The following is a 144,179-nucleotide window of genomic DNA, read 5'->3' as shown; positions in this document are numbered from 1 at the left end:
AGTGAATGGAGGCATTTAGGCAATCCTTAGAAATACAAGGGTAATGGTGGTCAGGAAGCTTGCGGTACCTAAGAGGAAACAAACAAACCCAAGACAGCAATATACACATGTATCATTGGAGGCCATTTGAACAACATCCTCTACTCTTATTAGAAAAAGAACCCGATTAAATCCTCAGAATGACCCTAGCAAGTAAAGATCTATCCTCATTTTCCTATGTGGACATGAGGAGCCCATCAGAGTTAGAAAGGACAGATTTTCCATTCCAATGCACATTATGATTCCCATAGATGAGTAAGCCCCACAAAGGATCAGGCAAGCTTAAAGCTGTTGCCTTAGGAAACAGAACAACCAACAAAGATTCAGAAATGGTGACTGGAGCTCTGCTGGTTCCAGTGGGACAAATGAAGGGTTTTAGCTCTCCCTGCTGTATCAAGCATCCATTGAGCATTGCCAAAACCACTGTTCTTTAATTTTTACATCAATGTTATATTAATAACATTGGTTATACTAATAACTTAGTATAGCATGAGGTATTAATGTAAATAAACTTAGTATAGTATGAGGTATTAATGTAAATAAACGTTCTAATCTTCATTTTCCTGGAAATAAATGTCATTGTTAGGGGATGGGACAATTAGACTCCCTAATTGAAAATTCTTAGACTTTTCTCCAGTGCCCTGGCTGATGTAAGAAAATGACTACCACTCACTCATCTGGACTATCCTTGTGTCAGCCCTGGTCACTTTGAAGAACATACATACCTTGAGGAAGCAACAAGCTACACAACTGCAGCTACTAGCTAAGACACTCTAGCTCTTGCAGTTGTAGTTGCAAGCAACCTATCCACTATTTCAAACAGCTTTCACCAGATGTTTCCTATCACTGTCCCACCAAGACCCTGGTAGCCTGGAAGATGTAATGTTGAAACAGCCTAAGAGGGACAATGATACTATTCTCATGAATGCAATGATCTAGTTACAGGAAGAAAGAACTGATGGCAATGTTGAGCACAGGACTGGAAGAAATGGAGCAGGTTCAGAGGTGAGAGAGCACCATACGGTGACAGCATGTAGTCCAATGGTGGCAGAAGCACAAAGACCAATGGGCACCTTGGCAGTGGGAATTGCTACCTCTTGGAGGAAGCTAGAAACCTTAACACAAAAACTGCAAAGTGGTCTTGAAGCATGAAAAGTGAAGCTTTAAGAATCACAACAGATAACAGAAGCAAAGACACATTGGCAACAATAGCAGCTCTTGAAGATAATAATAGATAAAGAAGACAGGCAGCAGTGGCCATAATGTGGGCAATTAGAACAACAGAAGGAGGAACCACTGCCTTAAGGACCACGGGTTTTAGACACCCTAGAACATGGGTGTTGTCAAGGCGTGGGGGCAGAGGTGATTTCACACATATACACGTTAATAGAAGCAAGCTTAAGGGCAACGAACACAGTGGTGGTGCCTGTTGTGGCTCCTAGTTCTCTACTGCCACCAGTGACTTCAGACACTAAGGACTATGAAGCCATAAATAACCAGTTGGAAGAGTTGCTCACCTACACCCAATTTCCACCCTGGTGGAAGAAAAGAACTCCAAAGAGATGATTGATGTCACCACTCTCAGTCAACAGAGTTTCAGAGACTTCATTTAGACTCAATGGTTGTTGTGTCCAGGAAAGGAAGGTCAGGAAGGGGAGAAAAATGAGAAAGGGGAAATTAGGAGGAGGGACAGTGAAGAGTGGGCAAGAAGAAGCTAAGGATGGAGGGAAGAGTGGGTAAGGGGGAAGGCTGGGGATAAATGGCTGCTAGTTACAGCAACATAACTCACAGCAGCCTTCTGGAAGTCCTAAAACTCTTCTCTAGCTGAGCATCTCAACTTGCTATTTTAGTATATCTTCTCTGGCCCATGAATCAGAACTCTAAGTATCTGGAATTCCCCACTGAGGAATTCCCTTCAAGATTTCAGATCAGGGGCTTGCACACTCCTCTCCAGTTCCATTGAGGGAATCTCAGAGATGTAGGTTCCCATATTAGAAGTTCAGACACTGTGGGAAGTTCAGAGGAGAGATGCTCTCTGAAGTCTGAAAAGGTGTTACTAGATCTCCCTATGCCACCAGAGAGGAACAGAGTCTAAGTGATTTGCTCTAGCCACCCATTCTGAGAGATGTCAGGGTATGAAAGGGCAACTGAAGTGGTAGCTATTGAAGTAGCAGAATCTTGCAGTGTGGTTTATAATTTTTCTCATTTAGTTCTTTAAACTGTATTTGTTCTCAAACAATGATAAATATTCATCTCTGTCTTCCATCCTTTCAAAGAGGTTTTTATTTTCAGAATACCAGAGTTGGGTCTTAAGTTATGTTCTACGTTCATTCAAAGTGGTTTCTACACAGTGGATATTTTATTGTTGCAACAAATAGCAGAACCATCAGGCAACAATAGTCATTACTTCAATTAACCTTGACCATTTCCCAAGTCTAATTGCACCACTGTTTCCAAAGGCAACATAACCCAACCAAATGAGATACCTTGATTTCAATATTGGTCAGTTATTCTTTTCTGTATTTCTAGCTGCTGTCGGTCTCTGAGTGTCTGAGAAAGTTTTCTTTTGACTTTAATGAATTTAACATCAGAAAGAAGACATAGTGTCACTTTTGACTTTAAAACACTACCTGGGTTCCTTTCCATCCTGGTATGCCCTTCCTGGTTCTCTACAATGTGGATCTATATTATTCCATAGGAGCCCAGAACTCTTTAGTTTTACATTTCTTCTGTTACAATATACCGATGTACTTCCTAGGAATACATATATTTCAAGACTTCTACTCTTTTGAAAGTGGGGTGGACATGTTCAGGGAAACATTTACAAGAGAGTATCTGAGGTCAGGACCCTTTTCTGTGGTCTAGAGTCACCCAAATCTGTACCCCAAAATTCACACCCACATATATAAACTACCAATTGTCTCAGGCCACTCACCCCACTGATAGCACCACTGAATCCGTCTGCTGGGCCAGGAAACTGCACAGATTGTGGTAACAGTCTGTAAGAGGAACCCAGGTGTTAAGCAGTGTGACAAGAGCCCAGCATTTCCCACTACAGTCCCAGAAGTAGCAGCTGTCCTGTTGGACATGGTAATAATGACATCTGTATTTTGCTATTCTTTATTCTTCTGAGGTAACCTTGGCCAGCTCTGCCTGGACAAGGCTAGACGTTATTCCCAAATTCCTGAATATCAAGATTTGGTTGGAATTTATGGTTTACTTTCTATAGCATTGAATTTTAAACAGTGTGGATAAACCAGGGACTTTTGGATGATTGAATCTGAAATGAGCATTGCTATGGTGGTATGCTTGCAGATCCAGACCTGGATTATTAATATGCTCATAGGTTTGCATTCCTAAGGAGATAAATTATGACCTATAGTAGTATACAGATCCATTAAAATTAGTACAAAGCTCATCTTGGTTCAATTTAGGACTTTGTTTGAGAGATTGATCAGAAACATTGAATAACTCTTTGTTCCATCCCTGTGATACCCACATTTGAAACCACCTCCTCATTTTTGTTCTCCTGCATGTTCTAGCCTCCTCCTTTGACATGTAGACCCCTAAATTTATGGTCTCTCTCTCTCTCTCTCTCTCTCTCTCTCTCTCTCTGTGTGTGTGTGTGTGTGTGTGTGTGTGTGTGTGTGTGTGTGTTCTGGTGTGTCCTCTATTCCTGGAGAGGGTCTGTGGTTAAGTAGATATTTAGAAAATATCTCCTGTGCCATTTCTGCTTAAGATGTGGAAATAGCACTATCCTGCAATAGAGGATTACAGCTCAGAGAAGAGGGTCTTAGGGGCTGATGACAGTGAAGAAAGAACAAGGACAAAGAGTTCCTGGAAAAGGGTGGGTACCACAGACAAGATAGACTTATAGATAACTTATGAATTATAGAAGGCATCTTGGTAACATCTTCAGAACTTCTATGGCTACCTCAATCACCAGAAGGTATGAAGTAACCCTCATCCCAAAAGTGATATCTTTTGAGTCTGTAAAAACAACAAGCACAGAAAAACACATGAGCAACCCAGGATGCTTGCTGTATTGAGAAGTTCACAGGCTGCAGCACAGCAAGGTTAAGGGAAGACAAAGTGCCTAGGTGGGCTCTATGCTCAGGTATGTAATGGAAGCTGACATTTACCAATGGCAAGTACTGGGTCATTCTTGTAGGGAAAGATGATGAAACTAAAGTATAATAACTCTAGCAAGGAAACAACTTTTGGCTATGGAAATGATGTAATGATCAAGAATAGGGTTTTAGAACAGTGGTCAGGCTGAGCTGAAGGAAGCATACAGACTTGAAGTCATTATGGGGCCAGATAGGAATGTCCAGTGCTATGAGTGAAAAGTAAAGGGAGATGTCACAGTATTGGAGAATCCCAGTGGACAATGCTGCCCAAACCTAGATGGACTGATATATTATACAGGAAACATTGCCATGGAGGCTTCAATATCATTGAGTGATATGATTTCAAAGCTGTCAATCCATTCCTTAAAAGTTCCAACTTCTATTTGCTTTGACTCCCCCCAAAGAGGTCCTCGTAAGAATGTTTGAAAGACTTTGTCTGTCATGAAGACCTCCCTCTCCCACTCAGCACAGAAAGTACTCACCCAGGCTGCCACATATGGCTCCCCCTCCGTGGTAGAAAATAATGCCTCGACGGCCTTCTGAGGACACTGCCTTAGGCTGGAATAGTCTCACAGGGATTGTCCCAAAATGCATGTTGGTTACAACCAAGTTATGGTTCTTCTTTATGACTATTAAGTCCTGGAAAAACTGAATAAATCTGATCATGGAGCAAATTTTCATCTTCTCTAATATATTTCCCTGTAGGAGTTAAAAGAAGAAGGAGGACATGATGATGATGATGATGATGATGATGATGATGATGATGATGATGGAGGAGGAGGAGTAGAAAGGAAAAAGAGAACAAGGTGATGGGAAGGAGAAGGTGGTGGAGAGGAAGAAGAAGAGGAAGAAAATTGAGGCACAGGAGACTATAAGGTAGGCTTGTAGATGCTGCAGCCACTTAGCATTGCTAAAATTAGTTGACTGTTTCTTGACTCCTGCATACATGATGCACTGGTGTCTACAAATGGCTGTGGATTCTGCTTAGAAAGAAAGGGGATTTTTCAGAGCTTCTACCCCAAACATCCAGATTAGATAACGACGTGGTCTTAATTTGATTGTCTCAACCAAAATCCATGTCATTGTGTTGATGTGGCCTTTTCACAAGACAAATATATAGATAAATGGCATAGGATGGAAGACCCAAATATACCTTTGCATAATCACAGCCATGTGAGTTTCAGCAAGAGTGACTAAAAGAGGAAAGAAAAGCCTCTTCAACAAATGGCTCTGGAAAAACTAAGTATCTCCATGTTGATGAATGGTCTTACATCCCTATATAAAAACAGATCCAAAAGGATCAAACACTGTACTATAAGATTTGAAATTCTAAAAATGTTAGAAGGAACAATGGGGGGGGGACTTTAAGACATAGGCATATGTAAAGACTTCTTGTACAAGCCTCCATTCTATCTGGATATAAGGGCAAACACTGACAAATGGAATGAAAAGGAATCCATACACAAAGGAAACCATTTTAATTGACTGAAGACTCAGCCTGTAGAAAGGAAAAATTTTGCTGGTGATGCCTCAAAGAGAATTAAATGTCTAGTGTGTGTGTGTGTGTGTGTGTGTGTGTGTGTGTGAGAGAGAGAGAGAGAGAGAGAGAGAGAGAGAGAGAGAGATCATCTATATCAAGAAAGTAAGTCATCCAAACAGTAAAATGAATAGATCACACAAGACAAAGTACAAATGGCCAATAAGCATATTGTTTTATTTTTCTTTTGTGGCTGTGATAAACAACTTGGCCACAACCAATTTGGGAGAGAAAAGGGTTTATTTGGCTTACAGGTTACAATTCATCATCAAGAAAATACAAGCCAGGAACTCAAGACAGGATCATGGAAGCAGTTCACTGGCTTGCCCCCCTTGCTTGATCAGCTTCCTACTCATAAACAGTCTTACCTTGTGGATTGGGCCTTCCCACATTTTCTAAAAAGGCATGTCTTTGTTATTGGATAACCAGGGAAAATTATATAATTATAATCTCAAAAATAAAGCATCTCATGGGGGAGAGAGGCACCGGAGTCTAGCACTATTACTGCTGCTGCAATGTGCTTACAGTCGGCAGCCTAGTATGGCTGTCCTCTGAGAGGCCCAACCAGCAGCTGATTGAGTCAGATGCAGATACTTACACCTAACCATTAGACTGAAATTATGGACTGCTATGGTTGAATTAGGTTCCCCAGGTTGAGATAGTTCCTCTGGAGGAGGCTCCCAGAAGGTGAGTTTTTGATTAAGAAATTAGAAAGAGCTTGCACCTGGTCTGGAACAAAGCAGACATAAACTAAAGGCTGAGGCAATCACCAGCTAAGTGAAAAACACTGTACATCGTTATTGTGGAGATTCACTGGGTGAATGTTATCTATGGAAGGGAGCCAGGGAAGAGGTGAACGATCAGGTAGAACTTCCCTCAGAGAAGGAAGTTACTGATGAGACCCAGCAGAGCAGGATCCGGGCATAGGATAAATGAATTTGTTTTTAGTTCAAAGTTCGGTGGGGTGATCCATTGTTCTATGAAAGAACTCCCCAAAGAGGGCTCCAAATCATGGTTTTCCTGTTTGAGTTTTAGGAGAGAGAAAGAGTTTAGCCTACAAGCCTCCCCTGCCTCCTATCAAGAGTACATGATCTGATGAGCCGGGCTAGACCTTTGTCAACTTAGCTCTCAACCCCCTCAAATTTCAAGGCAGCCCTTAATAGTGCAGTTTGGTTCCAACCCTCACTCCCTCAAGAAAAGATTGACTATACCTCTTATTCAAGCAGCTTTCTCCTTTTTCACTGGGAGCCTTTCTTACCTGCTCTTGGGTGGATGGGCCCAAACTGTCACCCTTTGTAATGATAGCTGTGTAATCCTTACATACCTTCACAATACTTGTCTGACTTCCTTAGAAATTGCCTATGACTTCACTGTTAAAATATGATCACCCATACTACCCAATGAGGCATCTGATAGCAAAGATAATAACTTCTTCCTCTCTCAGCCTCCACCTCTAGAATAACAAAAATATTTGTTTGGGAATATTGAAGAGCATATGGTGTTAAACTTAGACTCACATTCTAAAAGGCCATTAGATACATCAGAGAATTACACTGTTTTGTGTAGGGTTTTGTTGTTTTGTTTTGTTTTGTTTTTTTAGATGACGTTCACATTTCCCACAATTGTGAACTAGATGTGATGCTGTAGAAAAGAAACTACAGGTTGGAAAGAGTGTAGTGTTTCTGGTAAATTTGGCTCTTCCAGGGCTCCAAACTATCCTGTAGTTCTACACAGTCCATGGGCTTGAAACAGTTTGACCTTTAGGAAAGTACTTGCAGATAACGGTGAATGAATGGTTGAGGCCAAAATATTTCAATTATTGTATTGAACAAGGTTTGCTCACTCCACTAGGTGTGGTCCATTGTGGAGGAAAATCCAACAACACAGGGACACATTACGTTTTAAAGTCACATATGAAACCTATTATTCTTTGTCATATGCTATGTAATATGTATATTGACCTCACAAGACAGAGAATGTTGCCTGCCTTGAAGAGGGAGACTCTGACATACATAGAGATTAAGCAAAGGGTTCTTGCAGCCAGTGAGAGTAGAACAGAGATGCTTAACAGACAGCTTGGCTGCAGCTTCTTTTTACCCCTCTCTTCTCTACCTCTCTTCTCCACTGTAGCTGCCATCTGAAGTAATCACTTATGAACTTTGGACACTTCAGGCTTTCAGCCAAGATTGAGACATTATGTTCTTCAAACTGTTTACTTCCCACACAAAGCCAAACTTTCTTTCCAAACCTACTCTACCAAGGATAGGCTTTGGTTCCTATCCCCAGTCAGCAACAAAGGAAAATGCAGAGTCCAGCCACCCAGGCAGCCGTGCTAAAAAGCTGGATACATGCATCAACACATTGATTTGACCTGCAAAGGGCTCCTGCTGAGAAATAGTCAGTGGTTCCCAGATGTTCACAAGTATGCAACAAAATACCTAGAAGCAAGTGAGTAGAAGGCAGTAGGGGGCTGCTGTTGAAGGTGTCAGACACGCTGAGTCATGGATCTATCTTGAGGAGAAACTGGCTGAAATAATTTTTCTGTCCTCAGAAATAGAGTCTAGTTAATGAGTAGTGATGCCTGAATCCAATCTTAGTCCTCACATGGTGGAAATCAAAAGACAACTACTTCAACATCATGAGACACTTATCTCAAAACTTTAAACACAAAGGAAGAGCTGGGGGTATAGCTAAATAGAGTGCTGACCTAGTGTGCAAGCTCAGTCTGGCCCTCAGAACCACACTAACCAAGCATGGTATTGTACAACTCTATCCACAGCACTTGGAAGATAAGAGTTCTAATCCCAGCACTAGGAAGATAGCAGTTGGACAAACAGGAGCCTCAGGTCATTTCTGGATACATAGTGAATTCAACGCCAGCCTAAACTCCACAATATACTGTCTTTAAAAAGTAAGAACAAAAACAAGATGAAGGCAGGGAGGGAAGAGAGAGGGAACAAGGGATAGACAGAAACACAATATTTCCATGTTTCTAAGATACAAGAACATAGTTGCTCATACTGGTAGGGAATCTAGTTATGGGAGAATAATAGAAGGGAAAACTACAGAGATGAACACTGAAAACCATACTGCCCCCAAGAGCAGACTCACCAGAGTAATTATGTACAGCATTAAACAATGCAGAAGTCTGAACTTGACAGGATGCTTCAAGGCAGAGGGAATTTCCACAGTGAGAAAGTGCTGAATGACAGTCCATATGAAGACTCCCAGATAAAAGGTAGACAGGCTCACTAGCAGCACCAGCCACGGGATAGCCATGGTACTGAGCCTCTGAGAAACTGCTATCTGAGGTCCTGAGAAGGTGCTGCCCTGAAGATATTCCTTGAGAACAACTGACCCAGTTTTATGACCTGCCACCTCCACTCCCTTCTTTCAGACTGCACCTGACTCAGTGGCCTGATCTAGCCTCTGAAATAACCACACAAATCAACAGGAGCCAGAGGAACCTGCTCCCCAAGGAGCAAATGGATTAGGAAAGCCATCACAGATGACCAAAGTTGGGGATTTTTGTTTGTTTGTTTGTTTTTTGTTTTATGGAGGTTGTTGTTGTTGATGGTGATGATGATGGTGATGATGATAATGATGATGATGATGATGATGATCACTACTACTACTTTAATTTTTTGCAATCCAGTCATTACTCCTCTCCCTGTCCACTCTCCCACATTCCTTCATCCCATTCCTCCTCCTTCCTGTCTCTAAGAGGATGTCCCCCATGGCCAAGCACTCCCCTCTCTAGAGTTAAGCATGTCTTCTCCCACTGAGGCCAGACCAGGCAGTCCTCAGCTATATATGTGTTGGGAGCCTCAGACCAGCTCATGTAGGCTGCATGGCTGGTGGGTCAGTGTCTGAGAGATCTCAGGGGTCCTGGTTAGTTGAGGCTGCTGGTTTTCCTATGGGGTCACTTTCCTCCTCAGCTTTTTCCAGCCTTTCCCTAATTCAGCCACGGGGGTCCCTGACTTCAGTCTAATGGTTGGCTGTAAGTATCTGCATCTGTCTCAGTCAGCTGCTTGTTGGGCCTCTCAGAGCACCAGTAATAGTATCAGGTTTTGGAGCTTCCCCTTGAGATGGATCCTTAGTTATGCCAGTCACTGGACCGCCTTTCCTTCAGTCTCATCTCCTTTTTTGTCACTGCAGTTCTTTTTGACAGGTACAATTCTGGGTAGAGCTTTTGACCGTGGGATGGCAACCCCATCCCTCCACTTGATGTCCTGTCATTCTACTAGAGGTGGACTCTACTAGTTCCCTTTCCCCACTGATGGGAATTTCATCTAAGGTCCCTCCCTTTATGTCCTGAGAGTCTCTCACCTCCCAGATCTCTGGTAATTTCTAGAGGGCGCCCCCATCTTCCACCTTCTGAGGTTGCATATTTCCATTCATTCTGATGGTACTTAGGGCTTCTCTACTGTCAGGATTCCAAAGAAGAACCAGACATGAACTTTTGAAGCATCCATCTGCTGGGCACAAAGGGAGAGGTCTTACATGAGCATAGACCCCTGTACTCTGACCCTTCACTGAATACCAAGAGGCATGAACCCCTTCTGCACCAGTTTGGTTAAAAAATATGAAGTCATTCTATTTGGAACTACTTCCTTAACTGCCACCAGAACCCAGTCTTTTCTCACTTCTATTTGGCCTTTTCTTGGCTCTTTTCTCTCTGAGTGTATGAGGTAGAGGAGCTCAGGAATGGGTGACCTGTTTCCAAGCCAAGCCCATGTGTAGCTGCAGGTCCTAGGGATACAGACACTTGAGCAGCAGCATAGGATCCAATGCATAGAGTTTTGTACAGGCTAAATATTCTAAGGGCAGGAGTATTTTGATAGGAAAAGCACATAGACTATTATTTCCATGTGTTTGCTTAATTGCCATTTAAAAGCATATGACAGTGCTGACACAGTACGTTAAAACACTTGTCATCAAGTATAATGATCTGAGTTAAATCCCCAGGACCTATATGATAGACGGAGAAAACTCTACTACCATATGTTGTCATCTGACTTATACACAAACACATACATAACATTACATGTGTGTGCCTATACACATGAACAGAGATACAATATAAATGAAGTAATGTAATAAAAATTTAAGCACATAATATAAAATTTACTGTCAGAACCATTTCTAAGTGTATGGCACAGCAGAGTTAACTGAATGTGTCACATACAATAGATCTCTTGCAACAATGAACTTACATCCTTGGACTCACCCCCTTCCCAAACAACCACAGTTCTTCTCTGTAAGAGATTTGCTACGTTAGATACCTCCATAGATGGTACTATGTGATGTCTGGCTTTTTATAACTACCTTGGTCTACTTAGCATATTGTCCTCAACTTTATCAATACTTTAGCAGGCAAGACTTTTTCTTTTAAAGTAAGACATATGTGTGTGTGCTTGTGCGCGTGTGTGTGGGGGTGTGTATGCCACATCTCCTTTATTGATTTTTTTAAATTTCTGTGGGTACTAAAGATCAAACCTAGGGCCTTGAACATGTGAGGCAAATGCTCTACTACTGAGCTACATCCCTGGCTCCAAATTATCTTTGTCCATTTATCCATGGATGGACATCTACATTGCCTCTACCTTTTTGCTATGAAGCATATTCTAGCATAGTCTCATGTGTATGCAAATATTAACTCATTTTAAGTTTCTTTATTTGTCTATAATGCATTTGTATCACTTCTCTGCCTTTTGACTAAGATCAAGTGTAGTGTAATGCATTTGCATGTACATGTGGGTGTGTAAAGTAGACATAAAATAAAAAAATATTAATCCAGAGGAGTCCTTGCAAAATAAATTCTCTCAGTAATGATTCTTCCTCTACTGTCTTTCAGACCCCAATATTTATAGGGACCTCAGAAAATCCAGGACAACAACAGGTCTCATTTATCCACTGTTCACAAATGAGAAAGCTGGTCCCAGAAAAGATATGGTTACATAGAAGAGCATCAGCAACTTCATAACTTGAGAAGGGGTTGTATCATCTACAGGTACATGTAACAAACACAGAAAAAAAAATCTGTGATGGGCACTGACAGAGTATAATGATGGTCTTTCCAAACCATCATTAGGAATTAGTTAAGGACAAGAGACATTTCAAACACTGACAATTGCATGTAAAGGATGTTAGTCCCTGAGAGAATATATTTTCCATGCTTAGGTAGCTCCAGAGCTGTCCTCATTGCATTGGTTCCAAGAACCTGCCTCTTGGTAGAGAGGGACCTGCTACATGCCAGATAGTAGTTTGATCCCAAGAAGACTTGTGTCTCCTAAACTCATCCTCTCCTTCCATGCCTCTTTAATAACATTTATTTCCTACCAATTTTCCACTGAAATAACCCCATAGGTTTACCAGAACATAGTTTCTCAGAAAAGTCAGAGATTATGTGAGTTGTACTATGACCAGTGTCTTTGTTTTCAGACAAGCCTTTCTGCAGCAGAGGTAAGGCCCAAATTATCCTCATTTACCATGGGTATGTATTCAAGAAACAAGAGTGTAATTAGATATACCATTTATCTGCACAGACCTCAGGATAAACGTCAAAGGAAGCTTATCGTTGTGAGAATCATTTCTCAACACTGTTGGCAAGGAAACTCAATGAGTGTTTTGACATTATCATGGAACCATTCAGAGACCAGCATCTGAGAAGACAGAGAGATATCATCCAACACTCCAGAGTCAAGCCAAGATGAAAACTAAGTCAGTTCAACTCTGCACAACCATTAGTGAAGAAATGAGTTAGATCCATTCCTGGATGTGCCCTGAGAGGTAAGGAATTTCAAAGTGAGTAGACATTATTTCTGATGAATCTGGGCCTATCCCAGAAGAGTTGGAGCTGTTTCTTTGTCCTTGCCTCCTGAAGCAGCTAGTGAAGTGTCAACAACTCAGCATATATAAGGTGTTCTCTTTAAAGAAACTTTTAAGTTCAAGTTAGCACAACACACTGGGAAAATTCAGACCTAACAAGAGACTACATCCCTATCATTGACCCACTGAATATAGAATGCCTAAGAGACCCCAGTACTGAGTATCATTAAAATGAGCACAGTATACATGGGAGACTTCAGCTGCTTTCACTCTCCCCTCAGTCATAGTGTTAAACACTTGCTCAAATTGACTAGGGATAAATATATATTTATACACAAATGTATCATATTTATATATAATTTATAAATATATACTCTATCCTACACATATATATAATTTCAAATATTATAAATTATATAAATTTATATATTCTATCATATATATACATATATATACATAATGTGTATATATATATATATATATATATATATATATATATCTCAAGTTTCAGCCACCAAGCTACAGATTCAGAAATTCTTATACAAAAAAACAAATATGAAAAAATTCAAGGAAATTTAAGTCTTCCAAAAATCACTAATTGCATAGTAATAGACTCCTTTGAAAGTAACATAGAAAATCATGAAAAGAATTATGTGTATGTTTAAGGAACCCCCCAAAATAACTTCTTATAATAATCCTAAAAGAACACAAGTAGATGAATTATAAAAAGGAAGATAATACATAATATGAAATAGGAATTGAATAAAGAGGCCGAAATGTTTACGAATAACCAAACTAAATTGATAGAAATGGGGAAAAGTCAAAATATCAAAGTCTGTGGAAAGCTTCACCAAGAGAATGAATAAAGGAGAATGACAAAATATTTGAGCTCATAGTCAAGGTGGAGTAATTGGAACATTTCAACCAGAACAAAGATAAATTAATAAAACAATGTGATATTGAATAGCAAGATATTCAGGACACTGAAAAGATAAAATTTAAAAATAGGATAGAAGACACTGAGGAATTACTTTCTAACACATAGAAGATATCTTCAGTAAAATCACAGGGAAATTCTCCCTTACAAAGAAACGACTATCTTGAAACAGGAAGAATTAACAACATCAACCAAACAAGAAGGGAAAAAAACTCCCCCTTGTTATAGTAAGTAAAAAACTAAATATTTAACATGTTGAAAGTGGTAGAAGAGAACAAGTTATACATAAAGGTAGACCTGTCAGAATAACATCATATTTTACAACAGAAACTATAAACATCAGAGGGGATCGAAATGATGTTCTTCAAGTTTTGAATGACAACTACCAAATCTAACTATTATACCCAGTAAAAGTATCATGACTAAAGAACAAGCTAAAACTTTTCACAATAAAAACAGGCTTAAGGAATTCAAGATCACTTTGCAAGCTATACAGGATACTTTAAAAAATTTTCAGACAACAGAAAAAATAAAAACATTCTTATAACCACATGGTTGAACAAACCATTCCAAAATAAAAGTTAAGCATGGAGGGAAAAAAACCCAACAATGACAGGCACTAATATGCATCTTTCAATAATAACTCTAAATATTTATGGTCTTATTACTATTCAAATGACACAGAAGAGCAGTTTACATGAAAATTAATGATGTATCTACCCATGATTCCAATAAATGTACCATAAAATATAGACAAAAAGATGTAAATATACCCAAGCAAAATAATTGAGAAGCAAACAGAAATTGCTGTCCTAATAGCTGACCAAATTGACTTTACACAAATCTACTCAAAAGAGATAAAGAAACTTACTTCATACTGATAGGGGGAAAAAATCCATCATGAGCATATTATGATTCTAAACAAACACATGATATGAGCACCCTAATTTCATAGAATATATTCTCCTAGAGGTAAAAATAATCACTGACAAACCCAGTTTACAAAACTTTGAAACCCAAATTGCTCCTATCTAAAATAAAGGCATAGAAAAAATAGATCAGAATCTGAAGGAATAGCTGACCAGTGGGGTCAGTGGGGGATCCATCCCATGGATGGGTGCCAGTCTGTGTACTGTATTCACAGAGATCTCTGGCCTGGCAGGAGCATTCAAGCGATGGGATGAGGGTGCAAGCAGGGAGAGGAAAGTGCAACTACAGCTGCTTAAGATCCTGCTGTTGCTCAGGCTGCTACCATTGCCCCAAGACATTGCAAGGTGAAAAGCCAAGCTCCTGGCAGGGGCTATGCTACCAAGAGTAGCTTTCCACAGTGGAAGCTTCATAAGAGCTTTTACTACCCCAGGAACAGACACTCTCAGGCAATGGAATGATTCTTTTTTTTTTTTTTTTTTTTTTGTTTAAATTTGACTGTGTAATGGAATTTCTTGTTTTTCTTTTTTTTTTTTTCTTTTTTTTTTTTCTTATTTTTTTTTCCATTTTTTATTAGGTATTTCGCTCATTTACATTTGCAATGCTATACCAAAAGTCCCCCATAGCCACCCACCCCCTCTCCCCTACCCACCCACTCCCCTTTTATGGCCCTGGCGTTCCCCTGTACTGGGGCATATAAAGTTTGCGTGTCCAATGGGCCTCTCTTTCCAGTGATGGCCGACTAGGCCATCTTTTGATGCATATGCAGCTAGAGTCAAGAGCTCCGGGGTACTGGTTAGTTCATAATGTTGTTCCACCTATAGGGTTGCAGATCCCTTTAGCTTCTTTGGTACTTTCTCTAGCTCCTTCATTGGGGGCCATGTGATCCATCCAATAGCCGACTGTGAGCATCCACTTCTATGTTTGCTAGGCCCAGGCATACTCTGACAAGAGACAGCTATATCAGGGTCCTTTCAGCATAATCTTGCTAGTGTATGCAATGGTGTCAGCATTTGGAAGCTGATTATGGGATGGATCCCCGGATATGGTAGTGTCTACATGGTCCATCCTTTTATCTCAACTCCAAACTTTGTCTCTGTAACTCCTTCCAAGGGTGTTTTGCTCCCACTTCTAAGGAGGGGCATAGTGTTCACACTTCAGTCTTCATTTTTCTTGAGTTTCATGTGTTTAGGAAATTGTATCTTATATCTTGGGTATCTTAGGTTTTGGGCTAATATCCACTTATCAGTGAGTACATATTGTGTGAGTTCCTTTGTGAATGTGTTACCTCACTCAGGATGATGCCCTCCAGGTCCATCCATTTGGCCAGGAATTTCATAAATTCATTCTTTTTAATAGCTGAGTAGTACTCCATTGTGTAGATGTACCACATCTTCTGTATCCATTCCTCTGTTGAGGGGCATCTGGGTTCCTTCCAGCTTCTGGCTATTATAAATAAGGCTGCTATGAACATAGTGGAGCATGTGTCCTTCTTACCAGTTGGGGCATCTTCTGGATATATGCCCAGGAGAGGTATTGCTGGATCCTCCGGTAGTACTATATCCAGTTTTCTGAGGAACCGCCAGACTGATGTCCAGAGTGGTTGTACAAGCCTGCAATCCCACCAACAATGGAGGAGTGTTCCTCTTTCTCCACATCCACGCCAGCATCTGCTGTCACCTGAATTTTTGATCTTAGCCATTCTGACTGGTGTGAGGTGGAATCTCAGGGTTGTTTTGATTTGCATTTCCCTGATGATTAAGGATGTTGAGCATTTTTTCAGGTGCTTCTCTGCCATTCGGTATTCCTCAGGTGAGAATTCTTTGTTCAGTTCTGAGCCCCATTTTTTAATGGGGTTATTTGATTTTCTGAAGTCCACCTTCTTGAGTTCTTTATATATGTTGGATATTAGTCCCCTATCTGATTTAGGATAGGTAAAGATCCTTTCCCAATCTGTTGGTGGTCTTTTTGTCCTATTGACGGTGTCTTTTGCCTTGCAGAAACTTTGGAGTTTCATTAGGTCCCATTTGTCAATTCTCGATCTTACAGAGCAAGCCATTGCTGTTCTGTTCAGGAATCTTTCCCCTGTACCCATATCTTCAAGGCTTTTCCCCACTTTCTCCTCTATAAGTTTCAGTGTCTCTGGTTTTATGTGAAGTTCCTTGATCCACTTAGATTTGACCTTAGTACAAGGAGATAAGTATGGATCGATTCGCATTCTTCTACATGATAACAACCAGTTGTGCCAGCACCAATTGTTGAAAATGCTGTCTTTCTTCCACTGGATGGTTTTAGCTCCCTTGTCGAAGATCAAGTGACCATAGGTGTGTGGGTTCATTTCTGGGTCTTCAATTCTATTCCATTGGTCTACTTGCCTGTCTCTATACCAGTACCATGCAGTTTTTATCACAATTGCCCTGTAGTAAAGCTTTAGGTCAGGCATGGTGATTCCACCAGAGGTTCTTTTATCCTTGAGAAGAGTTTTTGCTATCCTAGGTTTTTTGTTATTCCAGATGAATTTGCAAATTGCTCCTTCTAATTCGTTGAAGAATTGAGTTGGAATTTTGATGGGGATTGCATTGAATCTGTAGATTGCTTTTGGCAAGATAGCCATTTTTACAATGTTGATCCTGCCAATCCATGAGCATGGGAGATCTTTCCATCTTCTGAGATCTTCTTTAATTTCTTTCTTCAGAGACTTGAAGTTTTTATCATACAGATCTTTTACTTCCTTAGTTAGAGTCACGCCGAGATATTTTATATTATTTGTGACTATTGAGAACGGTGTTGTTTCCCTAATTTCTTTCTCAGCCTGTTTATTCTTTGTGTAGAGAAAGGCCATTGACTTGTTTGAGTTAATTTTATATCCAGCTACTTCACCAAAGCTGTTTATCAGGTTTAGGAGTTCTCTGGTGGAATTTTTAGGGTCACTTATATATACTATCATATCATCTGCAAAAAGTGATATTTTGACTTCCTCTTTTCCAATTTGTATCCCCTTGATCTCCTTTTGTTGTCGAATTGCTCTGGCTAATACTTCAAGTACTATGTTGAAAAGGTAGGGAGAAAGTGGGCAGCCTTGTCTAGTCCCTGATTTTAGTGGGATTGCTTCCAGCTTCTCTCCATTTACTTTGATGTTGGCTACTGGTTTGCTGTAGATTGCTTTTATTATGTTTAGGTATGGGCCTTGAATTCCTGATCTTTCCAAAACTTTTATCATGAATGGGTGTTGGATCTTGTCAAATGCTTTTTCTGCATCTAACGAGATGATCATGTGGTTTTTGTCTTTGAGTTTGTTTATATAATGGATTACATTGATGGATTTTCGTATATTAAACCATCCCTGCATCCCTGGAATAAAACCTACTTGGTCAGGATGGATGATTTCTTTAATGTGTTCTTGGATTCGGTTAGCGAGAATTTTATTAAGGATTTTTGCATCGATATTCATAAGAGAAATTGGTCTGAAGTTCTCTATCTTTGTTGGATCTTTCTGTGGTTTAGGTATCAGAGTAATAGTGGCTTCATAAAATGAGTTGGGTAGAGTACCTTCTACTTCTATCTTGTGAAATAGTTTGTGCAGAACTGGAATTAGATCTTCTTTGAAGGTCTGATAGAACTCTGCACTAAACCCATCTGGTCCTGGGCTTTTTTTGGTTGGGAGACTATTAATAACTGCTTCTATTTCTTTAGGGGATATGGGACTGTTTAGAAGGTCAACTTGATCCTGATTCAACTTTGGTACCTGGTATCTGTCCAGAAATTTGTCCATTTCGTCCAGGTTTTCCAGTTTTGTTGAGTATAAGCTTTTGTAGAAGGATCTGATGGTGTTTTGGATTTCTTCAGGATCTGTTGTTATGTCTCCCTTTTCATTTCTGATTTTGTTGATTAGGATTTTGTCCCTTTGCCCTCTAGTGAGTCTAGCTAAGGGTTTATCTATCTTGTTGATTTTCTCAAAGAACCAACTCCTCGTTTGGTTAATTCTTTGAATAGTTCTTCTTGTTTCCACTTGGTTAATTTCACCCCTGAGTTTGATTATTTCCTGCCGTCTACTCCTCTTGGGTGAATTTGCTTCCTTTTTTTCTAGAGCTTTTAGATGTGTTGTCAAGCTGCTAGTATGTGCTCTCTCCCGTTTCTTCTTGGAGGTACTCAGAGCTATGAGTTTCCCTCTTAGAAATGCTTTCATTGTGTCCCAAAGGTTTGGGTACGTTGTGGCTTCATTTTCATTAAACTCTAAAAAGTCTTTAATTTCTTTCTTTATTCCTTCCTTGACCAAGGTATCATTGAGAAGAGTGTTGTTCAGTTTCCACGTGAATGTTGGCTTTCCATTCTTAATGTTGTTATTGAAGATCAGTCTTAGGCCATGGTGGTCTGATAGGATACATGGGACAATTTCAATATTTTTGTATCTGTTGAGGCTTATTTTGTGACCAATTATATGGTCAATTTTGGAGCAGGTCCCGTGAGGTGCTGAGAAGAAGGTATATCCTTTTGTTTTAGGATTAAATATTCTGTAGATATCTGTCAGGTCCATTTGTTTCATAACTTCTGTTAGTTTCACTGTGTCCCTGTTTAGTTTCTGTTTCCACGATCTGTCCATTGATGAAAGTGGTGTGTTGAGGTCTCCCACTATTATTGTGTGAGGTGCAATGTGTGCTTTGAGCTTTACTAAAGTGTCTTTAATGAATGTGGCTGCCCTTGCATTTGGAGCGTAGATATTCAGAATTGAGAGTTCCTCTTGGAGGATTTTACCTTTGATGAGTATGAAGTGTCCCTCCTTGTCTTTTTTGATAACTTTGGGTTGGAAGTCGATTTTATCCGATATTAGAATGGCTACTCCAGCCTGTTTCTTCAGACCATTTGCTTGGAAAATTGTTTTCCAGCCTTTCACTCTGAGGTAGTGTCTGTCTTTTTCCCTGAGATGGGTTTCCTGTAAGCAGCAGAATGTTGGGTCCTGTTTGTGTAGCCAGTCTGTTAGTCTATGTCTTTTTATTGGGGAATTGAGTCCATTGATATTAAGAGATATTAAGGAAAGGTAATTGTTGCTTCCTGTTATTTTTGTTGTTAAAGTTGGCATTCTGTTCTTGTGGTTGTCTTCTTTTAGGTTTGTTGATGGATTATCTTCTTGTTTTTTCTAGGGCGTGGTTCCCGTCCTTGTATTGGTTTTTTCCTGTTATTATCCTTTGAAGGGCTGGATTCGTGGAGAGATAATGGGTGAATTTAGTTTTGTCGTGGAATACTTTGGTTTCTCCATCTATGGTAATTGAGAGTTTGGCTGGGTATAGTAGCCTGGGCTGGCATTTATGTTCTCTTAGTGTCTGTATAACATCTGACCAGGCTCTTCTGGCTTTCATAGTCTCTGGTGAAAAATCTGGTGTAATTCTGATAGGCTTGCCTTTATATGTTACTTGACCTTTTTCCCTTACTGCTTTTAGTATTCTATCTTTATTTAGTGCATTTGGTGTTCTGATTATTATGTGTCGGGAGGAATTTCTTTTCTGGTCCAGTCTATTTGGAGTTCTGTAGGCTTCTTGTATGTTCATGGGCATCTCTTTCTTTAGATTTGGGAAGTTTTCTTCAATAATTTTGTTGAAGATGTTTGCTGGTCCTTTGAGTTGAAAATCTTCATTCTCATCCACTCCTATTATCCGTAGGTTTGGTCTTCTCATTGTGTCCTGGATTTCCTGGATGTTTTGAGTTAGGATCTTTTTGCATTTTCCATTTTCTTTGATTGTTGTGCCGATGTTCTCTATGGAGTCTTCTGCACCTGAGATTCTCTCTTCCATCTCTTGTATTCTGTTGCTGATGCTGGCATCTATGGTTCCAGATTTCTTTCCTAGGGTTTCTATCTCCAGCGTCGCCTCACTTTGGGTTTTCTTTATTGTGTCTACTTCCCTTTTTAGGTCTAGTATGGTTTTGTTCATTTCCATCACCTGTTTGGATGTGTTTTCCTGTTTTTCTATAAGGACTTCTACCTGTTTGGTTGTGTTTTCCTGTTTTTCTTTAAGGACTTGTAACTCTTTAGCAGTGTTTTCCTGTTTTTCTTTAAGGACTTGTAACTCTTTAGCAGTGTTCTCCTGTATTTCTTTAAGTGAGTTGTTGAATTCCTTCTTTATGTCCTCTACCATCATCATGAGATATGCTTTTAAATCCAGGTCTACCTTTTCAGGTGTGTTAGGGTGTCCTGGATTGGGCGAAGTGGGCGTTCTGGGTTCTGATGATGGTGAGTGGTCCTGGCTTCTGTTAGTAGGATTCTTACGTTTACCTTTCGCCATCTGGCAATCTCTGGAGTTAGTTGTTATAGTTGTCTTTGTTAAAAGATTGTTCCTCTGTTGATTTTGTTACCCTCTATCAGCAGGCGTGGGAGACAAGCTCTCTTCTCTGAGTTTCAGTGGTCAGAGCAGTCTCTGTAGGCAAGCTCTCCTCTCTCAGGGAAGGTGTACAGTTATCTGGTGTTTGGACCTCCTCCTGGCTGAAGGTGAAGGCCCAAAACAGGATCTTTCCCAGAAGCTGTGTTGCTTTGGCCAGGAAGGTGGCCAGTTGTCTGGAGTCGAAGATATCGCAGCCTCAGAAGCTCTGTGGCTCTTGCCGGGAAGGTGGCTGGTTGTCTGGAGCTGAGGATGGTGCCGCCCCAGAATCTCTGCGACTCTCTCGCCCGTCCCAGAAACAGCTGGCACTCTGTATTCCACACGGTCACCCGTGCAGCCTGCCCTCCGCGGAGTCCCGGAGCCAAGAAGGCTCCCGCCGGCGCCTGTGCCACAAACCTCTCAGGCCAGGCAGACCCCGTGCTCTCACCAGGAAGGTGGCCGGCTGTCTGGAGCTAAAGATGGCGCCGCCCAGAAGCTCTGCGACTCTCTCGCCCGTCCCAGAAACAGCTGGCACTCTGTATTCCACACGGTCACCCGTGCAGCCTGCCCTCCGCGGAGTCCCGGAGCCAAGAAGGCTCCTGCCGGCGCCTGTGCCACAAACCTCTCGGGCCAGGCAGACCCCGTGCTCTCACCAGGAAGGTGGCCGGCTGTCTGGAGCTAAAGATGGCGCCGCCCAGAAGCTCTGCGACTCTCTCGCCCGTCCCAGAAACAGCTGGCACTCTGTATTCCACACGGTCACCTGTGCAGCCTGCCCTCCGCGGAGTCCCGGAGCCAAGAAGGCTCCCGCCGGCGCCTGTGCCACAAACCTCTCAGGCCAGGCAGACCCCCGTGCTCTCACCAGGAAGGTGGCCAGCTGTCTGGAGCTGAAGATGGCGCCGCCCAGAAGCTCTGCGACTCTCTCGCCCGTCCCAGAAACAGCTGGCACTCTGTATTCCACAGGTCACCCGTGCAGCCTGCCCTCCGCGGAGTCCCGGAGCCAAGAAGGCTCCCGCCGGCGCCTGTGCCACAAACCTCTCAGGCCAGGCAGACCCCGTGCTCTCACCAGGAAGGTGGCCGGCTGTCTGTCTTTAAATAATTTTTATTATGTATTTTCCTCAATTACATTTCCAATGCTATCCCAAAAGTCCCACATACCCTCCACCCCAATTCCCTACCCACCCATTCCCATTTTTTTGGCCCTGGGGTTCCCCTGTACTGGGGCATATAAAGTTTGTGTGTCCAATGGGCCTCTCTTTCCAGTGATGGCCGACTAGGCCATCTTTTGATACATATGCAGCTAGAGTCCAGAGCTCCGGGGTACTGGTTAGGTCATAATGTTGTTCCACCTATAGGGTTGCAGATCCCTTTAGCTCCTTGGGTACTTTCTCTAGCTCCTCCATTGGGAGCACTGTGATCCATCCAATAGCTGACTGTGAGCATCCACTTCTGTGTTTGATAGGCCCCAGCATAGTCACACATGAGACAGCTATATCTGGGTCCTTTCAGCAAAATCTTGCTAGTGTATGCAATGGTGTCAGTGTTTGGAAGATGATTATGCGGTGGATCCCTGGATATGGCAGTCTCTAGATGGTCCATCCTTTCCTCACAGCTCCAAACGTTGTCTCTGTAATTCCTTACATGGTTGTTTTGTTCACAATTCTAAGAAGGGGCACAGTGTCCACACTTTGGTCTTCGTTCTTCTTCAGTTTCATGCGATTAGCAAATTGTATCTTATATCTTGGGTATCCTAAGTTTTGGGCTAATACCCACTTATTCTTGAGTACATATTGTGTGAGTTCCTTTGTGAATGTGTTACCTCAATCAGGATGATGCCCTCCAGGTCCATCCATTTGGCTAGGAATTTCATAAATTCATTCTTTTTAATAGCTGAGTAGTACTCCATTGTGTAAATGTACCACATCTTCTGTATCCATTCCTCTGTTGAGGGGCATCTGGGTTATTTCCAGCTTCTGGCCATTATAAATAAGGCTGCTGTGAACATAGTGGAGCATGTGTCCTTCTTACAGGTTGGGACATCTTCTGAATATATGCCCAGGAGTGGTATTGCTGGATCCTCAGGTAGTACTATGTCCAATTTTCTAAGGAACTGCCAGACTGGTTTCCAGAGTGGTTGTACAAGCTTGCAATCTCACCAACAATGCAGGAGTGTTCCTCTTTCTCCACATCCTCGCCAGCATCTGCTGTCACCTTAATTTTTGATCTTAGCCATTCTGACTGGTGTGAGGTGGAATCTCAGGGTTGTTTTGATTTGCATTTCCCTGATGATTAAGGATGTTGAACATTTTTTCAGGTGCTTCTCTGCCATTTGGTATTCCTCAGGTGAGAATTCTTTGTTCAGTTCTGAGACCCATTTTTTAATGGGGTTATTTGATTTTCTGGAGTCCACCTTCATGAATTCTTTATATATATTGGATATTAGTCCCCTATCTGATTTAGGATAGGTAAAGATCCTTTCCCAATCCGTTGGTGGTCTTTTTGTTTTATTGACCGTGTCTTTTGCCTTGCAGAAGCTTTGCAGTTTCATAAGGTCCCATTTGTCAATTCTTTTTTTTTCCATTTTTTATTAGGTATTTAGCTCATTTACATTTCCAATGCTATACCAAAAGTCCCCCATACCCACCCACCCCCACTCCCCTACCCACCCACTCCCCCTTTTTGGCCCTGGCGTTTCCCTGTACTGGGGCATATAAAGTTTGCGTGTCCAATGGGCCTCTCTTTCCAGTGATGGCCGACTAAGCCATCTTTTGATACATATGCAGCTAGAGTCAAGAGCTCCGGGTTACTGGTTAGTTCATAATGTTGTTCCACCTATAGGGTTGCAGATCCCTTTAGCTCCTTGGCTACTTTCTCTAGCTCCTCCATTGGGAGCCCTGTGATCCATCCATTAGCTGACTGTGAGCATCCACTTCTGTGTTTGCTAGGAACCGGCATAGTCTCACAAGAGACAGCTACATCTGGGTCCTTTCGATAAAATCTTGCTAGTGTATGCAATGGTGTCAGCGTTTGGATGCTGATTATGGGGTGGATCCCTGGATATGGTAGTCTCTACATGGTCCATCCTTTCATCTCAGCTCCAAACTTTGTCTCTGTAATTCCTTACATGGGTGTTTTGTTCCCAATTCTAAGGAGGGGCATAGTGTCCACACTTCAGTCTTCATTGTTCTTGAGTTTCATGTGCTTAGCAAATGGTATCTTATATCTTGGGTATCCTAGGATTTGGGCTAATATCCACTTATCAGTAAGTATATATTGCGTGAGTTCCTTTGTGAATGTGTTACCTCACTCAGGATGATGCCCTCCAGGTCCATCCATTTGGCTAGGAATTTCATAAATTCATTCTTTTTAATAGCTGAGTAGTACACCATTGTGTAGATGTACCACATTTTCTGTATCCATTCCTCTGTTGAGGGGCATCTGGGTTCTTTCCAGCTTCTGGCTATGATAAATAAGGCTGCTATGAACATAGTGGAGCATGTGTCCTTCTTACCAGTTGGGGCATCTTCAGGATATATGCCCAGGAGAGGTGCTGCTGGATCCTCAGGTAGTACTATGTCCAATTTTCTGAGGAACCGCCAGACTGATTTCCAGAGTGGTTGTAAAAGCCTGCAATCCCACCAACAATGGAGGAGTGTTCCCCTTTCTCCACATCCTCGCCAGCATCTGCTGTCACCTGAGTTTTTGATCTTAGCCATTCTGACTGGAGTGAAGTGGAATCTCAGTGTTGTTCTGATTTGCATTTCCCTGATGATTAAGGATGCTGAACATTTTTTCAGGTGCTTCTCTGCCATTCGGTATTCCTCACGTGAGAATTCTTTGTTCAGTTCTGAGCCCCATTTTTTAATGGGGTTATTTGATTTTCTGAAGTCCACCTTCTTGAGTTTTTATATATGTTGGATATTAGTCCCTTATCTGATTAAGATAGGTAAAGATCCTTTCCCAATCTGTTGGTGGCCTTTTTGTCTAATTCACGGTGCCTTTTGCCTTGCAGAAACTTTGGAGTTTCATTAGGTCCCATTTGTCAATTCTCGATCTTACAGCACAAGCCATTGCTGTTCTGTTCAGGAATTTTTCCCCTGTGCCCATATCTTCAAGGCTTTTCCCCACTTTCTCCTCTATAAGTTTCAGTGTCTCTGGTTTTATGTGAAGTTCCTTGATCCACTTAAATTTGACCTTAGTATAAGGAGATAAGTATGGATCGATTCGCATTCTTCTACACGATAACAACCAGTTGTGCCAGCACCAATTGTTGAAAATGCTGTCTTTCTTCCACTGGATGGTTTTAGCTCCCTTGTCGAAGATCAAGTGACCATAGGTGTGTGGGTTCATTTCTGGGTCTTCAATTCTGTTCCATTGGTCTACTTGTCTGTCTCTATACCAGTACCATGCAGTTTTTATCACAATTGCTCTGTAGTAAAGCTTTAGGTCAGGCATGGTGATTCCACCAGAGGTTCTTTTATCCTTGAGAAGAGTTTTTGCTATCCTAGGTTTTTTGTTATTCCAGATGAATTTGCAAATTTCTCCTTCTAATTCGTTGAAGAATTGAGTTGGAATTTTGATGGGGATTGCATTGAATCTGTAGTTTGCTTTTGGCAAGATAGCCATTTTTACAATGTTGATCCTGCCAATCCATGAACATGGGAGATCTTTCCATCTTCTGAGATCTTGTTTAATTTCTTTCTTCAGGGACTTGAAGTTTTTATCATACAGATCTTTCACTTCCTTAGTTAGAGTCACGCCGAGATATTTTATATTATTTGTGACTATTGAGAACGGTGTTGTTTCCCTAATTTCTTTCTCAGCCTGTTTATTCTTTGTGTAGAGAAAGGCCATTGACTTGTTTGAGTTAATTTTATATCCAGCTACTTCACCAAAGCTGTTTATCAGGTTTAGGAGTTCTCTGGTGGAATTTTTAGGGTCACTTATATATACTATCATATCATCTGCAAAAAGTGATATTTTGACTTCCTCTTTTCCAATTTGTATCCCCTTGATCTCCTTTTGTTGTCGAATTGCTCTGGCTAATACTTCAAGTACTATGTTGAAAAGGTAGGGAGAAAGTGGGCAGCCTTGTCTAGTCCCTGATTTTAGTGGGATTGCTTCCAGCTTCTCTCCATTTACTTTGATGTTGGCTACTGGTTTGCTGTAGATTGCTTTTATCATGTTTAGGTATGGGCCTTGAATTCCTGATCTTTCCAAGACTTTTATCATGAATGGGCGTTGGATCTTGTCAAATGCTTTTTCTGCATCTAACGAGATGATCATGTGGTTTTTGTCTTTGAGTTTGTTTATATAATCGATTACATTGATGGATTTTCGTATATTAAACCATCCCTGCATCCCTGCAATAAAACCTACTTGGTCAGGATGGATGATTGCTTTAATGTGTTCTTGGATTCGGTTAGCGAGAATTTTATTAAGGATTTTTGCATCGATATTCATAAGAGAAATTGGTCTGAAGTTCTCTATCTTTTTTGGGTCTTTCTGTGGTTTAGGTATCAGAGTAATAGTGGCTTCATAAAATGAGTTGGGTAGAGTACCTTCTACTTCTATTTTGTGAAATAGTTTGTACAGAACTGGAATTAGATCTTCTTTGAAGGTCTGATAGAACTCTGCACTAAACCCGTCTGGTCCTGGGCTTTTTTTGGCTGGGAGACTATTAATAACTGCTTCTATTTCTTTAGGTGATATGGGACTGTTTAGAAGGTCAACTTGATCCTGATTCAACTTTGTTACCTGGTATCTGTCCAGAAATTTGTCCATTTCGTCCAGGTTTTCCAGTTTTGTTGAGTATAGCCTTTTGTAGAAGGATCTGATGGTGTTTTGGATTTCTTCAGGATCTGTTGTTATGTCTCCCTTTTCAGTTCTGATTTTGTTAATTTGGATTTTGTCCCTGTGCCCTTTAGTGAGTCTAGCTAATGGTTTATCTATCTTGTTGATTTTTTCAAAGAACCAACTCCTCGTTTCGTTAATTCTTTGAATAGTTCTTCTTGTTTCCACTTGGTTGATTTCACCCCTGAGTTTGATTATTTCCTGCTGTCTACTCCTCTTGGGTGAATTTGCTTCCTTTTTTTCTAGAGCTTTTAGATGTGTTGTCAAGCTGCTAGTATGTGCTCTCTCCCGTTTCTTCTTGGAGGCACTCAGAGCTATGAGTTTCCCTCTTAGAAATGCTTTCTTTGTGTCCCATAGGTTTGCGTACGTTGTGGCTTCATTTTCATTAAACTCTAAAAAGTCTTTAATTTCTTTCTTTATTCCTTCCTTGACCAAGGTATCATTGAGAAGAGTGTTGTTCAGTTTCCTCATGAATGTTGGCTTTCCATTATTTATGTTGTTATTAAAGATCTGTCTTAGGCCATCATGGTCTGATAGGACACATGGGACAATTTCAATATTTTTGTATCTGTTGAGGCCTGTTTTATGACCAATTATATGGTCAATTTTGGAGAAGGTCCCGTGAGGTGCTGAGAAGAAGGTATATCCTTTTGTTTTAAGATAAAATGTTCTGTAGATATCTGTCAGGTCCATTTGTTTCATAACTTCTATTAGTTTCACTGTGTCCCTGTTTAGTTTCTGTTTCCACGATCTGTCTATTGATGAAAGTGGTGTATTGAAGTCTCCCACTATTATTGTGTGAGGTGCAACGTGTGCTTTGAGCTTTACTAAAGTGTCTTTAATGAATGTGGCTGCCCTTGCATTTGGAGCGTAGATATTCAGAATTGAGAGTTCCTCTTGGAGGATTTATCTTTCATGAGTATGAAGTGTCCCTCCTTGTCTTTTTTGATAACTTTGGGTTGGAAGTCAATTTTATCCGATATTAAAATGGCTACTTCAGCTTGTTTCTTCAGACCATTTGCTTGGAAAATTGTTTTCCAGCCTTTCACTCTGAGGTAGTGTCTGTCTTTTTCCCTGAGATGGGTTTCCTGTAAGCAGCAGAATGTTGGGTCCTGTTTGTGTAGCCAGTCTGTTAGTCTATGTCTTTTTATTGGGGAGTTGAGACCATTGATATTAAGAGATATTAAGGAAAAGTAATTGTTGCTTCCTGTTGTTTTTGTTGTTAAAGTTGGCATTCTGTTCTTGTGGCTGTCTTCTTTTAGTTTTGTTGAGGGATTATCTTCTTGTTTTTTCTAGGGCGTGGTTCCCGTCCTTGTATTGGTTTTTTTCTGTTATTATCCTTTGAAGGGCTGGATTCGTGGAGAGATAATGGGTGAATTTAGTTTTGTCGTGGAATACTTTGGTTTCTCCATCTATGGTAATTGAGAGTTTGGCTGGGTATAGTAGCCTGGGCTGGAATTTGTGTTCTCTTAGTGTCTGTATAACATCTGTCCAGGCTCTTCTGGCTTTCATAGTCTCTGGTGAAAAATCTGGTGTAATTCTGATAGGCTTGCCTTTATATGTTACTTGACCTTTTTCCCTTACTGCTTTTAGTATTCTATCTTTATTTAGTGCATTTGTTGTTCTGATTATTATGTGTCAGGAGGAATTTCTTTTCTGGTCCAGTCTATTTGGAGTTCTGTAGGCTTCTTGTATGTTCATGGGCATCTCTTTCTTTTGATTTTGGCAGTTTTCTTCAATAATTTTGTTGAAGATGTTTGCTGGTCCTTTGAGTTGAAAATCTTCATTCTCATCCACTCCTATTATCCATAGGTTTGGTCTTCTCATTGTGTCCTGGATTTCCTGGATGTTTTGAGTTAGGATCTTTTTGCATTTTCCATTTTCTTTGATTGTTGTGCCGATGTTCTCTATGGAATCTTCTGCACCTGAGATTCTCTCTTCCATCTCTTGTATTCTGTTGCTGGTACTCGCATCTATGGTTCCAGATTTCTTTCCTAGGGTTTCTATCTCCAGCGTTGCCTCACTTTGGGTTTTCTTTATTGTGTCTACTTCCCTTTTTAGGTCTAGTATGGTTTTGTTCATTTCTATCATCTGTTTGGATGTGTTTTCCTCTTTTTCTCTAAGGACTTCTACCTGTTTGGTTGTGTTTTCCTGTTTTTCTTTAAGGACTTGTAACTCTTTAGCAGTGTTCTCCTGTATTTCTTTAAGTGAGTTATTAAATTCCTTCTTTATGTCCTCTACCATCATCATGAGATATGCTTTTAAATCCAGGTCTACCTTTTCAGGTGTGTTAGGATTCCCTGAACTGGGCGAAGTGGGCGTTCTGGGTTCTGATGATGGTGAGTGGTCCTGGTTTCTGTTAGTAGGATTTTTACGTTTACCTTTCGCCATCTGGCAATCTCTGGAGTTAGTTGTTATTGTTGTTTTTTTTAGAGATTGTTCCTCTGTTGATTTTGTTACCCTCTATCAGCAGACGTGGGAGACTAGCTTTCTCCTCTGAGTTTCAGTGGTCAGAGAAGTCTCTGCAGGAAAGCTCTCCTCTTTCAGGGAAGGTGCACAGTTATCTGGTGTTTGAACCTCCTCCTGGCTGAAGATGAAGGCCCAAAATAGGATCTTTCCCAGAAGCTGTGTTGCTTTGGCCAGGAAGGTGGCCGGTTGTCTGGAGCTGAAGATGGCGCCGCCTCAGAAGCTCTGTGGCTCTCTCCTGTCCCAGAAACGGCTGGCCTCTGTATTCCACACCGTCACCCGTGCAGCCTGCCCTCCGGGGAGTCCCGGAGCCAAGGAGGCTCCCGCTGGGGCCTGAGGCACAAACCTCTCGGGCTGGGCGGACCCCTGTGCACTCACCAGGAAGGTGGCTGGTTGTCTTTATTAGGGTTTCTATTGCTATATTAAAAACCATGACCAACATGGGGAGGCAAAGGTTTATTTCAGTTTACCATTCTACATCACAGTCAGTCACCCAGGGAAGTCAGGAAAGGAATGCAAACAGAGCAGGAACCTGGAGCCAGGGGCTGATGCAATGGAGTACTTCTTGCTGGCTTCCTCTCCCATGGCTTGCTCAGCCTGTTTTCTTATGGCATCCAAGTTCCCATAGGTGGCACTGCTGACATAAATCTGTGTCCTCCCACATGAGGCATCAATTAATAAAATGCACCACCAACATTTCATGCCAGCCAGTCTGGAGGAGACATTTTTCTCAGTTGAAGTTACCTCTTTCCAAATGACTTGGGCTTGTTGACACAAGCTAAAGCTAACCAGTTCATCTTCACTGTGTGGATAAAGGCATTCTTTGTTAAAACAAAAAGGGCCTCAGATATAACCATTATCTTCACAGAACACCTTATTCCTTGTATAGAGCTCCCTGGGTCCCTACAATCCAATGACAGCCTTGGTTTCATTTCCAATGGAGTGAAGTTATTACAGTGAAACACCATCTTTAGACATAATGCCCTCCCCCACAACTCCTAGGAAGCTTGAAAGAGATAACCTAGGGTCTGGAGAGATGGATCAGAGGGTTCAATTACTCTGGCAGAAACCCTGGGTTCTGTTCCCAGGATTCACATGGAAGTTCACAACTATCTATAACTCCCATTCCAGGTGATCCAAAGTAACACTAATATAACCACAAACCTCCAAGTTTCCTCTAAATATTTTAACTGTGTAGTAACAGAAGATGTCATCAGCATTCCAAGAACTGTAACTAGCTGTGGGCTTATCTGTAACCAGGTGTGGCTTTTCCCATTTAACTTTGATATTTCAAATTTTGACCTACCATGTTCCTCACAATCTCGCTAATATTCCCCATCCTCTGTGTAGAGAGGACTACTTCTCTGGTCTTAGACCAAAAGGATTCAATGTCCCAGAGACTCCAGGTTTCCTCTAGTCTAGTCTACTACATCAATCTATTGACATACCATCAAAGTAGGAATCAGGGACCAAATGCTGAAGTAAATTTTTAGGGGACAAACTATTAAAATCTATATGAGACTAACATATTTACTCATAAGTAGCAGGCCAGTGGTGATTTCTCTTCCCTGTGCTCAGGCTATTAATGTGTCAGAGTTCCTATCTCTTGCTAAACCTATAATCCATCCAAAAGGAAACGTTAGAGAAGCCCAACAAAGTCTCAGCTTCCTAATAAAAATCCTAGGTAACTGGAGGGTCCTGGATTTTGTTCTATGGACATGGGAGGCAAATGCACCTTCTTTAGCGAAGCCTATTGTTTCTGTATCAATATTTCAGAAAAAAATCACTCCAAAGTTAAAGAAAGTACTAGACAATTCTAAAATCTGAATAAAATTTTACTATAGATCTCTTGGCTGGGGCAAGCCCAAAGTAGCCTTTCTGAATGGCTTTGGATTTTTATATCTTTTATAGACCTATTCTTGTTTTTAATTCTGCTCTGTATCTTTGTTTTATGCTTACATAACCTTCTGGCATCTTCTAGAGTAAAGGTCATTAGACTCCAGGTGGTATTGTCTCATAAAGGACAATCATTTTTATCAACATTAATGACTACCTCCCACCACTGAGATCCTCTTGACCTCCAGGCTATGCCAGTCTGTCCTTCAGCCCATCACAATATCACTTCAGGACCCCTCCAGATGCAACTTAGGGTTTTTACTTCATAAGATTCTAGAACTTTTAGCATGTCAGCAGCAGGAACCAGAGCCATCCAGCCTCTCTTCTTAGCTCTGACAGCAAAAGTCCATCATTCCTGGTTCATAAGCTGAGCTTTCTGATATGTAGAGACCAAAAGGCCAAAACAAACAAACAAACACCAACCAACCAACCAACCAACCAACCAACCAACCAACCAACCAACCAACCAACCAAAGAAACAAACCTCTGCTGTTTAAAAATCAAAGTCTGGCTGCTAGGAACCCAACCCACTGACGTATGAGGCCTTGTGCAAAACTTAGAGCCTAATGTTACCCACTGTGCCTCACCTTAAAGGGCTTTTCTTTGTCATCTTTTAAGGATGTCCCTAGGAGAACCTGGGCATTAGCTGAGCAAGAGTAGCTGAGGAAGTAAGGGTTTAAATTATAGAAAGCCTAGTTGCCTATTCTAGCAACTCAACACATGCTCTGCAAACCTGCTTTTACTGGACTTAGATCTCTTTTGGCTTCTGATATATTTCTGCTATGTTTTGAACCTGAAATGTCCCTCCCCATGATTTAAATACCTGTTTCCCAGAAAGTGGTACTGTTTTGGATGACTAGGGAAATTGTAGGATGTCAACTGTATCTCAGTAGTAGGTCACTGGGCACAGGTTATTGGGGTTATATTAGTTTCGAAAGCTTCCTGTAGCAGGCTTTCTGCTTCCTGGCCTCTGACATACAATCCTGCTCCTCTGCCATGCCTCTCTGAGCCAAAATAAATCATTCTTCTTTTACATTGTTTTCCAGTAGACATTTGGTCATAGCAATAAAATAATAACAGGCAATTGGCACGAAAAGCAATGGGTCATCACTGAGACTAGATCTCACCAGGTGATTGAGATCATTGGAACGAACTTTGAAGGTGAAATTTGCAAGATTTTGGAGATGAAGACTGGAGAAGCACTAGAATGCTGGAATCATGACTTAATAGGTGATTGAGTGGAAGCTCAGAAGACCAGAACACTATTAAAAAACACCAGCAGTAAGCTGTTCTCAGAAGGTTACAGGCAGGAACAAGTAAGACCATAACACTAGAGCTTGTGCTGTCACCACAACTGTTAATGAACAGAGACAAGACTTAAATATTTAAATCCAATCCAAAAATGGTTGGCTTCTCCCATGATACTCATGCCACTATTGTACAAGTGGACATATCTTGCCAGGTTAGTCATTACTCTATCTTGAACAGCGGGTAAGATTGATAATTACTTTTCTCTGTTGGTAGCAGGCATAGCACCTTCTGGCAGTATGAAAGCTGGCCAGTAAAGGAAGAAACTTCAAGTTCAGTACCAGCTTGATTTCTCCCTAATCTGTGATATAGTTATCTAATGTTTTTATAATAGGGTCTTATAATCAAGTTCTGGAAAGAAATGAAGAGTTTTGGCATTATCCTGTGGTGTTTGGTCTCTGAGGCCTCCCTGACCAACAATTCAAAACGAGGTAATGGTAACACATTCCTGTCACTGGACTTTTTATTGTTTAATCTGTGATGTCTAGTAGGGAAGAACGTTATAACCCTGCTATAATATAACTCCATAACGAATTAACACACACACACACACACACACACACGTATGTAGTTACTACAGTAGCAGGTTTCTTTATGGTTTTTTTTGAATGGTGTGTAGTTATGCTCTACCATTTGAAAGCAATACCTGGTACCATTATTACAATGTGGCTATAGGGGTAGTAGGTCATAGAGAAGAAACTACCATTATATTTTGTTAAATGGACATAGTATTATATAAACTCCTAATGGATTATCGTTGTGCCTGAAAATTTGTGCATCTCTTAGCCTTCATCAGAGAAGCTTCTTCTTGCAGGAGATGGTGATTAATATAGAGACCCACAACTGGTCAAGTAGCAGAGAATGAGAGACTGTAGAATGCTCAGTTCTAAATGGGAAACCTGTATCACATTCTTTTCTTCTAATGCTTAGAAACTGTCATGAAAGAAAACACAAAGTAGCCTGGAGAGATGGCTCAAAAGTTAAAAGCACTGACTGCTCTTTCAGAGGTCCTGAGTACAATTCCCAGCAACCACATGGTGACTCAAAATCATCTGTAATGGGATCAGATGCCCTCTTCTGATGTGTCTGAAGACAGCTACAATGTACTCATATAAGTAAAATAAATCTTTAAAATGAAGAAAGGAAGAAGTGGTAGATTTCTCCAAGAAAACAATGTTTTCAGACACAACAGGACAGAGTCACATATTAACTCACAATGGTTGGGAAAGCATATACAAAGCCTGTAGAAGCTCAAGCCAAACAAAAATCACAACATGGAGAGGAGAGGCGGGCATGAATTCCTACCCTAGTGGGAGAATTGTTAGTAATTAGTGGCTGCTGGAAGAGGAAGAGTCAATTTTCTTTAAGTGTGTAGGGCCTGTATGTTACTTGTATGTACCTTTTCAGGACTGACAATTTAGTGTGAGATAACCAATTGGCCTGTTATTTTCTTTTTTTTTTTTTTTTTTTTTTTTACTTTGGAACTCAGTACTTTTTATTTACAAAAACAAAAACAAAAAGGAGTCTAAAGCTGACTCACTGGAGACACAGGAGTGACAATGGTGGCGATGGTGGTGCTCTGGCTCTGGGGAGGCACAGGGGTCCCAGCCTCTCCTGGCTTCCCCATGGTGACCCCACCTTGCCTCAAAGGCTCAATCAATGGGCCAGCAGTCGGGCCTCCACTCCCCACTCTGGGTACAAGGGTTTTCCAGGAGCCTGAGTTCCCAGCTCAAGGGAGCTGGAATGACAGGGAAACTGAGGCTGGAGAATACCCTGGTTTCTGCTACCGCCTCACTGTGGGGTGATCTTGGCAGCCTCAGCCCGGATGAGGGCAATGAGGTCCTGGTTGATGAGGAAGACGAATCGCAGGCTGGCGATCTCTACCACAGAGTTGTTGCTAAGGCGCCACTTGGAGCCGCACAGCACTGGTCGCCCATCGATATAGATAGGCCGCCGGCCCTCGTTGGCAATGAAGAAGTCACCATTGTTTTTCAGCTTGATGACACCTTGCTTTCGGGAGATCTTCCAAGCCGGACCCTCCAGAGACAGGTCCACGTCAATCTGGTTGTCCTTGGTTGCTCTGCCCAGGGTTATCTCACGAGAGCGCATTAGGTACCGCACCATGCGGCCCCGCAGCACGGCCAGGGTCTGGTTGTCAAAGTCTGGAGAGCCCATGCCTGTGATGCTGTCCACTAGCACCTGCCACTTATGCAGTTCCTGTTCCAGCTGCCGGATCTCTCGTTTCTGGCGCCGGTCAGCCACTGTCAGCTCATGTTCCAGGACTTCATCTCGCATGTCCTTGAGCTTACTGTCGTCAATCAGGTCCTCTGCATCTGAGAAGTTGAGCACTTGGTCCCCCTTAGGCAGTGGCTGCACTGTCTGATCCTCGAGTAGGTAATACTGTTTCATGAGCTGCCAGTGGGCCTGCAGAGCCTTGGCAGTACGAGCCAGGTAGAAGGCATCAGGGTGTGTATGCAGCAAGTCCTGGAAGGTCTCCAAGGTGCGCTGGCTGCTTGATCCGACTTTGCTCAGCAGCTGCTCCTCAGCCTTGCTGAACAGGGCCTTGCTCTGAATGGCTGCAATGGCTTCTGGGTGTAACTGCCTCATGGCCTGGCAAGCCAGCTTGGAGATGACAGGGTCGTAGAGCAGGGCGTACCAGCGCTCCTGAACTTCCCGAAGGGTGAAGCAGCAGCTGAACTTCACACCCAGGTGGACAGATGTCAGGTCGTTAGTCTGCAGCACAGCATTGATGAGGAGGAGGTCATCTGCAGGCTTCCATCGGCCCAGATCCTTGGTCACCTGAAGTGGCTGTTTGCTTTTCTTCACACGCTTGGTCAGCCCAGGGGTTGGGGCAGGGCTGGGAGGTACAGGAGTACTGGGAGCCTTGGATACCTTCTTCTTCTCACTAGAGGAGGGCTCGCTCCCTGAGCAGCGGCCTGACTCCACCCCGCCGGCCCCCTTCACCCGGGTGGAGGATTTGGCCAGGCTGCTCTCTACCAGTTCATCGTCGAATTTCTTCCTTTTGATGAACCTGGAGGAGCTTCTGCGTTTGGGAATAGTGCCCAGGGCCTGGGAGGATGCTCGCTTCTGCCCTGCCAGTGACTCCTCATCCTCGGAGCGGCTGGCTGTGCCTGACGCCATCAGGGACGAGTCTAGCAGCCCCTGAGAATCTTTGTCCATCCTCTCACAGTCCCAAAGCCTCCGGCTCCAAACCACAGGGCTAGGAGGAAGGGTCCCACAGGCTCATCCAAGGGTTCTGACCAAGCGAGCTTGGATGCTGAGAAGAGAGTCTGGTCTGATGGCTCTGACAGTTAATCCCAGCATGTGGAGGCGGAGGTAGAGGCAGAGGTAGAGGTAGAGGTAGAGGTAGAGGCAGGTGGATCTCTGTTGACTTTAAGGCCAGCCTCGTCTACAGAGCAAGCCAGGGCTATCTATATAATGGTGAGCCTCTGCTCCAAACAATAAAAACAAAAACTATAAGTAGCTATGTGGGAGTCACTGAGGCCTTTGTGTGAATGATAAAAAGATGTGGAAAAAAACGTATTAGGCTCAGAGATCTCTCTTAATTTTACCAGTGAATCCTAAATTAAGCATTTGGAACGTTAACCAGAAAGGGTCAAGGGATTTCTGACTCATTTGTTTTCCTTTGCCTGTCTACTCAAATCAGCAGCACCAGCCTGCCCCCAGGCCACAGCCAGGGAAGGTAGATGGAATCCCACTATCTCGTTACCCTTTTGCTTTCCCTTCCATTTGCAGCTTTTACTAAAGTGGGTGGTTCCTTCGGACGATTAAAACATGGTTTGGGAACTGATGAATACCCAGCGCTTTGGCAGCCCCGCCCCTCCTGACTCCGGCGTCTCGTAGAGCAAAGTTCTGGCTCTGCCTTTAAGCACACTCCACGACCAGCTCCGTGGGTACCACAGAAGGGGGGTGCAGGTGTCCAGTCCCACGAGCAACTAAGGCAAAGTGCTTGCCCTCCTTCCCTTCCCTCCTCCCGACAGGGCACCCCCAAGGTGAGGGATCAGTGCAGGTCTGTTTCAGGGACTCTGGGGAGCAGTGGTAATTTAGTCAACTCTTCGGCTCCATACTACTGCATCGATCTCGCCATCTGGCTCTGAGGCCCACAGGCCGGTGGTAGCGAACCAGGACCAACTCCCAGACAATTCTCATCCCACCTCAAGCATGCCACCTGTGCGCATGCCGGCCTGTTATTTTCTAAGAAACATTCTTTCTCCTATTTTCAGCACTTCTTAGTTGTCTGATACATCCAAGTAACATTATTCAGACATATAATATTGGATTTAGAAATATATATGTATATAATAACAAATAATAAAAAAGAGGCCATGAATTTGAAAGAGAACAAGGTGGGGTATATTGGATGCCATTGGGAACAAGGGATGGAATATTATTGATTGAATCTTCAATAGCCCTATAGGCTCAAGTTTTCAATACTTGTTTCCCAGCCTGATGTGGTTTTGGAACTCTTGGGTATTAGGATCTACCTAGAAAATATAGTTTGCCTGCTGTTTATTTGAGGGTTTTATTATTCTGAAATGGCTTACTGTTTTACTCTCTGTGCTGCCTGGTTCACCATGATGTCAACAGCCTCTATCACAAATCTACTGTCACAAACTGCGCCCTCCTGTTATACGTTCTATACTTTCAGGAACCGAAATCCTTTGAAATTCATAGTCAGCATCAGCCACAAGTTTTTTATTAGTTTGTCACAATGATATAAAACTATCCAATATATTAATGTATGTACCCATTGGTAGAGCCAGACAGCCGAGGCAGGCTGTGTAACATTTTATGTGGGGAGCTCAGTCTCTGATACGCTCTGGGTGTGTCACCAGAATGTGCAAGCAAATTCATCTCCCAGCACCACCATGTGAGGTAATGAGGTCTTGAGGGATGCTCTTTCTTGAATAGGTTGGTTCAACGATGAGAAGACTTGAAGCTGTTAACTGTACTTTATCTTTTAGGCTCTCTTCCCTTTTCCCTTTCCCCATGGATAATGAATCATGACGGCCCTCACTAGATGCCTGAGCCTGATGCTGGAATCAATGTCACCAAAATGATGGGCAGTACATTTATTTTATATAGAACCCTGTGTGTTACATTGTGTGATAGCAGTAATCTTCTAAGATAGGCATTCTATCCACCTGGTCATTTGCTTCTGAGGGGGTGCTCCCCCACCCTCCCATCCCCACTTCACTCCCATGAGCATCCCCCTTCCCTGAGGCATGGGAATTTGCTCTCCACCATGGATCTGTAGCAAACTAAAAATTGATTCTCAAAAGAACATTTATTTGAAAAGAGGGCTTTCTTCATTCTCAAATCTTAGAAGCTGCATCGTGATTCTTTGTATATATCAGTGGAGCTGCTAAATTAACAAATCCAAGTGGGAGAAGAGCTCTCACTACTGAATTGGCTAACTTTGGAGTCTTTCTCTTTTTCGGTCTGCAAAACATTTAAATTCAACAATTTCCACTTGACTCCACAGATAGCTTTAAGATTGTTGACATTAGCATTTAAGAATCCCCCTACCTCCTAAAATAATCTCAAAATTAATGCTTATGTGACTTTTACCATTTGGTCCAGACATGAAAAGCAGATCAGCAAAATCTTGGAGTCAAATGCAGGAACAAAAATGGAGCAGAGACTGAAGGAAAGGCCATTCGGTGACTGGCCCAACTTGGGATCAATCTCATGCACAGGTACCAAACCCTGACACTATTACTGATGCCATGTTGTGCTTGCAGAGAGAACATTGCTGTCCTCTGAGTAGCCTTACCAGCAGCTCACTGAGACAGATGGTGATACTTATAGTCAACCATTGGACTGAGGTCAAGGATCCCTATGGAAAGGCTAGGGAAAGGATTGAAGGAGGTGAAGGGGATTGCAACCCATAAGAAGAACAATAGTATCAACTAATCCATACCCCTCAGAGCTCCCAGAGACTAAGCCACCAATCAAAGAGCATACATTGACTGGTCAATGCCACCCCACCCCTGGCACATATATAGCAGAGGATTTCCTTGTATGAACTTAGTGAGAGAGGATGCACTTAATCCTAAAGAAACTTGATGCCCCAGGGAAGAGGGATGCTCATGGGAGTGAGGTGGGGGTGGGAGAGTGGGGGAGCACCCTCTCAGAAGCAAAGAGGAGATGGGGTGAAGAACTTAGGAAGAAGGACCAGGAAGTGGAACAACATTTGGAATATAAATAAATAAAATAATTTAATTAAAATATCTTGGAGTCAGTGAACATAAACATTACTGGCCAAGGGTGAATGAGATGTTGAGAAGTCTCTTCAGTCCTTGTATTCTAAAGAACTTTCTCTCTGTGATTTATTTGGTGTCATGGCTTTAGAATTTTTATGCATATTTTTGTTCATCAATTTGCTGTTTAGAATGATCTCCTCAGTGCAACTCTGAATTTTTATGTGCTGACAGTAAATGAATGCAGTTTATAATGTTCTTCCAGAGAAGATACCTGGTTTTGGTGAGCTTCCTGTATGCGTGTATTACAGCACTGCAAGTTATTAAAAATTTATGTTGTAATTAGATAAAAACTCTTTAAATAGAAACTCACAAATCTAGATTTTTCTTTGGCCATGTGATGGATACACTGTGATCAAAGCTTTGTTTACCTCTTTGTTTCCCTGAGAAGCCATAGTTGTCATTGAGACTTTTTATAAGAGTATTACCTCAAATACCACAAGTCAGTATATATGAGAACAATGAGCCAAAAGAAAGTATAAAGAGGCCTATCAAATATTATACTCAGTGATATAATGCCCAGAAACTGCTCTTCTAGCTTAAAGAATATGATACTGGAAACTTCCATAGACCACTGAGTCTCTGAACATCACCACAGAGATCAATTGAATGTTCTGTAAAATTTACTTCCTACTTCTTAGTATGTGTGTATCTACTGATATGTCTTCAGTGATTATGTATGTATCAATTCCCACTGTCAATTTTCATTGCACACTCTATGAAATAAACATGGGTCTTTGAATTACTAGCTGAGGCTCTTGGACAGACATTAGAGGATAAAGGTCTTTCTCCCTAGTGCCAGTGTTCTCCGGTTGGATCCTGGAATATGTAGGTTTTGTGGTGTTAGGTTCCTGCACACAAAGGTTTCCCCTAGGCCCATCTTATCAATGTTCTTTTGGACAGTTCACATCCCTATCAACCACTTCCAAGTCACTCCATGTGTACCCTGGTAGCAGATTTTTATGGAGAGTCTCACTTGCACTCCAGGGTCTTGAATCAATACAGCACCTCCATGCTTCTGATATACAGTAAGCCTCAAAGCATGCCCTTCACTGAAGTCAAGATCACAGGCATAGGAATAGCAGCCATTCCTATGTCTGTATTTTCTGTGTTCCTTGGAATGCCCACTATTTTTCATCCAAGGATCTGTTGATTTGGACCTTTGTATTAGTTTAGTAGTTCTTATTAAGTTGCATCTCCCCAAACTGCAGTGTGATTTCTTCCTCCTCTTTGAACACAACTGATACATTGTGCAATATAAGCAATAGTGTAACAGGTCCCTGGAACTTAGAACAACTGATGCCATATTAGAGACAGCATTATGACCTAAGAACCTAGCTCATAGACCCCCAACACCTATCAGACAAGAACAAATACTTATTTTATTACAGTTCATAGTTCGAGGAAAGTCTTTGAATGTACTGGCTTTTTTTTCTTGGCTTTTGTACATCCACTTACTGCTAACTGTTCTTGATGATTGAAATATGTCAATCCACTATGTGGTTTTTGTATATATAAAGTCAAGAGTGGAAAGGGTCTGCTGGGCATGGTGGTACACGCCTTTAATCCTAGAACTTGAGAGGCAGAGGCAGGCAAATTTTTGAGATCAAGACCAGCCTGGTCTACAGAGTGAGTTCCAGGACAGCGAGGGCTACACAGAGAAACTCTGTCTCAAAAAAACCAAAAACCAAAAACCAACCAACCAAACAAACAAACAAAAACAATAACAACAAAAAGAATGGCAAGGGTCAGAACTGCATGATTTGTTTTGTGTGAGTTCTCCATGGATCTGCCAGCCAGTGAGCATAAAGACTATCTATTTGGCTTTAAGGATATCTGTGAGTGTTTTCTGGTGGAGTTACCTGAAATAATGATACCTAAGGGGTAGACTATATAACATGGTTTGGGGGACATGACCTAGAGTTTTAAGTACAGGACTGAGCTCTTTGCAAGGTGAAAATTATGTAATATTAATACATAATACATGGTGACTTCACAGTTGACATAATGATAACCATGGTTAAGTTAAAGTCCTAAACAAAACAATACATCTTGAGAAGCCAAGTGGTTTCTCCCACTGATAGGTGTGTTTAGTATAAAGATAACAAGATATATGGTGTGGGCCTGGTTTCTAGATTCGAGCAAACATAAGAGAAAAGGGTAGGTGTTTGCTTCCTTGCTTGACTGAAAATTTGAAAGTCTCAAACAGTCATTTTTTTTTTAATTTTTGCAGCCATACAAAGGACATTGGAAGAACTTAAATGCAGAGTTTAATGGTGTATCTTCATGCATTATCATGGCAAGTATGTCTACAGAATTAAGTTTGCGTCCTGAAGTATAAAGTAGGGATGTATGTTTGGGTTTAGATGAAACTCAAAACCACAAATGCGACAGCCAATTTGAGACTCTTTTTGATTAGAAGTAGCTTATCCCCCTGTATCTTAGACATGAATCTTCCCATTTGCATGTGACTCTCTGATACTCCTATTTTAGGTAGGTACACTGAAAGTCCATTCTTATTCTAATGATCAAATCAGATGTTTATCTGCTATGACAAGGAAATTTATAAGCCTAGTCTGACATTAACATCCCAGCATCCAGTGTAGACTGAGGCAAGCAGTGCTAGGTGGCATTGGAGATTACCAGGACAAAAGTTGTGATTGCACGGGCAAAAGTAATTTACTATTGGTAAATTTCCTCTTTCTTTAACTCATCACTATTTTCTGGCTCAAATCCACTGTCTTTGGGCAATAACTACTGCTGATAGAGCAGGGGATTAAGAAAAGAAGACTTAATTACTAAGGCTCTTTTTTTTCTCTCTGGCTCAAGGGCCCTTCTTTGGCCAGGAGATACACATGGAGTTTGTTAACTTTTCATGAAACAGAGATACAAGAAAAGAAAAGAAAAGAAAAGAAAAGAAAAGAAAAGAAAAGAAAAGAAGAGGGGAGGGAAGGGGAGGGGAGGGGAGAAAAGAAAAGAAGAGAAGAGAAGAGAAGAGAAAGAAGAGAAGAGGGGAGGGGAGGGGAGGGGAGGGGAGGGGAGGGGAAGGCAGGGGAGGGGAAGGGAAGAGAAGAGAAGAGAAGAGAAGAGAAGAGAAGAGAAGAAAAGAGAAGAAAAGAGAAGAAAAGAGAAGAAAAGAGAAGAAAAGAGAAGAAAAGAGAAGAAAAGAGAAGAAAAGAGAAGAAAAAGGAAAAGAGAGTGAAAGTAAGAAAAGAGAGAAAATTCAGGCACACACAGATACACACAAAATGGATTAAACAGAGAAAGGCTAAAATCACCTCTTTTTGTCATTAGTATTTTTACTTTCTCAGGATAATTTATCACATGGTTTTCTAAGCTCTTTTACATTCTGTTACTTCATAGTAAGTTTAAGGCAATAGTTCTTGTCATGGATTGAAAAGATTTAAGGAATTACAGCATAATTGTTTACACGCCTTTCCATTAAGACTAGTACCTAATTAAACATTTATTATCTGTTACTAGTTCCACAAGTTCATTGTAAGTTTAAAGCAATTATTTTTAAGTCATAAAGTTTTGTCAAAAGACAAATCATTTGCCTTGTGTCTCATTATTTTCAAGCCTGGTATAGCTAGATTATTTCATCAATTATCTTCTGCCCTTGCACCTATAACAAATTGTTCATTCTAAGTTTATAATCTTTAGTTATCAGATAGTGGCCTCTTTCCTAACCTAGAAGGAACATTTTTCCTTGATCATAAATTCGTTCTTTGCCTAGTGCAATTAGCCTGTGACACATAAAGGTCTACAGAGCTCTATTTGCAGCTTTTATTCTATAGAGGGACTGAAATTGGTTGTATCAATTTAGAAGTTCTATAAAAATCATTATCAGAAATTATTAAATCATCAACTCATCTATACACTTTTACTATGAGAGCACATCTTCTTAAAGATTTTGCAGGAAGTCTGCCCAATCAGGTGGGCTAATACTCAGGAATCATTAGGATATGTAATGGTGATGGGAAAAACACATCAATAGCAAGACACAATCCTGGGATGAAGGCTCTAAGGACCCTGCATCTCGGCTTACCCATCACAGCCATGCAAAAATGTCGGGCCATCACCAGAAAACTTACTTGCTTGCTATACCCTTTCCTAGGTGGCTTCTGACACTAATCCATTTTGCACTAATGCTCAGGAAAAAAACTCCTTCATGCATCAAAAGAACTGCAAGAAATGGCTAATGTACATCAATGAAAACGTGAGACATATGCATAAAAACAGATTATTTTCATTGACATCCTAACCATTGAAGTGTAGAGTTCAGTGGTTAAAAAGTATATTCAAAAATGGGTCTTAAACACGTTTACCAAAAGGCTTAAACAAAATGGTAAATAAAGTACAGCTTACCTGTATGGGTACCCCTTCTAGAGATCCCTAATACATTGTATTAGCTTGTTCATCTTAAAGGTAGTCCCAATAGCTATGATTATTTTTAAGTGAAAACATGGGTTCATTGATATCCATATTTTATGAAGTTGAGATGTGCTTTGCAAGACAGGATTTCTCTGTGTAGCCTTGGCTGTCCTGGAACTCATATTGTAGAGCAGGATGGCATTGACTTTATAGAGATCCACCAGTCTCTGCCTCCCAAGTGCTGATATTAAAGGCTTGCAGAAAAAGGTCTGCTAGGTTACAATTAAATTATGCAATTTGCACATCCAACACATCAAGCATCCCTTTTCACTGGAATGACCAGTAGATATTTAGCTCACCATAGTATTGAGCAATATACGAGCAAAGACTATGCCACAGTCAATACATACTCTACTAGAAGGACAATTATGAAAATAAGGGTTAACTATATTTATGCAGGTATTCTAAATTCCATCAGGCTGATAAAACTCCAGTGTAGCAGAGCAAAAGGTACATGTTTAACCACAAGCAGCATGACCTACTCTCTCAATGAGAATACTTCACCTATGAGATGCCTGTCCATTGTTTATCTTACCATGGTGTGACCGGATTAAGATGGATGCGTGGCTAAGTGTAGAATTGCTTCATCCATATAACAGGAAAGGTATCTTATCCTGATGTGTAATTTAAGCCTTTGATGTCAAGAGTCATACCTTCTTACCCAATTCCAAAGCCCAATTCTGTTCATAGCTCTGGAGCCTCAAGATTAAAGCAGAAGCTACGTCCTCTGGGAAGGGCCTTGAATTTTTTAAAGTATATAATTATAATATGCTATATTATATATGCAACTTTACTTATGTAAGGGGAAGCTCATGTGTCATAGCATGTATGTGGCAGTCAGAGGACAACCTACAGGAATTGGTTCTTTCCTTTTACCATATGAGTTCTGAGAATGGAACTCAAATCATCAGATTTGATAGCAAGATCTTTTACCTACTGAATGGTCCTACCCGACTTCCTTAGAACCACTGTCAGAAGGTACTGGCAATGGTTTTCCAGATCAATTATTCTTAGAAGAACAGAACATATTCACACTTCACACCAAGTTGTTATAAGCATATCCCGAATTACCACTAGCCTTGTGAACTTACAGTTTCATTGACAGTTGATATCTTTCCTCAAATAGACCCACTGGAATACAAATAAATGACTATTATATTTTTGTGCCAGAATAATATACAACACAGATACACTGGGGAACAACTAGAAAACACTCACTTGCTCTTTGACCACAAAGTGGGTATTATTGTAATAGAGGCCATGTGCACGTCCCTGAACCTTCCTTCCTGTCAACACAGTAAAGAAGAATAAGCACTGTACCCCATAAACTGCCACAGAGCCCAAGACTTCTATGTAAGACACATGAGAATTTCACACTCTGATTTCATTCCCCACATCTAAAATGTTCAGAAGCCAGATGGACCTTGGGGAATGACTATCAATTATGCTGAAATTAATCATTCAGTGATTGCAACTGCTCTCCAGATGTGGTGGGTGCCTTTAATGGAACAAGTAAACACATTGTTGGGCCATTGGCAAGCAGACACTCACCTGACTTTTGTCCAGCTCAATTTGTAAGGACAGGATCATCAGATTCTGTGTGGGAGGGTCAGTGGCACACTCTTGCATTCTTATAACAGCTATGTCTGTTCTTTGTATTTTACAATATCAGGCTGACACCGCAGTCATAACAGTCCTCTGAACCTCTATTGTTGACACTAGGATGATTGAATCATATGGCCGAAAGGCTATAGATACTACTTTGATATTGCAGTAGTCATGGCCTAAAAAGAAGATGTTGAGAAAGAAGCATTCATGGATGTGAGAAGCAGCCACATTATTTCTGTATCCAAATTTAATGCTGGAGTCCCCCACCACAGCTAACTTGAAAGTCTTCTATTGAGTGCTAGATATACAATGGGAAGTACCTTGCTGTTGTTTTGCTTCAAAGATGAATGAGTGGTACTAGAGAAGCTAATAATATCTGAGGATGATGTCTCTTGGGCACTGTAGAAGGCAAACACTGTAGGAACCTTTGGTAGTGGGACTTTAAAGTTGATGAAACTATATGCTGTTGATGCAGTGCCAGGGAATTATGAATTTAAGATGTCTGACAGGAAGAAAACACCCCTTCTTAGAATTGGAAACAAAACACCCATGGAAGGAGTTACAGAGACAAAGTTTGGAGCTGAGACAAAAGGATGGACCATCTAGAGATTGCCATATCCGGGGATCCATCCCATAATCAGCTTCCAGACTCTGACACCATTGCATACACTAGAAAGATTTTGCTGAAAGGACCCAGATAGAGCTGTCTCTTGTGAGACTATGCCAGGGCCTAGCAAACACAGAAGTGGATGCTCACAGTCAGCTATTGGATAGATCACAGGGCCCCCCCAATGGAGGAGCTAGAGAAAGTACCCAAGGAGCTAAAGGGATCTGCAATCCTATAGGTGGAACAACAATATGAACTAACCAGTAACCCCTGGAGCTCGTGTCTCAAGCTGCATATGAATCAGAAGATGGCCTAGTCGGCCATCAGTGGAAAGAGAGGCCCATTAGTTGTGCAAACTTTATATGCCTCAGTACAGGGGAAAGACAGGGCCAAGAAGTGGGAGTGGGTGGGTGGGGGAGTGGGTGGAGGAGCGTGTGGGGGACTTTTGGGATAGCATTGGAAATGTAAATGAAATAAATACCCAACAAAAAAAAAAGAAAAAAAGAAAAGAAAACACTAGAGTCAGTGAGAAAAGTCTTTTCTCAATAGTCTTCCTGTCCCCTCTGTCAAGAAACTTTTTGTTACAGGTGACAATGCTTGAAAAAGATTGCTGTTATTTTAAGTCCCAATGATACTGCCCCAGAGGGACTAGAAAACCCCTTAGAGTTTTCATACAACTCATAGTTTATGAGGGATGTGATGACTACAAGGACTACAAGCTGAACAAAACTTCACATGGGCATGAAGTTCTCAGGTGACACAATCCTTGGGCCTATGCCTCTTATCATGACCATGATAACTGGCAGGCTACATTCCATGGTGTATTGCTGTTCCTCTTGCACACCTCCCCAACAGCAAGCTGTTGGGAAGTGCTGTGTTTTCTTGCTGTAGTAATATGCTACAGCTGCAGGGCAGTTTCATCCAGAGTAACTGCCTGAGTAATTTTAGAATCATTCACAGTCATTCCCCAACATACTTCTGCATATTCTAGTCAGGTGAATGCAATCTGTGTGATAGATAGTTCTTTAATTTGTCTATGGCAGTTTTAGTCTCTGTAGTGGCAGTTGGGATATAGAATTGCTTCTGTTGTACTGCTCTGTAAGGGGAGGACGGTGCAGGCTCTATGCATCGATCTTCCCACCAAAGTGACCCTGACCTAAGGATCAGAAGTCCATCGTGGTTCTTCTCAGTTCCTCTTACACCTTCTGTGTTGTATGTTCCAGCACGTAAACCATAGCAAACAAGAGCATCTGCAGGCTAAGGAATAGGACTGAGGCAAGTTTTCTTCTATCGTGTAATGTCACAAAGAACCTATGTTTAATTACAGGCTAAGCCATCAATATTAGTCCTAAAAATTAATAGACGTTTAAAACTGATTTCTGTGAGTACTGCTTTTTCTTCTGCCCACAGTCAGTGTAAATAAATGCTTTAAATAGCCTACTGGGAGATTAGGAAAAGATCTAAAATATATGCTTGTAGCTGGGTGTAGTGACATAGCTATAATCCAGCTAGTCATAAGGTTAAGCCAGAAAGATTTTTAATATAAGGCCTGAGCATCAAAGTATATATATATATATATATATATATATTTATGAACACACACACATATATATGTATATATGCATACAAACATATATAATGATTTAGTCAAGAGGTCAAGCTGGGTGAGTAACAGTTTAGAGAATTGGGTGAGGGATCATAACTCCATTGGGTTGCCTCTGAATGGTTTATAGCTCACGATCTATATCACTTTTCTCCTCTATATTAATATATAAAAGAGTCAGGTAATAGACTTAGAAACAAAATATATTCCTATTCAGTCATGATCATTCATCACTGACAGAAATCTATGGGCTAAGCAGGATGATCATTGGTGCTTCTTTTTTCTTTGTACATACAATGTAAGCAAGTAACCATCTTGACTTGAATCGTCAAGTGCAGTCTTATGTCCTCTATAAGCTCCAAGATTACATTGTCTGAAGCAAAATACAAGAGTCGCTGTCAGATTCTCTATGGTCTTTCCTGCCTTAAAAAAATAACACCGGAAGCAGAGGTTCATTAAATATTTAAGTATTACGCACAACTTCAATCATGAACTGTATGTTTTGTGATATCTTAGTGCTGTTATATAGGGGGGCCTGCAGTTTGTATATCTGAAGATGAATCCAATTGCTCTGTGACCGTGAGCCTTGAGATTCTCTCTCTCTCTCTCTCTCTCTCTCTCTCTCTCTCTCTCTCTCTCTCTCTCTCTCTCTCTCCCTCAAACACTGCCTTCCCTTCCAATCCCCACTCACAGAGTCCCTCTCCTATCTCCACTCCCATTTCCCCCCTTACCCTACACTGGAGCATCAAATCTCTGCAGAGTTAGGCTCATCTTCTCTCACTGAGTCCAGACAACACAGTCCAGCTGGGGAATGGATTCAACAGTCAGGCAACAGCTTTAGGGACAGTCTCTCTGTTCCAGTTGTTGGAGGATCCATGTGTGATATTTTAAAAAGTCACACTTTCTTCAGCTAGGTGCTGGCAGTGGTGGTCTCACCCAATCCCCATGGTTAGCTCTAGATAGCTGTCTGGCCCTAGTTTCCATGACTGGTCTATAGAATGCTGGCAACCACTCTGATCTCACTCAGCTGCCTCTAACCCCATGAAAGGAAAAGAGTAGAGACTTATATTTACACTAGTCAGCTTTGTATTGGTAAATCTCTAACTACAATATGCTCATGCAAAGAACACACAAGTCAGTTAATATATTTACAAGCTGGATGCCTAGGTTGGCAAAATATACCACTATACTACTCTACTGTCCAGCTATGAAATCCCTAGCTACTTGCAGTTCCTCTAAGTCACTTGGGTCTGCTCCATTTTCCACTTCTTCCTCCATCTTCTTCTCCCTCCATCCTCCTCACTCCCTTTTCTAAACTTCCAGCCTTACCTTTCCCTTCCACTGCCTAATTACAGGATCTAGCCTTTATTTTTCAGTTAAATTGGGGAGTAGGTTCACATGAAATCACCTAAATACGTGATCTGCTCTTGTCATAAGATTAACATCAAAATACAAACAAGGCAATTCACAACATACCCACATGGAGACTGAGCTGCACACCTGCTATATATGTACCAGGGAACTCAGTCCAGCTCGTGTATACTCTTTGGTTGGTGGCTCAGTCTCTCTCAGCCCCAATGGTCCAGGTTGGTTGACTCCATTGGTCTTCCTGTGGAATTCCTATCCCCTTCTGGACCCTCAGTCCTTCCCCCTACTCTTCCATGAATCCCTGAGCTCTAACCAGTGTTAAGTTGTGGGTATATGCATTTGTTTCAGTCAGCTGCTGAGTGGAGCCTCTCAGATGACAGTTATGCTAGGCTCCTGTCTGCAAGCATAACAGAGTATCATCAATAGTGTCAGGAATTGATACTTGCCCATAGGATGGATTTCAAGTTGGGCCAGCTATTGGTTTGCTATTCCTCAGTATCTACTCCATCTTTGAACTTGCATTTCTTTTTGACAGGACAAATTTGGGGTCAAAAGTTTTGTGGGTGGATTGGTGTCCTACTCCTTCCACTAGGGGTCCTGCCTGGCAACAAGAGGTGGCCTCTTTGGATTCCATATCCACTTTTAGGCATCTCAGCTGAGGTCACCCTCATGAACTCCTGGAATCCTCCCCATCCCAGGTCTCAGGGATTTTGTAGAGATTCCCCACCCACCCCACCCCAAGCAGCTGCAGATTTCCATTCATTCTCCTGGCCCTTTGACCCTCTCTCCTGTCTTTTCCTACACCTGATCTGACCCACCCATTCTTCCCCATCTCCCCTCTCCCATCTCCCACCCAGTTTCCTCCCTCCCTCTGCCACTTATGACTATTTTGCTGTTCCTTCTAAGTGAAATTCTAGCATCCTTGCTGAGCCTTCTTGTTTAGCTTCTTCGAGTCTGTGAGGTGTATCATGAGTATTCTGTACTTGATGGCTAATATCCATTTGTCCTTTTGGGTCTAGGTTACCTCACTCAGGATGATTATTTTGAGTTCCATCCATTTATCTGCAAAATTCATGATGTCCTTGTTTTTAATAGCTGAATAGTTCTGTTATATAAGTGAACCATATTTTTTTATCTTTTTTTATTACGTATTTTCTTCAATTACATTTCCAATACTATCCCAAAAGTCCCCCCCCACTCCCCTACCCACCCATTCCCATTTTTTGGCCCTGGCGTTCCCCTGTACTGGGGCATATAAAGTTTGCCTGACCAATGGGCCTCTCTTTCCAGTGATGGCCAACTAGATCATCTTTTGATACATATGCAGCTAGAGTCAAGAGCTCTGGGGTACTGGTTAGTTCATAATGTTGTTCCACCGATAGGGTTGCAGATCTCTTTAGCTCCTTGGATACTTTCTCTAGCTCCTCCATTGGGGGTCCTGTGATCCATCCAATAGTTGACTGTGAGCATCCACTTCTGTGTTTGCTAGGCCCCGGCCTAGTCTCACAAGGGACAGCTATATCACCATCCTTGCAACAAAGGCTTGCTAGTGTATACAATGGTGTCATCGTTTGGAGGCTAATTATGGGATGGATCCCCGGATATGGCAGTCTCTAGATGGACTATCCTTTTGTCTCAGCTCCAAACTTTGTCTCTGTAACTCCTTCCATGGGTGATTGTTTCCAATTCTAAGAATGAGCAAAGTGTCCACACTTTGGTCTTCGTTCTTCTTCAGTTTCATATGTTTTGCATATTGTACCTTATATCTCGCTATTCTAAGTTTCTGGGTTAATATCCACTTATCAGTGAGTACATTTCATTTGAGTTCTTTTGTGATTGGGTTACCTCACTCAGGATGATGCCCTCCAGATTCCAACCATTTGCCTTAGGAATTTCGTAAATTCATTCTTTTTAATAGCTGAGTAGTACTCCATTGTGTAAATGTACCACATTTTTTGTATCCATTCCTCTGTTGAGGGACATCTGGGTCCTTTCCAGCTTCTGGCTATTATAAATAAGGCTGCTATGAACATAGTGGAGCATGTGTCCTTCTTACCGGTTGGGACATCTTCTGGATCTATGCCCAGGAGAGGTATTGCTGGATCCTCCGGTAGTACTATGTCCAATTTTCTGAGGAACCGCCAGACTGATTTCCAGAGTGGTTGTACAAGCTTGCAATCCCACCAACAATGGAGGAGTGTTCCTCTTTCTCCACATCCTCGCCAGCATCTGCTGTCACCTGAATTTTTGATCTTAGCCATTCTGACTGGTGTGAGGTGGAATCTCAGGGTTGTTTTGATTTGCATTTCTTTGATGATTAAGGATGTTGAACATTTTTTCAGGTGTTTCTCAGCCTTTCGGTATTCCTCGGGTGAGAATTCTTTGTTCAGCTCTGAACCCCATCTTTTAAGGGGGTTATTTGATTTTCTGGAGTCCACCCTCTTGAGTTCTTTATATATATTGGATATTAGTCCCCTATCTGATTTAGGATAGGTAAAGATCCTTTCCCAATCTGTTGGTGGCCTTTTTGTCTTATTGATGGTGTCTTTTGTCTTGCAGAAGCTTTGCCGTTTCATGAGGTCCCATTTGTCAATCCTCGATCTTACAGCACAAGCCATTGCTGTTCTATTCAGGAATTTTTTCCCTGTGCCCATATCTTCGAGACTTTTCCCCACTTTCTCCTCTATAAGTTTCAGTGTCTCTGGTTTTATGTGAAGTTCCTTGATCCACTTAGATTTGACCTTAGTACAAGGAGAGAGGAATGGGTCGATTCGCATTCTTCTACATGATAACAACCAGTTTTGCCAGCACCATTTGTTGAAAATGCTGTCTTTTTTCCACTGGATCATTTTAGCTCCCTTGTCAAAGATCAAGTGACCATAGGTGTGTGGGTTCATTTCTGGCTCTTCAATTCTATTCCCTTGGTCTACTTGTCTGTCCGTATACGAGTACCATGCATTTCTTTTTATCACAATTGCTCTGTTGTACAGCTTTAGGTCAGGCATGGTGATACCACCAGAGGTTCTTTTATCCTTGAGAAGAGTTTTTGCTATCCTAGGTTTTTTGTTATTCCAGATGAATTTGCAGATTGCTCTTTCTAATTTGTTGAAGAATTGAGTTGGAATTTTGATGGGGATTGCATTGAATCTGTAGTTTGCTTTTGGCAAGATAGCCATTTTTACAATGTTGATCCTGCCAATCCATGAGCATGGGAGATCTTTCCATCTTCTGAGATCTTGTTTAATTTCTTTCTTCAGGGACTTGAAGTTTTTATCATACAGATCTTTCACTTCCTTAGTTAGAGTCACGCCAAGATATTTTATATTATTTGTGATTATTGAGAAGGGTGTTGTTTCCCTAATTTCTTTCTCAGCCTGTTTATTTTTTGTGTGAACCATATTTTATGTATCCTTTCTTCAGTTGAGGGGCCGTCTGGGTTGTTTCCAGTTCCTGGTTATTATGAATAAAGCTCCTATGAACACAGTGGAGCATGTTTCCTTATGGTATGGTGGAGCATCTTTTGGGTATATACTCAGGAGCAGTATAGGTGAGTCTTCAGAACTATTTTTAATTTTCAAAGAAACTGCCAAATTGATTTCCAGAGTAGTTGTATAAATTTGTAATCCCACTAGCAATGGCAGAGTTTTGTCTTTCTTCACATCCTCACTACCATGTGCTGTCACTTGAGTTTTTTATTTTAGTCATTCTCATTGGTGTAAGGTAGAATCTCAGAGTCATTTTGATTTGCATTTCCCTGATGACTAAGGGTGTTAAACATTTCTTTAAGTGCTCGTGGCCATTTGAGATTCCTCTGTTGAGAATTCTCTGTTCAGCTCTGTACCCTATTTTTAAAACTGGGTTATTTGGCTTGTTGGAGTCTAACTTCTTGAGTTCTTTGTATATTTTAGATATTAGCCCTATTGTCAGATGTAGGGTTAGTGAAGCTCTCTTCCCAATATGTATTCTGCCATTTTGTCCTATTGACAATGTTCTTTGCCTTACAGATGCTTTGCCAGCATCTGTAAAATTTTATGAAGTCTCATTTGTCAATCTTAGAGCCTTGACCCATTGGTGCTCTGTTCAGGAAATTGTTTCCACTTTCTCTTCTGTTAGATTTGGTTTGGTGTTGAAGTCCTTGATCCACTTGGGCTTGATCTTTGTGCAGAGTGATAAATATGAATGTTTACATTCTTCTACATGCACACATCCAGTTATACCAGTACCATTAGTTGAAAATACTCTCCATTTTTCATTGTATAATTTTGGCTTTTTGGTCAGAAATTAAGCATCCATAAATGTGTGGGTTTATTTCTGGGTCTTTGATACAATTCAATTAATCAACCTGTTTCTATACCAATGCCATCCACTTTTTAAAAAAATCACTATTGTCCTGTAGTACATCATGAGAATGGGAATAGTGATCCATCCAGAAGTTCTTTTATTGTTCAGATTTCTTTTTGCTATACTGGGTTTTTTGTTTTTCCATATGAAGTTGGGAATTGCTCTTTGGATATCTACTAAGAATTGTGTTGGAAGTTTGATGAGATTTGCATTGCATCTGTAGATTACTTTTGGTAAGATGGGGATTTTCACATATGTTAACCTGATTCATGATCATGGCAGATCTTTCCATCTTCTTATATCTTCTTCAAATTTTTTCTTCAGAGACTTGAAATTCTTGCCATATAGGTCTTTCAGTTGCATGGTTCAAGTTATACCAAGATATTTTATATTATTTGCGGCTATTGTGAAGGGTGTTGTATCTCTAATTTCTTTCACAGCCCATTTATCACTTGTGTAAAGGAGAGCCTCTGATTTCTTTTGTACCCAGCCACTGAACTTTAACCACCCAGCTGAAGTGGTTTCTCATCTTCAGGAGTTCTTTGGTAAAAATTTAGTGTTTGCTTATGTATACTACCATATTATCCATAAATAGTGATATGTTGACTTTCTCCTTCCCAATTTGTAACCCCTTGATCTCTTTTTGTTATCTTATTGCTCTAGCTAGAACTTCAATTACTGTTTTGAATAAATAGGGAGTATATGGGAAGCTTTGCCTTGTCCCTGATTTTATTAAAGTTGCTTTAAATTTCTCTCAATTTATTTTTTTATAGATCATTAGCTTATTCTATATTGATTTTATTATGTTTAGTTATATGCTTCATATCCCTGCTCTCTCCAAGACTTAACATGAAGTGGTGTTGGATTTTGTCAAAGGTTTTTTTCAGCATCAAATGGGATTATCATGTAATTTTTTTCAGTATGTTAATATAGTGAGTTACATTGATGAATGTTTATATATTGAACCATCCCTGCATCTCTGGGATGAAGCCTTGAGATTCTATTCTTTGCACAAGGCTGGGGAAATTATAGCATGTCAACATATGTAAATGTAGACTACTATTGAGTGCAACTTTAAGTCTACTAATCACATCTTTATGCTTCTATTATGGTGGTCCTCAGTTTGGGGCATTTTGTAGATTCTATGTGCCTGAACCTGGACACAAGATAAACAGGTGCCTGTGACTTAGGATCTAAAACAGTGAGATCAAATGTAAACCAGAGCAACTGTTTAATTGAAGCACAACTAAGAGAGGATCAGTTTTCCAGGTCACTCATGTGGTTCTTGGAAGCACCAGGGCTTCCCTAGCTGTTGGTTAAAAAAAGTCAGTGCTCATCAGAATGCATTAAACTTATATACAAAGAAAGCATGCCAATACTTATAAGCCCACTTAGTTAGAGGCATGGCAAACTATTATAAACCAGATGGCTCAAATGACAGAATTATTTTCTTTCACTGGTCTATGTCACAAATCTGAAGTGAAGATGCCAGTGAGGCCAGTCTGTGAAGGATCTAGAGTAGAATTATGCACTGGTCCTCATCTGGGTTTTTGCAGTAATGGATGCTTTATGTTGTAGCAATGTTACTTCTCCCATTTCTGTGTTGGTTAGTTTTTATCAACTTGACACAAACTGCAGACACATAGGATAGGAGTCTCAATTGAGGAATTGATCCCCATTAAACTGGCCTGTTCATGTATGTCTGTGAAGCATTTTATTGATGGATTGATGTGGGAGAACTCAGCCCACTATAGAGTACCACTTCTAAGCAAGTGGTCCTAGGTTGTACAATAAAGGAAGTACCATTCCTCCCATGGTCACTACTTCAGTTCCTCTCTCCAGGTTCCTCCCCTGGCTTCTCTTAATGATGCACTGTGGTAAACATGTGTACACCCAGTAAATCTTTTCCTCCACACACATATTTGTTCAGTGTTGTATTACAGCAACTTCCCAAGTAGATAAAATAAAACAACTTCCATCTTCACACTCTTCCTTCCATGTGTTTTTCTTCCTTGGCCTACAATTACAGCAACCCCATTGTGTTGGTTTACTTGGGAAGTAGAACCAATGTCTACTCACCCCCCCCCAAAGAAGCACAATGATAGGCCAAAGAAGAAATTTCACCTAAGATTAGTTTAATGACCCAGGCTATTAGAGTCACTAACTGAAATGTGGGTGACTCAAAGGCACCTGCACCACTGGAAATCTCACCCCTGCATGAGTGATGGATGACTCATTAGAGCAGTAGCCAAGAAATCTTGGTACACTGCTGCACCTGCTCTTCTATGCATTGCTACTGCTTATATACCTTGGAGAAGAACCTTGCAAATGTGCCAACTTTCTGAGTCTGGGATATTATATGAGCTTCTCTCCTTTCTCCTCTAAGGAATGTTCTGATTAATAGGAAATCACCAGACAGCACTCCACCTTTCCTCTGTTTCTTCTTTCTATGATGTTATTTAAACATTAGAGGGAGTAACATGAATATCTAGTTACATCTGATTTCCATGTATGTCTGAGTATTGGTCCACTATTACAGACCAATATTTAATTATTCTTAGGGACAACTTATCAGTCTTTACAGTAATAATCCCTCATTGTGAAACAAACAAACCAACCAAATAACAAACAAAGTTTCCTTCCATGACTGAAACTGACATTAGCAATATTCTATTATAGATATAAACATAATTTTTTAGGAAGCAATTTAACTAGCACATCACACTCATTTTATAAAACAATAGTAGTTATTCCACCACAGGGGATTATGACCTCCATAGTGGTGTGTGTGTGTGTGTGTGTGTGTGTGTGTGTGTGTGTGTACCCATAACTATTGTGCTACTGTTGGACCAGCAGGTACATTCTGCCTGGGTCATTGGTAGTGTAGTATGAAAGATCCATATTGGAACAGGACTATCGATTAGCAATTATCTACCCTTTGTCTGGTACTAAAAAGGCAGCCAATAGGTAGAGAATATATAGCTATCACCAGCCTGCTAGTTCTGTGGCCTGTAACCAAAGTGCAATGCCTTCAGCAATAGAATCTTACTGCCTAGGTCTGCTGTGCCCACAATAGTGCTACCAATCACAATTATTATTGTTGTTATTATTGATAGTATATGTGTGTGTGTAGATTTAGTGGCCTTGCAGATCAAAAACTTTTGGATGATAACTCATTCAAAATAAAAATTTCATCCAACAGCCTCTTGGTTCCGAGGAATGTCTTTTCCCTAACTGTGTAAATCCACAATCTTCAACAAATCATTTCTCTATAATTTGTTAATCAGAGAGACCACTAAATTTATACACACACACACACACACACACACACACACACACACACACACACACACACACACACACACACAGAAAAAGAGAGTGAGAGTAAATTGTGTGTGTGTGTGTTATGTGTATTCATGCAAGCATACACATATACAGCACATGTGAATAGACTAGAGGACAAATTTTGGAACTTGGTTCTCTCCTTCCACCACATGTGTTTTAGGAATCAAACTCAGATAATAAGAATTGTCATTAATCACCCTTACCCACTGAACTATTTTGCTGGCCACCCACACTCACTTTTTTAAAAACAGAAGGTATCCATTATTAATTCCAGGATACCTCCCTAACCAATTTCTTCCTTGCTCTCTCCTGAAAACTACCCTATCTCGTCTGGTGGATGTGTATAAAATACCACCTCTCTTATACACAGTTTCTTCAATAATACCTATGCTTCTATTGTCCCCCAGTCCTTGACATTCATGGGGGGGACTCAGCCAGCAATAATTAAGTGTCTTTAATGGCTCCTATGAGGCTGATCCCTTTGTAATGTCTCGGATCATGCAACCTTTGTCTCAAGAAGAAATGAATTATTATATTGCCCAGTGTTTCTGCTTCCATGGACAAAGACTGATCCCACAAACCCCCATGTCCCATATATTCACAAGGCAGCCTATGAGAGGCTCTTTCGTCTCACATCTGACACTTCAATTCAAGCAGTTTAGATGCTGAGTATTCCTGATGATCACACTTCCCTGTTATAATATCCCTATCTTCATACTGAACTACTGATTTTTCTAATATTGAACTGGGGAGAATTGCCACACGTCTTTTTCTTGTTGCAATTCTTCCCTTTCATGGCATGATAAAGTCTTTCTGGGTAAACAGTCCAGTCTTAGTTGTATACCTTACTGCTCACAGCAAGGCTATAGAATAGTTTCTACATCCTGCTTATGAATCTGTCCCATACATGTTACTTTTAGAGGCTGCAGTACAGTACATTGTCTAGTCTCTCAGGTATTTAGTAATATCACCATACTTGCATCACACATACATAGAGAACTTAATAAAGGAGATGGTGTTCATCCTACATGTCCTGGTTTATATAGGAAAAGTATGCTCACAGATGAGGGGTTTTTTTTGTCTCTATATTAGCTAATTCCCAGGGACATCAGCTATACCATAGATGTTGATGTATGAGACAAAAAAAAATAAGATGAGGCTAAGACAGGGAGCAACTGTGAAGCTAATTTCTGATACCCGGTATATCAGGCTAGCAAGAAGAAAGAACTGTATATGGGTAACCTTTCCATATACTCCTCAGGGGTTTTCCTCAAATGTTACTTGACATAAAAGGCCATCTCTCATCTCTAATTTTGCTCTGAAGAGAAGGAAGGGCACTTTACATGGCTTCCACGAGTTTCCCACATCCTCCATAAATGAAACCCTACTCTGCCATCAGTCCTTCCTCACACTGTGTCACACTTCTAACCAGCTGGTGATGCTCCAGGTCCTATGATAAAGCCCAACCTGCCCTGGGGACAAGGTGCCAGGGATCTTCTCCAGGTGGGGATCTGATGTAATCCCTTGAGCACCACAAAAAGATGTTCCCAGAATGTCATAGCTGCCTGTAGTGGGAAGAGGCATGCTCTGAAGTCACTCTGTGTGTTATAAGGCACCTGGATCTGTGGAGGCAAGAGTTCTATAAGCTCTTTCCAGGAGATAGGTCTTCTTCGGCTTATTCTGAAGGAACAATACCACCATGATCTTGATGATAACACTCTTCACCACTGCAACCTTCCTGGTCCTGGGGGTCAGTGTATGGGTTCTCATAAAAGAAATCCTCACTGTACATGTTCCCCCTCCCATCCCCCAACGAGTGAAATTTCACATGCTCCACTACTTCTTCCAGCTGACAATAGCATTGGTAAGTTTTTTGGTTTTTGGTTTTGGTTTCTGTTTTTATGACTCAGTCCTATCGGGGATAGAGAGAATCCCGGCACTGGGAAAAAGTTGGCAAAGATCCATATATATATGGTTTTTCGAGACAGGGTTTCTCTGTGTAGCCCTGGCTGTTCTGGAACTCACTTTGTAGACCAGGCTGGCCTCGAACTCAGAAATCTGCCTGCCTCTGCCTCTGCCTCCTAAGTGCTGGGATTAAAGGCGTGTGCTACCATGCCAGGTGATCAGTATAATTTAAGAGCACCTGATAATAGGTATCAATCAGTGATGATGACAGCCATTGTGATAAGGACTTCTTAAATACTGTGGTCCCCTGTAGAGTGTCATTGTCACTTACTTGTACAGTTATTTTCTTAGTTGTTTGAAGATCCTCTTTGGGTTTATGCTTATTTCATTTTTGAAGCTTAGGTGAACTACATCAGTGTTTAGTCACTCTATTGATCTTTTATTAAGTAAGCATAGATTGGACCTCTGTACAGTGTCAAGCTTGGTGAAAAGTGTCATTCCAAAGTTGAGAGAAGACCTGGAGATGAGCATGAGGAGACAGACCCAGTCTTTGTCAGCCCACTCTGGGAAAAGTCTTTTAGAACCTTCCATTCTCAGTGCATTCCAGAGAAGAAGAGGGAAAACTTCTCCTTCCTTATTTCCTAGCAAACACAAAAAGACTCATGCATGGAGCCAGTGCTGTGCTGTATTTATCCCCTATGACATTCTAAGTCTCTCTTTGTGTCCATTGGGATTATACACTATACCACACTGGGCATTGAATGCATTGTCTGGACATGTGCCAACCAAGCTTTACGAACAGGAAGGTGAATGCATAAGACAAACGTCACTCATAGCTTCCTTGTAGTAGCAAGTGATACAGACTCTTGAACATCTCTGATTATGAGGAAGAAAAGTCAGAAAGAGACCATAATTTCTGCTAGGGAGAGGCAGAGGACACCTGTTTTGCTGAGATGTGCCACCTGAGCTAGCAACTAAAAGAAGATGAGGAAACAGGAACATGCATATCTTGTTGCCTGAGAGATCCAAGGGCCTGGACATCAGATGGTCATCAAGGAGTTCAGTGTAGTAAAAAAGAGAAAGGGAAGGGAAGGGAAGGGAAGGGAAGGGAAGGGAAGGGAAGGGAAGGGAAGGGAAGGGAAGGGAAGGGAAGGGAAGGGAAGGGAAGGGAAGGGAAGGGAAGGGAAGAGAATGGCATTAAGAGATGTGATTGTGGACTGTGTCAACTTCTAAAGATGTTCTTATATCATTGGTGCTTTTCCCTAAGACAAGAAGCATATGACAAGCAAGCTACAGATATCTAATCATCTAGGTGGAATCTACTATTATAGCATGCCCTGGTGTCTATCCACCTGTTAAGAGTAACAAGCTGAACTCACCAATTCAGTCTCCACCTCAAATGATACAGTAGTTATAATCCAAGGCTGACCTGTTGTGAGACATTTGAGGCTACCAGGTAATAGTCCCACCCTTTGATGCCTCAGATATCTAAAGTGTCCTTGACTTCAGGCTTATCAGTAGATTGTATTCCTGTCACTCACACTTAAGGAGTACCATATAGTTTCTAACAAGCATATGTTTGATAATCAAGATATCATGGAAAAGAGGATCACCATTAGCAAATTTCATTATTTGGTAAATTTCATAGCCCACCCACTTTATGGCAACCAGAAAGCTCTAAAGACCATGGGAACTAGTCCTGCTTGGTGGATAAAAGAACTATGAGGAAAAAAAATCACTGAGTCACTAGCTAGTGTAGGGCACATAGTTTGGGGCAGACGTTGAACTAGGCATGGGGCACATAGCTGAGAAGACTACAAAGGAGCTTCAAGTCTGTGGTAAGCATTGGGCCAGCACCAACCTTTACTTTGGACTATGTGAGTCATTATGTGAGCATGGGATTAGAAACAATGGCTTTTCTTCCACTTTTGCTTGTATGTTTGTGTTTGGTTTTGTCCTTCCTTCCTTCCTTCCTTCCTTCCTTCCTTCCTTCCTTCCTTCCTTCCTTCCTTCCTTCCTTCCTTCCTTCCTTCCTCCCTCCCTCCCTCCCTCCCTCCCTCTCTCTCTCTCTCTTTCTTTCTTTCCTTCTTTCTTTAGTTTAAACTCCATATTTTATTTTCTGCCCTGTCCACCCTCATACTGCTTCACATCCCATACCTCCTCCCCTCACCTCCCCATCTCCACGTGGATATCCCCCCTGGCCCCCCATGCCACCTGATTTTAAACTCACTGGGGCCTCCAGTCTCTTGAGGGTTAGGTGCATCATCTCTGAATGAACACAGACCTGACAGTCCTCTGCTGTATGTGTATTGGTGGCCTCCTATCAGTTGGTGTATGCTGCCTAGTGGTGGTCCAGTGTTTGAGAGATCTCAGGGGTCCAGATTAATTGAGACTGCTGGTTCTCCTACAAGGTTGCCCTCCTCCTCAGCTTCTTTCAGCCTTCCCTAATTCAACAATGGGATCAGCTGCTTTTGTCCATTGGTTGGATGCAACTATCTGCCTCTAACTCAGCTTGTTGGGTCTTCTGGAGTGTGGTCATGCTAGGTCCCCTCTCCCCCACTTTTTTAAAGATTAATTTATGTATTATATGTAAGTACACTATTGCTGCCTTCAGACACACCAGAAGAGGGCATCAGATGTCATTATAAATGGTTGTGAGCCACCATGTGGTTACTGGGATTTGAACTCAGGACCTCCTGAAGAGCAGTCAGTGCTTTGTACCACTGAGCCATCTCTCTAGCCCCACTAGGTCCATTTTTGAGATTGCTCCATAGATTCAGTAATAGTGTCAAGCCTTGGGACCTCCCCTTGAGCTGGATCCCTCTTTGAGCCTGTTGCTGGACCTTCTTTTCCCCAGGCTCCTCTCCATTTCCATTCCTGTAATTCTTTCAGGCAGAAACAATTGTGGGTCAGAGTTGTGATTGTGGGATGCCCCCTCTCTCATTTGATGCCCTGTCTTCCTGCTGGAAGTGGCCTCTATAAGTTCCCTCTCCCCACTGTTGGGCATTTCATCTAAGGTCCCTCCCAAGAGTCTCTCACCTTTTAGGTCACAGTGCATTCTGGAGGGACTCCCAACCTCCTACCTCCTAAGGTTGCCTGTGTCCATTCTTTCTGCTGGCCCTCGGGGTTTCAATTCTTTTCCTTCACCCAATACCAGATCAGGTTCCCCTTTCCATCCCAGCTCCCCAAGTTCTTAGTTTAAAAGTGTGTGCCATCACCACCAGACCTCATGATGTATTTTTAAGTAATTGGTAAAGCAGTGTGAAAAGGCACTTATACCTAGGAAATGAGGTATCAGATTGAAGAAAGGAGATGAGAGCTAGCATAGAACAAACACCATGGGGCATCTGGTGTTTGTTGCAAAGGCCCCTGGGAAATCCTGCTGTCAGTGAAGCATAACTTTTCTCTTCTACTTCATGTCCCTCGTTTCACAACCAGGCACTCACTTGCTTACATAAACAATTCCACCTAATTAGGAGAGATAGTTCAGCCCTGAGTTGAGCCACACAGAAAACTGGGCAATAGCTATAAAGTGGATTTGAACTGTAGCCAACTGGTCTTTTGTTCTTTGTCTCCCCAGGGGAATGTACTGGAGAAGATGAAAATTTGCCCCATGCCCCGCTTTTTCTGCTTTATACAAGACCTCTTGGTATCAAAGAATAACTTTGGTGTGTTGGTGAAGAACATGCATTTTGGCACAATTCCTGTGAGACTGTTTCAGCCCAAGGCAACCTCCTCTGGCCCCCGGAAAGGCATCATCTTTTACCATGGAGGAGGTGGTGTGTTTGGTAGCCTTGGTAAGAGGCATTTCTGAAGCATGGGAAAGGAAGTGGTTCTCATGACTGACCTAACTATATCTACATTCCCTTTGGGAATTATTAGCAGGTAGCTAAAGAAAGCAGCAGTCAGAAATCCTTCTAGGGGGCCCAAATTGTGGCTGCAGGTTGTGTCAATCAATAAGTTTGGCATGTCTATGGAAATGTTTTCTATAATAAGTCTTAGTCAAGGAGGGAACACAGGGTCACACATGGCCAAGTACTTGGTATTTTCCTTTCTGTCCATTCATTCTCAAAGCCACTGGCTCATCCAAGATCTGAAACTCACACATATCCCCCAGTTCTTCTGGACCACCATAATGTAATCAATCTGTAACTACCCAACCCCTTCAGCTTTGAATCATGATGGCAACCCTCTTCTCAGTTTCCTAATTTGCAGGCTTCTCCTCTTTCTCAACAACAGGGGTCTTAAAGCACATCTCAATACAGGCAGCCTAGCCTCTTCTTTGACTCTTTGATATTCTCCACCATACAGTCACTTTTGTCCTGTTCTGCCCTTGCTATACTGCAACACAAACTTTGTCATTATGCACAGTAGACACGGTGAGCTCATCACTCTTGGTCTTATGTACATGCTCCTTTGTTCTCAAAACATGCCTCCCCTCATGACGGGCTTGGAATAGGTGAATATGCAATTGATCTTGGACCTTTTCACAAATGTCCTTTCTAGCATGGCATCCACCAACATCTACCTACAGAATTTTTCTGCCATTCTGAGATTAAGCTCCTACACTCCAACTCCACTCATGACAGCTTTCTTGTTGAATATATTTATGGTATTTGTCACCATCTGCTCTTGCTTTGGTTCACCAATCCCTGTGTTTCCTTGTTTGCTGTCTTTCTGCCCCTAGTAAGAATGGGAATGCTAAGAGGGAAAGAAGACCTATGTGCTGTGTTGCTGGATCCCCAGTGCTTGGCCTTATTGTTTGTATTTTTGACTGACTGTATAAACACATGTATATAATTATCTGTTGATGGTTGAGTGAAAAGATAAATTTACAAAGGAATTCATGGTTGAATGAGCAAGAAGCATAGGCTGTCCTCCTTAACTAGAACAGGATGAGATAGGGGTTCCTTGCTGCCACCTGGTGGTAGAAATACCCATGTCTATTTTACAGCTGAAGGTGTTGCTATGATACTCACAAATTAACTATGACCAGAACCAAGGTATGGTTCCTACCCCTGTCCAGGAGCAATTCTCAATCCCAGAAACCTTTGGAAGCCTAGACTGCCATGCTCTTCAGTGGTGTAAAAAAACATAGAAATACTACTTATGTGAGTTGTTGAAGTCCTGATGCTTTTTAGGTTCAGTATCCACAGAGATACATCACCTATCACAACCCTGTTCTATTCACTCCAAGTAGGGCGAGTTGCAGGTACAAAACTCTGAAACTGAAGCAGCTTGAGGCTCTTAAGGTAAGGAAAGATGTGAGTGGGACACAGTGGATGGAAGTAGAACAGGTGGAAGAGCCAAAGTTGTGGTCAAGAGGGACTCCATGTTGACTGTCCATTAGTGTCATACCCACTCCCTAGTTGCCTCCTATAATCCATTTCATTCTTTGTTTAAGAGAGTCCCAGACAATTGTACTTAAGAAAGCATGAATGATGCTAGTATGCAGCAAGGCTGCAGCACGATTGTTAAGAACCTTGAATAGAGGAGCATCCTGCCTCAGTTGAGACTTCTCAGTGCATTGGCCTCAGCACCTGTTTTCACTTCTTACCATATCATTGAAGGTCCTTGTTTCCACCTAGCAATTTCCTGCTATTACTACATTATTTGGTGACATTCACAAATTGTAGTTCCTGAGTTCCCACTTCAGAGTTGTTGGTTCAGCGGGTATGGGCATCCTGGACAGAACATGTGCATAGACTAACCAGTGCCTCTGGATGACAACAGCCAGGGCTGTACACAGCTGAATTGAAGATGCATTTCTCAGGTTCTCTGCCTGGTACTTTACTAAATATCCAACCTAGTCTTTGTAGAGGTTCCATCTTCTGGAATTTCAGACGTATCATCCCCCAATTGAAATGACCCATCTAGCCTTTGTGTATTTTTATCTAATGTGAAATATATTAAATTATTAATGTTCCTAGAAAGTCATTCCAAACTCCACAGTCTTGGCTTTGTACATTTCAGATCCCCTAAGCTTCCTGGTCCTTGGTTTCCTTACTATAAAGTACAATAACACAAAAGATGAGCCAAAAGGTCCTCTTGAATGCTGACATTGACAATGAGAGTGGTGACTGACTACCAAAAAGATCTGGCCAGAATCACTTCAGAGGTGGAAAGAATCAGAACACAGAGAGGATGTCACCTTCTTACTCATAGCAGAAACTTCTGTCCTAGGGTTGTGGTAGAAATTCTACATCCTCCTCATGAGATGCATTAGATTTGCTCTTGCCTTACAGATTCTTACCACAACACTTGCAGTTACCTGGCCCATGAGACAGATTCGGTGGTAATGGCAGTGGGGTAAGTAGCTTATAACAGACATTAGCTTCATCGGGTACCTGGTTCAGTTGTGGTAGAATGAATAAAAGATAATAAGACCCTATTATGCTCTTGACAACTCCATGGCCATTCATTAAGTAAAACAGAAAAGCACATCATGATGTAAAGGCATCTAGGCAGGGAAAAGATAAAACTGTTCAACAATTGACACCAAACCCAATAGAGACCTAATAAATTGATGTTAGAAAAAAATAAGTGATGGATCTAGGAATCAGAGTGTCTTAGTTACTTTCTTGTTGGTGTTATAAAACACCACAACCAAAGGACACTTAAGGAAAATGGAATTTACTTCAGTTCATGGTTCCAGGAGGCTGAGAGTCAGCTAGCATCAGGAAGGGCAGTAGAAGTATCAAGCAGAGAGCACATATCCACAATCATAAGCACAAAGCAGAGAGTCAATAGGAAATAGGACAAAGATATAAAAAAACCAAGTCCCACTCACAATGATATCCTTCTCCCAGCAAGGCTCCACCCCCAAAGGCTTGCTAAACCTTGCTAAAGAGTGCTACCAACTAGAAATCAAATAGTCAAATATCTGAGTCTATGGGAGACAGTCCTCATTCAAACCACCATATGGAGTAATCACCCTCTCATCAGGCTAGCATTGGCATGGGAAAGATGATGGAGTAGTGAAAGATGGCTCAGATCAAGGCCAATGTTATTGTTTGAATGAGAGTGTGCCGTTAATAACTCACAGACCCAAATGCCAGACACACCGGGAGCAAGGTGGAGAGTGACTTAAGACCCAACTCTAGTCTTCTGGAAACAAAAGGGATTTTTGAGTGGATGAGGGCAGAAGGGGCTGCTTACTACAATTTTGTTTCTTGTTCTAAGAGAACATGAAGAAATAGAACATAGTAAAATTTAAAAAGAAAGTAATGAGAAAGTCAAAGCTTCCCTGTTAGACTGCCTCCGCTCCCACACAGCTTAGCAGACCTCAGGCTAGGTAGATAGTGCAGATATTTTGACTGGAAAAAGCTACTAAGTTAAGATTCTCTAGAGCAACAGAAATTATATAATATATATTGAAAATGGAGATTTATTAGAGTTCCTTACAGTGCATTGCAGGCTATGATCCAGCTGTGTCCTAATGGTGACCAAGAATTCAATAGTTGTTTTGTCTACAAGACTGGATATCTCAATAGTCCCAATCTGGTGTGCAAGTTTCAATGGATTGCTAGAAAACACCTGGCATTTGGGTATATGTTAGAATTACAATATAGGTTCTAATACCAGCTAAGGAATGTTTCAGGAACAGGATGGATAAGCTTTCCAACAAGAGTTAGGGAAATAAGGCAAAATGCAAAAATTCCATGTTCTGTATCCTTTTATGTGGCATGCCTTCTACCAGAAGATGTGGCCCAAATTTAAGGTGGGTCTTCCAACCTCAACTTATCTAACCACGAAACCCCTCACACATGTTGCTTGGATTTTTGTTGAGTTCAGATGTGATGAAGTTGATCATTATAATTAGTCATTACATTAAGTGTGTATGATTTTCTCTGATGGCAAGAGAAAGGCATCATCTTTAGAATCTCCAGGGACCTCCTCTTACTTGGTTGCTATGGTATCTGAACTTTCATTTTTGGAACCCAAATCTCAGAAGGCTTTGCAGACTCTAAAGATCTCTTGTGTGCAAAGCATAGAAATAAACATTCCTCCACTGGTCTCTGTACACCATTTGTGCTACACTTCCTTTTTGCAATTTAGATGTATGCAACAAGCTTCCTGACTACCCTTAGTGATATTTTGTGGGGAATTACAAAGATCTGGTTGAGTATTGTGAGGCAGTGGCTGATTTTGTCTAGCCAAAGAAGGGATGCCAAAGAACTGTAGTTAGTAGTGCCTGGGATGAATGCCTACGAGAGGCTGAAACACAAGGAGACCTTCCCCCCTCTCTTTTCTCCTGATGTCCCTCACTGCCCTCATATCTTCTCACTTCTTCCCTGTTATGTCCAGCTGAACCAACTTCATCTTGACTTTAACCTTTGCCTCCCCATCTTGACTGATAGGCAGTAAGAAAAGTCGTTGCCTTGTCCTGGTCATTGCTTGTTTTCTTAATATCAGCACAATTAACTTTCAACTAGCATAATCCTGGGTAGGGATTTTTATTCCATATGGATTTGAATGGAGAATCTCTGCCACTCTGACTCTGGTTAGGTTCTTCAAAGTCAGGTACAAAACAATGGGAATAACTCTGCACCTATGTTTGTTTGTTTGTTTTTCTGTCATGTGATGAAATCCCCAAAACAAAAGCAGTAGAGGAAATGTTCATTTTAATTTATAACTCTGAATCACAGTCCACTATTAAGGAATATCAAGGAACTTGAAGGCAAGCCTGCTTACTAATACACAAAGCATTATCTCTAACCAAGGAATTCACTTCACAGCCAAGTATGACAGGAATCATGGAGGATGCTCCTTGCTTGCTGGCTTGTAAGCTCATGGTTAATAGCTCTGGGCCACATACTAAGGAGTTGTGCTTCTCATGGTGGTATTGACCCTTCTGCACCAATTAACAAGCATGGTAACCACTCCATACACAGACATGCCCACAGGCTTATTTGAACTAGGAAGTTCTTCATTTGAGGCTCTCCTCTCAGATACCAATATGCTTTATTAGATTGACAGTCAAAACTAACCAAAATATCTTGATTTGTTTGGGTCAGTCTTACGGTTTAATCAGGCTCTGCCTTCTCTGAACATAGAGATTACTATTTGAATAACCTTCACTAAATACCCTGTCTGTGCTAGTATACTATGTTTTTTTGTTGTTTGTTGTAGTTGTTGTTGGTTTCCTCTTTAGGTACCGAAAACTTCCTGACCATCATCACCCTACTGCTTACCATGATTGCTTGAATGCCACAGTCCACTTCTTGAAAGAACTTAAAACCTATGGCGTAGACCCAGCACGAGTGGTGGTTAGTGGAGAAAGCATTGGAGCTGGGGCTGCGGCCATTATTGCTCAGGTGGTATTGGCCAGAAAAGATCTTCCCCAGTTTCGGGCTCAAGTCCTGATTAATCCAGTCGTCCAGGGGGTCAATTTTCAGTTACCATCTTACCAGCAGTATTCAGATGTCCCATTTCTCTCTAGGAAATTTTTAATGACTTGTGCATGTAAGTATCTGGCCATTGACCAGTCTTGGAAGGATGCCATGTTGAAAGGTACTTTTATACCCCCAGACCACTGGAAAAAGTATGCGAAATGGCTCAGCTCTGACAACATCCCCCAAAGATTCAAGAGCCAAGGCCGACAACCTGAATTTCCTGGGCCTTTTAATGAGTCTGCCTATTTGGAAACCAACCATATTTTCAGTTTAGAAACCTCACCTCTCCTGGCAGATGACAAGATCATTGCTCAGCTTCCTGAAACCTTCCTGGTGAGCAGTGAGTATGATGTTCTCCGTGATGACACTTTACTCTACAAGAAACGGTTAGAGGAACAGGGGGTTCCTGTGACATGGTGCCATTTGGAAGATGGATTTCATGGATGCATAGTTTTATTTGATAAGAACGCTCTCTCTTTTCCTTGCTCAAAAAAGGCTATGAGTTCCACAGTCAGTTTCATAAAGGGCATATAAGATCTCAAGCATGAAGCCAATGGTTAAATAATTGCTCAACATGTACAATTAAATGCTTTAGCACTGCAAATGAACAACCCTTAAAAAAAAGTAAACAAGCAGACTGAAAACAAGCAGAGTAGAAAATGAGAAAACAAAAACAAAGCCCATAAAGGAAAAGAAAGAAAAATTATGTGATAGTAATTACATAAGTAGAATAAGTAAAGGATGGCTTCTGTAATCAGCAAAGGGCTTTGCTGAATACCTCAAGCCATAAGGTCATAAAGGTCAGACATAAGACAGAGTTGAGAACCTGCTGAGTGCATGGGTTCTCACCATGTCTGTTTTCTTCCTTCAGTGGCAATGCTCAGTGGTGCACTTAGCAGAACTCTTACCACTACCCTTAGAGAATGAATATCATGGGATTTCCTAGAGGCATTATTCTACAGCTCTGTGCCAAATTGATGTCACCCACCTCTCACATGATCACTGATGGACGAATCTATATATGTGAGAATAAAGCAATATCACTTCTGATTGATGAAGCCAAAAATCACTGGCTACTGCCCAATTCACACTTTCTTTTTCTGTCCTGAAAATCTTTGCAGAGGAACTCTGTAGACCCACTTGCCCTTAGGATGGATCATAAGAAAATTTCATAAGCACTTATAAGAAAGAGAGTCAGGAAATGGGGAATATGGAATGAATGGAAGGAAAGATTGAACTCTGAGGAGTGCTAAGCCTTGCCTGGACTCAAATCTTTAATTGGAGAGTAGACTCATCTGCCAGGAGGCGTGCTTTCAAGTCAAGGCTCTCTTGTGAGTATCTGAGACCAGTTGGAATATGAAAAGTGCTACATTGGGACAATAGAAAGAACAACCTGTAAGAAAGACCTCACTCATTGAAGGTACCATCTTGTGGGGATCCTAACTCATTCAAAGGAATGGGTTTCCTATCTTTGAAAGCAAATGTCCAGAAAAGTGTTTCCTTGGGGTTTACACACAGAGCCCAATACATGATACTGTGATCCAAGGGGACTGGGATGAATCTTAAGCTGTCTTAAATGTCATCCCTATGGTACTGGATTTGAAGACATTAAAGATGCAAGATTGGAGGGGGGTCATGCAAAGTTGATGAAGCCTAGTACAGTATGGCAGGATCAGAGTCCCTGAAGAAAGGCTCTGAGAGGCTACTGAATTAAGCTGCAAAGATGATGCCTCAATTACAATGGTGACCTCATGCTATTGGAAATGCCAGGACTATGAGATGTCTACCAAGGATAGCTTCAGTTGTGGAGTGGAAAGTCTAAGGGAGAAGCTGAATGTGGTATAGGTGGGAGAAATGGAGAAGTGGAGCTACTGAAGCTCTTTGTAATCACAATTACATTATGAGTCCCAAGTACTGGACATTGGAGTTGCAAAATTTCATATTATTTCAGCTGGATTTTGGTTTTGCTTTGGTATGATTACTTCATTGCTATAACCTGTTCTTTCATTTTGGAGTAAAAATATTGCATGCTATTGTATGATGTAAGAATATTTGATGTAAAAAATAAATGCTTTTATTTTATAGGAGCTCACAGTTAAGAGATTTTGGAATTTGAAAGATAATTTGGATCTTTAAACTTGGACCATATTTTCTATTGTGGTGGAAAACATTGAGAACAGTGAATAGAAGTTAGAGGTTAAACGTTAATTATTTGTGTGTCACTTTGTTAAGGGGTAAAGTATAATAGTTAGCTTTAGTTACCAACTTGACATATGAAGAAAGTCTCAGTGAGATATTGCCTACATTGGGTTGACCTGTGGGGATGTCTATGGGAGATTATTCTGAGTTAATTACTCTGGAAAGAGCAAGCCTACTGTGGGCAACATCATTAAATTAAATAAAGGGGGCATGAAGTTGAATGAGAGAAAGGAGGGGATATGTGGGGAGGAAAGGATGAAGGAAAAGGAAGGAGTAAATGATGTAATTATATTATAATCTCAGAAGAACATTTTTTAAACTTTGAAACTCAAAGGAAAAAGTAAATAGAAGCACATACAAAACTAAAGTATGGGGGATGGAGAGGTGGTTAAGTGGTTAAACTGCCTGTTCTATGGAGGACTGTGTTCAGTACCCAGCACTCACATGATAGGTCACAATCATCTGTAATTCTAGTTCCAGAGAATCTGACTCTCTGTCAAGGGGTTCTCTGCAGATGTCAGGTAGGGAAATGAACTCAAAAGAGGTGAGAATAAAAACTTGATTCAAATTGACTTTGTCCACCTAGATCAAAATTTCTAGAGATTCTGATGCTTGGTGGTTTATTGTAGGCATATTTAAAAACAACAAGATTTAGAAAAAGGGTTTCCGGGTAACAATCATTCCAATTTCAGGTGCAAATAAGGCTTAGAGTATGACTACTTAGAAATGCCTTTACAAATTATATGCAACCATAAGGGTGGGTTCAATAGCTGAAAGGTCTAGAATCTACTGTGGTGTCCAACTCAGGTAACACAGAAGTCAGAAGTACACGAGACATACCCTGTAAGGATGGATTCTATTAGCTTGGAACTAAAGATAATATCTAGGGAGAAAAGAGTGATGGATAAACATGGATGAGGCTTTCTTCAACAGATAACAAAAATGTCACCAGATCACTTAGTGACATCCACTCCCAGCCTTCTGGCTAAAAAACAGGTGTTCCCTTCTTTAAGGAAACATCCCTCCTGGTTTCCCTAGTTACCTGTGGGCAAAAAGGCTTTTGTACACCCAATAATCCTAAATTCCAGGCGCTCTCTCTCTCTCTCTCTCTCTCTCTCTCTCTCTCTCTCTCTCTCTCTCTCTCTCTCTCCCCTCTCTCCCTCTCCCTCTCTCTCTCTCTCTCTCTCTCTCTCTCTCTCTCTCTCTCTCTCTCTCTCTCTCTCTCACACACACACACACACACACACACACACACAAATAAATTAGGAAAAAACAATGACACAAACATAAGGGAAGCAGTTGTTAACATTCACTCCTTCAGGCTTGCAGGAATCTCATGGAACATAAGTACTGTGACTAATGAGCACAGAGTGTATATTATACTAAAAATTAAGAGGGACTAGTGAAATATCTCAGTTGGTAAAGATGCTGGCTGCCAAGACCAAGGAACTGAGATCAATCCCCTGAGCCCACATGGTGGAAGGAGAAAACCAAATTGCCACAAAGTTGTCACCTGACCTTCACACATATGCATTGGCATCAATACACCCTCCCTGAAATTATTAATTAGTAGAAAAATAAACAACATATAGGATTCTTATCAAATTCTGTGCACAGTGGGGTGAGGTCCAGCAAATTGTCTTTATCTGGGGCCAGTGGAGTGACTCGGAGGGTAAAGGCTCTTGCTGTCAAGATTGAGAATCTGAGTTCAATCCCCAAGATCCATATGCTGGAAGCAGAGAACCAACTATGTCCTTTGATCTCCACATACATGCCACAGCATATACATGTAATGCTCTGGTGACCACAGAAAGAAAATGGATGTTCTGTAGAGGCTATCTCCATTTTCCTAGTTTATATGTTTCTCTTGAGGCATACATGTTAGTTGCTCACATATAGACTCCTCTCAGTCATCATGTATATGGAAAGAGAATTAGGCCTTTAACTTCTCCATGGCAAAGTGTCATAGTACCCAGATTTGCCAGTAGAGGATGCCAGAGAGACTTTATAAGTTGGTTCCATTCTTCTCTAAGATAATAGTATCTGGTTCCAGTAACCCTTGGGTTTCCCTGAAGTTGTTCTCAACAATGCCTCTTTGAGCACTTCATCTACCTGGGGAGGACTTTTCTGGCACACCTTGTACAGCTGGTATAGCCTGGTGTCCTTGGCCATGACTGCCTCTGTTTCCAGAGAGCACAGGAGAGGTCCAAGGTAGATGGTCTCCCAAGGGTGTTCACCCCTCAGTTTCACAGTTTTGTTTCCAGGCAAACTTTCACTCTCATTGACCATGGCGATTAATCCATGCCACACTTTGGAGCAAAGCCTCAACTGATCATCTGGAACATTTGCTCATGGATTCTGTCTGCAAAACTGCAAGCAGCAAGTGACGAGGAATGGCTAATCTGACCAAGTATTGTAATCCATCATTAAAATGTTTTCATTATAATTATTAATGCATGTGTTTATTGTACAAATAAAAGAATTTTACTGTTGAAATAGCCATAGTCACATACACTATCCTTCAATTATCTTCATCTTCTCCATGGCCTTCCCCCATTCTGCTCCCTCCCCATCCCACAGTCCCTTCTTATTTCATGCCCCCTGCCATGGCAGAGGTGTCCTGACAGAGGCATATCAGCCTCCATCCTCTGGGGAGTCTCTTACCTTTAACTCTTGAGAATTATTTTAATGAAATGGGCTGTTGGTTAGTTTTCAGAGCCAGTGGATAGAGAAGAATTAAGTCCTGCAAAATACTAATTTCCTCAGTTCTTCATCTTTCTAAGCATGCAAAAGGCCTAGGGTAGATCTTTTGAGGGTTCTTCCCTTAGAAAATAAAAACAAAAATAAATAAATAAATAAATAAATAAATAAATAAATAAATAAATAAATAAAGTGATATCTTTGTGGAATATATGAGATCCCCAATACCTCTGGAGCCCCCCTAAAATTATGTAGCTTGAGATCTGAGCTTGGGGCAAAGCACCCTGGATGGATCAAATATGCAATCAATAACCACTAGAGTCTGGATTTTTGGTGTGTGTTATAAAGGATCAGGAATTATTTTAGAAAGTTTTTGAGATTCCTATTGAAGGAAGTATGAACTGTGCATCCCAGATATTGAGGTTTCCATAAGCCAAAGTCAAATGGAAATTGAAGTTATTCCCCTGACAAACTTGATCCATGTATTTCCAAGAGGCAGGAGTCTTGTAATGTTGCTCTTCCTCTATATAGAGCCCAGGGGAATTGATGCTTGTGGGAACTGGTGAGTCAGATAGTTTGTCGAGTCTAGTATCATCAAGAGGCTCTGGAAATACTCTGTAAAACATCAAAAATGTAGAAAACTAGAAGGACTTAGGATGTACAATATTAATCATGGGCACACAATCCCATGGAAAGTTAGCTAATCATATATGTGTGATATACATGCATATATATGTATATATTTAGACAAATGCACATGTAGGTGCAATATAGTATGTAGAAAAGAGAGCAAGAAAGGGTGAGTCTTAGGACATGAGGAAGAACTGAGTGCAGTTCTCAAGGACACGAGCTAAAACAGGATATAAAACTAACTTCTTTTCAAGTTCAACTCTGTTTCTGTTGTGGATTTTTTTCCTTGGGTAGTTTGTGTGTATATATATATATATTTGATAGTGAAAATGTAAAATCCAATGTGAAGCTCCACAGCTTCAGAATAGCTATTGCAGTTGTATTGAAGTTCATTGAAATGTATAGACTTTGGGTCTGACTAATTTTGATGTGTGTTTTTTTCAAGTTCTTTATAATTTTAACTAAAAATTAAAAAAAAAAAAACCGAGTCTCTGGATAGTTTGTAACCTTAGAAGACCTAGTAAACAATGCTCTTTCATAAAGGAACCAAGATAAAACAAGGGCAGAAAGCACAGGATCCCAGGTGATTGCTTGCTTATTTGACAAATTTCCACAGAGGTCAGATAAATTACCTCTTATCGTGTCAGATAATAAGATTATGCCAGGAAAAAGTTAATCAGTTGCAAAAACAAGGGGTCAGTGGGTCATGCATCAAAAAGGACTATGGTTCATATTCTATAATCTGTGATGCTGCCTGACTTAGGCAGGGTGTGGGAAATTCTGACTATGAGGTTCTCTTTCCATGCCAACCAGAGGGTGGATGTCTTGGTTAATTTTATATTGCTGAGATAAAACACCATGACCAAGTCAATTAGTAGAAGAAAGAGTTTACTAGGACTTAGTTTGAGAGGGTAAGTTTATGAGCATCATAGCAGCAGGCAGGCAGGCAGGCATGACACCAGGTAGTAACTGAGAGCTTCATACTGAGACATCATGTATTGTTACAAGAATTTCAGGGATTCCCTTTCTGGTCATGAGATGACACCAGAAAAGTTGAGTTCCCTCCTTGGGGTTCTTAGTCTCATTAATGAAATAATTAAAAGCTGGGTATGGTGATACACACCTGTAATTCCAATACTTGGGAGGCAGAGACATGTGAAATTTAATGAGTTTGAGGCCAGCCTAATCTACATAATGTGTTCCGGAACAGCCAGAGCTACAAAGGGAAACCCTGTCTCAAAACAAACAAACAAAACAAACAAACAAACAACAAAAACTACACAAAAACCTAAACAAAACTAAATAAATCAATTTAGTAATGGACTCATATGAAGGATCAAAGTCAATTTTATTAAAGTTTAAAAGAAAAAAAAAGAGCACGCATGCGTCGCCTGTGCTTCGCTGCTCCCGCCTCAGGCTCTGGGTAGGGCTCCCGGATGTCCGCGTTGTGCCACTCTCCCAGGGTCCCAGGGCCCCAGGGCCACCCGGACCTGCCCCTGCCACCCACGGTCCTGTGCCTCTCAGTGCTCAGGAGCTGTCCCAAGAAATCAAGGCTTTTCTGACTGGTGTAGACCCTATTCTGGGCCACCAGCTCTCAGCTCGTGAACATGCTCAATGTGGTCTTCTCCTGCTCCGTTCTTTGCCACCTGCTCAGGCTGCTGTGTTGGACCACTTGAGAGGTGTTTTTGATGAGAGTGTCCAGGCCCACCTAGCTGCCCTAGAAGAAAGTCCTGTGGCTGGTCCACCTCACCTCCGTCCACCTTCACCATCCCATGTCCCTACTGGTGGACCTGGCTTAGAGGATGTGGTGCATGAAGTGCAGCAGGTGCTGTGTGAGTTTATCCGGGCCAACCCAAAGGTCTGGGCACCTGTGATTAGTGCGTGGTCCATTGACCTCATGGGACAACTGAGCAGCACATATTCAGGTCAGCATCAGCGTGTTCCCCATGCCACTGGCTCTCGCAATGAACTGCTGCAGCTGTGGATGAGCTGCAGGGACACCCGTACATTAATGGACATCTATGTGCAGTGCCTCTCGGCCCTCATTGGTAGCTGCCCAGATGCATGTGTGGATTCCTTGCTAGACACTTCTGTCCAGCATTCCCCACACTTTGACTGGGTTGTGGCCCTTATTGGCTCTTCTTTTCCTGGCACCATCATTATCCCGAGTCCTCTCTTGTGGCCTTAAGGACTTCTGTGTCCATAGTGGGGCTGGAGGAGGAGCTAGTGCTTGTGAAAGTTCTTCTCAAACCCCCTCTACAGACTCCTTCCCTGGATTTCCTGCCATCCCTGGGGAAAAACGGGTACCCAAGATTGCCTCAGCTGTAGGCATCCAAGTCACCTGGCTTTCTGCCATGGAGACAGCATCTGACGGGAACTGTTGCGCATGTTTCATGATAGTTTGGCAGAGGGTTCTGGGGGCCGGAATGGAGATCCCTCTCTTCAGGCCACAGTTCCCTTCCTACTCCAGCTGGCAGTCATGTCACCAGTTTTGCTAGGCACAGTGTCTGGAGAACTTGTGGACTGCCTCAAGCCCCCAGCAGTGCTAAGCCAGCTGCAACAACACCCTGCAGGGGTTCCCCAGAGAAGAGCTAGACAACATGCTAAACCTGGCTGTGCATCTAGTGAGATAGGCCTCTGGGACTGGTGCCTACCGCCTGCTGCAGTTCTTAGTGGACACAGCAATGCCTGCTGCAGTTATTACTACCCAGGGCCTGGCTGTGCCAGACACCATGAGAGAGGCCTATGACCGGCTGATCCAGCTGCTATTGCTACATCTACAAAAACTGGTTCATCATCGGGGAGGGGCTCCTGGAGAAGGAGTGCTGGGCCCACCCTCACCTCCTCTTCCAGTGCCCTTTCTTGATGCATTACGAAACCATGTTGGAGAGCTGTGTGGAAAGACATTACGGCTAGAACGGAAGCGCTTCCTCTGGCAACACCAGCTCCTGGCCTACTGTCTGTCTATACACAACCTAGCTGTGGACCTGAGGCCTTGGACCATCTACTGAGCAGAGCCAGAAGCCCTGAAGAGTTGAGTTTGGCAACCCAGCTATATGCAGAGCTAGTGGTCAGTCTCTCTGGCCTTCTTCCCCTGGCCTTCTGAAGCTGCCTGGCTCAAGTGCATGCCTGGACTTTACAGCCTCCCTTCACAGCCTGGTTTCTTCGCAAGTTGGCCTTGTTGGTGGGATGGGAGCAGCAGGGTGATGAGGGCCCTTCAGCCTTAGGGGCCCGGTTTGGGGAGTCTGCCTCAGCTCACCTGTCTGATCTGGCTCCTCTCCTACTACACCCAGAGGAGGAAGTAGCTGAAGCTGCTGCCTCCCTCCTTGCAGTATGTCCCTTTCCTTCTGAAGCCCTGTCCCCTTCCCAACTATTGGGACTAGTGAGAGCTGGAGTACACCACTTCTTCAATTCTCTAAGGCTGCATGGCCCTCCTGGTGTGGCTTCAGCCTCTCAGCTTCTTACCCGCCTTTCTCAGACTTCCCCAGCTGGGCTCAAGGCTGTCCTACAGCTGCTTGTAGAGGTAGCCTTACATAGGGGCAACACAGAACTGTTTGGAGAGGAAATGGTTGGAGACAATGAGACTCTCTCAATTGTCTCAACCCCTTTGGCTTCTGCCTCATTGTTGGACATTAACCGGAGGCATACTGCAGCAGTGCCAGGTCCTGGGGGGATCTGGTCAGTTTTCCATGCTGGAGTCATCGGCCGTGGCTTAAAGTCACCTAAAATTGTTCAGTCTCGAAACCATCAAGAAGTGATCTATAACACCCAGAGTCTCATTAGCCTCCTAGTGCACTGCTGCAGCGCATCAGGGAGCAGTGAGCATAAGGGTTACTGGGGGGCTCCCACCTGAGCCCAGAGGCAGCCAAAGCAGTTGCGGTGACCTTAGTGGAGAGCGTGTGTCCTAATGCAGCTGGTGCTGAGCTGGCCTGGCCCCCAGAGGATCATGCCCGAGCCACCATGGAGCGGGATCTCCGAATTGGTAGGCGCTTCCAGGAACAACCTCTGCTGTTTGAACTTTTGAAGCTGGTAGCAGCTGCTCCCCCAGCCCTGTGTTACTGCTCCGTGCTGCTACAGGGGCTGATGGTTGCCCTCTTGAGCCGTTGGGAAACCTCTCAACACCCTGATACAACCCACTCCCCCTGGCATCTGGAGGCATCCTTATCCTGGTGGTTATCATGGCTGAGGGAAGCCTCTTGCCACCAGCCCTGGGTAATATGCACGAGATATTTAGCCAACTGGCACCTTTTGAAGTGCGTCTGTTGCTGCTTAGTGTCTGGGGTTTTCTTCGGGAGCATGTGACCTGGCCCCAGAAGTTCATCTTCCAGTCTGAGCGTGGCCGTTTCATCCGGGACTTTGCCAGGGAGGGTGGAGCTGAAGGAGGACCACATCTGTCTGTGCTGCATAGTGTCCTCCACCACAACATCGATCGCCTGAGGCTCTTCTCTGGCCGCTTTCAAGCACCTCCGCCATCCACTCTGCTTCGGCAGGGGACTTGACCTTTTCTCTACAAGTTGTGCGAGGTTAAACTGAGAGAAGAGACTAAGGTGCTACAGAAGGGTGGATGCTTCTAAGTCCGTACGTAATGACCGGTGTCACTTTTTTCAACCCCACCATTTTTTTCTAAATAAAATTTGATGAGTTGATACAAAAAAAAAGAAAGAAAAAAAAGAAAAGAAAAGAAAGAAAGAAAGAAAGGAAAGGGAAAGAAAAGAAGAGAAAAGAAAAGAAAAGAAAAGAAAAGAAAAGAAAAGAAAAGAAAAGAAAAGAAAAGAAAAGAAAAGAAAAGAAAGGAAGAAAGAAAGACAAGAAAAGAAAAGAGCCCAGTGCAGGCAAGCAATCAAACTCAGCAGCTGCCTGGAGGAAATTAATGGAGAAAAGAGAGAGAAAATGGCAGACAAACAGCTACATGGTGGTAGGAAAGAGGCATTAGAGAAAGAATAAGAAGCACCAAGTGTCAGAAAAGGCACACTTAGGTTCTGTCCAGCATCAGAAAGAGTCAGAAAAAGGAAAAATACCTTCCTGACTCAGGCTTCAGAAATGTGGGCAGACCCAGCTGAACCTCACTGTGGCTTGAGAGGATTACACAGAGAAGCAGGAATTCTGGGTAGGCCAAGTAGTGTCTCATTAAAGTACAATTGTTCCTCTTGTCTTTTTTTTTTTTTTTTTTTTTTTTTTAAGAGGTGGTCTTTTGGCCAGATGATTGACCTGCCCTTCTGGAAATGTTAGGACTCCACCCAGGTCAGAAATTCTATTGGCTTGACAAGGAGTGTTTGTTGATGGACCTTCATTTATCCTCTGTCCGAATTAGAAGTGGTTGTGAGACAAACAATAGAGCTGGTCCTTTCAGTCTCTGGTAAGGTTTTAAAATCAGATGGGGTTTCTAAAAATGTAGTCCAGAACTGTGTCTTTGAGTTGCTGATTGAAGAGGATGGCTTTTATTTCTAGAGCATAAGAAGCCTGACATGGAATACAAACTGTCAGTCAGTACTTGCCACTCAGAGTTTTGACCTGTTTCATTAACAGGCAAATGACAGTTTTGTCCTGGAGTTTAGTGTTCAGCCCTGAGTCATTGTATATAATTTAAAACAACAAGGCAGTTGTTCTTCCCTTTGAGGGTCTCAGCATCAAAATATGTGCTACAATCCCTGGCCTTTCATGTACAGAGAAATCATATGGCTTATTTATATTTGGCAGGCTTAACAGAAGGGCCATCATACCCTCTTGAGTTTCTTAAAGGTTTGATTCAGTTAAATCTGACTCCTGTCCTTGTAGCATCTTACAAAATGAATTTGCGATTAATTAAAATATTTGAATTCACATGTAACAGAAGCTTGCCATAACTAGAAATTTGTGCCGTTGGGATTTGTGGAGGGTTTAGCTTGTGAATGTTTGGGTTTCCTTCTATGAGAAGGCTATGATATCTTTTGCAGACTGTGAAACTCGAATTTGCTTTGTCCTTTTCCTCAAAATAGGAAAAACCTGTTCTATTTAAAAGTTCACCCAAGTGCATCCATGAATAAAAACATGTACAACCCATTATGTAACAGCATTATCTGTGGATAAAAGTCAATTCATGTACCCTGCCCCATTGCTAATCCAGGAGCTAGGAACAAGAGGTTATGGTGTCAAAGAGGACAGGCTAAATCTGTGAAAGATACTGGCCAATACTTCAACTGGAAATTTTTTTGATTGAATTAAGGATTTCTGAAGAAAATGTTTCATTTATTTTTAATTTATGGGTATTGTTGGGGGATATTCACCAGAAAAGACTGCTCAGACATGAGTTTAAGCCAATGGAAAGTCTTTATTAGTGAGCCAGCAACTACACTGCATGCGCAGGATCCCAGTATAGCATCGAGCCTTTCTCAGGATCAGGTTTTAAGCACAAAAACAATGTTATGGGTTGATATACTTCAATTAACAAGAACAGTTAGAAAGAAACAGACCTTCAGAATCTAAAAAGCAAGGCTAGTACATTTTGAGTTTTTTTTTTCCCGCAAAAGTGTTTGGATGTTGTTGGATTAGACCTTTGTTTTAGTTTTGGCAGGTGGTGCTGTCTAGATGCTGAGTTTTATAGCCTGAATGGTAGTCCCTGCATGGAGCTAGTTTTAAGGTCTTGGAGCCTACTAAGGTATAGATCCCTGTTATGGTATGAACTTTTGCATACATATATATAAGTATAACACATGTGTGTAGTGCCCAGAGAGAGCAGAAGGTTGTCAGATCCCCTCGAATTGGAGTTAGAGGTGGCTGTGAACTTTTGCATAGGTGCTGAGAACTGAATCCAGGTCCTCTACAAGAGCAGCAAATGCTCTTAACCATTGTAGTATTTCTCCTGACTGGGGTAAGGATCTTAAAACAGACAGACTCCATGTATTATGTGGGAGATCAGGAACGTCTTTACAGCAGATCAAGGTTCACAATCAGAATATGTAAGGGTGGATGACTTGAGAAAAATTAACAGGGTTCTTGGATTTTGAACAGATAGCATATCTGTGTCCTTTGAGGTTCAACTAGGAAAGAGTCACATCTAATCCTAGTCCAGAGTTAGGCAGAGTACAGTCTTTAACGAGTTTAGACCCCAGGCTTTTGCTTGCTGCTAGCCACTATCCTCAGCTTCTAGGAGATATTTAAGCCAATCACCCATGTGACTTTCTCCAAATGACTACTTGCTCCCTTAAACTGGCCATAGAGACAGATTGGAGTGAGACAGAGACAAGAGTCTATTCAGTCTGACCCATGGAGAGTTGTGTTGGGTTAACGGTAGCTTGGTGATTTCTAACAAGAGGAAGAACACATAAGCTCAGCATTTCAAACCTCAGGGAATACTTTTTCCATGTACCTGATGATCATCAGAGCACGTAACAGAGCCTTGGGTCTGATGACTTTCCTTTTGGTAGACAGCAATCTGCCTTAGGAATTCCAAGTTTTGAGATCAGAAAAGGTTCATGGCTCCACAGAACTACATGCCTACAAACTACTTCAACCAAAACTTTACTGTAGTAGAGACAGATGGACAGCATTTCTTTAAAAACACATTTCTTAGGCCAGCTGGAGCCTGTGGGATCTAGACTTAGACCAGTGACTGTGATGTCATGAACAATGAGGTCACCATTTTATCCAAAGGAACATGTTTCCACAAAGTTTCATCAATATAGGTATGGCTTTCTCACTGACAGTGTGACTGGGTGTTGGCATCTGTTCTTCACAGTTGAACTGCTCAAAAATTCAAGATAAGAGAGGAAGAACATTGGAGAGCATGAAAATGCTGACAGAACAGATGAAAAGCAGGTGGTAACTGAAGGCCATGCAGCACAAAGGAAAGCAGACCAAGACATCTATTCCCCTCTCCAACAGGATTTGGGAAGCTAAAAACTCATACTTAATGTGAGCCAAGAGTATTAGTTAGGGTTATTTTCACTGTGATGAAACACCATGACCAAAAGCAACTTGGGGAAGATTTATTTTACTCACAGTTCCATACTTTGAAAACAGTGAGGGCATGAACTCAAGCAGGACAGAAATCTGGAAGCAGGTGCTGAGACAGAGACCACGAAGAGGTGGTCCTTGATGACTCCATGGCTCGCTCAGCCTGCTTTCTTACAGAACCCAGGACCTTCCAGGCCAAGGATGGCACCACTTACAATGAGCTGAGTCCTCTCCCATCTATCATTAATTTAGAAAATGTTCTAAAGCTGGGTCTTATGGAGACATTTTCTCAATTGATGTTCCCTCCTTTCAGATGACTCTAGCTGTGTCAAGTTGACATAAAACTACCCAGGACACTAGAATATTGGAATAATAAGAGGCTGTCAGTCTCAGTTGCAGGGCAAATTTAAGGTTCTCACATGCCTTAAAATCTCTTAAATCAGCTGGAGAACTTGGTTTGACTGTGACTTCCAATGAGTAATAATTTCCTTTGAAAAGCTAGTTAAGACTCAGGAAGTTCTAAAGGAAATTTCCTTTAGGCTTTGGAAATAAACAACTCAAAAGCTTCAGGAAATCCCTGAAACTCAGCAGAAGTATGATGCACTTCCCTTCTCAGGTTTCATAAATAATAAGGATTGCTTAGAGACAGGCTCAGACCAGCTGAACTTCCTGAACGAGATGATATATACCCTGCTAATCTACCTTCAGGTTATACAGTGTACTCCAAAGTTACAGTTTTTTGTGAGTTATCTCCCATGCCAGGGTGTGATCTCTGTGATGCAACTGTCCTTGAGGCATTTCTATCCCTAAAAATGACTCTTTATCCATATTCCTGTAGTAAATAAATGTATTGAATCACTAAGTTGGACTTTGGTGATATTCTTACTTTGATGTTTGCTCTTTATCTGGTATGAGTAGTCTTTTCAGAAATAGTGCCATATGACACCTCCTCCCACGTGACATTGGAAAAGTCCATTTTGGCATTCCATATATCTCTAAGGGATACAACCATACACCATCTTGAAATGGGACCTATTTGAGACTTACATACTTTGGTGGCTTAAAAACAAGGTAATTACAAATGAATAAGGCTGTGCTCTCTGAGGGTGAGATCATCATAAGATATAGTTTTGAAGAAAAAGAAGGCTGGGGATGCTGAGAAAATTCAGCAGACAGAGGCCCAGACTATGGTATTATAGTGGGTGACCCTACCCTCTATAATGAAGCACAAATTTTATCATTTAGAATAACTTTAGGGAAAGATATACAAGTATGTGATCAATAAGATGCTTGTTCAGTCTATCAATACCTCTCTGACAAAGGGTTTGTAGCCAGCAAAAATAAGAACGCTGAAGTTCAGGTTCTTCTGGGCAGTGTCAGCCATCTTCTTCCTGTAGGATTCACTTCTGGGCAGGATCTAAAAGGACTGAGACATTGAAGTTCATTGTAATAAGGCCGTACTTTAATGTCCTTCATATCACCAAAGGATTTTACCTCCATAGTAGCTAAGGTAAGAGTTGATAGTTCTGATGCATCAAGGAATGAACTGCAGGCAAATTTTTTGGATACAGATTTTCTGCTATAATCAAAGTTATTGGACTTGAGTGGTTATCATCATTCTCAGCCCACAGGGAACAGATTACATTCATTTAAGAAATGGTGTGTGTATTAAAAAGGTCTATCCATGAAGTCATTCATCAACTGTTTCAATGAACAATGGTTCTGCTTAGAGGGTGGCACAGACATTAGGTAAGGGCAAGATTCTGGTTCATTGGCTGTGATGATTCTGAAAAGCATACATCTCAGAAAAAGAGTAACTTATAAGGCCATTGTACTGGCTGGTTTTGTGTGTCAACTTGACACACAATGGAGTTATCACAGAGAAAGGAACTTCAGGTGAGGAAATGCCTCTGTGAGATCCAGCTGTAAGGCATTTTCTCAATTAGTGATCAACAGGGAAGGGCCCATTGGGGTGGTGCCATCCCTGGGTTGGTAGTCTTGGGTTCTATAAGAAAACAAGCTGAGCAAGCCAATAAGTAACATCCCTCCATGGCCTCTGCATCAGCTCCTGCTTCCTGACCTGCTTGAGTTCCAGTCCTGACTTCCTTTGGTAACAAACAGCAACATGGAAGTGTAAGCTGAATAAACCCTTTCCTCCCCAACTTGCTACTTGGTTATGATGTTTGCGCAGGAACAGAAACCCTGACTAAGATAGACATCCTCTTCAAAGATGATACATAATAATAACTATCAAGCAAAGCATTTTGTCTCACTCTTTGTTGTTCTTTTACAAACCACCTCCCAAATTAATTGTTTACATTACTTTTGACTGTATAAATAATTATGAAATATGTAAGCTATTCTGAAAACCATAGCATAGTGTAAAAACATCAAATAAACAATCCAACTAATAGATGGGCTGAGATAGGAGAAGCATGATTTCAAGACCATTATGTGGTACAGAGAAAGATAATGGCACGTACAAACAAGCAGAAAGTGTATATGGATTGTACAATATTGGACCTATTTCTCCAACTACCAAATTAGAGAGACCACTGGGTGACAGCCAACAAATTTCTAATTCCTCATATTTTTGAATTTCAATCGATTAGGATATGCTGGTAATATTAATTTTCTTATTGGGATTAAAGAAAAGTGATTGTTACTTCCTGTTATTTTTGTTGTTTGAGGTGGAATTATGTTTGTGTGGCTATTGTTGAAAGATTACTTTCTTGCTTTTTCTAGGGTGTAGTTTCCCTCCTTGTGTTGGTGTTTTCTATCTATTATCCTTTGTAGGGCTGGATTTGTGGAAAGATATTGTGTAAATTTGACTTTGTCATGGAATATTTTCTTTTCTCCATCTATGGTATTTAAGAGTTTTTCTGGGTATAACAGCCTGGGCATTTATGTCCTCTTAGAGTCTATATGACATCTGCCTGTGGGACCATGAAAGGTAGCCTGTTTTCTAGTCAAGCTAGATTTAAACCCTGGAGACCCAGCAGATTAATCTGCAAAGGACAGAAGGCCTGTTGGCCATGCTCCCAGACCTAGGCTCCTATTACAAGGCCCCAGCTCCATAATTCTGTGGGCATCAGTCATGCAGGCTGTCCAGACTCCACCCCCATGTTACCTGGTAACAGCCAGACATGCTCCTCCCCACAGTTACCTGGCTACAGCAAGGTAGCCCAGCCCACTATAAAAGGAGCTGCTTGACCCCTCCTCTCTCTCTTGTCTGTCTCAAGCTCTTGTTCTCTCTCTTTTTTTTTTATTTCTTTTTTTTTTCCTTTTTTTTATTAGGTATTTAGCTCATTTACATTTCCAATGCTATACCAAAAGTCCCCCATACCCACCCACCCCCACTCCCCTACCCACCCACTCCCCCTTTTTGGCCCTGGAGTTCCCCTGTACTGGGGCATATAAAGTTTGCCTAGCTGCATATGTATCAAAAGATGGCCTAGTCGGCCATCACTGGAAAGAGAGGCCCATTGGACACGATCTTGTTCTCTTATTCTCACTGCTTGCTCTCCTTCTCCCCTCCCTTCTCCTCTCTCTCCACGTGGCCATGGCTGGCCTTTACTTCTCTACCTTCTCTCTCTCTCTCTCTCTCTCTCTCTCTCTCTCTCTCTCTCTCTCTCTCTCTCTCTCTCTCTCTCTCTCTCTCTTATAATAAAGCTCAAAAAACATGGACTGCTTCCTTTAATCTACACTTGCCATGCTGGAGTGATGGGATAGACGTTTCCCTTAAAGAGCCGCATCTAGTCTCCTGCAGGAGAGCCTCCTAGCATTTCCAGCTGCCAGACCAGACCAAGGATTCTTGCCTGCCTGGGAGCCACCCCAGCGCCTTCTCCCCCTGCCCCTTCTCCCTTCAGCTCTGAGGCTGACCAAGTTGCGCCCCCCCAGGCCCCCACTTTATTTTCAGCTCTTCTGTTACATCCAGTGGTGTCTGTGATGTCTAAGAATGAGAACATGTCGTTTCTGTCCTTCATGAGTCTCAGAGACCCCAGAGTAGGCTTTTCTGTGGTACCGGAGAGTCAGAGTCAAAACTATGCCTTCCCCAACCCCAGGAGGTCCAGCGGCCCAAGGTCCAGCGGCCCAAGGTCCATCCCGTGGTGGTTCTTTGGGGTCGTGCAGCAGTATCCCGCCTCCGCCCATCCAGTCTCCCCAAACTCTGGTAGGACTCAAGTCTCTCCCAGCTCTTTATTTCCCCATGCCCGGTGCCCGATATCTGCCCAGGATCTTCTAACTTTTATAGTCTCTGGTGAGAAGTCTGGTGTAATTCTGATAGATCTGCATTTATATGTTACTTGACTTTTTTCCCTTACTGCTTTTAATATTCTTTCTTTGTTTGGTGCATTTGGTGTTTTGACTTGTATGTGACAGGAGGAATTTCTTTTCTTATCCAGTCTATTTGGAGTTTTGTAGGCTTCTTGTAAGTATATGGGCATTTCTTTCTTTCTGTTAGGGACTGGCCCTTTAAGTTGGGAATCTTCACTCTCTTCTATACCTATTATCCTTAGGTTTGGTCTTCTCATTGTGTCCAGGAATTCCTGGATATTTTGAGTTAGGAGCTTTTTGCTTCTTGCATTTACTTTGACTGTTGTGTCAATGTTTTCTAAGTTATCTTCTGCACCTGAGATTCTCTCTTCTATCTCTTGTACTCTGTTGGTGATGCTTGCTTCTATGACTCCTGATCTCTTTCCTAGGTTTTCTAACTCCAGGGTTGTCTCCCTTTGTAATTTCTTTATTTTTTTCTATTTACATTTTTAGATCTTAGATGGTTTTGTTCATTTCCTTCTCCTGTTTGATTGTGTTTTCTTGTAATTATTTAAGGGATTTTTGTTTCCTCTCTAAGGGCTTCTGTTTACCTGTGTTCTCCTGTATTTCTTTAAAGGAGTTATTTACGATCTTCTTAAGATCCTCTATCATCATGAGAAGTGATTTTAGATTTGAATCTTGCTTTTCCAGTGTGATGGTGTATCCAGGACTTGCTATGGTGGGAGAACTGCATTTTAATGATGCCAAGTAACCTTGGTTTCTGTTGCTTATATTCTTATGTTTTCCTCCTACCATCTGATTATCTTTAGTGCTACCTTCCCTTGCTGTATCTGATTGGAGCCTAGCCTTCATGTGATCCTGGTTGTGTCAGAACTCCTCAGAGTCAAGATATCTCTGTGATCCTGTGATTCTGTGATCTTATGATCCTGAGATCCTGGGTGTGTGAGCTCCTGGGAGTCAAGTTGCCCCTGGGACCCTCACATCCCAGTGTGATCAAGCTCCTAGGATCCTGTGTTCCTCTGATCCTGGGCATGTTAAAGCACCTGGGAGTGGGGCTTCCTCTGTGTGATGTGGGACTGGCTGCCTAGTTTGTGCCCGTGGTCTGCTCAGGGCACTGGCCCAGACCAGAAGGAACCCATGCCACTGATCAAGCAGAGTTCCTTCATGCCTGGGTCCTACTAGACCCAGGTATTCCCAGTGTTGGGACAGATGTTGTATCCTCCTCACCTCTGATACTATGATCCTGGGTATGTTAGAGTGCCTAGGAGTGGAGCTTCCTCTGAGTGTTGTAGGACTGGCTGAGGAGTTTGTGCCTGAGGTCTGCTCAGGGAACTGGCCCAGACGGGAAGGAACCTGTGCCATTGGTTAGGTGAAATTCCTGGGTCTTTTCTTTTTTCTATGAGATAGGGTTTCTCTGTGTAATAGAGAAGTCCTGAAACTATCCCTATAGACCAGGCTGGCCTTGAACTCACAGAGATCCACTTGCCTCTGGTTCCCAAGCACTGAGGCCAAAGGCATGTACCACCATGTCCAGCTGCATTCTTCTTTATTGTGCAATCAGCTATATAATCTCTTGATTTTTTTCTCTCCTTATTCCTACCATTCTTATTCTTTCTTCTATTTCTTTGTATTTTAAAATTTTTGTTTCTTTTTTTTTCCTTTTTTTTCTTTTTTATAATTAGGTATTTAGCTCATTTACATTTCCAATGCTATACCAAAAGTCCCCCATACCCACCCACCCCCACTCCCCTACCCACCCACTCCCCCTTTTTGGCCCTGGCATTCCCCTGTACTGGGGCATATAAAGTTTGCATGTCCAATGGGCCTCTCTTTCCAGTGATGGCCGACTAGGCCATCTTTTGATACATATGCAGCTAGAGTCAAGAGCTCCGGGGTACTGGTTAGTTCATAATGTTGTTCCACCTATAGGGTTGCAGATCCCTTTAGCTCCTTGGGTATTTTCTCTAGCTCCTCCATTGGTAGCCCAGTGATCCATCCATTAGCTGACTGTGAGCATCCACTTCTGTGTTTGCTAGGCCCCAGCATAGTCTCACATGAGACAGCTATATCTGGGTCCTTTCAGCAAAATCTTGCTAGTGTATGCAATGGTGTCAGCGTTTGGAAGCTGATTATGGGGTGGATCCCTGGATATGTCAGTCTCTACATGGTCCATCCTTTCATCTCAGCTCCAAACTTTGTCTCTGTAACTCCTTCCAAGGATGTTTTGTTCCCACTTCTAAGGAGGGGCATAGTGTCCACACTTCAGTCTTAAAATTTTTGTTTCTTTATACTTTTTCTCTACCGTCTTTCTGCTCCCCCTGTCCCTTCCCCTTGGCTTTCATTTATTTATTACTTTTTATACAATTAATGTTTTAAATATCACAGTTAATAAGATCCCATTTGCATGTCGATACTCATTGATATTATAGTGGTTAGATTTAATCAGTTTAAGTCTATTTCTATGTCTAATTTGATGATGGTGGTATTACAGAGACTTCTTTTCTGTACTCTTGAGTGGTTGATTTGGAGTTAAGGCCTCAAGAAAGTACTGCTGATCAGACCAAACTGGAAGCTTTAGCTGCTCCAAAATATTTTTGTAAATTGCATCAAAGGAACAAGAAAAGTGAGAAAGTGGCACCACAATGGCCCAAAGCACAGCAAATCTCCAAAGAGCAATTCCTAAGGTGTGTAAGTGTTTGACACAGTATAAAAGTAATGAGAAGTCTAACTGTAAGAAAGTCAAGGATGTCAATGATGATATCAACAGACCTATAGCATGAGGAAGTGAATTCCTATAGATAAGGAAGTCAGCAATTTCTCTGAGACCTTCAGCAAGAATGTTGAGGTTTGCAATAAATGTGGAATGAAAAACTCAACAAACCAAACTACAAACAGTGATAACTGCCATCCAGAAAGCAGATCACACAGAGGGAAGAACAGCAAGAATAGAAGTTAAGGCCAAGAAAACATGGCATCCACCCAGAAGATTTAAACAAACATAACCACGAACTTCAAAATCCCTAGGATGTGATCAAGAGATCAATCTTGACAATTTATGGGTAGAAGAAGCTGAGATGAAAATCAAAGGCATAAATGCCCATCTAATGAAAATTTAACAGAAACATCCCAAATCTAGGGAAAGTAATAGTTATTCCAACACAAGAGGCAATTGAATTCCCAAGAAGACATGATGAACAGAGAACACCTCATATTATAGTTAAAATATTCACTACAGAAACCATATTGCAGCTGAGATAAAAGCTGCCACCTGGGTTAGGAAAGCAAGACCATCAGGATAATAAAAGACTTCTCAACAGAAGCCCTAAAAGCCAGCAAATCCTGGCATGATGCATTTCAAGCTCTAATAAAAAAATCAACTGCCAACCACAAATACTTTCTCTACAAAGGTCACATTAGCAATAGAAAAATAAGAAAGACAAACACAAGTTAATCACTTACCACTACTAAGCCAATGTTACCAAAAAATACTTAAAAGAATATCAAAAATACAGGAAGAAAATGGCAGTCATGATCACACACACACATAAAGGAAGAACATGTTGAACATGTTTCATAAAAGGAAGAAAGATTCTTAGAAAAATAAGAATGATAAACTAAAACAACTGGACGGAAATAAAAAAATCAAAATCTCAGTAAATTTGACATGAAGGAAAGGGAAGCTAAAGAAAAAAAATCAAAGGAACATCTGAGTTTACATTTTCTGGTTGTTACAAATAAGGTTGCTGTGAACATAGTGGAACACATGCCCTTGTGGTATGGTGGAGAATCTTATGGGTATATGCCCAGGAGCCGTATAGCTGATTCATCAAGTAGAACTATTTCCAATTTTCTGAGGAACCAGAAAATTGATTTCTGGAGTGGTTGTACCAATTTGTAGTCAGTCTCACCAGGAATGGAGCTGTGGTCCCCTTTCTCTGAATTCTTGCCAGCATCTGCTGCCACTTGATATTTTAATCTTAGACATTCCTATTGGTGTAAGGTCGAATAACAGGGTTGTTTTGATTTGCATTTCCCTGATGACTAAGGATATTGAACATTTCTATTATTATTATTATTAAATTATTTTATTTATTTACATTCCAAATGTTGCCTCCCTTTCCTAGTTCTCCCTCTCAAGATTTCTTCACCCCATCCTTCTCCACTTTGGCTCTGAGAGGGTACTCCCCCACACATACATCCACCCCTTCACTCCCCCACTTGCCCCCCTCCACCTCACCCACCCCAACCATCCCCTTTCCCTGGGGCATCAAGTCTCTACAGGATAAGTCACATCCTCTACCAGTGAGGCCAGACACAGCACTCCTCTACTATATATGTGCTGTGGGCCATGGTCCAGCCCATATATGTCCTTTGGTTAGTGGCTTAGTCTCTGTGAGCTCTCAGTGATCTGGTTAGTTGATGCTGTTGTTCTTCCTAGGGTTGCCATCCCCTTCAGCTCCTTCAAACCTTTCCCTAAGTCTTCCCCAACTTCAGGGGAATGGTCGGATGTAAGTATCTGTATCTGATTCTTGGCCATTCTAGATTCTTCTATTGAGATTTCTCTGTTTAGCTCTGTACCCCAGGTTTTAATTGGGTTATTTTGTTTGTTGAAGTCTATGTTTTTTAATTCTTTATATATTTTGGATATTAGCTCTCTGTTACATGTAGGGTTAATTATGATCTTTTGCCAATCTGTAGGCTGCTGTGCTGTCCTAGTGACAGTGTTCTTTTCTGTACCGAAGCTTTTCAGTTTCAAGAGGTTCCATTTATCATTTGTTTATCTTAGAGCCTGAACCATTTGGTGTTCTGTTCAGGAAATTTTCCCTTTTGCCAATGTATTCAATGCCATTTTTCACTTTCTCTTCTATTAGGTTCAGTGTATCTGGTTTTATGTTGAGATTCTTGATCCACTTGGACTTGAGCTTTATGTAGGGTGATAAATATGGATGCATTTACATTCTTCTACATGCAGACCACCAGTTAGACCAGCAGCATTTGTTGAAGGTGCTTTCTTTTTTCCACTGTATGGTTTTGGCTCCTTTGTCAAAAATAAAGCGCCCATAGACATGTTGATTTATTTCTGTGTCTTTGATTCTGTTCCATTGATCAGACTATTTGTCTTAGTACCAATATCATGTGGTTTTTATCATTATTGCTCCATCCAGATGTCCCTCAACTGAAGAATGGATACAGAAAATGTGGTTGGTTCATTTACACAATGAAAAGTCAAGGACATTGTGAATTTTGCAGACAAATGGATAAAACTAGAAAATATCATCCTGAGTGAGGTAACCTGGACACAGAGGGACACATGCATGGTATGTCCTCACTGGTAAGTGAATATTAGCCAAAAAGTACAGAATACCCATGATACACCTCACAGACCCTAAGAAGTTAAACAGGGAAAAAAGGCCCAAGTGACGATGCTTCAATCTCACTTAGAAGGGGGAACAAAGCAATCATGGGAAGCAGAGGGAGGGAAGGATCTGGGTGGGAGGGGGAATGGGACAGGAAAACTGGGTAGAATCAGGTATTGGAGGGAGACAGGGAAGAGGCACAGAGGGCCAGGTGAATGAATGGAAATCTACCACTGGTGGAGTTTGGAAGTGGGGGAACTCTACAAAGTCCCAGAGACTTGGATGGGAGAAACTCCAAGGTCTCAAATGTGGGTTACCTTAGTCAAAATGCCCAAAAGTATGGATATGGAACCTGAAGAGACTACCTCCAGTAGTCAGACAGGGTCCCTAGTTGAGGGATGGGGACACCAATCCACCTTCAAAACTTTTGACCTAAAACTGCTACTTTCTAAAAGGGATAAAAATGGAGCATAGACTGAAGGAATGGCTGACCAGTGACTGACCCAACTTGGGATCCATCCCATGGGAAGGCACCAAATTCTGACACTATTACTGATGATATGTTGTGCTTACAGATAGGAGCCTAGCTTGGCTATCCTCTGAGAGGTTCTACCTGCAGTTGACTGAGACAGGTGCAGATACTCACAGCTAAGCATTAGATGGAGGTCAAGGAGCCATGTAGAAAAGTTAGGGGTAGGATCAAAGGAAATGTAGGGGATGGCAACCTCATAGGAAGCCCAACAGTGTCGCCTAATCTGAATTTCTGAGAGCTCCTAGAGACTGAGCCATCAATTAAAGACCATACACAGGCTGATCTGAGGCCCTGGCACATATGTATCAGAGGTCTGTCTTGTCTGGCTTCAGTAGGAGAGGAAGTACCTAATCCTATAAAGATTTGATGTCCAGGATGAGGGATACCTGGGGGTTGCACCCTCTCAGAAGTGAAGAAGTGAAGGGGTGGAAGAACTGTGCAAGGGGCCATGGGGGAGGCAACATTTGGGATGCAAACAAAATAATTAACAATAAAATGGAATAAATCAAAGAATGAACAAAATAAACAGCTGTCTTTTTTTTTCCAAAACAAGATCAACCAAAACTTAGCCAAACTAATAAAAACACAATTCTTTAATTCAGTAAAACCATAGGTGAAAAGGCATTGAACAGGTGAAATGTCATCGAGAAGATTACTAGAAAAATCCTTAAAATCCTGAAAAATCTGGAAGAAATGGGCAAATTCTTAGGCATATCTAAAGTACCAAAATTAAATCAAGAGGCTATGAACAATTTGCTCAGAGTCATAATGAACAATGAAATTGAGTTGTCATCATGAGCTACTGATAAAGTATTCCTCCAAATAACAAACAACAGTGTTTTAGAGAAGATCGAAGACTAGTGCTCCGCAAACTGCTCTATTAAACAGAAAGTGAAGAGTCATTGTCAAATATTCTACACGATATTCTCCTCATGTCCAAACCAGATAAGCACAAATCCCAAAACAGAATACAATAGAAAATTTCTCCAGTGAACATGTTTGTAAAACTCCACAAAATATTTCCAAACTGAGTTAACAAATCAAAAAAGACTCTATGAGGATCAAGTTGGTTTCATCCCAGAAGTGCAAGGATGGTTAAACACATATCATTCAATTCAAGTAACACAGAACATAGACATGGAGATTCTAGCACATTAAGAATAAATATTCCAGAAATTAATTTTTAAAAGAGAGAGGGCAGAAATCACATGATCACCTCAGTAGATACAAATAAGATCTTTGACAATGTCTACCATTCATTCATAATGAAATCCCTAAAAAAAAATTTTTATAAAGACCAAGAGTAGGCTTCAATACACTAAAGTCTATATGTCATCCCTACTTGATAAACCAAGCTGGGTGTAGAGGTACAGGCCTTTATGTAATCTCAGTACCAGGGAGCTGATGCAGAACTACTGTAAATTTGAGATCAGTCTTGACTACCTAATGACAAGCCAAAGAGGGCTACAAATCAAGCCCTTGTCTGAACAAACCAAGTATGCAAACAAGCAAGCAAACAGACAAACAAAAATCACAATAGAGACTCCCAAATCAACCCACTTGATTTTCCACTAAGGTGCAAAGGCACCGAACCACTTCAGTGAAGGGAAGAGGGGAAATTGGATAGTTACATGTCAAAGAAAGAAACTTTCTCCCTCTAAACTTTTCTCTTTCTAAACAATTATCAATTCAGTATGGGTCAAAGAACTTAAGACCTGTAGCATTGAAACTGCTTGAGCAAACATAGAGATAACACAAGATATAGGCATAACTATGACCTTTAAGAAGGGCTCCAGTATCCTGGGGAACAACAGCAAGAACTGCCAAATGGGATTGCACAAACTTGAAAACTTCATGCAGCACAGGAAGCAATCAACAGTCATTAGGCAGTGTGCAAAATCAGAGACTCAACAGGAGATTAAAATCAAGAATACATAGAAATCCAAAGATTGATTGCCAAAATCCAAATCATCCTATCAACAAATGGGAAAATGAATCAAACAATATATTTTTTAAAATGTGTCTAATAAATATTAGAAAAAAATCAACATTTTTGGTTATCAGGAAAGTACAAATCAAAACTACATCGAGATTCTATTCTACCTTAGTAAAAAACCATTACAGAATTAATGATGTACTGGGCATAATGACACACGCCTGAAGGCAGAGACAGACAGAACTCTGTAAGTTTGAGACCAGTCTGGTCTGCACAGCAAATACCAAGCCAGTCAGGACTACATAGTGAATCCTTGTCTTGTGTGTGTGTGTGTGTGTGTGTGTGTGTGTGTGTGTGTGTGTGTGTGTGTGTGTGTGTGTGTGTGTGTTGAAAATAAGAGGGAATCTGAGAATGAATTTACGGGACTTAGGGGCATTAGATAAGATATGGTAAGTGCATCAAAGAAGAGCAAAGTTTGGAATAGTTTTGTATAAAACATGTAGCAAGATTCACTATTTTATATTTTAAAATAATAAAAGAAAGGGTTAAAAAACTAAGACTCATCCCTACCCTCAGGCCCAAATTCTTCTTGGCCATTCTCATTCATGGTACCAGAGATGCTGTCATATCTTCTATATTTTATTTTTTATTTTAAGTTTCATCATTCTTTCCTGCTATGGATTAGAGGGAGGCCTTATGCATGCTAAGCAGTTGCTCTACCACTAAGCAGCTGACATTCATAAGTCCTTTATATAACTCACTACAGCATTCACTATGTTCAAGGAACAGGGGAATGAGAAAAGCTTCTTGTCAAACAACAGTATGCATCCATGAAAGCCATCCTCCACATGATGCCAGGTCACAGGAACCCCCTGGTCTTCCAAGCGCTTCTTATAGAGCAAGACATCATCACGGATAATGTCCCAGTGAAGGCTCACTAAGAATGCCTCAGGAAGCTGAGCAATGATTTTATCATCTGCTACGAGGGGAGAAATGTCTATATTCATGGCATGTTTGGTTTCTAGATAAGCAGCCTCATTAAAAGGTGCAGGTGACTCAGGTGGCTGGTATGTAGTCCTGAACCTTTTAGGGATGTTGTCAGGGCTTAGCCATTTCTCATACTTCTTCCAGGCACTTGGAGATATACAGGCACCTGTCAACATGGCATCTTTCCAGGAGAAATCAATGGCCAGATATTTACAAATACAAGTAATCATGAAATCCTTGGTTAGGAATGGGATATTTTTGTGCATCAGATGTGATGGGGACTGGAAATAAAATGCCTGCAGAATTGGATAAATCAGGACCTGAGCCCGGATCTTGGGGATATCTGTTCTACTCAACAAGGTCTGAGTGACAACAACTGCAGCTGCACCTCCAATGCTCTCTCCACAGATCACGACCCGGGAGGGGTCTATCCCATAGGCTTTCAGAGACTTCAGGAAGTGAATGGAGGCATTTATGCAGTCATGGTATAGAGAAGGATGGTGGTAATAAGGAAGCTTTCGGTACCTACAGAAGGAAGACAGAGGACAGCACATCAGTGTGTGGGCAGGAATTACTGGAGGCTTTTTAAATTGCATCCTCTACTCATTCAAGAGTCTACTTGATTTAATCTTCTGCATGACCCTAGGAATTGAAGACAGTCATCCCTATTTCCCCCTACACGAGTTTGAAGAAGCTGCCAAAAGTCAGAGTTGTTGAAATTCTCTATTCAAACCCATGTTTTGATCAGATAGTGTTGACATACCATGCAAGTTGGAAACCATTGGCACTGGAATAGAACAAGGACTGTTAAAGGCTAGGTTCACAACAAAAAAAAACATGAAGATAGAAACCAAACTGTTATGACAGAAAATAAGCAACAGAAATTTTGGCTGATCCCACTGTTTCTGTAAGCAGAGATAGAGGAAAGAATGGTGAAATCAAAGTGTAGTTGCTTTAATCTATAGGGGGGAAGTGAGAAGAAAGGGAATGGAAAGGGATGAGTGGGAAGGGAGTGGAGGAAAAGGGAGAGAGGGGGAAAGGATAAGAGAGGAAAGGGAAGGTGGAGAAAAAGGAAGGGAGGGGAAGAAAGAAAGAATGGAGAGGAGAGGGGGAGGAAGGAGGAGAGAAAGCTCTCCTTAGATCCAGCATATCTCAGGCATCTCTCTCAGGCACTATCCACTGAAGGCCCTTGACAGATCAAAGCTCTTGGTCCTGGCCTGTATGATAAAGAGAGCTAAGTATGAGCCTGTGAGAAAACCAGTAAGCAATATTCTCCTATGGTTTTGTTTCAAGTTTTTGCTAGAATTCCTGCCCTGCCTGTGACCTGAAAGTGATAGCCAAATGAACCCTTTCCTCCCTAGGTTTCTCTTGGTCAGAATGCTTTATCACAGAGACAGAAAGCAAACTAGGACAGTAATTATTTAGCAATGTAATGAGTACCTGCAGAATCACCATCCAGCAATGCCTGTCGCCTTCATTGTGATTTCAGTCACCCTTTACTGCTCTCTCATAATCATCCAGGCCTCCACAGAAAGAAGGGCTCTAATGAATGTGTCACATTAGTCTAATTTACATTATGTCGTTGAGTCTGTTTACTTATAAGATCTTTCCTTTTTATTCTAAACGGTGAGTACATGTATGTGTACATGTACACATAAGACTCAGTGCATTAGGGGGACAGATAAGGGCATTGTATTTCAGATCTAGAGGATCTGAAAAACGGACAGTTGAGAGTGCTAGGATCTGAACTGGGGTGTTTGCAAAAGTGGTACATACTCTTAACCACTAAGACATCTCTCCAACCATGGAAGAAATTCTATTGATTTTAATTAATTTGACTTCACATAGAAGTTATTAAGCGTCCATAGAGACAGCGCCAGAGCAAGCGCGAGCCGTACGGGCACTGGGCGACTCTGTGCCTCGTGGAGGAAAATCAACTAAACATGGGCAAAGGACATCCTAAGAAGCCGAGAGGCAAAATGTCCTCATATGCATTCTTTGTGCAAACTTGTCGGGAGGAGCACAAGATGAAGCACCCGGATGCTTCTGTCAACTTCTCAGAGTTCTCCAAGAAGTACTCAGAGAGGTGGGAGACCATGTCTGCTAAAGAAAAGGGGAAATTTGAAGATATGGCAAAGGCTGACAAGGCTCGTTATGAAAGAGAAATGAAAACCTACATCCCCCCAAAGGGAAGACCAAAAAGAAGTTCAAGGACCCCAATGCACCCAAGAGGCCTCCTTCGGCCTTCTTCTTGTGATGTTCTGAGTACCGCCCCAAAATCAAAAGCGAGCATCCTGGCTTATCCATTGGTGATGTTGCAAAGAAACTAGGAGAGATGTGGAACAACACTGCAGCAGATGACAAGCAGCCCTATGCGAAGAAGGCTGGCAAGCTGAAGGAGAAGCACAAGAAAGATATTGCTGCCTACAGAGCTAAAGGAAAACCTGATGCAGCGAAAAACGGGGTGGTCAAGGCTGAAAAGAGCAAGAAAAAGAAGGAAGAGGAAGATGATGAGGAAGATGAAGAGGATGGGGAAGAGGAGGAAGACGAAGATGATGAAGATGATGATGAATAAGTTGGTTCTAGCACAGTTTTTTTTCTTGTCTATAAAGCATTTAACCCCCCTGTACACAGCTCACTCCTTTTAAAGAAAAAAATTGAAATGTAAGGCTGTGTAAGATTTGTTTTTAAACTGTACAGTGTCTTTTTTTTTTTTTTTTTTTTTGGTATAGTTAACACACTACCGAATGTGTCTTTAGATAGCCCTGTCCTGGTGATATTTTCAATAGCCACTAACCTTGCCTGGTACAGTCTGGGGGTTGTAAATTGGCAAGGAAATTTAAAGCAGGTTCTTGTTGGTGCATAGCACAAATTAGTTATATATGGGGACAGTAGTTTGGTTTTTTTTTCTTTTGATTTTATTTTTGGGTTTTATTTTTTTCATTTTCAGTTGTCTCTGATGCAGCTTATATGAAGATAATTGTTGTTCTGTTAACTGAATACCACTCTGTAGTTGCAAAAAAAAAATGCTGCTGTTTTGTTGACATTCTGAATGCTTCTAAGTAAATACAATTTTTTATTAAAAAAGAAGTTATTAAGCTATTAATTTTGAACATATTTTCCTTAACTTTATTCTGTTAAGATCTCCTTATCTTGGCATACCCTCATGGTTCTATGATTATGTAATATTTCCTAAATCACATGATCCCTTATAAGACTTCCTGTTCAAATCTCAGTGCTTAGGTGATTGATCCAGTCATTGAGAGATTACCATATCGTAAAGCTTCCAGTATTATTAATGGTTTAGTTACTGGTGGGTTCATAATTTGATTTCACTCTGTAATAGTTATCAAAACAGGTATGTGTTTGGAAGTAAGCACTTTTATTCACTAAGCCATTTTGTCATCCCACTTAGCTGGTGATAACTAAACAAAATATACAACAAAAAGAAAATCTATAGCTTGCCAGAAAAGTTGTAGATTCAAAAGATCCAAAAAAGTTTGACACCTTTATAAACAAATAAAATGGCTAGAGATCTAGCTTAGTGAGTAAGTACTTGCTGCTCAATCATCCAGAGTCTGGATCCCAGTACCAACAGTTGGTGTCTTGAATGCTTATAATCCCAAGGGATCTACTGGCCTCTTCTTGCTTCTTTGCACACTCCCAACTACATGTGTGCATGTACTCAAAGATATATACCTACACACTAAAAGCTTTAAATAAATAAATACATAAACAGACAAATAACTAAATATCAAATGCTTTGTGCTGGGACAGAGGGGAAAAATCACTTAGCTATTGAACAGACCTCACCCATGACAGACTCCTGGATAAAACTGCAAACTTGGTAGAAGACTTTTGCTTAAGAATATAAGTACTGCCAGGGTATCTGCTTGCAATGGTCTACCTAGAAAATTGCCTTCTCAGGATTCATTTCCATTACTTGTTGCCTAGACTCAAAGTCCAACATGGTCATGTCCTAAGGGAATCAGCTAGCATTACAGCTGGTGGCAAGGTAGGCATCATCCTCATGATGCTGAAAGTGCAAACAAGTGAAATATAGTCACTTAGTTGTAGAAGCTTCCACCCAGGTCAAAAGGGAAGCCTCGGACACCAAGTAAAGTATAAGACAGTTGGGATCATGTACTATGCCCATGAGAAGGAATGTGTAAACCTGTATGGTGAAGGCTATGCTCCAATAGAGACCTGAGGAAATAGAAGATGCTGAGAATTTGAACAGTATGATGAAAACAGCACAGGCAAAGGTCAGATGAAGGCTAAGAAGGTAGCCAAGCAGACTTCAGCCAGCAGAGATACAGAAGGAGAAAGCCCAAATTATTTGAAAGTTGAGTCATTCCTCCATGTACCCAGATAAAGGCAGGAAACTATAAGACACAATTTGCCCTAGTATGTTTTTGTCTTTCTTGAACCTAGCTGTTCCCTCTATAACACCAAGTCTTTTTCTGTGAGTGAGGCTGTTTTCCCTGTGACATTGTATGTTGGAATAATGGAATTTGCTCTTTTAATTATGAGGGAGTTCACAACTGAGAATTAGCCAAAGTTGCAGAAGACTTTGGAATTGAATCTCTCAGCAAAACTGGGACTATTAATCTTGGGGACTATTGTACTATATACATTTTGAGTTGGCCATCAGTCTTGGATGTGATTCTGTGTCAATATAAACTCTCCCTCAAAAAGTCTATGTTAGCAACTTGTTCCCTAGAAATGGATCAAATCATTGAGATATAACTGGACTATAGAAGTCTGACATTACCAATAGGATAATTCATTCATTGATTTATAAGTTGATAGCATTATTGGAATTTGGGACTCATTGTAAGATATAGACATCTCAGGGTGTGTCTTTGAATGGCACCTTATCTCTGGCCCCTTTTCTCTTTGCTTCCTAACTACCATAAGTGTAGTCACATTTGATGTATTATGCCCTTTTACTTTGAGACTATTCCACCCTATAGAATAGCAATGAAGCAAATTGACCATAGACTGAATGAAGTTTCTGGGACTTTGAGTCAAAGTAAACTTTTCCTCCTTTCGGCGATTTATTTGGTATTTGAAATAATAGCATTTTAAAAAGTGAATGAGGGGAACTAATTTTCACCATGGATAGTCCACTCACCCCCCAATGATGAGGCCCTTTTCTCATTTGCATGATGCTATGTCCATAGGTAAGAGCTTCTCTAGGGACAAAGACAAAGAACTGCCACTCTATGTTTCCCCCTGCCCTGTGGATAAACCACCCACTGTCTGAAACTACTCACCCCACTGACACCAACACTGAGTCTGTCTCTCGAGCCAGGAAGGTACACAGGTTGTGGTGAGAGTCTGCAAGAAAAGGCCAGGCTTGTTGTACTGCATGAGGAGGGCCCACAAATCCCCACCCAGTATTAGGAAAGCAGCTGATATGGTGACCATGAGCTGATATCTCTGTTCCTAGTCTTGCCCAGGTAACCATGTAAAGGTAAATCCAGATATCTACCTCCATTAAGTCAGTCTCAGAAAGTAAGATGTTATCCATTTTCCCCCACTCGTGGGACCAGGTTTTATACAGATTTATGAAATCATATATGTATATATAAAATTAGAAGTAAATTTGCCTAAGGGGCAAATGAGACCAATGAAGAGGTGAGAAGACAGAATGTAGTGGTATACAGAGGAGGTATGCTCAAAGTATATTATATAGTTGTGTAAAGAATGACTTATGCAATCCAGTATAATTATATGAAAACAAAAAAAAATATTTAGAATAAGCTCCGATGTTATGTTTGTACAAGGCACACAGCCTGGTTATTTACTGTTTCTATATGAATTCTTTGCTCCTTGTGGAATTTTCCCCCTAATATTTTTTAAAGAGTTTATTTTTTTAAATATGTATATGTGTGTATACAGAGGGTATGTGGACCTGAGGAGCGTAGAGGTCAGAAGAGGATATCAGGTCTCCTGGAGCTGGAGTTACAAGCACTTGTGAGGCTCTGGATGTACTCAATGGGAACTAAACTATGCTCCTCTGCAAGAGAAGTGAGCACTTCTAACCTGTGAACCATCTTTTCCTTAGTCCTGTTTTGAAGTACAATATTGTTTATCCTAGAGGCTGACTTTCTAGAGTCTCTAGTTTTGCAGTCCAGTTCTTACTGACTTCACCCAGGTCTTCAGCTATACAGCATTGACTCTTTCCATTCCTTGGTCCTCAAATTTCACTTCTTTTGAGACTGACTGATTAGAAAACCCGAGGTGCTGTGATTCTAAGTCTCTCCCTGTTCTATGCCCACATTGTCCAATCCAAAACATTATACCCTCCTATTTGTGTTCTGTAAGGTCCAGCCTCCTACTTTGACTGGCAGGCCAATGAGGGCAGGGACTGAGTCTAGTTCTCTGTACTCTGGGAATCCACAGATAGATAAAAGGAGCTCCAATGGTTGCTTGCTTTGATTCCCTCTCAAGATACCATCATGGAAAGTGGGTTGAGTGGTGGAGGTTGTGAGGTCCCTCTCCTTCTGTACTATAGGGATGTTTCTTACCCAAGCTGCCAATCATTGCTCCTCCTCCATGGAAAAAGAGGATGCCTCGTCGGGGTTTGGAGGAGGCTGCCTTGGGACGAAAGAGTCTTACAGGGATTGTGCCAAAACGCAGGTCCTTCACAAACACACCATGGTTCTCCTTTGATGAAAGGCTGTCTTGTAAAAAGCAGAAAAATTGAGGCATGGAGCAAATGTTCATCTTCTCGAGTATATGCCCCTGTAGGAAAGAGAGAACAGTTCGAGAATTTCAAGATGCCTCTATCCTTTCTACTCTTGACATGCTGCCCTTCTCAACTCTGTGTTCTGCACAAAGCCTCCACTTGAATACATTGTACATTGTAGTACAACTGGTTGCTCCAAAGACGCATGAATATCTAAATCTGTTCATGAAGATCTAGGGCATGAGAGATTTGAACAGTAAAGAAAGAAGAGCCATTTTCTGGCAGTCTTTGTAGAAAAGACCTATGGCCCAGTAGCTTGGTTATATGTCAGTCTTAGCTCATTTCTACCACAATGTACCCAATTTGCACCAACAGTGGAGCCTTTGTTTATCCTTTAGAGATTCCTTCAAAGAATGTGAGGGAAGCAAATATTTCTGGTCCTAGGTCCCTATGATTCTGGCTAATCTCCTTTTCAGAGTCAACAGCCAAGTTGAGGCTTGGTGCAGAACGTGCCATGGACTTTAGCTCCCTCTGCACAGGCCATGCATCCCCAAACTTTGTACTTAGGGGAAACTTGTTATACCTTTTCTTGCAGTTCCCTCGACCATGAAATGGGGAGCCACTATCATCTGTTTCAGGCTTGTCTGGATGGAATAAAGGGAGTATGTTTTAGAAACATGATACTCTCCAAATGTGGAGAAGGCAGCTGATGGGGATGATGTCATCAATAAACCTGAGGTCATGACCACTGTAATTCCCAAAGAGACAAGAAGCAAGACTGGAACCTGAAAGCTACGTATGCCTCTCCATGATGAGCACTGTGGCCACTGTAGGGCTGAGGCTGTGACTGGATTAATGAATTATCTGTCACTTGTTAAGACATTCACTGACACAACGGGCATGGATAAAGCAAAGCATTTATCATATTTGATTCCTATTGTATTGTAACATGCTCTCCTCTCTCAGTGTGAGAAGCACTGATGACTTTAGAAGATGCTCTAGATCTTGGATGGTCCCTACACAAAGTCTCAATGATCTCTACTGGATAGACAGCATTTGTCATCTTTTCTGATATATTTTTAGGGTAGCAGAGTTCCTGAGCCATATTCTCTGGGAAAGTATCTCAACATATTCATATACCAAGAGCAGAAGAATAGAATGACCTAGATTTCCATCAGTCTGTGCTGAGAAGAGGCTAGATGAACTCAATAAACCCTTCAAGATTGCTCTGCCCCCAATAAACTATTGATTTTTTTTTGCCACACTCAAATCCTAAACTCCTTTGACTTTATTTGTTTAACTGTCTTTTCAATTATGTCTTTTCAATCATGTCTTTCCAATATTTATTTTTATTTTATGTGAATGAGGATTATTGCACCAGGTGTGTACCTGGTCCCCTGAGGCCAGAATAGAGGCCAGAATAGAGCATCAGATCCATTATGTGGGTGCCACGAACTGACTCGGGTCTTCTTCAAGAGGACTAAATACTGAGCCACCTATATTGTTTGGTTTAAAGATCTTCTAAGCACATAGGTTATTCACTTCTTAATAGTTTGTATATAAGGATGCTCCTACTCCCCACTCCAGTACATATAAAGCTATAATAGATCAAATTAGTTTCAAGTTAATTTTTCTTTTGTCTAGTTTCTTGTAATCCAGGATTGAATTTAAGACAGGATAAGATTTTTCTTCTGTCCTTTCCAACTCTATACTCCCCCCCCCCCGGCAGAAACCCTGGGCTAAGGAGATATTAAAACCCCAGGACTCTAGCTCACAATGGCTTTCCCTAACCATTCCAAACTGATGAACAACCAAATGCTGTAACACACCTCAGAAGACTGAGGTCACATATCCCTAACTGAAGGTTCTTATTTTACTGATGAGGAATCAGAAGTATTTCAATCACCCATGTAAGGACTTACTCAATCAAGCCAGAGTCATGAAGGACTACACTTTCCCCATCCAATTTCTGGCATTTGTAAGGGACTCAGACTGTTCTCATCGGAAACCAACTTCCCAGTTTCTTCTCTGCTGATTCTTGTTGCATGAAATAAAGGAAGTGAGAGGGCAAACACAGTGTGTTGTTCTTAAGAAGTCCTCAGCATCTCACCTGACATATCACTACTGACCAACACACATTGGCCATTAGATTGTATAAATCTTTGCGAAACGCTTTCCTCAGACTGAAGTTCAGTCTATCCTGGCAGGACATGATTATTAAGAAACAAAATTTACCCATGTGGTTGTCAGATGAAAGCAGAAGTGTAGAATCCGAAACTTCACAGGGTGTGGAATGGAAGGAGGCACATCAATCGTAAGGAAGTGGTCTATGAGAACCCACACGTTGACTCCCAGGACCAGGAGACACACGGTCGCAAGAAGAAATCCCACCAAGTAAAGCATGGCCTTTGTATTCCTTCAGAGGGAGCCGAGGAAAACATGTACCCTGGGAAGACTTCATGGAACTTCTCTCACACAAAACCAGGTGCCTTATAACCTTCAAAGAGGCACCGTGGCCTAACCTCACCCCTTTTCAAAACCATCTAGATAATGGAAGGATCCCCATGTGAACTGATTACAGCAAACCCCAGCTCAGAGAGACTCCTGTCATGCCAGGAGAAGTGAAACCCTGGTACAATATCCCCAGGGCAGAATAGTTTGTCATCACACCACGCAGGGAGTCAACAACCTGGTTAGGAGACAGTTTTGGAGAAGGGGTTATCTGGAAAGTGATGCCAAGTGACAGTCAAGTCCCTAGAAACTGGAGTAAATTCACAGGAATCATCTGAGATACTCTGTGACTCTCCTCTCAGGTGTGAAATCAGAGATTAGAGAGGTGGTGACCCCAATGAGGAAAGGCATTGTGCAGTGTCTAAAATAATCTATTCTTCTCCAACCTCACCTTTCCTCTCTCCTCAGTAGCCTCATTTGCCTAATAATAGTTTCACAATTTCTCCTTGGACTCATTCCCAACCTTATGTCCCACATGCACGTATTTGGAAGTCTAAGCCCATGCAATCTAAACATATTGCCATAAACCAGATAAGCTAATTTTGAGAGATATTTTTAACAACTTTTCTTTTCTTTTCTTTTCTTTTCTTTTCTTTCCTTTCCTTTCCTTTCCTTTCCTTTCCTTTCCTTTCCTTTCCTTTCCTTTCCTTTCCTTTCCTTTCCTTTCCTTTCCTTTCCTTTCCTTTCCTTTCCTTTCCTTTCCTTTCTCTCTTCTCTTTTTTACTTTCCTCCTTCCTTTAATGAAACCAGATAAATCATGAGACCACAGTTTGAAAAGAATTACAGACTAGTATCAGTAATACACATAGATGGTGCAATAATTCTAAAGAAAAGGCCAGCAATTTATTTATTTATTTTTATTTTTAAATTTTTTTATTAGATATTTTCTTCATTTACATTTCAAATGCTATCCCAAAAGTCCCCTATACCCTCTCCCTGCCCTGTTCCCCTACCCATTCACTCTCACTTCTTGGCCCTGGCATTCCCCTGTACTGGGGCATATAAAATTTGCAAGACCAAGGGGCCTCTTCCCAATGATGGCCAACTAGGCCATCTTCTGCTACATATGCAGCTAGAGACATGAGCTCTGGGGGGTACTGATTAGTTCATATTGTTGTTCCACCTACAGGGTTGCAGACCTCTTCAGCTCCCTGGGTTCTTTCTCTAGCTCCTCCATTGGGGGTCCTGTGTTCCATCCTATAGATGACTGTGGGCATCCACTTCTGTATTTACCAGACACTGGCATAGCCTCAAAAGAGACAGCTATATCAGGGTCCTTTCAGCAAAATCTTGCTGGCATATGCAATAGTGTCCGCGTTTGGTGGAGGATTATGGGATGGATCCCAAGGTATGGCAGTCTCTAGATGGTCCATCCTTTTGTCTTAGCTCCAAACTTTGTCTCTGTAACTCCTTCCATGGGTATTTTGTTCCCTATTCTAAGGAGGAATGAAGTATCCATGTGTTGGTCTTCCTTCTTCTTGTTTTCTTGTGTTTTGTAAATTGTATCTTAGGTATTCTAGGCTTCTGGGCTAATATCCACTTATCAGTGAGTGCATATCAAATGACTTCTTTTGTGATTGGGTTACCTCACTCAGGATGATGCCCTCCAGATACATCCATTTGCCTAAGAATTCCATAAATTCATTGTTTTTAATAGCTGAGTAGTACTCCATTGTGTAAATGTACCACATTTTCTGTATCCATTCCTCTGTTGAGGGACATCTGGGTTCTTTCCAGCTTCTGGCTACTATAAATAGGGCTGCTATGAACATAGTGGAACATGTGTCCTTATTACCAGTTGGAGCATCTTCTGATCTTCTGGGTATAATGCCCAGGAGAGGAATTGCTGGATCTTCTGGTAGTACTATGTCCAGTTTTCTGAAGAACCACCAGACTTATTTCCAGACTGGTTTTAACAACTTTTCTATGAGCATATTTTTGTGTGTCTGTGCACACACACACACACACACACACGTGTGTGTGTGTGTGTGTGTGCATACTCTTTCATGTGTGTGTTGACATGTGTGTGTACACATTGAAATCAGGCATATTCCTTAGATGATTTCTACTTTATTTACTAAGGCATGGCCTTTCTCTGAATGTGGAGCTCATCGGCTGTAGCCTGATTGTCCTGGGGATCCCCTGTGTCTACCTTCCTACCTGTCTTCCTACCATCATACCTGCCCAGATTTTAAGTGCTCTGAGTTTCAATTCTCCCATTATGCTTTACGAACTGAACCATCTTCCTAGCACTGAGCACACTTTTAAAAAGGTAAAAGGAAACATTCAATGTTCAAATCCACAGCCACTTCCTTTGTTGGAGTTTTGATGCTAGAGCACATTTCATGCTCTGATATGGGTTTACCCTTCCTCTTGGGACTGTTTGTTCACTGCAAGAATCTTCTAATCCAGTGGCTCAAAAAGTTCATAATAGTCATTTATATGCCACCTATTAAAGGACTCAGAGGATTATAGTACAGGGTCTTTGTAAAGTATGTGATAACACACTAGAGGCCTTAGGCTTATCCCTAGTATAAACAATAAGAAGTCAATCCTTCCACATTATTCATCTTCTGGCATTAGTACTCCTTGCTGGTGGGGTAGAGAAGGGAAGAGAGGAACAGCATATTTGTGGTTGTCTTGAAACGTAGATAAAGAAGCACTTATGTTTCACTAAGCATAGTTTTAGGTACCAAGTACACATGAATGGGCGTGTATGTTGGCCATTGGCAGAATGCTGATGCTTGTCCTCAAAAGATATATCACCTATATAGCAGATGGCCATCATTCAGGTAATGGTCTCTGTGTGTGTGTGTGTGTGTGTGTGTGTGTGTGTGTGTGTGTGTGTGTGTGTGTAATAAAGCTAGGTTAGTGTAAGGATCACGAAATATGATGGCACTGATGGAGATGGAGAGGAACACATGCAAGGATGGGTACCTTTATAAGAGAGAGAGAAAGAAGGGAACTACACAGAGACAAGGAAGGAAGGCAGCTTAAAGCTTTAATGTGAAGAGGTGATATTTTTATGAGACAAACTGCACTGTGTACCACAAGGAGCATGAGAAAGAAAGACACTGGGCCTTATACTCAGACACTATGCCTACATCCCCACTGCTCCTCTCTGTTTTTCCATACACTGGCACTTTGAATGTATGTGGCAACATCCTAAAAATTATACTGGAAGTGGAACAGGAGGAAGCCTGTGTTAGGCATTTTCTCTCACGGCTTCTTGTCTTCCATATGATGTGCTCAGTTCTGCACACCCTCCTAGCCATGATGAATGGGAATTTCTGAAACTTTGTTCCAAACTATATTTGTTTCCTTTAGTTAGCTATTCCAAACTACATCTCTGCTTCCGTTAGTTGATTTCTAGGATATGTTGTCACAATAGCATGAACAGTGATTACTTGTATTGGTCTCAGAAAAGCTGTGGTTGGGTAAAAGTGAAAGGTATGCAGCTCCTGTTTCATTAGTTCATTGCATCTGGGGAGCAGTGGGACTTGGAGCTTCTATTGGTGCATAGAAAAGACAGGCCATACATAAACTACTGGGCTACCTCCAGCATGGAGAGAAGTTCTTCCCTTTCCTGTGATAAGAAAGAGCAGTGTTGACGAGGGTAGGACAAAGATTTTTCTAATAACTAGAAGTGAAAGAAGAAAGAAAATGCTGTTCCATTTTCTTAAATTTTAACTTATGTTCTAAATCAATAAATGTGAACAGTCAGAATGTCAATAGTGAAGTCTGTGTGTTCCATAAAAACCATCCTGGGCCATACTCCTGCTAAATGAGGCTCTGCCTCTTCATTCATGAGGTCAAGGTTACTATATGATCACTAGAGAAAGCTAACATGTTACTTCATTTTCAGACACTTGCATAGGGCACACTATTATTCCTAACATGCAGGATGTAGAGGGAGGAGAGTCTCTGCAATTATAAGGCTATCCAGAGCTACATAGTGAGATCATGTCTCAAAGTAAGAAAAAGGTTTCCTTTGGAGACAAGGAAACAGTCTAGGCTGGCCTTGAATTCAATATGTGGCTGAACTTGAAAATGCATTCCTTGAAACGGTCTGGAGACGATATGAGATATGAATATGCATGCCATTTTTTTTATTTATTTATTTATTTATTTATTTATTTATTTATTTATTTATTTGTTTGTTTGTTTGTTTATAGAAAGAACAGGGAAATGGCTCAGCAGTTAAGAGCATTAGCTGTTCTTGCAGAGCACCAGAGTTCAGTTCACAGCACCCATGTGTCAGTCAGTTCATAGCCATCCTTAACCTACATTAGGGGATCCAATGCATATGCATACACACAGGAAAACATGCATAAAAGTAAATCAATAAGAAAAAACATTTCATATTCCAGATGGCCTCCAGAGCTTCCCAGAACAACCTTGGTTCTGACTACCATTTGATAGCCTGAGACCTGACTTTGGATGTCTGTTTAAAGACTTGAGCCCAGGAAAAACTCCCTATAGCTCAGCTTTTCTTTCTAGTTCCCTTCCTCTCTATTTCCTGCCTCTCTTTACTGAAAATGTCTTTTTTTTTATTTATTAGGTATTTTCTTCATTTACATTTCCAATGCTATCCCCAAAGTCTCCCATACCCTACTCCCCCACCCCCCTATCCACCCACTCCCACTTCTTGGTCCTGGCTTCCCCTGTACTGAGGCATATAAAGTTTGCAAGAGCAAGGGGCCTCTCTTTCCAATGATGGCCAACTAGGCCATCTTCTGCTACATTTGCAGCTAGAGACATGAGCTCCATGGGGTACTGGTTAGTTCATATTGTTGTTCCACTTATAGGGTTGCAGGCCCATTTAGCTCCTTGGGTACTTTCTCTAGCTCCTCCATTGGGGGCCCTGAGATCCATCCAATAGCTGACTGTGAGCATCCACTTCTGTGTTTGCTAGGCCCCGGCATAGCCTCACAAGAAACAGCTATATCAGGGTCCTTTCAGAAAAATCTTGCTAGTGTATGCAATGGTGTCAGCGTTTGGAGGCTGATTATGGGATGGATCTCCCAGTATGGCAGTCTCTGGATGGTCCATCCTTTTGTCTCAGCTCCAAATTTTGTCTCTGTAACTCCTTACATGGGTGTTTTGTTCCCAATCTAAGAAGGGGCAAAGTGTCCACACTTTGGTTTTCGTTGTTCTTGAGTTTCATGTGTTTTGCAAATTGTATCTTGTACCTTGGGTATTCTAAGTTTCTGGGCTAATATCCACTTATCAGTGAGTACATATCTTGTGAGTTCTTTTGTGATTGGATTACCTCACTCAGGATGATGCCCTCCAGGTCCATCCATTTGCCTAGAAATTTACTGCATTCATTCTTTTTAATAGCTGAGTAGTACTACATTGTGAAAATGTATGACATTTTCTGTATCCATTCCTCTGTTGAGGGGCATCTGGGTTCTTTCCAGCTTCTGGCTATGATAAATAAGGCTGCTATGAACATAGTGGAGCATGTGTCCTTCTTACCAGTTGGAACATCTTCTGGATATATGCCCAGGAGAGGTATTGTGGGATCCTCCGGTAGTACTATATCCAATTTTGGAGGAACCACCAGACTGATTTCCAGAGTGGTTGTACAAGCTTGCAATCCCACCAACAATGGAGGAGTGTTCCTCTTTCTCCACATCCACGCCAGCATCTGCTGTCACTTGAGTTTTTGATCTTAGCCATTCTGACTGGTGTGAGGTGGAATCTCAGGGTTGTTTTGATTTGCATTTCCCTGATGATTAAGGATGTTGAACATTTTTTCAGGTGCTTCTCAATCATTCAGTATTCCTCAGGTGAGAATTCTTTGTTTAGTTCTGAGCCCCATTTTTAATGGGGTTATTTGATTTTCTGGAGTCCACCTTCTTGAGTTCTTTATATATATTGGATATTAGTCCCCTATCTGATTTAGGATAGGTAAAGATCCTTTCCCAATGTGTTGGTTGCCTTTTTGTCTTATTGAGAGTGTCTTTTACCTTACAGAAGCTTTGCAATTTTATGAGGTCCCATTTGTTGATTCTCCATCTTACAGCACAGGCCATTGCTGTTCTATTCAGGAATTTTTCCCCTGTGCCCATATCTTCGAGCTTTTTCCCACTTTCTCCTCTTTAAGTTTCAGTGTCTCTGGTTTTCTATGGAGTTCCTTGATCCACTTAGATTTAACCTTAGTACAAGGAGATAGGAATGGATAAATTTGAATTCTTCTACATGTTAACCACCAGTTGTGCCAGCACCATGTGTTGAAAATGCTATCTTTTTTTTCACTAGATGCTTTTAGCACCCTTGTCAAAGATCAAGTGACCATAGGTGTGTGGGTTCATTTCTGGGTCTTCAATTCTATTCCATTGGTCTACTTGTCTGTCGCTATACCAGTACCATGCAGTTTTTATCACAATTACTCTGTAGTACAGCTTTAGGTCAGGCATGGTGTTTCCACCTGCGGTTCTTTTATAGTTGAGAAGAGCTTTTGCTATCGTAGGTTTTTTGTTATTCCAGATGAATTTGCAAATTGCCCATTCTAATTTGGTGAAAAATTGAGTTGGAATTTTGATGGGGATTGCATTGAATCTGTAGATTGCTTTTGGCAAGATAGCCAGCCATTTTTACTATATCAATCCTGCCAATCCATGAGCATGGGAGATCTTTCCATCTTCTGAGATCTTCTTTAATATCTTTCTTCAGAGACTTGAAGTTCTCATCATACAGATCTTTCATTTCCTGAGTTAGAGTCACACCAAGGTATTTTATAATATTTGTGACTATTGTGAAGGGTGTTGTTTCCCTAATTTCTTTCTCAGCCTGTTTATTCTTTGTGTAGAGAAAGGCCATTGACTTGTTTGAGTTAATTTTATATCCAGCTACTTCACCGAAGCTGTTTATCAGGTTTAGGAGTTCTCTGGTGGAATTTTTAGGGTCACTTATAAATACTAACATATCATCTGCAAAAAGAGATATTTTGACTTCATCTTTTCCAATTTGTATCCCCTTGATCGCCTTTTGTTGTCGAATTGCTCTGGTTAGGACTTCAAGTACTATGTTGAATAGGTAGGGAGAGAGTGGACAGCCTTGTCTGGTCCCTGATTTTAGTGGGATTGCTTCCAGCTTCCACCATTTACAATGTTGGCTACTGGTTTGCTGTAGATTGCTTTAATCATGTTTAGGTATGGGTCTCAAATTCCTGATCTTTCCAAGACTTTTATCATGAATGGTTGTTGGATTTTGTCAAATGCTTTCCTAGCATCCAATGAGATGATCATGTGGTTTTTGTTTTGAGTTTGTTTATATAGTGGATTATGTTGATGGATTTCCGTATATGAAACCATCCCTGCATCCCTGGATTGAAACCTACTTGGTCAGGATGGATGATTGTTTTGATGTGTTCTTGGATTCGGTTAGTGAGAATTTTATTGAGTATTTTTACATCAATATTCATAAGGGAAATTGGTCTGAAGTTCTCTATCTTTGTTGGGTCTTTATGTGTTTTAGGTATCAGAGTAATTGTGGCTTCATAAAATGAGTTGGGTAGAGTACCTTCTACGTCTATTTTATGGAATAGTTTGTGAAGAACTGGATTAGATCTTCTTTGAAAGTCTGATAGAACTGTGCACTAAACCCATCTGGTCCTGGCCTTTTTTTAGTTGGGAGATGATTAATGACTGCTTCTATTTCTTTAGGGGATATAGGACTCTTTAGATCAACAATGTGATCCTGATTTAACTTTGGTACCTGGTATCTGTTTAGAAGTTTGTCCATTTCATCCAGGTTTTCCAGTTTTGTTGAGTATAGCCTTTTGTAGAAGGATCTGACGGTGTTTTGGATTTCTTCAGGATCTGTTGTTATGTCTCCCTTTTCATTTCTGATTTTGTTAATTAGGATGCTGTCCCTGTGCCCTCTCTAGTGAGTCTGATCAAGGGTTTATCTATCTTGTTGATTTTCTCAAAGAACCAGCTCCTCGTTTGGTTGATTCTTTCAATAGTTCTTCTTGTTTCCAACTGGTTGATTTTGCCCCTGAGTTTGATTGTTTCCTGCTGTCTACTCCTCTTGGGTGAATTTGCTTCCTTTTGTTCTAGAGCTTTTAGGTCTGTTGTCAAGCTGCTAGTGTTTGCTCTCTCTAGTTTCTTCTTGGATGCACCCAGAGCTATGAGTTTTCCTCTTAGAAATGCTTTCATTGTGTCCCATAAGTTTGGATATATTGTGGCTTCATTTTCATTAAACTCTAAAAAGTCTTTAATTTCTTTCTTTATTCTTTCCTTGTCCAATGTATCATTGAATAGAGTGTTGTTCAGTTTCCACGTGAATGTTGGCTTTCTATTATTTATGTTGTTATTGAAGATCAGCCTTAGTCCATGATGATCTGATAGGATGCATGGGACAACTTCAATATTTTTGTATCTGTTGAGGCCTGTTTTGTGACCAATTACATAATCAATTTTGGAGAAGGTACCATGATGTGCTGAGAACAAGGTATATCCTTTTGTTTTAGGATAAAATGTTCTGTAGATATCTGTTAAATCCATTTATTTCATAACTTCTGTTAGTTTTACTGTGTCCCTGTTAAGTTTCTGTTTCCAAGATCTGTCCATTGATGAAAGTGGTGTGTTGAAGTCTCCCACTTTTATTGTGTGAGGTGCAATGTGTGCTTTGAGCTTTACTAAAGTTTCTTTAATGAATGTGGCTGCCCTCGTATTTGGAGCACAGATATTCAGAATTGAGAGTTCCTCTTGGAAGATTTTACCATTGATGAGTATGAAGTTCTCTCCCTGTCTTTTTTGATTACTTTGGGTTGGAAGTCGATTTTATTAGATATTAGAATGGCTACTCCAGCTTGTTTCTTCAGACAATTTGGAAAATTGTTTTCCAGCCCTTCACTCTGAGGTAGTGTCTGTCTGTTTCCCTGAGACAGGTGTCCTGTAAGCAGAAAAATGTTGTGTCCTGTTTGTGTAGCCAGTCTGTTAGTCTATGTCTTTTTATTAGGGAATTGAGTCCATTGATATTAAGAGATATTAAAGAAAAGTAATTGTTGCTTCCTATTATTTTGGGATTTAGAGTTGGCATTTTGTTCTTGTGGCTGTCTTCTTTTAGGTTTGTTGAAGGATTACTTTCTTGCTTTTTCTAGGGTGTAGTTTCCATCCTTGTATTTTTTTTCTCTTATTATCATTTGAAGGGTTGGATTCATGGAAAGATCATGTGTGAATTTGGTTTTGTCATGGAATAGTTTGGTTTCTCCATCTATGGTAATTGAATTTTTTGCTGGGTATAGTATCCTGAGCTGGCATTTGTGTTCTCTTAGAGTCTGTATAACATCTGTCCAGGATCTTCTGGCTTTCGTAGTCTCTGGTGAAAAATCTGGTGTAATTCTGATAGGCCTGCCTTTATATGTTACTTGACCTTTCTCCCTTACTGCTTTTAATATTCTATCTTTATTTAGTGCATTTGTTGTTCTGATTATTATGTGTCTGGAGGAAATTCTTTTTTTGGTCCAGTCTATTTAGAGTTTTGTAGGCTTCTTGTATGTTCATGGGCTTCTCTTTCTTTAGGTTTGGGAAGTTTTCTTCTATAATTTTGTTGAAGATATTTGCTGGCCCTTTAAGTTGAAAATCTTCATTCTCATCTACTCCTATTATTCTTAGTTTTGGTCTTCTCATTGTGTCCTGGATTTCCTGGATGTTTTGAGTTAGGATTGTTTTGCATTTTGCATTTTCTTTGATTGTTGTGCCCATGTTCTCTATGGATTCTTCTGCACCTGAGAGATTCTCTTCCATCTCTTGTATTTTTTTGCTGATGTTCACATCTATGGTTCCAGATTTCTTTCCTATGGTTTCTATCTTCAGTGTTGCCTCACTTTGGGTTTTGTGTGTGTGTGTGTGTGTGTTTACTTCCCTTTTTAGATCTTGGATGATTTTGTTCAATTCCACCACCTGTTTGTGTTTTCCTGTTTTTCTTTAAGGACTTCTACCTCTTTGGTTGTGTTTTCCTGTTTTTCTTTAAGGACTTATAACTCTTTAGCAGTGTTCTCCTGTATTTCTTTAAGTGAGTTATTAAAGTCCTTCTTGATGTCCTCTACCATCACCATGAGATATGCTTTTAAATCCAGGTCAAGCTTTTTGGGTGTGTTGAGGTGCCCAGGACTGGCTGAATTGGGAGTGCTGGGTTCGTATGATGGTGAGTGGTCTTGGTTCCTGTTAGTAAGATTCTTACGTTTACCTTTCGAGACCTGGTAATCTCCGGAGTTAGTTGATTTAGTTGTCTCTGGTTAGAGATTGTTCCTCTTGTGATTCTGTTAGCCTCTATCAGTAGACCTGCGAAACTAGATCTCTCTTCTGAGTTTCAGTGGTCAGAGCACTCTCTGCAGGCAAGCTCTCTTCTTACAGGGAAGTTGCACAGATATCTGCCTCCAGCAGAAGATGAAGGCCTGAAACTTGGCCTGTCACAGAAGCTGTGTAGCTTCTGTAGTCGGCACTCTCACCTGTGCAGACTAGTCTCAGAGGGATCCGGGAACCAAGATAACTCCCCCAGGTGCTCTGACAAAGGCCTCCCAGGCGGTGTGGATACCTCTCCTCTGGCAGAGAAGGTGCCCGGATGTCTAGAGCCTGAAACGGGTTCTGCCCCACAAGCTGTGTCACTTCTGCCTGGTCCCGAAGCTGTTAGCTTCTGTAGTCCACACTCTAACCTGAGCAGACTAGTCTCATAGGGATCCAGGAACCCTGAAAATGTCTTTTAAATATGCAATCAATCACCAATCCCAAGGGTAGCCAAAGTGCTCTTCTGAACCCAAGTGAGTGGGCCTGTCACCAGTAATCTTGATCTCATGAATGAAGAGGCAGAGCCTCATTTAGCAGGAGTATGGCCCAGGATGGTTTTTATGGAACACAGACTTCACTATTGGCATTCTGACTGTTCATATTTATTGATTTCGAACATAAGTTAAAATTCAAGAAAATGGAACAGCATTTTCTTCCTTTTTTCATATTCACTCTATGAACAGGAATGGTAGAGAACAGTCCACCATGTAGATGCATCAGTCTACGTGGTTAGGATTGCAAGCCTTCAGTCAGTAGACATTTATTTCCGTCTTATCCTTTCCCTTGGACCATGTACCAACTCAACATTTTCTTTCATGAAAACTACAAGTCATTTAAATTTGTAGTTGGGGCAGAAGCCTTCCTATCTATCTATCTATCTATCTATCTATCTATCTATCTATCTATCTATTTATCATCTATCTAATCTATCACCTACCTGACTGTCCACCTCTCTCTCTCTTTCTCTCTCTCCCTCTCTCTCTCTCCCTCTCTCTTTCTCCCTCCCTATCTCTTTCTCTGTGTGTATGTGTGTCTGTGTTTCTGTATCTCTTGCTCTCTCAATCTGCAGTGCTAGACATTTATACCAGAGCTTCATGTGTGGCAAGCAAGAGTTCTACCACACATTCCCATGTATCATCACCCTTCAAATGCCCTTTGTAAAACTCACAATGACATTTATTATTCTCCAGCAACAAGAGAAAGCTAAACTCTTCTTATGAAACAAAACCATGCATCCATGAAAGCCATCCTCCATATTATACCAGATCAAAGGGGCTACCTGGTCTTCTAAATGCTTATTGTAGAGCAAGTTGTCATCTCAGAAAATGCCCCAGTGCATGCTCACTAACTATGCCTCTGGAAGTTGGGCAATGATCCCATTATCTGTTACATGGGGTAAAATTCCTAGATCCAGAAAGTGTTTGAATTCTAGATAGGCCTTGTTAAAAGGTCCAAGAAAACCAGGTAGCTGATTTTGTTCCTGAACCTTTTGGGATTATTGTCAGAGCCAAACCACTTCTTATATTTTACCCAGGTATCAAGGGAAATATAAGCTCCTGACAATATGATATCTCTCTAGGAGTTGTCAAAGATTAGATACCTAAAAAGGCAGGTCAACAGGAATTCTTTGGTGGGGAGTGGGTCATGTTGGTTCTGTAGATGTGATAGTAACTAGAAATTGATTGCCTGAAGGACTGGATAAACCAGGACTTGGGCCCAGATCTGTGGGAAGATCTGATCTGCCCAATAAGGCCTGAATTATGATATCTGCAGCTAATCCTCAGATGCTTTCTCCACAGACCACATCCTTGGAGGGGTCAACCCTATAGGTTTTCAGGAACTTTTGGAAATGGACTGCAGCATTTAGACAGTTCTGAGCAGCAAAAGGGTAATAGTAGTCGGGAAACATTTTGTACTTGAAGAGAAAAAGAAAAGACATTACGCTGATAAGTGTAGAGGTGGGTGATGTCCATTTAGACATGGTTCTCTATGCATGTAAGACTGAATTGGATTACTTCCTGAAATGACTAAAGAAGTAAGAATAGTTAATCCACCCTTTTTTTTCCTTATGTGAATCTAAAGAATTTCCTCTGAGTCAAAACAGCTGGGATTCTCTATTTAGACTCCCCTGGTAATTCAGAGATGATAAGGCAAATCATGTAACCTAAGAGCTATAGGCTCCAGGAGTTTAAATGTAGCCAAGGGAAAGATCTCTACTAGCCCTGACCTGGACTCTAGACCTTGTGAACTGCCCAGCTTTGATCCCTCCTCTATCACCCTGAGGTCTTTCATTCCTTTTCATAGCCTCAAGTTGGTCTTGGTTAAGAGTTTTGCTATACATATATATATATTGGGGGGGGGTATTCTGCATGTTACCCACATCTGAAACTAACTCTTTGTTTGTGTTCTTATGCACTATTCAGCTTCCTCCCTTGACACATAGGTTCATAAATCAGGCATTTAGACAGTTCACAAATCAGGGATTGGGTCTTCTTGTTCTCCAGTGTATTCCCTGAGCCTGGAGAGGGTCTGAAGCTAAGTGTGTGGACAGTAAATAGCTGTTGAGCCATCAGTGCTCTTACCCTCCACAGGAATTGGTGGCTTGGGTTATGTGCTATTGTTAATGGTTTTGGTGCAGGAGAATACACTTGGACATAGGTGTACTCCATAGATGGGGCACAGTCATAGTTTGTGATTGAGAAAGGACACCATGACAACACCTCCAGCTATAGAACTATCATGGATATTTCTGCCACCAGGTGGCAGTAAGTTATCTTTAAAAGTCAGAAAGAGGAGACATTGCTCTCATGAGAAAATTTGGACATGCATGCATGCAAGCATCCATTGATCCACCCACCCAACTATACGCCTACTAGTTCATTCACCAATGTCTCATTCATTTGCCCATGAATTAATTTCTGAAGAGTAAAAATGATAGCCAAGATGATAGGAGTCTATCCCAAACCACAAATGTGTCATAACATAGGGCAGTGGTGGGAATTTAACAAAACAACCTAAGGGTGTGTACTGGCTGGTTTTGTGTCAATTTGACACAAGCTGGAGTTATCACAGAGAAAAGAGCTTCAGTTGAGGAAATGCCTCCATGAGATACAGCTATAAGGCATTTTCTCAATTAGTGATCAAGTGGGAAGGGCCCCTTGTGGTTGAGACCATCCCTGGGCTGGTAGCCTTGGTTTCTATAAGAGAGAAAGCTGAACAAGCCAGGGGAAGCAAGCCAGTAAGGAACATCCCTCCATGGCTTCTGCATCATCTCCTGCTTCCTGACCTGCTTAAATTCCAGTCCTGACTTCCTTTGGTGATGAACAGCAACATGGAAGAGTAAGCTGAATAAACCCTTTCCTCCCCAACTTGCTTCTTGGTCATGATGTTTGTGCAGGAATAAAAACCCTGACTAAGACAGGTGAGACACAGGTGACCATTCAGAGAGGTCACTGAGGAGCATAGGAAAGGCTGAAGAAAAGCAATGGCAAGTTTCAAGCTGAATCTTCACAGATCCCTCTAAATCAGCCCAAAGTGGTAAAACCAAACTGTGATACCATTACTGGGGTATGGAGTAGAGGGGACAGGCATAGTGGTACCAGCCTCTAGAGTTAAGTATAATGAATGGGATTGACATCATTGTGGAACAAACTGGATAAAGTAGTGGCTGCGAGTGGAAGGGGTGGGAGGAGAAGAGAAGGAATTGGAAGAAAGAGAAGAGAAATGAGTCATTCATACCCATTACTCTGGAAAATATGCCTGGACATTGATATTCACCATTAAACTCAAACAATGGCATCGATATGACTCTCAACTTTAATCACTAGAGACCGATTCTCATCTTGTTTGCTTTGACTTCATCATCAAAAGACCTTTTGGGAGTGTAGTCGAAGTAATACATGTCTTGACGTTCCACTTGCCCCGTGCCCCAGGAATGTTTCTTACCCAGTCTGCCTATCACTCCAACCCCTCTCAATCAACATGAGTCATATCTCTTATCCAGTCATCCATAGGTGCTGCTTTTGCCCTTAATGGTCTATTAACTTCACTACCACTACATTAGGTATTTGCATTTTTATATGCCAAGGTTTCTATCAACACCTGTCTTGTGGCATGGTCTGATATAGTTTTGCTCATAGCTGAGGCTAGTCTTTGTAGAAACTCAGTGAAGGTTTCTCCAGAGCCTTGTATTATCTTTGTAAATGAGGTGAACTTTCCCCTGGCCTCCTCAACTTTGTTCTAAGCTCTTAAAGCCACTAAAACACATCATTCTATAATAACATCATCAAATTGAATCTGTTCTTGTGTATCAGAGTACCACTCTTTGCCTAGAAACTCATTGTTTACTATATCCACTCCCCTTGTTCTACTTTGCTGTTCAATATTCACAGCTTCTCTTCTCCATCATGTTAACCACTGCAACTGTGCACCAGCATCTGGTACAGCTGTTAACAATCCCTTCCAGTCTTGGGGAATAATTCTATTTTCAGTAGATCATTTATTTAGAATTTATTTCACATAAAGCAAATGTATCCCATATAAAAATCAAGACCTCTTTTAAAATGTCTTATATCTATCATTTCTATAGAATATCATCCTATCTCCTTATAACCTCGTTTCATGCTGATGGTATTCCTGTAACCTCAGGCCAGCCCTCCTCCCACTTTGGTGGCAAGGTTAGTTCAAGATTAACCCTTTCTCTTGAAATGGGCTGTTCAATATTCACAGCTTCTCTTCTCCATCATGTTAACCACTGCAACTGTGCACCAGCATCTGGTACAGCTGTTAACAATCCCTTCCAGTCTTGGGGAATAATTCTATTTTCAGTAGATCATTTATTTAGAATTTATTTCACATAAAGCAAATGTATCCCATATAAAAATCAAGACCTCTTTTAAAATGTCTTATATCTATCATTTCTATAGGATATCATCCTATCTCCTTATAACCTCGTTTCATGCTGATGGTATTCCTGTAACCTCAGGCCAGCCCTCCTCCCACTTTGGTGGCAAGGTTAGTTCAAGATTAACCCTTTCTCTTGAAATGGGCTGTTTCATCCCATTTTCTCCCCTTTTCAGCTTTTCTCTGACTCAAGTGCCTTCTGCAACAGTTTCTTTCCCTCTTCAAACTCCAGCTGTCTTGCTCAGTAACCCAGACTGAGAGTTTTTCTTTTAAAGATTTACTTATTATATTTATATGAGTACACTGTTGCTGTCTTCAGACACACCAGAAGAGGGCATCTGATTCCATTACAGATGGTTGTGAGCCACCATGTGGTTGCTGGGAATTGAACTCAGGACCTTTGAAAAAGCAGTCAGTGCTCTTAACCACTGAGCCATCTCTTCAGCCCCAGACTGAGCATTTTTATTCTCCTTGTTTTCTGGTGCTCCTTGTCCCACAAGAGTCTCTATTTCTACCTGCATCTTTTCCAGTTGCACTGCCAACTAACTCTACGACTCTTTCAGAAAAGAAAGAATAGAGTGAACTCTTTTGTTTTCCCATTTCAGAATATTTTTTATTTTTCTTCCCCCCCTCAGACTCCTTCATTTCCACCACATTTTTTCCAACTGCACAAGCATTCTTCCAACTATTTTTGAAACAGAATATAAAAAGAAGTGGGGAGGGGGGGCGATAGGAAATCCTCACTGGGAGCAGATTGGGGGATATTGCAGTGTTAATAGCCACAATAATTTTTTTTTGCTGGCATCTTGAAAAAAAATTCCATTCCTTCATCCCCTGACATTTCCTCTACAACATTTCAAATCAATTTTCCCATTTTCACCTTAACATTTAAGCCCCACATTTAGTTGCTACTTGTAGCTGGTCTTTGCTTCTTTCTGAGTTCGTCTTTTTCCCACACTTTATCCTCCCCCACCCCCAACACACACACAAATTTTACCCCCTATCACAGAATCCAGTGCCCTCTTCTGGACTCTATAGTCACTGCATACAGGTATCACAAATATACAAATCTTTGAAAATTAAATTTGTAAAAAAAAAAAAAAAAAAAAAGAGAGAGAGAGAGAGAAAACTATATCAGATCATTCTATTATAATGTCAATATGCAATTTATGCTATACATAAAATACAGTATAACTTTAAAAACAGTATAAAGAAAAATGAAACATAATAGTTTACTGATCATTAGGTATAAGCATATCTTTAAATAATGTAGCATCAAAAACAAACAAAACACAAAAACAAAACACCAAACCAACATTCGTAGCTACAGTAAGATAGTGAAGTTTGTCTCTTTCCCTCAGTTCCTATATTCAATTCTGACTGTGTAGTTTTGGCTTAATCAACTCTGTGTTTCATACTGACTCTTCCTAAAATTTGTTTTTATTATGTAAGTCAAGATTCTGCCACATGTCAGTGGACTCTCAGGCAGGGACTCCTTAAGATGAACAGACCACAACACTCAGCTTTCTTTTATAAGATCCCTGATACAGTTCTAGTGGGTGGGCAGGGGATGTCTTCTGACATCCTTTGAAGAACTAGTGATATATTTTTCCTTAACCATCACTTTCCCTATAGCATTTTCTATATCATATTTTATGTCAGTTAGAACCATCATGGTTACCTAAAGAGTCATCACTGTAAGGAATGATGTACCAATAATCAAAGTCACTCTGATGCTTGCAAGAGAGCCACCCAAGTTAGTTGTGTATTAAATACCTTGAAGGGGCTGACCTCATTAAGCCACACATGTTGCATCCCAAACACATTTAGATGACCAATGATTTAGTTCATCTAAAAGTTGCAAAAATTCATGTCTTTTTTTCCTATGATAACTAAGCTTTTCCCATCCGTCCTCCCCATTCTTACACACTCACTGCCTGTGCAAAACTCAGTCCTATGAAGAAGGAATCTTGCCAACACTGTATCTGGAAATCACTTTGCAGAGTTACACATACAGCCTCAATGTTTTCTCTTGTTTCAATTCTGACTTTTACTATTATTTTGTATATTTATTCAAATGACTGTTTGCTACCCTACCATTTTAATTAATTTATTTAATATCTCTTATAAGTATATCCCAGGAAGAAAATTTCCCATGTGACTAGAGTAACTTTCTTTTTTAAAAAAATGTTTTAAGCTGGATGTGGTTGTACATACTTTTAATACCAGCACTTGTGAGGCAGAGCCAAATGCATCTCTATGGTTTTGAGACTATTCTGGTCTATATAGAAAGTTCCAGACCATTCAGGTCTAAGTAGTGATATCCTGTCTCAAAAATTATTAAACAGGGGACTGGAGATAAGGCTCAGCAATTAAGAGTACTTGCTGTTCTTACAGGGGTTATAAGTTTGGTTTCCAGCACCCACATGGTCGCTCACAACCATCTATAACTCCAGTCCAATCCTAAATGAAATTGCACCATATGGGTGATAATGCTCCCCCAAAGGGTCATGTATTATAAAACATAAATCCCAGAGCCAGACATGGGAAATCTCCTTCTAAGTTATAGGCCAGGGAAGTTCTTGAGACTTCTCAAACAATATAAGCTATTGCTATATAAGTGCAAACAATATAATATTGCCCATCATCTTCTGTTGTCTTCCAGGACTGGAAGGGTGGGGGCACTATGAGAGGAGCTGTTGTGGGGGGGGGGGGTAGGGATAGAGATGATGTGAATGCACCACTAGTATCCTGAATGAAATTCTCAAAAGCCTAAAAAAAATAACTCTAGAAATCACACAGTATATATTAGTTGACAAAAATAGGTTTCATTAAGATATTTAATACTTGTATATAATGTTTTGGCCAGATTTTGCAGTACTGGGTATGAGTTACTTCCTACAGAGTGAACATCAAGTCCAATCAGTAAGTGATTGGTTATCCCATAATTACCAGGCCACTATTGCACTAGTGGGAACCTCTTTGCCTGGCAGGTTGATAATGTGATACACAAGATCCATAGTTAAGTAAAACTATTAACAATTCTCCCTCAGCAGCCTGCAAAGAATGTTCAATCATTATGAAAACTATACAACATACGCATCCTTCTTATGGGCAGCATTTATGGAGTAAAAAAAATTATCCTCTTTCTGATTGATTGCATCCTTTTAAAGGCACATTATTTTTGTGCATTCAAAGAGTAAAAGGAAGAACTCCTCCTTTGTCATAGTACAAAAAATGGCTCAAGATAAAACTTACTTTTTAACAGTATCAGGAAATTCACACAATATCTTTTGTGACAGTCTCTTCAAACAGTAGGATCTCACTCTTAAAGACATAAACATAGACTCCACAGGGCTTTTTTTTTTTCTAAAAGGTTAAGACACAGCAACTCTGTTGATGTAACCATTACTTTAAGATTATTCTTAAGAGACACCATGTGGCTCATATAATCAATAGATCTCCAGGGACACTTGAAGGAAAATTAAGCACCTCAACGAAGTTCCCAGGAGATGAATGTAATCCAGTGATCTTTTCATCCAGAAAATATTTTGGGGGGATTTTTACATATTTCTTTTAATTTCTTTCTTTAAAATACACAAACAAATGCAAGGGTAACACTAAGGTAACTATGGATGATGGACCTTCTAATTATAAGAACTCATCTTTACTTTTTAATGTAACTAGACCACTTTAAAGTAGATATGTTAAAAATAATAAATTAATGCTTTTTTACACGGTAAGTTGGTAATGAGAAAGTATGAAAATTAGCCTAAAATGGGACTGTAAACAGCTGCGTAATTTTTTCACTTATATTTTTTCTATAAAATTGAAAGTAAATGACCTGACATATTCTTAAGTAGAAATAACCCCCTGAGCAAAATTCTTGTTTAATCCCCTGTTATGTATCTCTTCTATGAAGTTCAAGAAATTTCAAATGTATAATGCTATATAAAAGAAGATATTTTCAATTTATGTTGACACATGGGTCACTCATACAGCAGACCCGCACAGGCAACTTAGGTTTTTTTAAAAATATTTTTATTAGATATTTTCCTCATTTACATTTCCAATGCTATCCCAAAAGTCCCCCATACCCTTCCCCCCACGCCCCTACCCACCCACTCCCACTTTTTGTCCCTGGCATTCCCCTGTACTGGGGCATATAAAGTTTGCAAGTCCAATGGGCCTCTCTTTCCAGTAATGGCCGACTAGGCCATCTTTTGATACATATGCAGCTAGAGTAAAGAGCTCCGGGGTGCTGGTTAGTTCATAATGTTGTTCCACCTATAGGGTTGCAGATCCCTTTAGCTTCTTGGGTACTTTTTCTAGCTCCTCCATTGGGGGCCCTGTGATCCATCCAATAGCTGACTATGAGCATCCACTTATGTGTTTGCTAGGCCCCGGCATAGTCTCACAACAGACAGCTATATCTGGGTCCTTTCAGCTAGTCCTTTTGCTAGTGTGTGCAATGGTGTCAGTGTTTGGAGGCTGATTATGGGATGGATCCCCGGATATAGCAGTCTCTAGATGGTCCATCCTTTCGTCACAGCTCCAAACTTTGTCTCTGTAACTCCTTCCATGGATGTTTGGTTCCCAATTCTAAGAAGGGGCAAAGTGTCCACACTTTGGTCTTCATTCTTCTTGAGCTTCATGCGTTTAGCAAATTATCTTATATCTTGGGTATCCTAAGTTTCTGGGCTAATATCCACTTATCAGTGAGTACATATTGTGTGAGTTCCTTTGTGACTGGGTTACCTCACTCAGGATGATGCCCTCCAGGTCCATCCATTTGCCTAGGAATTTCATAAATTGATTCTTTTTAATAGCTGAGTAGTACTCCATTGTGTAAATGTACCACATTTTCTGTATCCATTCCTCTGTTGAGGGGCATCTGGGTTCTTTCCAGCTTCTGGCCATTATAAATAAGGCTGCTGTGAACATAGTGGAGCATGTGTCCTTCTTACCAGTTGGGACATCTGGATATATGCCCAGGAGAGGTATTGTGGGATCCTCCGGTAGTACTATGTCCAATTTTTGAGGAACCGCCAGACTGATTTCCACAGTGGTTGTACAAGCTTGCAATCCCACCAATAATGGAGGAGTGTTCCTCTTTCTCCACACCCTCGCCAGCATCTGCTGTCACCTGAAGGGAAGTAGAAACAATAAAGAAAACCCAAAGTGAGACGACTCTGTAGATAGGAACCCTAGGGAAGAAATCAGGAACCATAGATGGGAGCATCAGCAACAGAATACAAGAGATGGAAGGGAGAATCTCAGGTGCAGAAAATTCCATAGAGAACATCGGCACAACAATCAAAGAAAATGCAAAATGCAAAAAGATCCTAACTCAAAACATCCAGGAAATCCAGGACACAATGAGAAGACCAAACTGACGGATAATAGGAGTAGAAGAGAATGAAGATTTTCAACTTAAAGGGCCAGCAAATATCTTCAACAAAACTATAGAAGAAAACTTCCCAAACCTAAAGAAAGAGATGCCCATGAACATACAAGAAGTCTACAGAGTGGCTGAACCAAAGCACGCAGGCGGGAGACTCTGCAGGATCCCCAGCCCTGAGCATCGGAGAGGTGAACTCTTCAAGTGTCCAATTAAATTTTAAAAATATCCTCCAATAAAACTACATTGCAAAAAATGGGAAAGAAACAAAATGGAAAGAGTAAAAAAGTTGAAAAGGCAGAGCCTGAAGAATTTGTGGTAGAAAGAATACTGGACTGTCATGTAGTGAATGGGAAGGTGGAGTATTTCCTGAAGTGGAAGGGGTTCACAGATGCTGATGATACTTGGGAATCAGAAGAAAATTTAGATTGTCCAGAATTAATTTAAGCATTTCTTAATTCTCAAAAAGCTGGTAAATAAATAGATGGTACAAAAAGCAAATCTTTATCTGACAGTGAATCTAATGATAGCAAATAGACAAAGAGAGATGCTGCTGACAAACCAAGGGGCTTTGCCAGAGGTCTTGATCCTGAATGAATAATTGGTGCTACAGACTGCAGCGGAGAATTAATGTTTCTCATGAAGTGGAAGGACTCAGATGAGGCTGACTTGGTGCTGGCAAAGGAAAAGAATATGAAGTGTCCACAGATTGGCATTGCCTTCTACAAGGAGAGGCTGACTTGGCATTCTTGACCTGAAGATGAAGCACAATAATTTTTGCATATGTGTGTCTGTCTGTCTGTCTGTTTGTCTGTGTGTGTGTGTGTGTGTGTGTGTGTGTGTGTGTGTGTGTGTGTGTGTTTATGTATGTATATATATAATCTGGATCTTGGGTTTTGAATTACTAGTGTGGAAAAAATAGCATTCTGATGAAACTCAAGTTTGATATGCTGGTTTTGAAAATATTGACAGTAGTTGGGATATTTTTGGGTTTTGTTCTGCTTCAAAAGGCACTGATTCCTTTGAACAAGTAAGAGCATTCTGTAGTTGCTTCCTTTAACAATAGAATATTTGGTAGCATGTTGTATTTCCTCAACTTTGAAGAACAGTTTTTTTTTTATAACACTGGGGAGATTTTACAGTTATTAAGGAAGTCAGAACTTATTTTTAACTGGGACACAGAAGGACCATTCTGGGTTTTGTTGTTGTTGTTGTTTGTTTGTTTGTATTTGGTATATGCATAAAACACATAACTTGTTTTGTTTTGTTTTTAACTGAAGATGAAAATACAAGTTGATTGGAAATCAGTCTGGTGGTTGATCAGAAAACTGGACATAGTACTACCAGTAGATCTAGCAATACCTCTCCTGGGCATATACCCAGAAGATGTTCCAACTGGTAATAAGGACACATGCTCCACTATGTTCATAGCAGCCCTATTTATAATAGCCAGAAGCTGGAAAGAACCCAGATGTCCCTCAAGAGAGGAATGGATACAGAAAATGTGGTACATTTACACAATGGAGCTGTTACTCAGCTGTTAAAAACAATGAATTTATGAAATCCTTGGGCAAATGGATGTATCTGGAAGATATCATCCTGAGTGAAGTAACCCAATCACAAAGAAGTCACCATACATGCATTCACTGATAAGTGGATATTAGCTCAGAAACCTAGAATACCCAAGATACAACTTCCAAATCACAAGAAAATCAAGAAGGAAGACCAACTCATGGATACTTCATTCCTCCCTAGAACAGGGAATAAAATATCCATGGAAGGAGTTGCAGAAACAAAGTTTGGAGCTAAGATGAAAGGATGGACCATCCAGAGACTGCCCCACCCAGGGGTTCTTCCCATAATCAGCCACCAAATGTAGACACTATTGCATATGCCAGTAAGATTTTGCTGAAAGGTGTCTGTACCTCACTCCAAGCAGAACCATTGTTCATTGAAACAGTTGATGAATGACTTCATAGATAGACCATCTTAATACACACACCAATTCTTAAATGAATGTAACCTGTTCCCTGTGGACCGAGAATGACGACAATCACTCAAGTCAAATAGCTTTGATCATAGCAGGAAATCTGTATCCAAATAATTGTGCCTACAATTCATTCCTTGGCCCAGCAAAACTGTCAACTCTTATCTTAGCTGCTGTGGAGCTAAAATACTTTGGTTATGTGAGGGACATTGAAGCACAGCCTTATTACAATGAACTCCAATGTCTAAAAATTGTTCTTATTTTGGTTTTGTACCAAAGTAACAGCCCAGATTTTCAGCTCTACTACAAACAAAACAAACAAACAAACAAACAAAAGACTTTATTTATGTTCATTTAATAGCATATCCATCATTTTTATGATTGGTATAAAATATATATTGTGTTGAATATAATAAAAATAGTCACAAGAAGGAAAAAAAAAAGAAAAGCTGGTCTAAAAGAAAAAAATTATTAGGGTTGAAGGCAGGGTATGCCTTTTTTCCCAGTGGTTGTCAAGGGGTTAGTTTCCTGGAAAAAGAGATGCAGAAGAGAATGGGTGATAAATAATTGGACCACCGCTGCTCTGTTTGCATTGAGATGGTCATCCTCATGGGACACGATCAGAAACAAATACCTATAACTGTAGTTGGTGTCTACTTTATTGGGTTCTTATTCCTACCACCCTTCTCCACCCTTATCCCATATAACCTCCCAACAGTAGATCGGAGAAAAAAAAGGTTAGAGGGGAAAGAGGGTGTCAATCTCATTAGACTACTTCATGCTAATGAAAGGTGCTGAGTTCCTAGAGGCAAATCCAGTCTTCATCATCAGGATATCTCCAATCAGCAACAGCAACCAGCAAAAGCAGCAAAATAACAAATGCAACAGCAGGAACCAGCAGCAGCAAGGGCAACAGCGCCAGGAGCAACAGGGAGACCAGCAGTGAGAGAAGCAGCCACCACCTCTCTCAGGGTGTTTTTATACCTCCTTAAGAGTCCCCAGAATTCCAAAAGTAAACAATCTTCAGGTGGCAGAATCACTCCCCTGCCAGAACACAAGGCAAATCATAGTTAGTTGCTGTAGACAATCTGAAGCAGCCCATATCCCTCCCCTAGGATTAAAACAAAAAACATATTCACATAAAATAGCTGTTTTTAAAAAAAACTAATATTCTCACTACAGAACATAGGCAATTTTTAGGGCAGTAACACTATTCTATATAATACTGTGATGGTGGAAATAAGGCATATATATTTACCAAAAGCCGTAGAAATAGACAAAGCAATAACTAGGTCCCTATTTTCTTTTTTATCTTAACAGCACTCCTTTCTCATATGTGAACCATTCAGCATGCCTACATCAGTCATTATAACTATCCCGTTAAGGAGAAAGTTGTTTATAACTGCATCATTCTCAGCTGCATTGTCTTTAGTGTTAGATTACCCTATTCATAACTACAACACCACAACTGCCTTGTCTCTAGCAGTAGATTAATAAGTAAAAATATACTTCACATGTCCCAAGCCATGAAAACAATGTCTACAAAGTCTATGTAGTCACAGACACTCTCTCTCTCTCTCTCTCTCTCTCTCTCTCTCTCTCTCTCTCTCTCTCTCTCTCTCTCTCTCTCATTTTTTTTTCATGCCTGTACTGAATTCCCTTCAGTGTATAACTTTTCCCCTTTTGCTTAAAAATTTCAAGTTTGCTTCAGGATAACTCATCCTGAAATTAATTTTGGTTACATAAATCAAGTACTGAGTCCCTGACTACAGCTGAAGAGACAAACCCCTGGGGGTGGGTGAAAGGAATACACAAGCCACTGAGTAGATGATTTGGCTGGTTATAGGGTGTCATTTATTTTACTCAGCTGGTCTTGCCCCTTCTGCCCATCTCAGTTGATGGTTTTATACAAACTCCAATTTGGATGTGATGAAGAAGGGCTGATTACTATGAGAACTTTCTCAATGGAGTAAAAGAAAAGAGGACACAGAATGTTGACTTCTAAAAGATAAAAGGTGTGACTGGAGTGCAGTAGGCACTAAAATATCATAATACAAACTGTGTGACTGCTATGGCCACTCTAACAGCTGGAGATGAGGCTACATTGGTAAACAGAGCTAGCAATCACTCAATAGGTGAGAAAAGGAAGCAGACACTACCAGACAAATCAGAGAGAGCTCTACCTTGCTGCCTGGACATTCCATTTCACTGAGGTGGGGGTATGGTGTAACACTGAATGTCTTAGAAGACCTGAGGGGCCTTAATGGTCCCTGTCCACAGCTTCCCTGAAGTTAAATCTATCCCTTCTTCACTTACTGCTTCAGACATATTGTACTTTCTGTTCCCAAACACATATGTCCCTAGGCCACAGTTTACTGTACTGAAAGCCTGAAACTCTATTCCCCACTTATTTCTTAAATAAAAGAAATAAATGAAAGACTTATAAAAGTTTTTCATAAATGACATATAAGCCATCTAGTCTAACCCTTGCTTTAAAGTTCTCAAGGTTCATGGGTCTTATAACTTAATATAAACAAAATTGGTTTTTGCCCTCTGTCTCAGTGTTTCAGAAGAGACAAGTGGTAGAAGACATTTTTGCATCTTCTTTAGATCCTATATAATAAATTAAGTTTCTATTGGTCACCTCCAACTCTCACCTGGGAGATAATAAGCCTAGTTTTGTGTTTTGCAACTGTTGGTGCCAACCATCCAAAAGGGAAAAAAAATGGACTGAGAATTGTCGGCATTTTGGACCACAGAACACAAACAGAGGCCCCTACCAAAGAACAAAATGATATATTTTAATGAACTTGGTAAGGACTGACTGAAAGACTCATCTTACCCTAGACATAGTCATTATGAACTACCCATTTGCTAATTCAAAGTATATAAAAAACCAAAGATTATTTCTTATATGAAATAGACTCCATAAATTTCCCTTGCTAATGAACCCCTGCAAGAAAAGTGAAAAAATGGGACACTCAGATGATTACACGGGCATAATATTGGCCATTGTCTAGAACCCAGTGTCTGGTATACCACTACTGAGCAGCACACATTGGCTTATTATTACTATGTGGATTTTTGCAAAACACTTTCCTAATGCTTAAGTTCTGTCTACAGTCACAGGCTATACACATTAAGAAACAAATTTTACCCATATCACCGTCATATGAAAGCAGAAGTGCAGAATCGGAAACTTCATGGGGTTTGGGATGGAAGGAGGTACTTCATTAGTAAGGAGGTGGTCTATGAGAACGCGTACGTTGATTCCCAGGACCAGAGAAATACATGGAAGAGGCAGCAAGGAAGAGTCCAGTGGGAATCATGGGAAGCATGGCATTCTTATTTGTTCAGAGTGAGCTGAGGAAAGCCTGTCCCTTGAAAAGACTTCATTGAACTCTTCATCCACAAACCCAGGCACCTGGTAACTGACAGAGAAACACCATGACCTGATTCCACCTTTTGAAAGCTGTTCTTGATATTGAAAGTATTCACTTGTGAACTGGTTGCATCAGATCACAGCCTGGACATGCTCATGCCTAGCCACAGTGAAGCATGGCACCCTATTCCCCAAGGCAAATCAGTCTTTCATAATAGCACTGACTACCCTGGGTAGCAAATGGTCTTCCAGTGGAGAAAAGACTGAATGTAAAGTGATACCAATCTACAGCCAGATCTCTGGGAGATTGGAAAAATGCAATGAAGTCATGTAAGGTACTCTGTGACTCTCCTCTCAGTTGTGAAATCAGAGATTATAGCAGTGGTGTGTGTGCCAAGGTGAACCACAAAGAGGAGGAGCACAATGGAGGGAGGGAGCAACCTACATGCCTCTTCCTTGTTAGCCTGTTTACTGCAGGCTTTCCACAGGAGATCTTTGGCCAGGCCAGGTGGAAGGGTTCAAACAAAGGGAAAAGGACACTGCAAGGGAGGGGGAATTGCCTCTGCTGCCTCTACTGCCTCTGCTGCTGATGTTGCTCCAAGTCTCTGCATTGGCTTTGCTGCATTGAGTTGAGCCTGTGGAAAGCTGACTAGCCAGCAAAGGGGTGCAGGGGAGTTTCTGGTGACATTTTGGGAAAGCAGTTCTCTTCCATGGTGGGGGTGTTACAGACCTTATGACAGAAGCTCTCAGATGATGGAGTAATTCTCACACCTTTATTCCTTCTGGATAGGGTCTTTATATAAAGTTTTGGGGTGGGGTGGGATCTGGGTCTGACAGTAGGTGCTTCCTATTGGCTTGGTCTGAGAGGTTAGGGAAGCCTAATCTACATGTGGAAGGTGTTGCTCCTACATAACTGATGGCCACATATATCCATGGGGAGGAGTGCTAGGAGGATAGGCTTTAGCTATGTGATAGGGGCCTGGTGACAGAAGCAGGCAGAGCTCCTCCTGTCCCTTCAGGGTCTCTGGGCCTTCTAGTCTTAGCTCAACCTTACCAAGCTTTCTCTTATGGCCACAACCCCATAATTCGTTACCTATCTGTTCCGTACTCCATAGCCTGATCTGCTTTGTCCAAAGGCACAGTACCCTTGATGAGCTTGTTATGTCTCTTATCCATGTAGATAAAACACGGGAGGATCCAGGGATAGCAACTCTTATACATACAAAGACACTGAGTCCTTTGAACTTCCATGCTATTGTTCCTTGCACTGTTGAGATAAGTATTAGAGACTTTACATTAGCTCTTTTCAACCTGTAGATTGAGACCCTTTTGGGAATCAAAAGACTTTTTTCACAGAAGTCCCTTTAGACTATCAAACCAGATATTTAAATTTACATGAAAATATATAACAGTAGCAGAATTATAGCTATAAAGTAGCAATGAAAGTAATCTTATGGTCAGGGGTTACAACATGAGGAATTGCATTAAGGGTCACAGCATTAGGAAAGTTGAGATCCACTGTTTTAGAGGTAGCTAATGAATTTCTGAGGCTTCTCAAGTTGCTCCTCTCCTACATGAGCCTTAAGATCCCAAGATCTCTGGCTGACCCTTGACTGGAGCTAAGAAGACCCTCAGCCAAAGGGATCTTATGAGGTTCTATTCAGGGTCCTACCCAAGAGAAGCAGAAAGAGACAGATTTTTGCTGTTTTAAGCTGCAAACACTGAGGCTGATATACTGTGGGGGTAAACATTATGAGTTCCCAGAGCAGAATGTGGCCATTCCAGAAACCTAAAGTTGTGGCTCGTGGACTTGAACTTATACTCAGTGGGCAGCCTCCATTTCATGAATTTGACACTCCAAAGTTCCATGAATTCCTTAGACTTTAATTCAGACTTGCACTTACATCCATTAGAATGCCCCCTCTAAACAAAAGGAGATTCATTATAGAGGCAGGATGGCATTTATAACTTAAAAACATGTTCCCAGTCATTGGACTGCATTTGAGGCACCAAGGCCTAACATTATTACTGATTCAATGACGGGAGCCTGGCATGGCTGTCCTCTGAGAGGTGATTGAGACAGAAGCAGATACTTACACCAAACCACTGAACTGAAGTCCAGACCCCTATGGTTGAATTAGAGGAAGGATCAAAGAAGCTGAAGGGGAGAGTGACTCCATAGAAAGACCAGCAGCCTCAACTTACCCAGACCCCAGGGAGCTCTCAGAGGCCAGGTGTTGTGGGAAATATTTTTAAAATGAACCCACCAACTCCCCGTGGTGCCAGAACAAATTTCAGCACTCCTGCTGGCCACATTGAACCAAAGGGTTCCCGCTGGGCCATCCCTCTGGCAGGTCCCCCAGAGTCCCTATCACTACCACGCACCCCATGGTCAGCCATCACATCACAATACCCAGTACCCTGGTAGAATCAAGACTCTTAATGCTTAATTAACAAATCATATTTATGTATCAATAATATCATAATTTACAAGATGTCAATACAATAATTTCACAGCCAATTGATAATGATAAAAGCTTTATCCCAATATTTCTAACCTTGTAAAATCTACTTGTGACTGGTAATCACCATGCTGGTTAACGTCAGCAGCCATCTTCCTTCCTCTCCTACTCTGACATCTACCCTCTCTCTGTGACTCTTAGCTCTGCCTCTCTTTTTCCTGTCCAATCACAGGCCTCCCACTGCCTTAAGGAGCATACACTGGCTGCTCTGACGCCCCTGGCACAAATATAGCAGAGGTCTGCCTTCTCAGGCCTTAGAGGGAAGATGCACTTAATCCTAGGGAGACTTAAGGCCTCAGGGAAGGGGAAGGCCTGGTGGAGGGAGGGGAGCATCCTCTCTCAGAGGCAAGAAGGATGAGGAACTTTGGGGGGAGGAACCAAGAGGATCAATGACTGAAATGTAAATAAATAAAATAATAATAATAAATAAAAATAAAAGTCCTCCAAACACTGAAGAAAAAAGAAACAAGTTCCCCCATTTCTTTCACTTACATGGTGCACAGATATACATGAAAGCAAAACACCTATATGCATAAAACAAAATAAAAAGAGAAATTGATGCAAAATTTAGTGGCATTATGTAAAACAACAAAATGGAGCTGTGGGTCTCTCATGCAATTTCCAAATCTGAGGCAAAGATATGAGCCTCTGGAATGTGGTGGAGGTCAGCTTCACTGGACTGTGACTCTTTAAACCAACCATGTATTTAATTTACACCTTCTCTATTCTATAAGTTATGGTCTTCTTATGTTGCCCTGGATAGCATCAAACTACCCGTCTTCCTGCTTCAGCCTCTTGGGTCATTAACACATTGTATACGTTTTAAATCTTTTGCCCAATGGCTCCACGCCCACCAAAGGTATACACCCAGTTGTCAAACAGATCCTACACACACACAAAAAAATACTCTTTTGCCAGGAATCACTAGACATGTTTTGAGTATTAATCCTGATGAATAGTATTGCTGCTGTGGCTCCTGCAATCAGAAGGCTTTATTGTGGTCAGGGGTCAGACCAAGATTAACTTTAAGAAGGCGTCTGGATCCACAAACACATTCATTTGTGGCCTTTTGTTGAGATGTGTTTTGTAACAGGTGCATTGAGAGACCCAAGGAACCCTACACTGACTCTGACCACAAATTGAGACTCATTGTGGTTAGGATGGACCATGGAGAAGTTCCTTTGACTTTCTTCTTCTTGCCAAGATACTAAAGGAGAAGTCACATTCCATCCCACAGGACACTGTAGAACTCAGGGAGATTATAAAGACATATCACACCCTGATTCCACTCACTCGACTGGAATGTTGAAAAGTCAGATGGGCCTTCCAGAATGACTATAGGTTATTTTAAAACTACTCAGAAGGTAAACACAATTGCAGCTAATTACCAGCTGCAACATCTTCACTGCATCATGTAAACATAGCCCATGGTATATAGGAAGCAGTCATTCATGTGCCTGGTGCCTTTTTCTCCAGACCAGTTAGTTGATAAAGACAGAAACTCCCTCTAACCAGTAGAAATAACAGGAAGTCTTTGAAGCTTCACCTCAGGGCTTTCTGGTTTCTGCCCTAATAAAGTGTAGTTCTCAGAAATCTAATTGCTTTGATATTCCAGAGGGGACTGTGTTTCAGTTGTTTGCTTACTTACAGTGTCCATTATTCATGGGTATGTGAATACAGAATGCCATAGGGAGACTTATGCAAAACGAAAGAGGTGAAGTCAACCAGAAACTCTCAGGCAATAGTGACTACAGTAAGGCTTCTTGTAGTTCTACAATGTAAGCAGCATTGAGATGTATCCTCAGGGTAGAGGATGAGCCACTAGACATGCAGTACCTCTCATAAAAATAAACACTGTGTGTGTGTGTGTGTGTGTGTGTGTGTGTGTGTGTTTGTGTGCGCGCGCGCGTGCGTGCAAAGACTAACAACTGTGGCTTCCTTCTCCTGGGAGGTTACAACCTGATACTGCCTTCAGACACCTCCTATGGAGACTAACTAAACCCTCCTCCTCGATGTACCTAATAAACATGTTGAGGTTCCAGGTTCACAAAATATCAGTAGTGTTAGCAGAACCCTATCAGATTTCAGTTTTGTTGTACATATGTTTCCTTTCTTAGTGCCTTCTCTACCCCTAACCCAAGTTCTGACTCAAGACATGTAGGTCTTGGCATTTCTTCCCTAAGTAAAATTAAAGAAAGAAAAAACGAAAGAAAGAAAGGAAGGAAGGAAGGAAGGAATGAAGGAAGGAAGGAAGGAAGGAAGGAAGGAAGGAAGGAAGGAAGGAAGGAAGGAAAGAAGAAAGCTTTGAATCTGAGCTTGGTGTCCATGTATTCCCGATGTGTCTGAGAGACTGGAGTAGTCTAATTTGGTACCTTGCAAGTCAGATAAAAATCTCAGATTAATTTTGAGGTTCTTTGTCATTGCCTTGAAATGGTTCTCCCTTGACATCCAGAACACTGTTGAGTTTCCTCAGAGAGGAAGCTAAAGGAATGTTGGGAAGGGTAGAATATTCTTTCCGATTCTAGCATGCTGATTCCCCCACCCACACCCACCCCCAGACACCTGTAGTGTATGATTCTACATGATTCTCTAGCACTGGGATCCTGTTGCATTAGGTTCTCCAACTGTAGATCCTACATAATTAACTCCTTCTAGTGTCTGACTCCTGAAGCATACAGCAGACATCACATTCACAAGTTAACAGCCTCCCTTGTGTGATAGTTAGTGCTAATCGTCAACTTGAGAGGCTCCAGAAGCATCTAGAAGATGGGCTTCTGGGCATGCTCATTGGAAGTACCCTTAATTATGTGAATATACGTGGGAAGATCATCCTGTTATACCCATTCCTTTGGGGGGGGATCCTGGACTCTGCAGAGAAAACACTTTGAGTTCTGGTGTGGATCTATTCATGGCTCTCTCTCCTTCTTGGTAAATGTGGCCAGCTACCTCAAGATCCTGTTGCTCTGATTTTCCCTGACCATGATGGGTTACACCTTGAACTGTGAGTTAAAACAAACCCTTTCTCCTTTAAGTTGCTTTTATTAGAGTATTTATCACAATAAGGAGAAAAAGTAAGATGCTTGAGTACTGCTCAGCCAGGTTTGCTGCAAAGTTAAACTATTTTCCCAAGGTACACCTAACTCTTGATGACAGGATGTTGACTTATTGATGGTCATGGTACTTTTTCCTGAGATCAGCCTCTGTGCCTTATATCCAAGAATTATTGTCTACATATATCTTCTGAGTGGAGCCTAATTACTCTTCCATCTAAAGTATTTGCTACTTTCTGTTCATACAATGGTAAACACATAAGGTCTGCAGTGAAGCAGAATGTTATGAGGTTTGGTAAAGGGCTATCATGGTTTCTGCACAGTTTTTCATGGGACAACGCAGGACAAACAGATTGTGTCTACACATGGTGATACAAAACTGCAAAGGCATGCTTCAAGCTCTGCTCGGAAGAAGCAGATAGTTTTTCTCTTACTAACTTATATGGAGAAAAAAGCACAGGGCAGGTGACCTGGTGCTTTCCCAAATGCCTTGCACTGTATTTACCTGACTCATTGGAGACACCACAGCTGGAGAGCAGCTGTAATTGGAATCACTGCATGAGTAACTTCAGGATCATCCACACTCATTTCCAAACGTCTGTCAGACTTACGATCATTTCAGGTAGATGAGATAGAACAAGGGGTGATGTGTGCTCTTGTGAAGGTTTTGTGGTGATCTTGATTTTCTTTATCATCTGTGCAGAGAGGGTGAGATCTACATGACTCCCCCACAGTGACTCCCATTCTGTGACCAGAGTTAGTGTACCATTCTTTGAGTTTCCCAGTATACCTATTGTATGGACAATACAGCCAGCAGGTGAGCACACCTATGAAATTTGTCTGTGGGTCAAGAATCTCAATTGAGGCTAGAGGTTACCTGTCAATCAATCACAGCAAGCTCCTACTTTGATCTTAGGAGAATCAATAGCCATGTTATTCTTCAGAATTAATATCCATTCAGAACAGATGCCTAGTGATTCCTAGCAACTGAAGGTTTTTTCTTTTCCTATGTACAGTCAGTCTCTAAATTTCTTACGATCTTCACTATGGAGATTTGCAGAGGACTGAAATCAGAAGGAGAGCTGGACAAGGCAAGTCACTACTTGTAACAATGTTTCCCCAGAAAGCAAATTCAAGAGATTCCCCAGGTTCGAGGCCAGGCTTACCATCATTATAAAATGTTGTCTCATATGATAAATCAGTTAACTAAAAATAAATTTATAGTTGTTGCAAAGATTCAGGACCCTTCCTTATGGAGATATGATACTCACCTGTGCGAAGTTGAGTGGATCATGGCTGAAGTAGAAACTTCTGGTTTATTTGGAAAGTCAGTTATGTAAAATGATGTTTTGCTGAGGCACATAGGTGAAAGGATATCTTCACCTTCACTAAAGTAACACTTGAAACAAAGCTTTTGTGAAGCAGACATGGGTGAAAGGATGTGTGATGAAGGAGTATAAATATGATCCCACAGACAGTGGGACAGTAGCATTGAGCCTTGGTTTTATTTGCTTCGCCTTGCTATTCTTCGCTAACAATATGCATGTATTGGTTCAACTTACATAGCATTGTTGAGCTCTACTTGTAATGTTGCCATTGAGAGAAACTCACCTAAGAACTGCTTGTGAGGATTCTGCAGCAGCTTGCCCTCTCCATGGCTTTGGATTGGTTGTCGAGCCTTGCTGTTTCTTCAGGATGGAACTACAGCTGCTGGTACATGCCTGGTGTACTGATCTGCTGCTGCTGAGTTGTATTTGTTGTTTGCTATAGGACTGAACTGCTGCCAAAGAAGATTGGAGCTCAACCCCAAAGAACTATCGCTAAACAGGTGCACTTCCCGCATATCGTAATAACTTTTTTCTTCTTTTACCTCTGTTGGGTGTTGGGCAAGAAGAGAAGTTGAAACTTATTAAAGTACGTTGCAAAAAAATTTATGCCTATACATGGCACTTGATTTTTATTTTTCTCTTATATCCAATGATTCTCTAAAACTTTGGTGATACAGTTTATTCATGGGCACTATGGTTCCTCACTCACTACCACAATCCCAGTTAGCAGATCATAGTGACTGTTGGGACACTCTTCCTGCCCTTTAGAGGTCAAATGCCTCTAATTTTCCCTAGTCACTCTCAATTTTACTCTAAGACCTAATCTTATTTTGCTTTCTGCAATCGGTAAGGGAAAAGGTTCCATGCTGGAAACTACAGGTTATTTGTCCCTTTTGTAGTGAGGACAGGGGCTGGGAGTTTAAAATAGCTTAAAGGTTACTATGGTGGTACATGCATTTAGTTCTAGCACCCAGGAGGCAGAGTCAAATGGACCAGCATGTCCAGTGTCTGAATACTATTAAGGAACATATATTAATGTGACATTATATCATGATTGTCTCTGAATTACAAGGATGAGCCCAAAGCACAGTTTTACTGAGGATGTAGGTGTCCCAAATATTATGGTGAATGCAGATTTCTACAAGTTTGGGCCAAACCTGGTCTAACAGAGAGTTCCAGGACAGCTAGTAATATGTACTGAGATATTGTCTCAAAACCAAATCAAAACCACAATAACAACAAAGAACCTTGTCCTTGTCAGCCTGGAGAGATGGATAATAGGCTAAGAGCACACAGTGCTCTTACAAAAGACTCCAGGTAGGTTCCCAGCCTTATGTCAGATGGCTAACAACCACCTATAATTCCAGTACCATGAGATTCTACACCCTCTTCTAGTCTCCATTGGTATGGGATTCATGTGCATTTGTACACATTAATGTGCAGTCCTGCACACATATAATCAAAAAATAAAAATATGTCTTAAAAAGAACTGTGCCATGGGAGTAACATAAAACCATGGTCATCTCACCAAAAGCAATCCTCAAATTCAATGCAATTCTCCATCAAAATTCCAAGTTATTTTCAGAACTTAAAAAAAGTACTCAGCTTCATATGGAAAAAGAAAAACTCAGGATAGCTAAAAACAATTCTATACAATAAAAGAACTTTTGGAGGCATCACAATCCCTGGTTTCAAGCTGTATCAAACCAAATAATTCAATTTCAAAAAAAATGAAATCTAAACAGAGAATTCTCAACAGAGGAATCTCATATGGCTGAGAAACACTTAAAGAAATATTCAACATTCTTAGCAATCAGGGAAATGCAAATCAAAATGACTCTGAGATTCCATCTTATACCTGTCAGAATAGTAAGATCAAAGACACAAGTGACACTCATGCTGTCAAGGATGTGAAACAAGCAGAACACTCCACAATTGCTAATGGTAATGCAATCTTGTACAGCAACTTTGGAAATCAATACGGCAGTTTCTCTGAAAACTGAAAATCAACCTATCTCAAGACACAGTTATACTCTCCTGGGTATACACCCAAAGTATGCTCCACTATACCACAAGGACACTTGCTCAATTATGTTCATAGCAGCTTTATTTGTAATAGCCAAACACTGGAAACAACCTAGATGTCCTTTAAAGAAACAATGGATTAAGAAAATATGGTGCATTTACACAATTGACTATTACTCAAGTGTTTAAAAGAAGATAATATCATGAAAATTTCAGGCAAATGGATGAAACTAGAAAAAATTATCCTGAGTGAGGCAACTTAGACACAGGAAGACAAACATTGTGTATACTCACTTTTAAGTGAATATTAGTTGTAAAGTAAAGGATAATCCATAGACACAGAAAGACTAAGAAACAAAGAGGCCTCAAGGGGGATGCATTAATCTCCCTGGGAAGAGAATTGTAATAAATATATTGGGTGGACTGGTGTTGGGTAGGGATGGAACAGAAAGAATTGGGTTTAGAGAAGATGGATGGAGAGAGTACTAGGGAGAGACAACTGGGACAGAGGTGGGGAACATCTCAGGGACAAGATAGAAACCTAGTGCAATGGAAATGCCCAGGAATATACTTGGGTGACTCTAGCAAATAGTTCCAGTAATGGGGTATATAGAACCTGAACCAGCCATCTCATGCAACCAGACAAGGCTTCCAGGGGAGAGATTGGGACACCAACCACAGTCATAAAACCCTTGACCTACAAACTGTCCTGCCAGCAAGATGAGATAAAGCTAGGGTAGAAATTGTTGCTGACTGGTTCAACTTGAGACCCATGCCATGAGAGGAAACCCACTCCTGAAACTGCCTGGAGTCCAGAAACCAGAGGCTAGATAACCAATGGACATAAGGTAGAACCAAAAACAGCCAGAAAAAAAATCAATGAAATTATTTCTAATGATACTCTACTATACTCATAGACAGGCACCTAGTATAATTGTCATCAGAGAGGCTTCAATCTGTAACTAATGGGAACAAATGCAGAGACCCACAGCTAAACATTAGGCAGAGTTCTGGGAAGCTTTTGGGAGATGGGAAAGAAAGATAATAGGAGACAGAGGGGACAAGGACACCACAAAGAACCCAGAGAATCAACTAACCTAGTCTCATACAAGCTCACAGAGTCTGAACTAACAGCCAGAGAGCCTGCTCTGACCAAGATATTCTGCATATATGTTATGGTTGTATAGCTTGGTCTTCTTATGGTGCCCCTAACAATGGGAGCAGGGGCTATCTCTGAGTTTTTTACCTACTTTCAGGATCATTTTCCTCCTACTGGGTTGCGTCATGCAGTCTTAATAAGAGTGGAGGTGCCTAGTGTTATCGCAACATGATATGCCATGTTTGGTTGATTTTGGCCTGCCAATTTCTGAAGGGGAATGAAGGAGGAGTGGATAGGGCAAGAGAGGAGGGAGAGAGAGGAACTGGGAGGGGAGACAAAGAGGAAACTGTGGTTGGGACATAATATATGAGAAAAGAATAAATAACAAAGTTGAAAATAAAAAGAACCAAGTCCACCACTTCTGCTAAAATACTTGGCCCAAGAGGGACCCTCCTGGAGCCCTCAGGACACAGGAACCACGGAACAGACGAGGGACAGGATCCTTGGGGTTTCCGGTTCCCATCAGTGCCTCAGGGCTGACCCTTTGCCACAGTTCTCCGTACCTAAACCCCACCAGGAGAGACTGGTCTCCCAGGAGTGATGACACACCTGAGAGCACAGGTGAGATCACAACTTCTGCTTAAATACTTGGCCCAAGAGGGACCCACCAGGAGCCCTTAGGACACAGTAACCGAGAAATAGCCAGAGATAGGTTCATTCCAGTTTCTGTCTGGGCCTCGGAGTTGACCCTGTGCCACAGCTCTCCATACCCAAATTCTGCCCAGAGAGAGCTGGTCTCCCGGGAGTGCTGACACAAAGGCTTACAGGAGGGACAAGCCACAGTCATAGATAGCAAAACCAGCTAACACCACTGGTAACCAAATGGTGAAAGGCAAGTGCAAAAACATAACCAACAGATACCAAGGCTACTTGTCATCATCAGAACCCAGTTCTCCTACCACAGCAAGCGCTGGATACCCCAACACACCATAAAATCAAGACTCTGATTTAAAATCACATCTCATTATGATGTTAGAGGACTTTAAAAAGGACAAATAACTCCCTTAAAGAAATACAGGAGAATATAGGTAAACAGGTAGAAGCCCTTAAAGATGAAACACAAAAATCCTTTAAAGAATTACAGTAAAACACTACCAAACAGGTGAAGGAGTTGAACAAAGCCATCCAGGATCTAAAAATGGAAATAGGAACAATAAGGAAATCACAAAGGGAGACAACCCTGAAGATTCTATCTAGGGAAGAGATCAGGAATCATAGTCCCAAGTGTCGCCAACAGAATACAAGAGAGAGAAGAGAGGATATCAGGTGTGGAATATACCATAGAAAACATTGATACAACAGTCAAAGAAAATGCAAAATGAAAAAAGCTCCTAACCCAAAACATCCAGGAAATCCAGGACATAATGAGAAGATCAAACCTAAGGATAATAGGTATACCAGAGAGTAAAGATTCCCAACTTAATGGGCCAGTAAATATCTTCAACAAAATTATAGAAGAAAACTTCCCTAACCTAAAGATAGAGATGCACATAAACACACAAGAAGCCTACAGAACTCCAAATAGATTGGACCAGAAAAGAAACTCCTCCCATCACATAATAGTCAAAACACCAAATGCACAAAACAATGAAAGAATATTAAAAGCAAGGAGAAAAGGTCAAGTAACATATAAAGGCAGAACTATCAGAATTACAACAGACTTTCAAAAGAGATTATGACAGCTAGAAGATCCTGGGAAAATGTCATACAAACCCTAAGAGAACACAAATGCCAGCCCAGACTACTATACCTAGCAAAACTCTCAATTACCATAGATGGAGAAGACAAGATATTCCATGACAAAACCAAATTTACAAATTATCTCTCCACAAATCCAGCCCTACAGGGAAAATAGATGGAAAACTCCAACACAGGAGAGAAACTACACCCTAGAAAAAGCAAGAACGTAATCTTCTTTCAATAAACACAAAAGAAGATAGCCACACAAACATAATTCTACCTTTAACAGCAAAAATAGCAGAAAGCAACAATGACTATTATGGCCGAGAAGCACCTAAAGAAATGTTCAACATCCTTAGTCTTTGGGGAAATGCAAATCAAAACAACCCTGAGAGTCCACCTCACACCAGTCAGAATGGTGGCTAAAATAAAAAACTCAGGTGACAGCAGATGCTGGCCAGGATGTGGAGAAAGAGAAACACTCCTCCATTGCTGGTGGGATTGCAAGCTGGTACAACCACTCTGGAAATCAGTCTGATGGTTCCTCAGAAAATTGGACATAGTTGTAGTCTCCCCTCCCCTAGCCTGAAACCTGCTTGCTCAGGGGTGGAGCTTCCTGCTCATTCGTTCTGCCACGCCCACTGCTGGAACCTGCGGAGCCACACACGTGCACCTTTCTACTGGACCAGAGATTATTCGGCGGGAATCGGGTCCCCTCCCCCTTCCTTCATAACTAGTGTCGCAACAATAAAATTTGAGCCTTGATCAGAGTAACTGTCTTGGCTACATTCTTTTCTCTCGCCACCTAGCCCCTCTCCTCTTCCAGGTTTCCAAAATGCCTTTCCAGGCTAGAACCCAGGTTGTGGTCTGCTGGCCGGACACAACACATAGTACTACTTGAGGACCCAGCTATACCACTACTCCAGGCATATACCCAGAAGATGCTCCAATATGTAATAAGGATACATGCTCCACTATGCTCATAGTGGCCTTATTTATAATAGCCATAAGCTGGAAAGAACCCAGATGTCCCTCAGTAGAGGAATGGATGCAAAAAATGTGGTATATTTACACAATGGGGTACTACTCAGCTATTAAAATTGATGAATTCATGAAATTCTTAGGCAAATGCATAGAACTAGAAAATGTCATACTGAGTGAGGTAACCCAACCACAAAAGAACACACATGGTATGTACTCACTAATAAGTGGATATTAGGCAAAGCGCGTGGAATACCCAAGATACAACTCACGGACCATGTGAAGCTCAGTAGAAAGGAAGACCAAAGAATGGATGCTTCAGTCCTACTTAGAAGAGGGTACAAAATAATCAAGGGAAGTAGAGGGTGGTAGGGACTTGGGAAGAAGAGAGGAAGGGGAGGAGAAAAAGAGGAGCAGAATCAGGTATGAGAGGAGATGGAGGAGACGTACAGAGGGACAGGAAATTGAACAGAGGTGTGTATTAATGGGGGATGAGGAACTGGTGGTAGCAACTATAAAGTCCCAGATGCCAGAAAAGCAAGAGCCTCCCAGGACCTCATGGGTCCTGAATATGACATTAGCTGAAATACCCCACAAAGTCGGGGGAGAACCTGTGGAGACCATATCCAGAGGTTAGGCATGGCCCCCTGGTTGAGGTGTGGGGCCACCCACCCATCTTCAAAATTTTAACCCAGAATTGCTCCTGTCTAAAGAAAATACAGGGACAAATTGTGGAGCAGAGACTGAAGGAAAAGCCATCCAGAGACTGCCCCACCTGGAGATCTATCCCACATGTAGACACCAAATCCAAATACTATTGCTGATGTCAAGAAGTGCTTGCTGACAGGAGCCTGATGCAGCTATCTCCTGAGAGGCTCTGCCAGATCTTGACCAATACAGATGTGGATGCTCACAGCCAACCACTGGAACTGAGCACAGGGACATCAAGGGAAGAGTTAGGGGAAAGACTGAAGTAGCTGAAGGAGCCCTATTTGGCATCAATGGGAGGAGAAGTCCTTGGTCCTGAGAAGGCTTCCCAGTGTTGAGGAATGCTAGGGCAATGAGGCAGGTGGGAGTGGGTGGGTGAGCCAGGGAGCACCCTCAAAGAAACAGGGTAAGTGGGGATGGGATAGAGGGTTTTCATAGGGGAAACTGGAAACGGGGATAACATTTGAAATGTAAACAAATAAAATATCCAATGAAAAAAAGAAGAAGGAAATAAAAAAGAACCATGTCATCAGCATCTTTTTTTTTTCTTCATAGATGAGAATAAACAGGCCTGAGACATTTTCATTAACTAGAGGGCAGTGAACCCAAACATATTAGTCTGGGGGTAATGAATATATAAAGTTTTTAAGGAGTATTTTAAAGTTGATCTTACAGAGTCACGAGACAGAAGCAGCAACATCAAAATAGCAAAAGTGCGTAAGCTATTTAAACACAGTTTTGTTTAAAATCAGTTAAGTGTGATATGGAAGTTTCTCTTTCTTTTGAAAAATATTTATTTTATTAAATTATTATGTGTATGGGGAGAGAAGATTATGTGTATGTAAGTACAGATATCCAAAGAAGCCAGATGTGTCACATCTCCCTGAAATTTACACCATTGTGAGCCTACCAATATGGATGCTGGCAACCAAAATCAGCTCCTCTGCAAGAGCAGTATGTGTTCTTAACTCTTAAGCTGTCTCTCCAGTCCCATAGGAAATTATCTTACTATAACAGTAGACCCAAATATTATCAAGCATGAACTTTCTCTTGTCACTAGACAGAATGATTACAACAAAACTTATGATGATACAGCCCAGTTGCAAAATTCACATAGGACATAAAGATAAGGAAGGGGAAGGCCTGAAGAAGTTACTCTGTGTAACACCAGGTGCTGTGGGTGAGAATTCACACCCACCCTGTCTTATTTACGTAATGTTCTCATGGCCTCTGCCTCTGCCTTTCCTTAGGTCAGGGTGTATAAGCTAGCCAGAATTGAGGCTAAATAAGGCAGTGTGACAGATGGTGAGGCCTTTCCCCACTGGAGACACAGAAAGGCTATTACTACCTTAGCAGTAGATCACTCACTCATTCACCTGATGAATTTAACTGCATTCTTTTGGAGATGGTACGCAGGGACAAAATGAGCCACACTGAATAGTGACTGATGGGCATAGTCAGATACATCATGCTCATGACTCCAGGGTTTAAATATTTGAGGTCTTTTAACATATGAATAACATCCTTATTGGCTTTTGTATATATCAGTGCTAACATCTCTTAAGTCATTGTACTTTTATATTATTTTTTAGATTACAATATAATTATGACAATATTATAATGATGTAATTATGTCATAATTATGTTATAATTACATCATTACCCCTTCCCTTCTTTCCCTCCAAACCTTCTTGGTCTCTTTCAAATTCATGTCTTTTTATACCATTATTATATATGTAACACTCTAATATCTTTAATTAATAAATGGTTGCTAATTATAAGCACTTACTGCCTAGACTGAAAATGTCACATTACTTTTTGTGTCACCAAAGTACTTTT

At 41.2% G+C, this 144,179-nt stretch overlaps 3 protein-coding genes and 4 pseudogenes across 3 annotated transcripts in view; 4 read left to right on the top strand and 3 right to left on the bottom strand.

Moving 5' to 3' along the window:
• Nucleotides 1-8,985, bottom strand: part of Aadacl4 (arylacetamide deacetylase like 4) — a 9,692-nt gene extending 707 nt beyond the window's left edge. The window contains exons 1-4 of the mRNA NM_001081248.1: nucleotides 8,818-8,985; nucleotides 4,652-4,868; nucleotides 2,975-3,038; nucleotides 1-68 (exon numbers count right to left, since the gene is read on the bottom strand). The exon at nucleotides 1-68 is cut by the window's left edge and continues 707 nt beyond it. Coding sequence (NP_001074717.1) covers nucleotides 1-68; nucleotides 2,975-3,038; nucleotides 4,652-4,868; nucleotides 8,818-8,985 — 517 coding nt within the window. The remainder of the gene's footprint in view (nucleotides 69-2,974; nucleotides 3,039-4,651; nucleotides 4,869-8,817) is intronic.
• Nucleotides 33,725-35,605, bottom strand: Gm13127 (predicted gene 13127; annotated as a pseudogene).
• On the top strand, nucleotides 57,558-67,692 carry Aadacl4fm2 (AADACL4 family member 2). Its single transcript, NM_001085542.1, has 4 exons — nucleotides 57,558-57,722; nucleotides 61,344-61,560; nucleotides 64,009-64,072; nucleotides 66,918-67,692. The coding sequence occupies exons 1-4, from the start codon at nucleotides 57,558-57,560 to the stop codon at nucleotides 67,690-67,692; spliced, it is 1,221 nt and encodes a 406-aa protein (NP_001079011.1).
• On the top strand, nucleotides 74,063-77,339 carry Gm13126 (predicted gene 13126; annotated as a pseudogene).
• On the bottom strand, nucleotides 93,339-102,870 carry Aadacl4fm1 (AADACL4 family member 1). The gene is made up of 4 exons (NM_198662.3): nucleotides 102,639-102,870; nucleotides 100,243-100,459; nucleotides 98,986-99,049; nucleotides 93,339-94,231 (listed from the first exon to the last, which is right to left on the bottom strand). The coding sequence occupies exons 1-4, from the start codon at nucleotides 102,804-102,806 to the stop codon at nucleotides 93,457-93,459; spliced, it is 1,224 nt and encodes a 407-aa protein (NP_941064.2). The 5' UTR covers nucleotides 102,807-102,870; the 3' UTR covers nucleotides 93,339-93,456.
• Nucleotides 95,650-96,278, top strand: Gm13121 (predicted gene 13121; annotated as a pseudogene).
• Gm13118 (predicted gene 13118) lies at nucleotides 123,646-124,301 on the top strand (annotated as a pseudogene).

Source organism: Mus musculus, chromosome 4, assembly GCF_000001635.26.
Source record: "Mus musculus strain C57BL/6J chromosome 4, GRCm38.p6 C57BL/6J".
NCBI lineage: Eukaryota > Metazoa > Chordata > Mammalia > Rodentia > Muridae > Mus > Mus musculus.
The sequence above is the reverse complement of the archived record's forward strand: the minus strand, read 5'-3'. Positions and strand labels throughout refer to the sequence as shown.

Excerpts from the sequence above, each read along its gene's own strand:
- Aadacl4fm1 (NM_198662.3), bottom strand. The coding sequence starts at position 102,806 with ATGCTTTACTTGGTGGGATTTCTTCTTGCGACCGTGTGTCTCCTGGTC. Across the intron at positions 99,050-100,242 it reads AGCAATGATTGGCAGCTTGG|ACTCTCACCACAACCTGTGT; the intron begins GTAAGAAACATC and ends CTTTTCTTGCAG. Across the intron at positions 94,232-98,985 it reads TCAGTGTTGGTGTCAGTGGG|GTACCGAAAGCTTCCTTATT; the intron begins GTGAGTAGTTTC and ends TTCCTTCTGTAG.
- Aadacl4fm2 (NM_001085542.1), top strand. The coding sequence starts at position 57,558 with ATGATCTTGATGATAACACTCTTCACCACTGCAACCTTCCTGGTCCTG. Across the intron at positions 57,723-61,343 it reads TCCAGCTGACAATAGCATTG|GGGAATGTACTGGAGAAGAT; the intron begins GTAAGTTTTTTG and ends TTGTCTCCCCAG. Across the intron at positions 61,561-64,008 it reads TGGTGTGTTTGGTAGCCTTG|ATTCTTACCACAACACTTGC; the intron begins GTAAGAGGCATT and ends CTTGCCTTACAG.